Source organism: Arvicanthis niloticus, chromosome 20 (assembly GCF_011762505.2).
Source record: "Arvicanthis niloticus isolate mArvNil1 chromosome 20, mArvNil1.pat.X, whole genome shotgun sequence".
Taxonomy (NCBI): domain Eukaryota; kingdom Metazoa; phylum Chordata; class Mammalia; order Rodentia; family Muridae; genus Arvicanthis; species Arvicanthis niloticus.
Window position 1 is genome coordinate 12,905,753 of NC_047677.1, and position 144,179 is coordinate 13,049,931.

A 144,179-nucleotide genomic window follows, 5' to 3' on the forward strand; every position below is an offset into this window, starting at 1 on the left:
TACATGCTATGTCCACATTCTACTGCAGGGCGGTGGCTTTTTATCTGAGTAGTGCAGTTTATCATATCATATCATATATCGATAAAATGTTTCAACAGGTAACTTTGATTTCACCTAGTTTTATGTTCTGTTTTATGTTCTTCAACATGAATGTTTAAGTTTAATTTGTCATAAGGAATCATTTAATCGAGCGATTTTACGTTTGAGCTGTGACTGAGGATCTAGGGAGGTGGCAGAGACTACATGAGGACCGTTTTCTGCTTCTTCAATGTCTCTCTTAATTTTTCTTTCCCGTGGGATAAGACTTTGCTGTTCATCCCCATACCCTTGAGCTCTACTGTGTCCCTTACTGTAATCTTCCTGTTGGAAGATATGTGGGTGTATACACAGCTCCCTCCCACTCCGTGTCATCTCTGTGGTGCCATCATTCTGTCTAGGATGTAGTTTCCCTTTGGTAGCCAAATCTTGTTATTTTTTTGCCCCAAGGAATAGACCATTAACCCCGATGGTAGAGGCAAATGTTTCCAGAGTCTCATGTCATCAGGCTTTGTCCATCCACCCAGCTCCGGGAGGCATGAGGAATGAACACACAGAAACAGACACCAAGGAACGGCTCGGTGCAAGTTCTGACCACTGATGCTTTTCCTTCTGTTAAAGTCCAAATTTCCTTTCTTGTTTTGAAGGAGAGGAACATCTCACTATGTTGCCTCAGCTGATCAAATTCACGACTCTCCTGCCTCAACTTCCCGAAGGCCAGAGTCACAGTCATGTGCCACTGTTCCCAGCTTACAAAACTTGTATTTTGTCTTTCTTACTTTTGTGTTACAATGTTTTTTCCCATTTTAATCAACGTGTGTGTGTGTGTGTGTGTGTGTGTGTATGTATGTGGGGGGGGCAAGATTTGTCACTGACTTAGCTTCTATTTGTTCATGTTCAATGAAATTTCATTTCTTTACCTTTTATGGTTTTGCACTTTGCTTTGTTGACACTTGATTGCAAGCTCTCTGAGCTATCAGGCCCCCAGCATATCAACTTTTCTGTTTGCTTAGACACATATGATGCCCAGAATTAGCAACCGTTTCCCCGCAGTCTTGGCTGAGCCTGGTGTTTCTGACCCCTCGATTATCCTTTTCTAGCTGTTAGGCTGAACAATATTTTCTTAAGAGTCCAACTCCTGCCGTCAAATTATGGTAGGATGAAGTAAGCAGCCTGGAATTCTTTGGCTGTAACCCAGGCCTAGAGCTGTGCCCTTTCCCTGATAGAGCCTTGCCAGCTCCCAGCACATGATGTGAAATAAGAGACCTGCAAGTGTTTACTTAAAGACAGCTCTTTGAATTTTCAACATTCTAGCGGCACTTTTCCAATGAAGATTTGGGTTGCTTTTTTTTCCTCAACTGCTTGATATGTTTCCCTCGATATGTTTGATAACATCCTTTCTTTACCCTTACCTCCCTTCCCCCATCAAGCTTTATCAAATGCACATATTACCGGCACCGGATGTTAGTGCTAGGGATATATGGTTTGTAATACTTCTCCAATGGGCTTGCACTGCTAACTCTCACATACCCGTCTCTCATTTTGCTGCCCCTTTTCCAGTTGCACAGTTCTCAGCCAGATGAAAACCCTGGTGACAAAAACCATGGTCCAATGTCTCACGCTACAGCAGCAAACTCATCTCCCACCCACCTGGACTCCAGAGCTTATGCCCACCCCACCCCCCACCCCCAGGCTGTGTTTCAGAACACTATGTAAGTGTGGTAGATTGCTATACTGGCTTTCGTCTCCATCTGGTTTCTAGCAAAGATTGGCACAGAACATGCCCTTACATTTTAGACTTTCCAGGACATCAGTCTCCTCAACTTGATCAGGAGCTACTGGGTTTGAATTGTGATGATTTGATTCAATGCAGCTTTATTAGTAATCTCCTGGAGAACTCAGTTCCATGGAGTCTCCATCTATGCTGGGTATTAAAGGAGTGAGAGCATGTCATAGACCATGACTTAGTAACATTGGCATGAAGTCAGATGTGAGAAGAGACTCTTGAGTTCACTGATAGCATGTATATCACATTGTCTATGGTCCCAGTTTCTGATTACTTACAGCTAAGTATGTGGTTGGTCATCTCCTTGTCTCTGCCTCATGGGACTGTGCTTTCCCCGGGGTGGAAGAGGGGAGAGGCTCTGCTTTTCTCATCTTCATGATGTCTACAGCATTTCTCCCTGGGGGGAGTTGAATAAGATGTCTGAATAATTGCATAGAAATGTAACTGTGGTTGAGAATGAGAACATTTTAGGAACGGAAAATAAGTGTTGAGACAGCAGAGGAGCTTCCTGTGGTTCTGAGGGGCTTGAAAACCTGTTCTGAGCCAGGCAATGGTGACACCTGCCTTTAATCCAGCACTTGAGAAGCGGGGATCTCTGAGTTTGAGGCCAGCCTGGTCTACTGAGTGAGTTCCAGGACAGCCAGGGCTACACAGAAAAAGCCTTTCTCAAAATGAAACAAAACAAAATAAAACAAACAAACAAAAACAAAAAGAGGGAAAGAATATCTGTTCTGGAAGTTTGTTTTTTTGTTTTTTTTTTTTGTTTTTGTTTTTGTTTTTCTGGAAGTTCTTATACCAAGGAATTCATTGTGTTTTTAAGTAGTACCAAAAAATGAAAGTTGATTCTTGGGGGGAAAAAAAGTTGACAAATCTTTAGACAGATTAGCAAAAAGAAAGAGGGGATCAAAATTAACCACATTAGATCTGAAAGGGAGACATTACAATAGACACTGAGGAGATTCAGAGAATCACAAAAGCATATTTGAAATTTTTATATTCCACCAAAGTTGAAGAATGAATTAACTTTTAGAGCTAAATATTTTAAAAAACCTAGATCAAAATGAAATACATAACTTATAAAAGATCTATCACATCCAATGAGATAGAAGCAGTAACTAAAAATCTTCCAACTAACAACAAAGCTTAGAGATGGTTTTAGTGCATAGATCTTTGAGACCTTCAAAGAACTAACACCAACACTCCTCAAATAAGTTCATTAAATAGAAAATGAAGGAAACCTTCCAAGTTATCTTTATGAAGCTACTATTACCCTGATATCAAAACCAGACAATGATTCCCTACCCCCAAAAAAGACTTCAGGCATAATGGTGCAAGCCTTTAATCCCAGCACTTGGGAGGCAGAGGCAGGAGGATGTCTGTTAGCTAGTTCAAGGCCAACCTAATCTACATAGTGAGTTCTAGGACTGACAGGGTTATGTAAACAGACACTGGCTAGAAGAAAAAAAAGAAGAAGAAGGAAGAGGAGGAGGAGGAGAGGGAAAGGAGGAGGAAGAGGAGGAGGAAGTAGTAGAAATAGAAGAGAAGAGGAGGAAGAAGAGGAGGAGGAGGAAGAGGAGGGGGAGGAGGAAGAGGAGGAAGAAGAAGGGGAGGAGGAGGAGAAGGAATTGTTAGCTGATGGGAGAGGAAGAGACAGATTTCTCTAAGCTATGCCTGGCAAGTCACAACTCTGCATTGGAAGGCCACACATCCGAGAATGTTTAGACAGCACAAATTGGTCTTGAACCACTAGGGGAGGGGGTTGGGGACATAGGATGAAACATACTGTATGAAACTCTCAAAGACCTAATAAAGTAATTTGAAAAATGAAAGAAAAGTATAGGCCAAAATCTCTGAAAATTGAGGTAAAATTCTTATTAGATATGTGCATATCCAATTCAAGCACATGTCTATAAGATGATCCAATACGATCAAGCAAGTTTCTTCCCAGAGATGTAGAGATGATTCAGTATATATAAATCAATAAATGTAATCCACTACAAAGACTAAAGACAGAAAGTGTTTAATCATTTCATAAAACGAAGAAGAGGCGTTTGACAGAAACCCAACATCTCTTCACAATTAGAATTCTAGAGAATCTTGGAGTTCAGGGTGTGTATCTCAACATAATAAAGGTAAAATACAACAGCCTACAGCCAATATCTTGCTAAACAGAGAAAACTCAAAGCAGTTCCACTAAAATTAGGAGCAAAGCCAGGCTGTCCACTCTCTCCATCCTGTTCAGTGTAGGACTTAAAGTCCTCGCTAGAACAAGAAGGCAAGTGGAGGAGATAAAGGGGATACAGCTAGGAAAAGAAGAGTTCTCAAGAATCCTTATTTACAGCTTATGTGATTCTAAACACTAAAGGCCCTAAAGACTCAACTAGAGAGAGATCACCTGCATCTGATAAACACACTAGCAAAGTAGTATCAAGGTTAAAAAAAAAAAAAAAGCACACACAAAAATCTATAGCCTTCCTAAATACACATGACAAACATAGATGCGGTTTTGTTGGAGGAAGTGTGTCACTGTGTAGACAGGCTTTGAGGGCTTCTAATCCCAAGCTCTGTCCAGTGTAGAAAAGACCCCCCTCCCGGCTGCCTGCAGAAGACAGTCTCCTTTTGGCTGCCTCCAGATCACGATGTAGAACTCTTGTCTCCTCCAGTGCCACGTCTGCTTGCACGCTGCCATGATGATAATGGACTGAACCTCTGAAACTAGAAGCCAGCCCTAATGAAATGTTTTCTTTTATAAGAGTTGTCTTGGTCATGCTGTCTCTTCACAGCAATAAAACTCTAACTAAGATACCTTACCTAAAGCAATTTACAGATTCAATTAAATCATCATAAAAACTCCAGCCTATTTTTTTTTCCACACAAGTTCATCCAGGAGTTAGACTCAGGGCTCACTAAGTCTCTGAACTTTAACAGTTCACTGTGGAGGTTTGGTCTGTTGCTGTGTACTGTAACGCTAAATTCTGCACCCCAGTGTTGTGTTGCCTCAGGACTGAGTGAATTCTCAGGTATACCAGCTTTTGTTGTGCAAACCTTGCTCCTTAATTTAAAGCTATTGGTTGAATAAAGATGCCTACAACCTGTAGCTGGGCAGAGGTGGGGGCTTTGGTTCCTGGGCTTGGGATCTGAACCAGGGACCACAAAGAGGAGAGAGAAGAAGAAAGAAGGTGCCATGGGGAAGGTGGATCATGAGCTCTGGCCATGAAAGCTGCCCAGTTGGAGCAGGAGTGGTCCAGGCAGAACATGCAAGTTATATCTCAGGATTATTGTCAGGGAAATAGACAAAATAGCACGGAGGGTTGCTATCTGCCCAGCTCTAGAGCTTTAAGGCTTATTATAGATATAAAGGTTTTGTGTCTTTTATTTGGGAGCTAAATGATCTAAGATGGGGTAGAAATCCTCAAATATTTCCTCCAATAGTTCACTCAGAAAAATATGAGGTTTTTTTCTGCTCCTTTGAGGTTTAAACTTTTTTTTCTAGTGTCTACTTTCCCATGTCATATTTTACCTCAAAGGGGCCTTGTAATTCTTCCAAGTTCCACACTCCAAACACAGTGCAGTGTGACTTGGCTCTATGGCATAATGACCCCATCAGTCATATTTTAATAAAATGCCACAGTGATCCCCAATGAAAAAACTGCACACAACATAAAAGGGGCTCCCCGGGGAACCCCTGATTAGTTCTCCCAGACAATCGAGCACCTCATTCATTTGGAACTTATTAGATTTACAAATGAGACTCTGACCTCAGAGTATTACATTTTCAAATTCATTATGCTTTGTTCATTTTTCAACTCCCTTCTTTTGCATTTGGCCAGAAACTGTAATGAAGATCAGATCCCCACAATTGTTTTTTTTTTTTCTTACTAGTTAACAACAATAAAAAATTACATGTGAGACTTTTTAAAGTCTCATTTATGATTTTTGCCATTATTTAACTCCCCTAGTTTTTCTTGAGAGTTAAATTTGATTGCTTTGTCGACTTCCTAGTTTTCTTTTTACATGTAAGGAGTCTGAAGTCCTCTTTATGTTCTAAACAACATCTTGCACTAAAAGCTGAGAAATCAAGACCTCTTAGGTCTATAAGAGAGTAGTGAATATGGGTCTTACTGCCACTCCCAAGGCCGGAGAGACTGGCTGGCAAATAAAACAATCATGGTTCATGGAGCAAACTCACATACAGGGAGGTGACTCCATAGTCACCGGCCTGAGAATGGACAAATCACCCTGGAACTGAAGGTTGCTGGAGGGCTACTGTGATGGCCCAGAGAGTTAAAACAGAGAGAATATGATCATAGGGAATCTTTCAGTACTATAAGACCAATCACCGAGGGGATCGGACAACTGCTCAGAGCAAGGATCGGGAGCACCCCCTTTCCTGTTTTGGGCAAAAAGGCATTAATTTTCATTAATTGACTGGATTTTGAATCATGGTAAAGACTCTCTCTCTCTCTCTCTCTCTCTCTCTCTCTCTCTCTCTCTCTCTCTCTCTGTGTGTGTGTGTGTATCTGTGTGTCTGTGTGTGTGTCTGTTTCCAGAGAGATTTAACTGAAGATGAAAGACTCCCTTTACACTATTCACTAGGCAGGAATCCACGAGTGAATACAAAAATGGTGAACGAGAGAACGTAAGGTGAGCGCGAGCATCCGCTGAGGGCTGCTTTCTGACTGATGGCAGATGCCACGTGACCAGCTGTCTCACACTCCTGCCACCTCACACCCCAGTCAGAATGAGTCCTCCCAAACTGTGTGGTAAGACGGCGAACTCTGCTCTTTCCGTTTCTCTTCGTCGTGGTACGGAGGAAAGTGACTAGTAAGGAGGAGAGAGGAATCCTCTTAAACCAGAGAGCTTTGACCATCACAAAACTCATCCTACCTGGCCCAGGGCAAGGAGGCAGTGGGCTTCACTCAGCCCTTATTACCCTGCACCTGAACCACTCGAGTGTGGAGAAATCTGGAAAGCCTCTTGTAGCTCATGGTCAGAGATGTAGCTAGACTCAGTCAACACTGGACCTCACCAAGGGCTGCGTTGTGCCTACTCTACCGCCCCATTTGTAAAAGACAACATATTGTATCCCCTTTACCAACTTATTGTATTCCCCTTTACTCAAAGCACACTGAAGTATAACTGAAGAGCCAGAGCAAGCATCAGAGCCAGGCACAACAAGGATGCTGCAATTGTCGGGCTTGAGACGACAATGTATGCTGAGGGACTTTAAAGAGTAAAGTAGGCATCATATAAAACAACAGATGGCCAGTGTCAACAAGAAGAGTCCAAACCTAAAAACAAGACCAATAAGAAATGGCAGGGACCAAAACCACTACATGACAAAAGGGTGCCTTTTGTGGACTTGTTAAAAGACAGGAGTCGCTGAGGACAGATATTCTGAGCTTGGGGATATGTTATTAGAAACTTCAAAAACTGAGAAAGAAGGAAAGCAAGACTGGAAACAAAAATACACAAAACAAACAAGTTAGCAGAAAGGACTGTGAGAAAGTACAGATGGCATAGCATCCATAATAGGGAAGGAAGAAAAACAAGGACAGAAATGCTTAAAACAAATAATAACCAAGAATCTTCACAAATTAGTGTCAGATATGAAAATTACAATCTCGGAAGCACAGAGAACAGCCGCCAGGTCATCTTGGGACCACAATGGAGGTGCTCATGTTGTCGGATCTCTGAAGCAAGCAGTCAGCTCTGCCTGGTGTTTGGATGGGAGAACACTAAGCAGGAGCCGGTTCCTGAATCCATGTCTGGGCAAATCCTTCATAACCCATGGAAAATCAAAGATAAGAGGAAAATTACTTGTAAAAAAAAAAAAAGGATCAAGATAAGAATGAGATCTAACTTATCAGAAAGCTTGCAAGCAGGAGGTGCAAGCAAGAAGTGTAAGCAAGAGGTAATCGGAGTAGAAAGGCAGTGAGTGCCCTGGCTGCTGTACTCCGCACAACTTCAAATCACCCATCAAAGGCGAAGGAGAAATAACTTCTCAGAGAAGTCTAAACTAAGAAATTTTGTTTCCAGCTGATCTTTATTTTGCCAACAGAATCCTGCAAGAAGCTTTTTAAGCAAAGGAAAAAGATACATCTTGGAAAGAAAAAGGATACATCTTGGAAACTAGATCCATATGGAAAAAAAATAGCACATCAGAGATGGGGTAAGTGACGGGAGATAGAACCTCATTTTTCTTTTGCTTAATTCATCTTCAGAAAGAAGAAGCTTGTTCTGACTGGTAGCACTTATAGTCATTCAGTTATACTTGCTAATGTATATCGTATATATGTGATATATATATGTGTGTGTATATATATATATATATATATATATATATATATATATATAATTTCACTTGTTCATACACATTGAAACTGACAGCAGTGACTGAACAAGCAGGAGAGAGGAAGTAAGGTTCTTTTGTTGTTACAAGGTGTACAAGGTGATCCACTTCCTTTGGGGTAGTACAATGTTTTACAGACGCGAACTTCTAAACTCTGGAGCAAACATTAAGGAATGTAATAAGTCCAGATGACCTGTGACTTACTATGAAAACTTTTCAACTGTGTGACAGTATGAGTATGAAAATGATTCTTTAAAAATAAAAGACCAAAACCGTTGTGTGAGTGCATGTGTATGCTTGTGTGTGTGTGCATGCATGTGTGTGTATTGCACATGTGTATGAGTGTGTGTGTGCATGTGTGTGTGTGAGTGCATGTGTATACATGTTTGTGAGTGTGTGAGCATGCATGTGTAAATGTCTGTGAATGCACATGTGTATGAGTATGTGTGTGAGTGCATATATGTGTGTGCATGTGTGTGTGCATGTGTGTATGATTGTATGTGTGTGTGCATGTGTGTGCATCTGTGTGAGAATGTGTGCATATACATTAGTTCAGTGCTCATATCAGCCAGCAGGGGGTGTCAAACCCCTTAGAGCTGGAGTTGTAAGCAGTTGACAGCTACTATGGTTGCTGAGAACCAAACTTTGGTCCTCTGCAAGAGCAGCCAGTGCCTTTCACCACTGGGCTAGCCCTAACCATGTGGAATGAATTCTTATTGGGCAGAAACCATCGATTGTCTTTCTGAGTTCCCTGGGTTAGTGGCATGTGGTGTGGTGGTCTCTGGTAACGCTGGGCAGCAGCAACAAACTGCAGCCAGTTATGTAATTGCAAAGGGAAACACCTCATACCCCACAGTGTACTGTGTTGCTAAACCATGATGTGCAGAGGTCAATTGTATTAATTCTACATTCAAGTTATGATCTTTTCAGCTTATGAGTGGTTTCCTGGGGTCTAACCTCACTCTAGTCAAGGAGATATCTGTGTAACTGGCATGCTAAGAACGAGGAAATGTAATAATCAAAAACCATAAAAGAAATAAGCAGTGTGGACAGCAAAAAGAGTAGCAAGGAATAATAACCAATGAAAAACCAACAACAGATAGTGGTATCGATAGATGTTAATAAAATTTAATGAACAATGAATGAATGTTAATCATGTGAATGCTCTAGTTAAGATATGATTTGAGTAGGTAAAAATCTAAGGCCCTGGGTGCTGGGAAGATGGCTCATTGGTTAGGTGCACTTGCTGTCCTTGCAAAGAGCCATGTCAGCTGTCTCACACCACCTCTAACTCCTGCCTCAAAGAATCTGACAGCCTCCTATTGCAGGAAGAAGCATAAGCAGCTGTGCTAATTTCAGACAGCAATTTCAAACAATGAAAGCTATAAGGGACAAAAAAAAAATAATTACCACATAAGACTACAGTGATCAGCTTGCCAAAACACAGAAACCAATAATTCCGAACAGAGAGATGACCAGTTGTGTGTGGCAAGAAGTAATAGAACTACACAGACATATTGATCTCTCCCGATAGTCTCTCATAGCACCTGCCAAGACATATCCCACTCTGGGTCTTACCAGGCATTTCAACAAAGTTAAAACAGCCAACCACGATTCCAGCTTTATCAGTAACAGATAAAGAATAATTCCTTAAAATGTGGAGATTAAATAACACTTGGGTCAAAGACTGCACATGAAAAATGTTAAAATATTTTGAACCAAATGAAAAGACAATTATAGTATATGGAGCTGGAATACAGGCAAACACTACTTTGAAGGGAAATTCAGAGCCTGGGATGCATGTATTCAAAAAGAAGAATAGGCCAAAACCAGTCTTCTAAGTTTCCCTCTTAGGAAACAAACAAACAAAAAATACAACAAAAAATTAAATGAAAGTGGAAAAATAATTTCAATATCAGTAGTTATTAAAAACAGAATATAACAAGAGAAAGTAAACCAAGGCTGAATCTGCAGAAGTCAGTGAAACCCATAAGTCTCCAGCTAGAGTCAGCAAGACTTTAGAGCAGAGGGCACAATAGCTACTGTAAGCTACCTGTATCACTCAGATCCCATGGACATTGAAAGGATAATAAAGAAATACTTTGTAACGTAGAGGAAATGGAAGAGTTCTGTGAATGATATGAACTGCCTAAACTCACACCAGAAGAAGCCTATAGATCCAGTGCAATCTCAATCAGCCCCTGTCTTCTAATCAAATTGAATAAATAAGGAATAACCTTCCAGGGAAGAAAGCAGCAGGCCCAGATGGGTTCACTGCTGAAGTCTATCAAGCAAATAGATCCAATCTCTACAGTTGCTGGGACAACAGAAACAATACTTTCTAAGTTATGCCCTGAGGCTAATAAAAAAAAAAACAGAGAATGGGGCTGCAACACTAGCAGTTCTTCCAGGGAACCCCAGTTTGGATGGCTCTCACTCACCTGTAACTCCAGCTCTAGGCTTGAACACCCTTTCATGGCCTGCACGGGCACTGCGTGTATATGCACAGAACATTCACACTCACACATGAAAATAAAATAAATCTCTAAAAATCTTTACGAAAAAAAAATCTTTGTGAATATTGCAAGAAAAAACTAAAAGCAAATATCTCTCATAAAAATAGATGCAAGACCCAACAAAATGTTAACAAGTAGAATCCAATAATGCAGAAAAAGAATTAGGGCTTATTGAACATTAAAAAATAGTGCAAAAAAGGAACATAATAGAATTCTATAAAATTATGTAGAAAATAAATTTAAATATACACTTATTCATAATAAAATCTCTGAGAACATTATACCAGGTATAGGCACCTCACCAAAGCATATATACAGAGGACAAATAGGCACATAAAAAGTTCTCCACATCTATGTTGTCATCAGGAACATGCAAATGAAAACATCACTGAGAGACCATGGTGCACATTAGGATGGTCAACTCTACAACAAACATCACCAAATACCGTTGGGCATGAAGGACGGGAACTCTCACTCTGTGCTGGTAGATTTGAAAGTAATCAGACGTGCTGGAGGACTCCGGTTATAATATTTGAACATCTTTATGGATCACTTATGGTACTCTGACACAAGAACACAGTGTGCAATCAAGCAGGGTAAGAAGCATCTCTGTCTCATCAAACAGTAATTCTCAAATGTTGGGGACTTGATACCGTTCTAGAAATTTGGAAATGTGTTAGGCTGTTTAAACCAGTTGTTACCCCGCTGTGCTGTACACCACCAATATCTTCTTCCTCCTCTTCTCTCTACCATATCCTCCTCTGTTCCCAGTGACCACTGTTCTACACTTATTTTACTTAACATGATGATCTCTGGTTTTCATCTTCTCTTGCAAATGACAGGACTTCCTTTTTTGACTAGCTAAGTAGTATCCGTTGTGTATTGTGATGGTTTGAATATGTTTGGCCTTGGGAGTGACACTATTAGGAGGTGTGGCCTTGTTGGAGTAGGTGTGGCTTTTTGGAGGAAGTGTGTCATTGTGGGTATGGCCTTTAAGATCCTCATCCTAGCTCCCTGGAAGCCAGTCTTCTAGCAGCCTTCAGATGAAGATGTAGAACTCTCAGCTCCACCTGCACCATACCTGCCTGGATGCTGCTATGCTTCTGCCTTGATGATAATGGACTGAACCTCTGAACCTATAAGCCAGCCCCAATTCAATGTTGTCCTTATAAGACTTGCCTTGGTCATGGTGTCTGTTCATAGCAGTGAACTCTAACATGTATATAAACCACTATCTATCCATTCATTCACTGACAGGCATCTAGGCTAGTTTCATGGGAATACTGTACCAGTAAATGTGAGTAGGCAGATATCTCTTTTTGTTGGCATAATGTTATTGTGCACCATGTAAAGATTATTATTGTATCATTTAAATGCTGATTTCTGTTCTCCTATATCTGGTTGCAATCCTTATTCTAGGAATCTCTTGTCTAGATGTTGTGTAAACATTGTGTAACATTGTTCCCCAATTATTCCCTGATTGGTCAATAAAGCTAGCTGTTCAGCCAATGAGCAGGAAGGCAGGGGAGCAGGGGAGCAGGGGAGCAGGGGAGCAGGGGAGCAGGGGAGCAGGGAAGAAGGCAGCAGGAAAGAGAAGAAGTGGGATTCACCATAGTGAGAAGAGTCCAGGAGACACCGTGAGAAAATACTTGGAGCTAAAAGGCAGGTGTCACTGGGATTTTGACTGGTAGGTTGCCAGATTAGTTTAAAGCAGTACAACAGAACAATAAGGGCGCAGTTCTTGTGCCATTAAAGCTTGTTAAAGAAATACAATAATCAAGTCTCAATTATTTGGGAGCTAGCTAGGTTAAAAGGAAAACTGCAACAAAAACTTAATAAAAAACCACTAACATCTGTAATTTTTATTTCTGTTTGTTTGTTGAACTTGGTCTGTCTCCTGAGTGCTGGGATAACTACATTCATCACCATACCCGGCTTGCAAATGCATTAAACATAATGATTTTATCTCTTTGGTGTATATACTTAGGAGAGTTTATAAAATTTGTGATTGTTCTGGTTATGTTTTGAGGATTTGCCATTCTGTTTTCCATAACGGCTGTAGGAAGTGACGTTTAAGCCTCTTGCCATCTGATAACAGCCACTGGAATGAAGTGATACTGCTTGGTGGTTCTCCTTTGTATTCCTCTGATTACCAGCAAGATTAAACATTGAGAACATACTTGCTGACCACGTGCATGTCTCCTCTTAAGGGGTGTCTGTTCAGACCGCTGAACGAATTTAAACAGTTTCTGTGTTTTTAGTGTTCAGACTTTTGAGCACTTAACACATTCTACACATTAATCTCCCATTGGATGGTGGTTTGATAATTTTCCCATTCTTTACATTGACTGTTAACACTAGTATTCCTTTTCCTACACAGAAACCTCCTAGTTTGAAATAATCCATTTCTCTGTTTTCACTGTCCCCTGTGCTTTTAGGGTCTTCTCTGAAAAAAAGAAGGAGGAGGAGGAAGAGGAGGAGGAGGAGGAAGAGGAGGAGGAAGAGAAGGAGGAGGAGGAGAAGAAGAAGAAGAAGAAGAAGAAGAAGAAGAAGAAGAAGAAGAAGAAGAAGAAGAAGGAAGAAGGAAGAAGGAAGAAGGAAGAAGGAAGAAGGAAGAAGGAAGAAGGAAGAAGGAAGAAGGAAGAAGGAAGAAGGAAGAAGGAAGAAGGAAGAAGGAAGAAGGAAGAAGGAGAAGGAGAAGGAGAAGAAGAAGAAGAAGAAGAAGAAGAAGAAGAAGAAGAAGAAGAAGAAGAAGAAGAAGAAGAAGAAGAAAGAAGAAGTTGTTGTTTCTATGCCAGCCTCTTGAAGTGCTATTCATTTTATGTTTAGGGCCTTTTATTCATTTTTAGTTGATCTGAATGTGTACCCATAAGTCTCTGGTTTCAGTCTTCTGTATATGCAGAACAAATTTTGCTAGCAGCAGCGACTGAAAGTAACCCTGGTACCCTTTTGAAAACCCAGTAGGCTGTGTGAACACGGATTGATGCCTGGGCTCTCTGCTCAGTTCTTTCTGCCCTCCTGTCTGTTTTATATGGAGTATCACATTGTTTCAGATGCTATCCATTTCTGTAGCTCTGTAGTTAGGGACTGTGATACTTCCGGCCATCTCCCATACTGGGGCTGCTTTGCTATTTTTGGTCTATTGTGGTTACCTATGAGTCTTAGGATTGTCCTTCCTATTTCTCTGAAGAAAGTCACAGTATTTTAATGGGGATTGCATTGAAAATATAGGTAGCTTTGGAAAGTATAGACATTTTTGACAATATTAATTTTTATCCATTAGTAAGGTCTATTTCTCCATATTGATGTCTTCTATAATTTTACCAGTGTCTTATGATTTTCATAGTATAGATCTTTTCCTTCCTTGGAGAAACATAAATCTATTTTTACTTTCTTTCAATCTCTTTCGTTAGCAAGTTAATTACTAGTGTATAAACATTTTACTATTGAGTTTTGCTGTAGTTTGGTTTGGGGGGGGGGTTGGTTTTTGGAGACAGGCTTGCTTTTACTCCCCTAGTAGCTGAGATTTCAGGTATACAGCCAGAACATGCCAGTTGTTAATGTGTTGATTTTTTCCTTCTGCCACTTTTAATTTCTTAAAAACTTAGCTACTTTTTGAGAGTGCTCAGGTTTTATGTATATAATATGAAAAACGGATGTTCAGACTTTCTGATTTGTTTGTCCTTTGTTTAACTAGTTACTATTTTTTAAAAGAAGTTTTTATATTTATTTACTTCTTTGTGTGTGTGTGCACATGTGGACATGATGGCATGAGTGTACGTGTGTGTGTGTGTGTGTGTTCAGGTCAGAGGCTAACTTGGGCTTTGGGGCGTGTGCCTTTATCTGTTGAACTGTTATGCAGCCCATGCTAGCTGAGAGCAGTGGAGGTTAATATCCTTGTCTTGTTTCAGATCAGAAAGGACGTTGTTGTAAGTGTGGATACACATATGTCTTGTACACACATGCATTTTAGAGGTATGTCCTTCCTGTGGCTAACTCGTGCAGAATTTTTACTCACAAAGACATACTGAATCTTGCTGAGTGTTTCTTCTGCACCCATCGTGACAAGCCTATGCTTTTTGGTCTTCATTCCAGGTAAGTGTTAGGTCACATGGTGACTTACCTATGCTGAATCATCATTGCGTCACCATGTAATCTTTTTGACTTACTGTCGAACTTAGTTTTTTGTTTATTTGTTTTGTTTTTCCTGACATTAGGGTAATCTTGATCTCTATTGAAAGAGTTGTACGGCGTGAGGGATGGAGAGATAAATCTGGTGGAGGAAGAAGTGGGACGAATAGCAAGGCCCCACAGGCTTCTGTGACTCCTCAAAGAGTCCTGACCCGCTGCACACAGTGTATGATCTGACATGACTCCGGTACTAGTGAGACTAGTGAGATGACAGAAAGGACGGGAGGCTAGGGCAGTGGCTGCTTCCTCTGTTTTCTCTCCCCGGGGGATTGGACCCTCCCTTTCAGGCTCATGGGCAGATGAGTCAGATTTGCTAAACAACAGAGGTTGCATCCCTATTGTCCTTGAAACATAAACATGCCCTAATTGGCTAAAAAGCTAAAGATAAACTCATGTAATAAACAATCATGTTAGATCTGCACTCTGATGCTGGTCTCCGGAGTCTGAATCCCGGGCATCTTCATGTGCTCTGTCTCCCCTCTGCATCCCGCCAACTCCTGCTCCCCCATTTCCCAGTCTTTGTTCCCACAGTACAGATTTCCCTCCATTTGAGTTCGAAAAAAATATTTTAAGAAGAAGTGAAGTTAGTTCTTTTAAATGTTGATAGAATTCATCAGTGACGCTATTAGGTCCTGGACATTTTATTTATAGGCAGTAGATTTCATTACTGCATTGATCTCATTGCTGTTGGCCTGCTTAGATTTTCTATTTCTTCTTGCTTAAAATTTGGTAGTTGTCTATGTTTAGGCATTTTACCATTTCCTCTATATTTTTCAGGTTTGGTATAGAATGGGTCCTAGCAGCTACTTATGGTCCGTTGTGTCTGGGCCTTGCTTGTCAATGACCCCCCCCCCCCTTTTTTTTCTTGATTAGGCTAGTTGAAAGTTTGTCAGCTTTGTTTGTCCTTTCCCACACCTCTCCCCACCATGTATACATAAATGTATATGCGTGCATAAACATGGATATACATATGTGCTTATTTACATTGAGACCAGAGGCCAAACTTTGGGGTTCATTTTTCAGACATCATTCACCTTTGAAAGACTTACTTATATTTTAAAATGTATGTGTTTGCATGTGAGTGTATATGTGCGTGTCTGGGGATGTGCAGAGCATGTTGGATTCTTTGGGGCTAGAATTGCATGTGGTTCTGTACTACCCAGGAACTTGGGTTCTCTGGAAGAGGTGCAAGCACTCTTCCCCACTGAGCCATCTCTCCATTCCGATTATCCATAGTTTTTGAGACAGGGTCTCTCCCTGGCCCAGAGCTTGCCTAGTACGCCAAGCTGATTGGCCAGTGAGCCCTAAGGATCTTCTTATCGCCATCTCTTCAGTGCCCGGATTACAAGAGTAAATGCTGGGGACTGACCCCATGCTGGACAAGCAGCGGGCTACAACCCCATCCCAAGCTCCCTTAGAAACGGTGCTAAAGGGGCCTGTAATTCCAGCAGCACGTGTGAACTTGGGGGACTGAGGCAGGACATTACAGGTTCAAGAACACACAGAATGAAAAAAAAAATCTATCTAATGGGGCTGGAGAGATGGCTCAGCAGTTAAGAACACGGGTTGCTCTTCCAGAGGACCCAGGGTTTAATTTCAATGGCAGGTCACAACTGTCTGTAACTCCTGTTCCAGGGATCTGACACCCTCACACAGACATGCAGCCAATGCACATAAAATAATAAATAAATAAATAAATAAATAAATAAATAAATAAATAAATACCTAATAAAAACCCTGGGGTAGGAACGGAGTTGATGGGTGGAAATTAAGGACCAATGTTAAAAAAAAAAAAAAAAAAAAGAAAAAAGAAAAAAGGAAAAAAAAAAAAAAAGCTGAGGCTTTTCTAAGTCTGACACAGAAAACCTTACTCTTGTAAGAAAAAGAATGATGAACTTGATAGAAAAAGCTATTCACTTAGATTTTATAAATTGCTTTTTAATTTTTATTTGAAAATATTGGAATGAGTATTTAAAAAAAAATCCATGTATCAGGAGATGATCTATATTTGTCTTGAAGCCTTGGGAGTCAGTCACTCTGGTGCACACAGCACCACCTACCGCTCCTGTTCCGAGGACCAGAGCCTGGGAAACAGCTTTGCGGTGGTTAGGGTCTTTAAAGTAAGACAACGGGAACTCATATCATGATCTTTGAGAGGATTATACTTGTGGCACTCGGGAATTAAATTTAACAAGCCTTGGGAGCTAATGAGTGTTTTGGGGGTTGGCATATTCGTGAGGTGATGTGACCCTCTTCCCTTCTGAGTCTTATCGCACCCGTTAGTCCTTTTAGGTGTATTTTTCGTCTTATCTTCTAGAAAAACCCAAAAGCTTGTGGCTGAGGTAGAGGGTGAGGAAGAAGAGGATTCAGACTCCTGTGCTCGTGGATAGGAAAACGTCCTGATGTTGTAGTTTGTGACATATCGGGAATAACTTATCTGCAGCTGAGGACAGTTACCCCTTGGGGCATTCTGACTAGTGGGAGACAGCTGCCAGGATAGTGTAACTGGTTACTTCTTATCTAACTGCTCTTGGAGAATGCTCACAGTCCATGATTGAGCAATGGCCATCTGTCGGGTAAGACACTGTGTTAGTTTTTAAATTGATGTTTTCTACTAAAGGCAATGGCCAGAGATTTACAACAGACTGGGAAGCTATATAACAAGAAAGAGGACTTGGTCGATCTACAGGATTCCCTTCACCCTGTTCCCTCATTCTTGTCTATCTACTATTGAAAAGACAGGCGCAAAGCAAGGGCTGCCCTTACGCTGCCCTTACAAAAAGGGCAAAGAGCAAACCATGCTCTTGGGGCAGAAGACTTAAATTTAAACAAGGTGGAGGATAACTTAGCGGCATTTTATCTGACAATGAAATGAAGATGGAGGGTTGCTGTGCTCTGTGCTCATAAAGCAATCTTCCTGTTCTTGTAAAAACCCAAGCAACGTTTACTTTATTGCAATGTAATGATTAAAGGTAGTTTTCTAAAAACTGTGTAGCTTCTGTGGTCCAGCGCAAGTGTACACTGTGTGTGTAGTGTGCCCAGGATATTGGGAATCTGGGTCTACTTCCATACTACTTAGGGCTGGTTCAGGCTGCATCCTGGGGCTCTTGACCTTGTGCTCCTAGGCTGAGACACCAAGATCAGGAGTAAGCAGTAGGTCAGCTTTCTTGTATCAGTTTCTTAAGAGTCTGCCCTGGAATCCACACTTTACCAAGACCTGTCCCCAAATTCCATTCACTCCTTTACCAAGACAACCTTAAGTCAGCTTTAACCAAGTGTGGTGATTCCTTATCAAAAGGAATAATAGCAAGAAACAACTGCAAAGCTCAGTGGTTACCAGATGCTGAAGCCATTAGGTCTCAGCTTGCCTTGGCTGGATCATAGAATTTCCCACTGCTGAGAAAGAGCCGTGGCGAGCTGGCCTTGGGGAGCCATGTGTTCTGCATCCCGCACTCCTGGGGAAGGAGTTTGCAAGGCTCTGTGGACAAAGCCAGCTAATGCTAAGCCACTTCCTATCCGCATGCCCAGGTGTAGAACTGACTTCTTGTCTTTGCCTGGAATTTATCTGGCTGGTTATCTATGCTTGATGGTGACCTTGTTTTCAGATAAACTGGCCCTAGTTTACCTTGTTATAGTGACAAGGGGGAGTTCTTCTTGCCATCTACTAAAGCCTTTAGTACTTATGAACCAGAAGAAAGTTTTAGTCTCCTTGCCAACTCGTGAAAATTTCCTAAGGTGCTTATTTGTTTACAATTCCAAGGATTATTTGATATTGAGAGCCTCTATAAATGGCTACCCAGCTCTACTTGCTCCATAGATAAAATAAGAGCCTGAACATTTACCCAGCCTCAAGGGAGCCTGTCAGAACTGGGCCTGCCCTGCCCTGGGGCTTTTGACTGCTTCTGTCCGGCAGTTTACAGGAACTTGGCTAAGCATTAAAACCAGTGAGGGGACCAACGGCTAACTTGGTCTAAGGAGCAATCTCAGTGGAGGAAGCCTGACAGCTTTGGCCCAGGATGTGAACACTGATGTAAGGACTCCTGCTTAAAATATCCCTGCACTCTTAGCACACGAGCGATACGCAAGCTTTTATCTCAGCTGCTCCCTGTCACCTGCCTCTTTGCTTGACATCACAGCACACCAGGCTATTCCTGGATGACATCATCCAGACTCATTGCTGCTTTTCTCCTTCACCGCCGAAGTGTGACATCTTTATCGAAGCACAATTTCTACAGCATGAAAATCACTCTCATGGAACATATGATTCAATGATGTCTGGGTGGATCAATCAGCACTTTAACCCAGTGTTGGAAGTTTCATGACCCAAGTAAAAACCTTTCTAAGCAGTTAACCTCTATCCCTACCCCACCCCAATCCCATACACCCACTGAACCGACGTTTCATGTAAGTGGAACGAATATACTTGCCATGGTTGTTTGAGCCTGGCTTTTTTCCATAGCATGTCACTGAGGCAGGTTCTATGATGCAGTATGCCATTTATTTGTGGGTTTCTGCTGCTCTTAGCCCTGAGCTCCCTTCATGGTGTTAGGATGATCTGCTCTAAGTTGTTTTCTGCCTCCAACTCTGTGCTCACACCAATGCTGTTCTCCCCAGGGCTTTGCTGAAATGTGGCCTCTTGATATTCATTGAAACAGCACTTCTTCTCATCAACTGTACATCTGTCCTGCTTTGTCTCTCCAATGCTCTTAATTCCTCAAACTGTATTTTGTGTGCACCGACTTACCAGGAGGGTGAGTACCAACACCAACACTGGGTGGCTCACACTCAGAAATGACAGCTCTGGAGAAGGCTAACTTCCTGGTTGCAGTTTTGCCCACACAGGGTGAAAGGGATAAGGCTGACTTCAGAAAGGCCCCGACTCCATTCCTAACGTAATCACCCCAGAGCCCCCACCTAGTGCTACCACTTTGAGAGCTGAGATTTTAATACTTAAGTTTTTAGGGGGAAATAAGTCATTCAGAGTGTAACTGTCCCTAAGGTCCAATTGCTAGGGTTGTAGTTCTGTGTATTCCCTAACTGGGAACACTGGGCCTTTGCTAAATAAATGAATAAGGGCGTAGCCCATGCTTCACAGGGCTGAGTGAGGACGGACATTCAAACACAGGGTGGTTAGTGCAGCACCGGACAGGGAAGACACCAGAGACACTATCCTCCCTGGGAGGATCTGTTTGATGAGAGAAGGGCTTTCGGTACCCAGAGGACCTAGAATATGGCTCTGCTCCATGTTCCTGACAATCTTTTCCTGGCCTCTTTCCAAGCCTCTCCCCAACCAGCTTTCTATGTAGCCCACCATTAACCAACCCCCGGGCATCTTCACCCTGTTCTGAGTATTGGCTGTGCCGTCTTCCCCAGAAAGTTACCCATGGTTGCTAAAAACCCTCACCAAACTGCGGAGAGCTCGGCTGTCAGGTTTCCTTTTCAAACTAATACTGCTGTTTCCACGTAGCTGCCTAGCGATTAACTGCAGGGTTTCACAAGAGCCCATGGACGAACACATTCAATGCCACACATGTAAGATGCTCTGAGGCCCTGGTAGCTAGGTCATATGTGTAGCAGGCACCCCTATGCCCCACCCCAACACACAGCAGCAAATGTCACCGGCACTGAGACAGGTGAAGGGCAGAGAGGGAAAGAAAGTGGTGATGAATGGGGAGAGGACTTTGGAAAGGCCTGGCCTCTGGTCTTACGGAGTTCCTAATTAAAACAGCTCTAACATTTATCATTACTTCCTGTCTATGCATGTTAGAAGCCAGGGGACAACTTGCAGGGGTCAGTTCTCCCCTTCTGACATGTGTGTCCTAAGGGCTGAACTCTGGCTTGGTGGCATGTGCTTTTACCCTCGATTACTTCCCATGTCTAAAGCTTAAAAAGTAAAGGCGGCAATGTCCAGCCTGTGGATGCAGTGCCCTTCTGAATAGAGACAGGAAACTGAGGTTGGAAGAGGGAAGTGACGGGTGCTAGGTACTTGTACTGCTTTCTTCCTCAGCATGGCTTCTCATGCTGCAGCAGGCCCTGTGCCTTACACTCCCGCCTTCTCTGTCTAGGAGACCTCAGGGGGAAGGCGGTCAGATTCTGCATGCGCTGGAGATGCCCTGGGTGGGGTCTGCTCGGCAGAGGCTGCCTTCCGCCTCCCTGCACAAACACACTCCTTGTTCTCAGCCATGCTGTGATGCACGTCACTGCTTTCCACCTCAGTGTGACCTGCAGGCTGGTGGCATGTTAGAGTCTGATGATCAGTGCCAGCTGCACTATGCATAGTGTCCACACAAACAAATGGTCGGCCGACAGCATGATTCCGGAATGGGAAACACAAACCTTGTCCCATTTTTTGGGCTGTGTTTGGCGTGTCTTAGCAGGCATGAAAGAGAATGCTGTGTTTAGTCTCCGATCACACTATGATAAAAGTTCAAAGAGCAACGTTGCATAAAAGGCGTATGTATGTGATTTGGACGCAGTCGCTGGGATGATTCGTGTTGTAACTGTGTACAGTGAAGGTACTCCTTTTAATCACCTCTGATAAAGTAACACATCTTTTTCTTATAAACTAGGTATCAGCATTCCCAAGCTGATAAGTAAACGAACAGTATATTGTGTTTTAACAACACACCCAGAACATTATTTCTAAAGCCTAGGTTTTAGGGATTTATATTGTTCCCTCAAAAACTACTGGGCTGGGGTAGAGCAAATGGAAACCTGACTTCCACACAGCATTGCTGGAAAGTAACCCGGGAGGGACACAGCTTGAGAAATGCTGCAGGTTCCAGGTTACACAGGGAGATTGGGCGAATGCCTCTCTCGATTTGGACAATTGACTTGTGCTTGACTCATTTCCACAAATACTCTGTATCCAAGCTACTAATACACGGGCAAACAGGTGAATAGTCTTAAATTTCCCACTCCATAGTTTTTGTGTCTGTATGTGGTTTCTGTGCATGGTGCAAGCACATGTGTGCACGTGTGCATGGAGACCTGAGGCTGTCTGATGTCTTTCTCTGTCCCCACCCACCTTATTGCCTCGAGACACTGACTCTCAATGAACCAGAAGCTCACCATTTTTGGCTAACCTGGTTGACCACTGAGTGCTCGGGATCGGCCTATTGCTGCCCCCACTACAGGGAGTTACAAGCACATGTAGCCTGTGCCCAGCATTTTATACATGTGCTATCATTCAAGCTCAGCAGTCCTCGGGCTTGCAGAGCAAGCTCCCTCAGCCCCAAACCCATCTCTCCAATCCCAGTCCAGACACTTGCAGTAAGAGACGTCCAAACCGGAAGAGCCCAATCATATCTTTACCTGGGTGGGCAACAGTGGTGATGGCAAGGCTTCTCCCACAACTGCATCCATTGAGCGAGACGAGGTAGGTAGACTCAGCCTCTTTTCTGTGGTACCAAGATTCTAACTGTTGGAAACTAACCTGCTGCATAAAGGCTATATTCTTTATTCTGATAGTCATCTGCATTTTGAGGGCTGCCTCTCAAAGGAACCAAAGCTAAAGCCTCCCATTCTTAAATAGCATTTATTAGAATTGCAGTGGAGTCTCCCTTGAGGTCTCCCATTTACTCAAGGTTATATGCTATGGTTAGAGAAGTAACTTCATTGAGCTATTATATAGGTGTATGTCCAACTATGACTCTTACTTAGATCCCTTACGAATTCAGGGGTCTAATACTCACAACACGGTCAGTGCCATTTAGTTTCCTATAAACATGCCCCTCCCCCCTTTTAATATATGTGCCTGGAGAGAGTGGGAAAAAAAAAAACCAAACAAACCAACAAAACATCAAGGGCTTGCTAGAAAGGAGAAGCCTAGAAAAGATAAAATCCTGTGGCAGGTCTGCTCAGCGTTTGCTGTCTGTGAGCGGAGGCACAGTGCTCACGTGGGGCACCGTTCTGCCCAGTGGTTTCTCAGTCAGGATGGTGAGAAAGCCCTTGAGGTGTTCTGTGTCAGGCGGGAGGAGCTGGAAATCCCTTTTACTGGATCCACTCGATGTTCAGGCACCGTGCTATGAACGCAAACATATCGGAGACCTCTTCTATCACTTTGGCGGTGGGTTTCCCGGCGCCGTGGCCAGCCTTGGTGTCCACGTGGATGAGCAGGGGGTTGCTCTGCTTCCCGCTGCGGCCCACGATGTACTGAAGGGTGGCAATGAACTTGAGCGAGTGCAGCGGGACCACGCGGTCGTCGTGGTCGGCCGTGAGGAGAAGCATGGATGGGTACTGGATGTCATCTGCATCTGGAAGCTTCACGTTGTGCAGTGGGGAGTACCTGTGGAGCAAAGGGACTTCCATGAGGGTGGGTACCAAGAGCAGAGCTCCTGCAGAGATCAGTCAAGAAGGCCAGCGCCACACAGGACCCAACTTCACTACGGAGGACTGGAGTTAACAGCACCCAAGAGCCACAGAAGCCTGCGCTGCCACGACTGTGGAGAGCTACAGGACACTGAGGAGCTGAGTCTAACTTAGCTCTAACCTTGGAAGTCTGTAAAAGAAAGGAAGTCACGGGCCACTGAAATAACCCAATTGTTTGGAGTTTAACGTTTCGTCCTATCTGTTTACCTGTTTACCTGTTGAAGGATTTAGAACCTGCCTTGCACTGGTGCTTCTCTGTCCTTGAACAACTCTGGAGCTTGCATCCCAGGCTAAATGCAGGGGCTGCAGGAAGGACTTGCCTACCCTCTGGGCCTGGTGGCTAATCTGCAGAGGAAGAGTCCAGCCCCTGGCCATCAGGCAAATAGAGAGAAAGCAGCAGGAGACTCATCTGAAGCAGATGGCAAATTTAACAGGTAAGTTGCATAAGAAGGGTTTTAAGAAGTAAAGAACTGAAACAAAGAGTGACTGGCAGGCAACAGTTTAATGAGAGGAACATCTAGGTATCTGTTCTTCACATTCTGCCCATGATTAATAACGTCTCCGTTTCTAAGTTTTACACTTAATGAATGTAACAGTTTGTTTCAGTAGAGGCTTTTCTGAATCAAAGTGTGGAAACAATATGAATCCTGCTCCATTTATCACTAAAGTACAGGGAGCTTGAGGCTTGCTTTCTCACTGCAGGGTGCCGGGCAGCAGTGAAGCTGTCTGACCAACCCCTGGACAACGGTTAGTTCTCTGTGAAAGGCGTACTACAGGACGTGACACGCCCAGGAAGCCCTGTGTGGCCTTCTCTAGCTCATGTGCAGGGCTGAGCTCAGTAGCAGCAGGTGAACAGATAAAAGGGAGGCCCGCTCTTGAACAAGCAACATCAGAGCACTGACATCTGAAGCAGGAATGCTATGGATTCTTCTGGAACGTTTTCCCCCTTTCAAATTCATTTAGGAAGCATCAGATGTTGGGGGGCATTTTGATGTCTTTGACATACAAAGTTCATTAGGTTTCAAATGTCTGCATCCCCTAGACGTGTATCTCCAGATAATGAGAATTATGGTTTCTTTGGACACAGTTATACCAGTGAACATCAGCGAGTAACCACAAGACTCGGAGTTAGCTTCTTTCCCTTTGAGACGAAAATTTAGTTGTTTCACAGCACTTAATTAAGCCACTTTACACGAGGTTCTAACAAGGGAAGTTAGCTATTTAAAAAAAACAGGGCAGATTAAAAGTTGTTTTGAATCAAAGTGTATGGTTCTCCAAGAAGACTGTAATGGGCAATACAGCTGATACACAGTCTACGAACGTTACACGTGGGATGTGAAGGAAGAGAAGGAAAATATCTCATTTACCCACTGCTATCACCAAAGCTGTTGAGGGTTATGAAAGAAGGCAGTGTACAAACTAACACCTTAACTTCTGATATATGTGGTTATACTGAGCATGAAAATGGTTTGGCTACCTATGTTCTTGTTTAAGAATCTTTAATCTTCTCTATTGATCAAGTTTTGTATTAATAACACACAGTAGCAGAGAACAAGACTCCTGTCCTTGAGTAATCAGGAGTCTGGCTGGACTGCCTCATCTCGCTTCTCTGCTCCAAGTCTCTCAAGGCCAAGTCAAGGTGAGTTGTCAGAGTTTCTACTGGGGAACTCTGGGAAAGAATGACTCCCAGAATCCAGCTGTTGGCAGAATTCAATGTCACATGGTTGGATGGCTGAGTCAGATGGGTCTCAGGTTCTCGTTGACCTTCAGCTGCCTGGAAAGTCCCTTCACAGCATGACCTAGATTAGTGTTTAACATGAATGTTAGGTGGCCATCTTCGGGGGGAAAAGTATACCTGGGGGTTTGACTGTGACTCAGTGGCACTTGCCTAGCACTTGTAAGGTCCTGACTTCAAGTCCCAGCACTGAAAACAAACAAATCCCAAGGAACACAGGAGGGTATCACTGTATCTGTGACTTTGTCAACTATGGTCACTATTAAGAGATCAGATTCTGAATAGCGTATATACAGATATTAAGGAAAACATACCTGAGAAGCCATTCAAAGTGTTCTTTACTGTCGGAGCACCCGTAATCAGTGGTCCAGGCGTGACCAATAGTAAATTTGTGGAACTTCAACATGTCCATCACTCCAACCTGGGCAATAACACAGCCGAAGAGGTCTGGACGCTGATTTGCACAGGCAGCTGAAATGAAAAAAGGCAACGTTGTTTTTTGTTTGTTTTTGTTTTTATCATTAAACACCTGGATGAATCCAGGACTCTGTATCTTCAGGATGCTGGTACAGCCTATCCTGTCTTCACAAGTTTTGTTGTTGCTTTAAGGGACAATCTTCTGAGTACTTGCCAAGTAATATTTCCCAGTAAATAAAACAAAGTAAACTTGGAAAGAGAAGCGAATGAGCCGTTACAAGAAAGCAGGACAATCGGTGCCACTAAGGCAGGTCAGGTGATCCGACGTGGGGCACAGAGCCTGAAGGAAACAGCAGTCAAGGAGACAGATCGGAAGTACATCAGAGTTGCATCAAAAAAGAGTCAGTCAAAAGATCTGGACTCCTGTCTCTGGCAAAAAAGCTGTAGTTCACACTCTATTCTGATTTCATCACATTAATAAATAGCACAGTAGTCTGAGCCATTCCCTGAGAACCAGACTCTCTCAGTCAGGCATGGGAGGGTTGGGAATGTGCATTGCCTAGAACGAGTGTGCCAGCATCTGATGCAGCTCTGTCTGGGTTTCTCAAAGGACATGGCTTATAAACACAGCAGAGTTACTGGGCAGACCAGTCAATTACAACAATGTCCTTTCCTTCCAAGCCTTAAACTCAGCCCTGGTTCTGCCGAACCTCTTATTTGTAGTTCAGAATACATCAGAATCTGAGTACTTACTACTTCTGGGGCCATACCTTGGTTTGAGCCAGTGGGGTCTCCCAGCTACTCAGGTTCTTGGGCCTGGCCTTCTGTCCATCTGCACAAGACTCCTGAAGGCTTCTTGTCTCCCAGAGTACATTCAAAGTCTATCCTTCTGGTCTAGCCTTGGACACCTGCCTAGTCCTATGAGGACATGAGCCTCCCCCATCACTCTCACCTGAGGAGCCCATGTTAGTCTGAGGGCCTTGGTTGATCATCTGACCAGAGATAGGCTCTGTGAAGGTATAGACATCTGTTTTGCTGATCCTAGCATTTCTTAATGTCTAATACAATTTGTGAGCTACCTAACCTGGAGCCTAAGAATCCAACTTGGCCCAGAAGACTAGGAGGTGCTGTAACAACTGAGTCACCCATCCCTCACCCACCCTCTCCAAATTTAAAAAATTATTTTGGATGACTATATTTTTATATTTGTGAGCTATTTATTTACTTAACTTACTTATTTAACATGGCTTGGGATTATACCCAGGTCCTCGTGTGTCAGGCAGGCACTTTACTATTAACAGCCTACAAAGCATTTGGCTCTGTGTTCTCCTGGGGAGAAGGTTAAGCACAAAAACCATCCGACATGTTTCAAAGATGAATGGTCATCCCTGAACTCCCAAGAATGGTGGACTGAAAACCATTGTTTACACTTGCACCAAGGAATAGACCCGCACACCCTGGACTCAGCCAACAAAACCCAGGCCAGCTGTGCACATTCAAGACCTATTCGAGTGCTTCCGAGAGGACAAAGAGTAAAGTTTCACTAACCACCGAAGACAGAAGGCGTGGCAGGCTCAACCCCAGCATTACTACTTCCTGCTTGTGTGAACGCAGTGTTCATTAGAATGCAGACAATAACATCCACCCATCACAGGTTGCTCTGCACATGTCAGCTACTCATACCAACTACTCTTCTTGCTTCTGCATTATTCCTAAGGTATGGGCTCCCTTTGTGTGGCCCTCTCTATGTCACAGCATTTACCATCAAGCAGCACACTTCTGAACAATGTTCTATGAGGCACGAATCTCACTAGGTCTGAGTGGTACAATCAGGGGGCAGTCAGCTTCAGCCCCGTGGTGGCTGAATGCTGCCAAGCTGTGACTTTAGCTTGGAGAGAGTACAGTGGTCAGAGCAGGCTGACCTTACTCAGTATGATGCAGGTCCGGACATCCTGGTTTTTTGTTTCGGAAGTGCAAATGTGAGTGAGTTTTACTTTTTTTTTACGACTACCTCCATCTGTGAGCCTGTAAAGTTAAAGGGAGCTGTTGGAAAACCCCGAGAGGCTTGGCTAGCGATTGCCTGAATAAGATGCAGGTCTCACCCACTAACAGTCCGCCGTTGGAGCCTCCGTTGATGGTGAGTCTCTTGGGAGATGTGTAACCTTCCTTGATGAGGTACTCAGCGGCACACTGGAAGTCATCAAAGCAGTTTTGCTTGTTGGCCAAGATACCACCTACAAAGTGAAAGACGATATTAAAGACAACACCCGTAAAAAAAAATCAAGTAGCAAGTCCATGGATTGCAAATGAGGAGTGCGTTAGGTTTCCAGTGCTGACCAATGGCAACGACGGTTGCTTCAGTCACACTGATGGCAGGGCCTCAATCGCACTGTTACAGACTATGGAAATCTCAGTAGCACAACTGGGAACCCATATGGTCAATCTGTATTTTATCAACAAACTGTACAACTTAGGTTAGTTAGAAGCCCCCAGAAAGAAAAAAAAGACCATGTGAGAGAATTGTGACATCAAAAGAATCTCTACTTTGAGAAGCTAAATAAGAAATGGACCAAGGACTCCTGTGGTCCTCAGCCCTCCGAGTTCCACAGAGCACACAGCACCGGAAGTTAAGTGGCACGGGCTGCTCACGCTTCCTGCCATGAAGAACTCACCCTTCCTCTATGCAGTGTTTCAGAGAGAGATGGTCCAGCTATGCTCGGCCACTAATTTAACAGAGATCCTAAGACTGGCTGTTAACGGGGCTGCAACAGGGCCGAGCGGGAATTTCTGACTGTCAGATGTCTCCCGAGGGATCATGTGAGCACCACCACCCACCGCCTGTGTGCAGCCCCTGCCTGTGTATGTGCCAGTGGAGTCACTGAGTGAGAAAGAGTTACAGGGTCTCGGAATACCGAAAGGGAAGGCCTCAGAGGACAGATGCCTGTGAACGAACAAAGCAGACCCAGATCTAATTAGATATTCAAGATTAACCACTTGTGCAGAAATTCAATTAAAGATGAAGCAGTGCTACTGAAAGAATTTTTTTTTTACATGAAAACAAATGCCATTAAGATTTTAATAAGCAATTACTGGTGAATTAGAACAGCGAGGATTACTTAGTTTCCAGGAACAATAGCCCTTGGTGCATATGCCTATTTTTAAAAGTGCATTACATTTTAAGCATATGAAGAAAATGAGGATTGGACCCACCAGTGCTCTGAACACCAGGCTAAAACTGGAGAAGAAACCTTCCTTCTGCTCCTTTCACTAGTGCTTTGAACCAGTGTAAACAACAATAACAAAAAACCAAAAAAAAAAACCCCAAAACTAATTTAGTCTTAGGCTCCAGGCTGCTGTTCCTAAGGCTTTGGATAGTGGTTGGTGTAATTAATGAATGAGTGTAGAAAGTAGACCAGGATCAAGGGCAATGTCCCTGAGAGACCATGGGGTCCATTTCCTAGGGGGTGAATCTGGTTCAGGAGCTGGCCCCAGGAGCACAGTCTGTGGTCAGGATAATGTGTCTATGAATATAAAAAATTAGACGCGTCAAACAGGCTCTTCTTAGACTATGAATTTGGGTTGAAATGAAATCATATATATATATATATCTTCCCCCTTTTCAATCATCTTTTTGTACATAGCGTTGTATTTAGGGTAACTGAGACCCATCTACTATCTGGTCAAAAATTACCGTCACTTCTACACTGTTTCAAATATGGTGACAACTGGCTATTCTAGGGGCACTGAGTCCTGCTGTGACACTCCTGCAGTTTGGGTGATGTCAGGTAGCCCGTGAGTGTGTGCTGGACCCGGGGTCAGGCCTTGGCCTCTCTAGGCACTTAGGGATCTTTTTATAGGCTCACTCTTGTTGCTGAATTGATATAGGAAAGCAGAGCTGTGGGCCTTGGAGAGCGGAGAACTGTCTTGGATGCTCCCGCAGTGAGACAAGACGCCTGTTGACTGGTGCGACGACAACCCCTAACACTGCTGACCACTCGGTCACGTGGCAAATGAATGCAGACGGCAGGGTTTGGGAAGTGTAAGGCTGGAGGGGGAGAGGTCTATGTTCTGCACCATGAGGCAACGGACCACACAATGGAAGAACACTTCTGGTGGCATGGAAGCCTGGACCAGGGTGTGGGAGGCTCCATACAGAAAGAATGCCTCAAGGGCCCCCAAACAGACACAGAGGAACAAGAAAAGGCTGTAGTACAGAATCTGTGTCTAAAAGCTACTTACTTAGCCTTCTCAGCACAATGCTAGGCAGGCATGCTATCTCCGAATGCTGGGAGCCAGGTCCACACTGGGAACAGGATAGCTATGGGGCCATTCGTTTCTCTTAGCAGAGACTGGCCTGCTTTTGAGACACCCAGATAATGCCAAAGTGGTAAGCAAGGCCATCAGGAGGAGAACTAGAAACAGGTAGTCCCTAAAGACTACCTCTACAGATACTCAGGTGTTGCTGAAGAAACAAAAGTTCCATAAGGATTTTGTGAGGAACATCTATAACAGTTGAGCTTCATGATTCCAGGCTACAAAGGAAAACAACACGGAAAGAGTTGTTTGCGGTAGGGGCGCTGTGCATGCAATGTGTCTGAAAGGGCTCCTCTTATTCTGCCAAAAAGCTCTCGCCTCTCTCCGCCCCAGCTCGTTGGAACAGGAAGATCAGCGCGACCCTTACGTCAATCAGGCCAGACTCTTGGTTCTGCAGAGAAAACAGCTCACCTTTATGCCACGTCTCTCCATATTCACCACCACCTCTGATGTTGGCCACCGCGAGGACACCGCCCATATGTCTCACAAAAATGAGCCTGGACACGCTGAGAAAAAGAGATTGACAGTTTAATCTTCCAGGGATTGCCCAGCAAGCACCAAGACTCTTCCCTCCATCTCAATGCAACAATGTAGCCTAAGAACACTCCAGGCCGAACTGCATCCAAATAGAAGCCCGGTATTTTTATTATTATTTGACAGAAGTGAAAGACATGTAACCTCTGATTACAGTTTGCCTGCCGAGCTCATGTACCTACAAAAAACAGTGCATCTCACTTTCCTACACTGGTAAACAAGTCACTGTGCATTCACGCTTCATAATGCAGACACAGGAATAACCAAAGGCCCCAGTTCACACTGGTCTACCTTTGCAATGACTATCACGGCAAACAGACTGATGTAGGCCAGGTAGGACTGGAGCTGGGCTCCCAGTCACTCTGAGAGTGGACCTGTCAATAGGTAACTCTGTCTGCACTGATCAACTTGGAAAAGAAAAAGCTCCTTCTTGACCAAGGGCCTATTTCCACTTCTAAGGAAACTCATGACATGATATGTGATTTGAAAGGATGGGTGACCCACAAAGAATTAGAGAGGAACAAGCTTCAAGGCTGGAAAGTATGTTCTAGAAATCAAAGATTACTGTCCAGAAAAAAAAAAATTAAGCCTTTTGGAAACCCTGGATCTTTTCTTTTTCCTCTGACCTAAGTGTGTGTAGTGACATCTTTCTATTGTTAAAGTTATTTTGCCTGCAACACTATTTCTGATGTTCTTCTTTTTCTCAGAGGTGAGGGTGGGGATCACTGAGGACATTAAAGATAGTCAGAAGGAGGTAGACACCATCAGACTAAGCATGTCCAACTAGCCAAGATGACTTAATGATTTGGTCTTTACATATATCCATGCATCTCTGATGAAACTATCTCTTGAAAGTATGATGTCCACTACTGAGATCAAACGGTCTGAGGACCCTCTCTTGATTCCTGGTCTACAGGTCTAAAAGGAAGTTACTATACAAATGGATAGACCGCTAGCTTTAGACACGGTAGATCCACTCAGGGATCGATGTGGCCTCACTCCTACTAGGATGAAGGGAACAGGGAACAGTGTGCACATCTCGTTCCACACTGGCTGGAGCGTGTGCCACCACCCCTGCACCCGCGTATCACTGGATGTGATGGAATCACAGGTATGGCTGAGCTAAGGAGACAGCAGGCCAGAGAAGGGTTCAAGCAGGGAGAGCGCTTCCTTCCAGCCTCACTTCAGCCTGTGCCCTGGGTAGTGCCACCACGATGACATTTGACTGGAACCCTCCCTCATCATGAAATACTGCTCTGTCAGGATTTTATACAAGAGCTCCCTTATTCTGTTAACCAAAGTGAACATTCAACTCCTCAGGATTGTCCAGTCTCAACTAAAGGATGCTGAGGGCACAAGCCATCTTTCAACTTCATTAAATCTAAAGTAATGAGCAGTTACAGTTATTCTATGTCTAAAACAAGGCAACAGCTTTCTTGTAGTTAGTTACGCTTAAAACAGCAGATGGATTAATATGAATTAGTTTGTCCCAGTCACGACCAGTCCACAAATCTCTTCACAAATAGAAAAGATCCAGGGTGAATCTGTGGACCAGATTTCAAATGAGTGCTACTCAGAAACATGCTTAATGCTGGGGCTTCAAGTTCAAAATCCTGTTATTAAAAACACTCAAAAGCAAATTGCACTTCATACTAGGAATGGGATATTGAGATTGCAAGAAAACTGACAGAAGCTATTTATACAAATAATGACAATGCACGCTTGTAGATATAAGTAAGCATTTGTTACCTAGAAAGTAATCACAGAACAGTTTAAAACACATGAAGCATTAGAGTGTTCAGGAAATGTATTTATGACTAAATATTAATACAATGTTTTTTAGGCCTCTGCTGAGAAAATATAATCATTAGCTATAAAAGTATTTCTTCAAAGAGATGCAGAGGATGGTGACATGCTGCCAATAGAGACAGGACAGGCGAGTCTTTTCTTTTTGTTTGTTTGTTTTTGTTTTTTTTGTTTGTTTTTCGAGACAGGGTTTCTCCGTGTAGCCCTGGCTGTCCTGGAACTCATTCTGTAGACCAGGCTGGCCTCGAACTCAAAAATCCACCTGCCTCTGCCTCCCAAGTGCTGGGATTAAAGGCATGCGCCGCCACCGCCCGGCTGTGAGTCTTCTCAAGACTGTGAGGGAGGGTAATCTTTAAAAACCACGTAGCTGTAGACTGACTCCACAGCTATGTCAACAATCTATTCTACTGAGGGCATCAAATAATGATACTAAAATTGGCTTGTAAAGGTTCTGCAGTTTCTAAATAAAGATTAAAGTAGTTATCTGAAGTCCTGCCCCTCTATGAAATACCCCCGAGCAAGAAACACGAGACTTAGCAGATCCCCACCGTGTATAGAATTTGACATCGATGTCAAGTGTCCCGTGCTTACCTGTAGTTGGGTGTGATGGAGATGTTGAACCCCCCGTAGCCATACAAGAAAGCAGGGTGTGAGCCATCCAGCTTTATGCCTTTTTTATGCACAATAAACATTGGAATCTTTGTGCCATCCTTGCTAGGATAGAAAACCTACGACAAAGGAAATGGGGCTTAGAGTCCATAGTTACACACGGTGTGATGTGGAAAATGTGCATGGTTTTAGAGGTGAAAACAAAAAGTTGCTGGATTCTCTGTTCAACACGCGCACATGGTGAAAATCTAGTACTGCCGTAGGGCTGGGCAGTAGTGAGGCAGGTTTTCTTTTCTTTTCTTTTTTTTAAACATTTATTTATTTATTTATTTATTTATTTATTTATTTAATGTATATGAGTACACCATTGCTTTCTTCAGACACACCAGAAAAGGGTATGGATCCCGTTACAGATGGTTGTGAGCCACCATGTGGTTGCTGGGAATTGAACTCAGGACCTCTGGAAGAACAGTCAGTGCTCTTAACCGCTGAGCCATCTCTCCAGCCCATGAGGCAGTTTTTCATTTAGAGATGGGTAAGAGCAGAGAACATGGATGTAGGAAGCGGGCGATAGCCTGAATTCTCAGCCCATCATTAGCTACATGCTCTCAGATAGGTTATTCATCTTCTTTACCCTCGGTTTTTAATCACCCAAAGTACCCATTATGAAGCCACAGAGGAGAACAGGCATTCGGTGCTCTGATGCTCACTGTGTCATGCTGGAAAGCCAGACGCTGCCAATCAATTTAATCTAAGGGGACATCTTGTCTTAAAGACAAATTTCACGTCCAACTTCCTCTCTAAAGGTCAAGACACTCAATATGTCTTCATTCTTCTGCCTTTTACTATCAAACAAATTTTAGTGAGAACAAAAAGCATTAGCTCAGAGCTGCCCAGGGGCATCACGGAATCCTATTATTCTTGGCTAAACAAAGCCATTCTCTCAGTGTTGGTAATTAAGGCTCAGAAACCTGTTCTAAATCGAGGGACATCTAGGGCAAGTTCAGTCAACATTTCCATATCCATTACTTTTGGGATAGAGGATTGAAAGAAAAGGAGAAGGAAGGGAACACTGCTGCAGAGATAAGTCACAGACTATGTGATAAGCTATCAACAGCAGATAAGCAGAGCGCTGTAAATAGCTTCTTCTTTGAGCAAACATGGTATTTTTCCTGCAAGTGGCATTGGGAAGAGGTGTGGCTCAGCTGGGCTTGAAGCATCCTGATGACCCTGGTCACACAGGAGGGCACTGAGATCCTCTGCTCTTTTATTTCAGAGTTACACTGCACCAGAGGCTTTTAAGGGTAGGGCTCTGCACCAGAAAGCTGCCCCAAAGTCCTTGGAAGCAAGCAGAGGGAGCAGGGAAGGGAGAGTAGGCAGAATGGATGGACTTCAGGGACAGGTGTTGTGGGAGTGACTGTTGGATTTCTTTTACAACTTGACACAAGTTAGGGTTACCTGGGAAGAGGAATCTCAACTTAAAATGCCTCCATCAGATTGTCCGTAGGCAAGTCTGAGGTGCATTTTCTCAAGATTAATGACTGTGTAGGAGGGGCCACTGCATGGATGGTATGACAAAGGCTCGGCAAGCCACAAGGAGCAAGCCGGTAGGTAAGCAAGCAGCATTCCTCCGTGGTTCTGCTTTAGCTCCTGTGCTGGGCTGCTGCACAGGATGCCTTTAGCACAGCATCGGAAAGCAAACAGGGCAGTGCAACGGACTCATCTGGGTTTTAAGAAATGCTTTGCTGTCTGACATTGGAAAGAGCTACTACTGTGGAGGATAAGTCAGTTGGCTTAGAATCCATGGAGGACACTGCAGACTTCACATGGCTTGGGACAGTTTTGTGTAATCCACCCTGGAAGGCACTAGCAGACCCTGATGTGTGGCAGGGAACAGTTAACACAGAGAGGAAACACCCGGGAGGATCCATATCCACAGGGCAGAGGAAAGCTGGCTCGCATCATATTGCAAACACCTGTGCAAAGCCTGGGGTTCCCTCAGCTACACACAACTCCGGCACTGTCCCCAGCCCGTCTCCTCCCCAAGCTCTCGGCTGTCACCCAGGCAGGTGGACAGATGTCCCCTCTTCAGACCCGCCTCCTTGCTCCTTGCTGTGTGACACTGCAGCTCCAACACCACCATCCATCTCACCCTAAAGCATACTTCTAGAGTGTTGTAAAGAGTCCAAAGCCCAGTATGTCTTCCAGTGAAGACTCTTAACCAGGACTTAAGATGGTGTGGGTCTGATGTTACACTAATGGTATTTTAAACAGTATAAAAGTCAAACGACCAGAAAACACTTTGTAAAAGGGCAATTTCAATCCTAAAATATGCACATTGCTCCTTTTCTACTGATAGCTGACCCTGTGAGCATTTTGGAAATTGTCAGTAAAAGTAGTCAGGGCTGGAGAGACGGCTCGGTGCTCTTCCAGAGAACCTCGGTTCAATTCCGAGCACCCACATGGTAGCTTACAATGATCTGTAACTCCATTTCCAGAAGATAGCCTCTTCTGGCCTCTGAGGGCACCGGGTATACACATGGTAGAGACATACATGCAAGTAAAACACCCACAATGAAAACAAGAATACAAATAAACAAACAAACAAAAAAAAAAAAAAAAACAGCATAGTCTAGGCATTTCCCATCACTTCCTTTTGAGGCCACTTTGCTAGGTCAGGAGAAGCCAACAGACTCCTTCTTTCACAAACCCACCAAAATGCTCTGCATTCAGTCTGTACCCGTGGTTTTATGATTCTCTTTGGTTGAGTCTAAGCATCTAGACCTGTTTTAAGGGGCATGGAGCCCCTAGACCTGCAGATTTGGTACATTTCTGGGATAATCACTTTAGTGACTTTTATCATGTCTAAGGACATTTAGTCCTCTGCCCATCTTTAACTGCCAGCTTTCCTTGCCTTTTTTTTTTTTTTTTTTTTTTTTTTTTTTGGTCTTGCCCAGTTTAGGACTCCTGGTAAACCCTGTGACTATCACTAGTTCCTGAACCCCTTTAACCCTGTTGGTTTCTCTTTGTCCAAGTAGCTGGACCCAGGAAATGCTAGTTACTGCATCACAAATTAGCTCTTCTAGGCTCTGAAATTACGTACGAAGGTCTTCCCAGTTCCGTGTGAATACCTTGCATTTCTTTCCATGTGTTCTTCCTAAATCTCTCCTTACTCCCACCTCTTCCCACCACCATCCAAGTGGGTTCTAGAGTAGCTGCTTCCGATTTTCTATTTTCTTCCATTCATACGGCCCTATACTGGCATCCCCCTTTCCTTCTGTATCCCACCCACTTTTCAGAAGTTCTCAAAAGACCTTCTCCAAACCCACTTGGCCTCTGCTGCCCCATAGCAAGAAAGATCACTAAGCTCCATCCCTTACCTCCTCCTCCACTACTGCCCCCTGCCAATCACCACTTTCCTTTGGAATTCTTTCCCTTTCCTGCAAATGTAAACAGACTTAAAGTGTCTCCCATCCCCTAAAACAACACAAAGCCTTCTGTATGGCTGTGCTTGCTCTTCAAGCTGACTTTCCATCTTCGCTTCCCTCAGACTGACTGGATGTAAGTGTGACCTATACTCACAGCTTATCTCTCCCCTCCCCCCGCCTCCCACCCCCTCTGTTCTTCTGTTCTGACTCTCCCTTTTCAAGAGTCATCAGTGAGGGCTTTGGTCTTTCCTCTCGCTCTTCTATACAACTTCGAGCCATGGCTACACCCTTGCCCGCTTTGCCATAAGCCTGGAAGCATGCCACTACATACAAACCAGGGTCACTTCAAAACATCTCTCCTCTTTATCTGCATCTATTCTTTTTGGGTGTCCACTGTGGGCATTGCCCTGTAATGGGATGCTAAGGATTTTTTTTGAAGCCTTAATGGACAGGAAAACAAAGTGCTTATATGGATCCAGCAGGTGCCCCCTTGAGAGGCAGGAAAAGTCTTGTCATCCTAGACTCATGGCTTATCACGTAGCCGATGACACGGTTTCTATCTCTCTGCCAGGGCACAGCACACAAGCCATCCAGCAGACCCACAGAGCCTGTGACGGCCACACCTCTTACTTTAATAGATTATAAACTCCATCCACCCAAGAGTCTACGGTGAAAGATGTCAATTGTTAGATCTCAAGAAAGACTATTTTAGACATGAGCCTTCATCAAAGATACTGGGAACAGAGAAACAATGCCATGGTAATCCAGAGTTAAACAGTGAATTAAGAAACTTCTTCCCCCCCCTCCCCCCCCAATGTTTAAGTGTTTTGAGATCCTGAGAGGCTGGAGGAAATGGCTCTGCCCTTTGTTACTGTTAAAAGCAGACACAAAGGTGAGAGCCTTCTCTTAAGAAAGGCCCAGAGTTCTGACACTGAGCAAGACAGCCAGCCAAAGGAGTCCTCACTTGTCCTAATGCTCTTGTTTTATCAAGGTGCTATATGAAGTACCATTCTCAATGAGCAGCTACATCTGTCTCCTGTGACCAACCAGATCTAGGACTGAGTACTTAGCTCACCCAGACCCTAGTACTTAGGTACCTAGTATAGTACTCATAGTACTCAGGCCTTAGATAGTAGTTAAGCTGTTCAGCTGCCTGGCCTGGTTCACAGTGCCAAGACAAGACAGAGAAACAGTAGATGTTGTTAGTCAGGGATGAAACCATAGCTGTTCACAACGATGATGTCCCCTGGAAGAGACCACCTGTCCTTTGAGCAGTGGCTAATGCTGAAGTCTGAAGCCTGCAGAAGGAGCTTGTATGGAGGCGTCCATCATGACTGTCCTGAGGAGAGGTGGCATTTCCTAGTGCATTCTCAGTGGAAGACCAGACCCCAGCCATCCAGGCCATTAGAGGACCTGTGTGACTGTCACCTCCACATAAGCTAACATAGAAATCAAATGAGCTTAGCTGGTGGAAGTAGCCGGGACCAATGACAGACATGAAGATCAGCCATCCCCAGAGGAGGCAGTATACTGGCTCCAAACTCTGTGAGCAAAGCCTCAAAGGGTAGGAGAGGACACGGAGGTCAAGGAATTTGACTCTAAACTAGGCTCAACACGCACTATCAAGTTTTCTGTACTTAATCATTCTTCAAATCTTTTGAAAAACTTAAACTGTTCATCTTGGACATGCACGGCAGACTAACTGGTATTCCACACGTAAACTGGAGAGAGTTAAGCCTGTGAGCCCGCAGGAACTCTGGTAGAAGATGAGAAGGCATGTTCACACTCAAAAGGTTGGGTAAATAGAGGCTGTCCCAGATTCTTCTCAGCCATGGTAACTCCAAATCTTGGGACTTTAAGGTGCTTCAGGTGTACTAGGTCAGCCCGGTTCTTCATCCGCTCATCTGACAAGCAACAAGATCAAGTCCATGAAAACAGACGGCTGCCAAGCATCACTGCTTAGTGTCAACCTCTCATTTCCCTGTCCACAGATTTCTCTACTCCATTACAAAGCCCTTCCAACCTGCTCATGTCTGGAAATGTCTTTACCTGATACAATTATGCAAAATATTGCAAATGTCTGGACAGGTGTGGATTGGACGAAACCATTTCTCTCCTTTTCAGCACAGTGACTGACAGCCTCTGGGGCAGCTACGGGACGAACATCCCTGTGTTGGAGATGCTTGCTCTTGCGTGCTCTGAGGTCACCATACCCTTAAAATGTAGAGTCACTGAAGCACTTTAAAAGCCACACGTGTCAACAGAGATAGTGATCACTATTTTACAGTGAATCTCAGAAAGCCTATCCCGCTCTAGACGACCAGTGCCACCGTGTTGAGGAACAAATTATTAAACAAGGAAAATCCCACCAGAGATTGCTATGCCCTTCTAGTAAAAGCTTCAAAAGTATTTTTAAGACAGACACAATTCGTTTCAGAGATAAAACAAAACTACTGGAGAGAAACCCATGGAGAAAGCCATTTCAACTTTCTTAGTAACTGAACATCCACCCCCGACTCAGGTTGAAAGATTAAAAAATATTCAATTATTTCTATTTATGTGTGTCTGTGTATGCACATGTGTATGTAGGTTCTGTGGTGGCCAAAATTATAGGGAAATTTTAATCCACCAACACGACTGCTCTGGCAAGGGATCACATCCAAAGTCCTTCTAAGTGTGTGGACATGCCACACACCTTTAATCCTAAACAATGATGTCTAATTGAGGGGCAGACAAAGTGACAAATCAGAAAAAGATTGACAGAATTAGTCAGAGATAGGATACACCCAATGTTCAGGGGAGCCTGAGGGGAACAGGGAGGAGAAGGAGAGAGGAGGCAGTTTCTGTGAGGAAAAGGCAGAGACTGCCCTGCATCCTGCCACTGCAGTGGGGTTTTATTCTGGCAACATGGCTGTTCTGGCAAAAGATCACATCCAAAAACCTGCCCCCAGCGTGGATGTATGCCCTCTGCTCCCATAAGACGAGAAGACCTCACCTATCATCCAGGATTATGAGGCTGGCACCTCTTGCCATCAATCAGTGTCTGCTAAGTGAGTAATAGGAGAATTGTGCACTGAATAAACGTTCTAGTCCCAAAACACCCAAGGCAGCTTGTTCCTGGGGCTCAAACCATTCCTGGTCCCTGGCATGGTGGCATAGCCTTCTAACGGGGACTCCTACCTTTAGACTCTGGGCACCTATTCCTGGATTTTCCTCTGAGGCTCCCCCTTTTAAATTTTGTTTTTAAATTTTAGTGTGCATGTGATGGGCAGGAGAGGGAGCTGAATCTCCTGCCTACTAAAAAGTTATAGGCAGTTGTGAGCTACCGCTGTGGGTGCCAGGAATCAAACTTGGGACCTCTGGGCGAGGTTAAGAGCAGGTGCTCTTAACCCCTGAGCCATCTCTCCAGCCCCCTAAGCCTCCCTCTATCCCCTCCAAAGCCAAGACTCTGCCTTTGCCATGTTGGCTCCTTCCTAGCACCAATGCCCTGTCTAGAGAGGCTATTCCATACCTTCAAAGCCTCGAATCCAATGCCACAGCCCTTCACAAAGGAATTTCAACTGAACAAACACCTATCCACATTTGGCAGCTCATTATATTAACCCCTTTCCCCTCAAATTCAGCTACAGGCACTGCAACGATACAGGTCAGGTCAGGCAGGTGTATTCTTCGCTTGAATATTTCTAGTAAACCAGAGAAAGAACCTTCAAATGGTGTAATGACCATTCACTCCGGCGGATCCCGGAGACAGGACCTAGTTACAGTAGATTCCCATGCAAGCTAATCAAACCCAGTTCCTGATGTTTAAAAGCAAACACTAGGGGCTGCTAAGATGGCTCAGCAGGTAGAGTGCCTGCTGCCAAGCCTGATGGACCTGAGTTCAATCCCTGGGACCCAAGTTGTGCTGGATAGTTTATGTCAACTTGACACAAGCTAACGTCATCTAGACAACTCCAGCAAGTTGTTCTCTGTCACCCGCCAACCCATACACAGCACAAAATAAAAGCCAACACTAATCTGCCTGTCAGCTTTTGTTTAAATGCACACTGGCTTATGAGGTGTGTCTAAGACCCTGGCAGCGGTTACAGTGTGCCAAGTGTTAGTTTAAGGACTTGAAGATACTCTCCTTTCAACCCATAGGAGGCCTACAGTTTGGATCTGCCCACTGCCCATGGGGCCACTCCGGCACATGGAGGTAACCAGCCTCCCAGGTGTGATCTAATGCCTGGAATCCCGGCTCAGAGAGGAACACTGGGTGAAGACCAGCCTGAGCTACACAGTGAGAGGCCATCTCAAAGAACAAGGGAAGAAAGAAATATGAGAGAGAAGCAAAGAAAAGAAAATGAGTAAGAAGGTTAACTGGCCAAAGCCACACATCCTGGAAACAATGGGGCTGAGATCTAAGTGGGGTTCCTGACCTCCTGACTCTACATTCTCAGCTACTATAAATAAGGGATCAGCCAATCTCCTGGCCCATCATCCAGGGGCTGCTCCTGAGATCTACGTGGTGTTCCTTCTGAGCCTTTTCCATGGTTGTCTACTTCTCTGTCTCTGCTTTTAGGGGGCACTGAGTCTGTGCTTAGAAACCATATACTAGACAAATGCAGCGAAGCATATCAAAAGTGGGCCCTGTATTCAATTAAGCAATGTAAGTATTTTGAATGGTCTTTCATTAAAAGTCCACACAAATACAGTAGCCCAGAGTCTGGCCATATAATGCTTTGTAGGCTGGAAATAATAAAATTAGCTCTGGCTGAGGGCTGTAAAGGATTATACAAGCTTTTTAAGGTAACAAATTTCCAGCTTATTACTAATAAAATTTTTTTAACATCTGACATTTTCCTTATGTGTAGCCGTTAACCTACTAATTTAGCAATGCCAGGGCAGAGAGCTTTATGGATCTTAAACTGTTTAACTCTGGTAATTTATTGCAAGAGACTGCACCTGCATCATAAAAGCACAGCAAGAATACCGAAATTCATTTCAAACCCTTGTTACCTCAAAACTATAGCAGAACACTTATTTATTTTATTAGAAAAATAAAGGAATAACCCATATGCTCTGATGAGAATGTCAATTACAAACCAGAAGGGAACTGTGTGGCTTTAATTCTTGTGGCTCGTAGTTAAGAGGGTGAGCTATTAAAGAGAGCAGATGCTAGTCAGAGGAGAAAGGAGCAGGCTCTGTGCCGTTCATGGCAGCACAGGGGGCTTAAACAAAACTACATAAAGAGTGGCCCTGAATGGATGGCTCTGTCAAATGTATTAGAGATACGACCCCAGCATAATGTCCAATGGCCATTATTCTATCTGTACATTCAATATAAAATACCTCATACTCAGTGTGAGACACCGAGGGGCAATCATGCACAAAGCAGTTCTCCTTGCAGAAAACAAATGGCCAGAATCTGAAGGGGTGAATCTGGTGTCAGACACACCTACGGCTCCTATGATCTTCTGGTCTGAATCTCTTGGACGACATAAACCATCAACATAGAGCTTCCAGGTGAGTCAGAAGAAAGAGGAGTCTATGACGAATCACTTCAAGTTAAGGAATAGCCTCAGGAGCCCGGGAGTACCACCCTGCTCTGCAGTCCCCCACTGAGAACCGTGAGTAGGCTTAGGGGCTGGACCTGGCTGCACACCAGCAGCAGCAGGCTGCAGAGCAAGCGGTCAATTAGAACAGACTGTCTGGAGGTGCAGAGGCAGCTTCAGGGGCAGTTTCCAGGAGGCAGCTCACCAGTGGGAAGGAAAGAGGGTCGCTCTCTGGAAGAGGGTGACAAATCACCAAGTTCAGAATTCCTGCTGGGAGGATCCACTGACAAATCCTTTTGATTGATAATCTATCTAAATGGGACTGTGTGAAGTGTATCTTTGTGTTTGTGCGTGGAGATCTCACTGGTGAAACTGTATCCTTATCCCGAGGACTAGCATGACAAAAAGATTTGTGTACTGCTCTTGCTCGGAAATGTTTCTAAACGCAGAAATAATACACTTTTAAATGCACAGACTTTTTTTTATCTGCAGTGGTAATCAAGGAAACGAAAATCAAAAGATGAATAATGGAGTCCTATTTGTGGCAGTCTTGAACGGAACATCGGATGCTGTCCTGATGATAGATAGAATTTCAGGGGTGTGCGGAAAAGCCGCCTATAAAGCTAGCACACACTGTACAACCCCCCTCACTGAGTGTTTCATACACCATTCCTGACATTTAACACACAAAGCCTGGTGCTACTGAAGCAAGTGGCCTCACCAACTCTGTCTACAGTGCTCCTTCCCTCACCTGCTCCCAGCATTCAATGGTTTCACGTGTGGCCAGATGCTCTTGGCTAAGGCTGGTGAGGGATTGATGTCCCTGTCACTGCTCTGCTTCATCAGACCATACCCCCTGAACCTCTTCTTTCTGGCTTCCAACGACACATGCTTTCCTGGTTCGTCTTCCTTTCTGGTACCTTAAATACTGGTGTCCTTTGATAACTTCTTTTTTTTTTTTTTTCCTCGCTGCACACTACTGAGTGTACCCATCATGCCCATGTCAGCTTTCATGTCTGTAGCTCTCTGAGGACCTGGCAGGTAGACGCCACCATTTGCATCCCACACAGGTCCTGTTCACTGATGCTAGCTGTATTCTTGCTTCCCTGCTGGGCAGGCTGCTCTTTTTGGAGCAACTTCCTAGGATACCCCCTTCCCAGAGCTCCCCTATTGGGCTCCTCTCCCACCCCCATCAAACTGCTAGACATGTTTGATTACCGTCCCTGGTAAATTTCATCTTTCCGTGTTGGCTCAGCATGACCAACACTGTCAGATAAAAGGCACAATGCTTAAGAAGAGTCTGTGAAAGAATTCTCTGCTCCTGCAGCCTTCGCTGCTCCCCCATTCCCAGTCACTCAGTTGAAGAGGGGACTCTCACGCTACAACCCCTCATTACTTACACACCAGGATGTGTCAGTACGGAGGCCTTTGCCATCGGTATCCTTTGCATCCTTGTGTGGGGTGACTGTGGGACCTCACTTTGACTAAAGCCACAAAGGAGGGCATTTTACAGGATACACAACGCTGAGAATCATAAAGAAAACCCTGCTTTGAGTCTCTTAAAAAGTGAGGCAGCAGCTTTCCTGCTTCGGTTTTACAGTATGACAAAAACAGTTTCTAAAGACTAGATCTTACAACAGCAGTTCTGCAGTAAAACTGCCGCGAATGTTTGTTTTTCCTTTTCAGTCTGTTCTGAGTGGACAAGACCCCGAGACCAGGGAGAGGGCACAACAGCAATGCTGCAGAAAAGAACAGCCCAGCGCTTCTAGGCGTCTGGCAAGGAGTGTATTTTACAGCCCATCACCCATTGTGGCTGCGCTCATTCAGCCATGTGTTTCTGTACACCCGTTCTGTGCTCTGGGCATACAGCGGGGTGTGAAACTGCACTCCACTGGGAAGGAGGAAAGGTGAGAATGTGAAGGCAGCTCTCATCCAGAGCAATGAAGAAACAAAAGCCGGGCACAGGGAGGAAGGGCTGCTCCAGCACCCAAGGGTGTCTGACACTCTGACAAAGGGCGTGAATGAATGGCCAGGAAGGGTGGGGTGTGTGTGCACGCGCTCGTTCCTGGGTTCAGTTATGTGAAGGCTTGCTCTGACAACACAGCTCATCTCCATGTCTGTGAACATCAAAAGCCAAGCCTTGTGGAAAAAAGATTGGGACCCAGAGTGTCCAGCAGGACTCTCACATGGCCTTCCATGTGTAACCAGGACAGCACATGTGTGCTGCACCATACTTGTGCCCAACACCAGGCATGAGCTGGAATGAGCAAGTCCACCTCTCTAAGCACAGAACACTTAACATAAACACTTTTGGAAACGGTAAGACAGTGAAGTCTCCATTAATGTGACAGGTGGACATGAAAATGCTAAGAAGTATCTGTCACTTAAAATGGTCTATGGCATAAACAACGTATTTACAAAATGTGAATTTGTAAGGTTTTACTCCCTTTACACAGAGAATACTTCTAATGTTTACAAAGTCCCACAAGAATTTATGAAGCGCTTCTTGCGTCCTGGGCATAGAAAGAGTTTTAGAGGCGAGAGAGAGAACTTAGGAAATCCAGAGACCCATTAGTCTTTTCCCCACTCTGAATTATTAGAGGTGGAGAAAACAAACCGAAGACAGCGAACCTTGAACTTGGTAGAGAACTAAGTGATGAGGGATTCACACCGCTCTGCAGTTCTGAGCTGTAGCCTGGGTCTGACATTCCTTGTGTTAAGGTGCTTACACAGAACGGACTTCAGTCTCCTCTCAGTGAGAGGGCTCCATGAGACCACTTCTAAATACAGGTGACTAGAAAGCATTTTTACCAGCTTATTTTTCCCGAGGCAGTAAAGTTAGATGTTTCTTTATCTTACTGTCAGAGGTACAAACCCCAGACAGAGTGGCTTCTTTGCTTCAGTCTGTGACAGCCAGTGACAAGCACACATGGGGGCCACTCAGGAAGGCCGACTTAAGTTCCTTCCATGGTCAGGCAGCTTCCCTTCACTCAAGCCTCCACTGGGCACCACCTCCTCTCAGCACAGCCATTCTAGACGCTGAGATCCTCTCTATGTGTCAACTCTACACAGACACTGTCAAACGGAACCCAGACCTAAGAAGCCACAGCTCTGTCCAGAGGGCCAGACCCCAGGATGGGACGTTCATACTATGCAAAACAAAACAAAACAAAACACCAGTGGAGGTGGTCTGAAGCCAGAGGCTCAGCACCAGTCTGTAGGTTCATGTGCCATGCTGCTAAGGCCTGTCTCAAGAGGAATCCTGTCCACAGCCTTTACAGGCTGGAGGGAAAATAGAAGGAACTTGGTTATCTTATTCGAGAAACAGGTCTGGCACAAAGTCAAAAGCCCACAGAGCTATGTGGCCATTGGCTTCCCCTGCTTCCTCCCTGACCCAGATAACCATTCAGAGAACTCATCTGTAACCTCAAATACACCTGTATCCTCTATCCACAAATCTACTGCCTGTCCTTGTCAAGTGCTCGTGCTGGGACGAGATGACTCAGTTGAAACTGCCTGCTCCACAAGCACAAACATCTCAGTTTCCATTTCCAACATCGTCCTAAAAGCCAGACCCCATGGGGTGTCTGTAATTCCAGCGCTGGGATGGGGTCAGGGCCGCGGACAGTGGATTCGTGAGACACGCTGGCCAGCTAGCCTAGCTGAGTAGATGGGGTCCAGGTTCAGTGGGAAACCCTGCCTCAAGACTAAAGTGCCAAGTGACTGACGACGAAGCATGCGTGTCAACTCCTGCCCTCCACACGTACATACGTGTGTGCACACGCACTCACATGAACACACCCACACAAGCAGGAACATACATATACACGCAGAGTGCTTTTGTCTTTGTAGTGTGTGTTTGCTAATATCAATGATCCTAGTTTCAAAACCAGACTCCACCTTACAGTGAAAGAACGGGAAAAGGTGGTTGAAGCAAAGGGAACCAGGAAACAAGCAGGTGCTGCTGCCCCAATAGCTAACAAAACAGACTTCAAACCAAAACTCATCGGAAGAAGTAAAGGACAATAATCCTGAAGGGAACCATTAACTAAGAAGACACTACCATCCTAAACGTATGTGCACCAAACTGTGGAGCACCCAGTCGCATACTGAGATTAAAGACACACACCAAATCTGACTCAGTAGCAGCAGGTACTCAATATCCCTCTTTCCCCAACAGACAGGTCCATCGGGACAAAAGTAGAGAAATACCAGAATCAAGCTATTGTCGCACATCAAATGGACCTAACAGGTATCTACGGAATATTCCACTCTCCACTCAGCAGCATGCCCAAGCTTCTCTAAAACAGATCATATCCTGGGACACAAAACAAATCTCAAATTCAGAAAACTTGTGGTAACACTGTGTATCCTATCTGACCACAATACAATAAAATTTAAAGCAACAGCAAACACATTTCTAGTAAGTACACAAAGTCAGTATGAATAAACACCTCAACACTGAATGATGAGTGGGTCAAAGAAGAAATCAATTAAGGTCTCAATTTTTCTATTGGTCTTTATTTTTTTTCTCAGCTCTAAGCATGAGATTTAGGCACCTGGCCACCAGGGGGCGTGCAGTACTTTGGTTTCCGGCCTGTACCTAGTTGACTCCTATTTTATCTTTTGTGGAAAGCTGCTATGGTATGTCTCCCACATCCAATCCTGTTGCTTTGAGCTGGGCACACATCTCCCCTACGATTTAAACGACATCTCATAAGTCCTTGTAACTCAGCCTCACCCTTTACCCATGTCAGCAGATGTGACCTATGCTTCTTTCTAGAGCACAGCCCTAGCTGGGGTGGGCTAAAGAATGGATATAATATGGTCAAACCCCAGCAGCCATAAGACATTAAGTCTTGCTGGAAACGGAAGCTCTGTGTGGCCATGCAACAGAAGAGTGGGAATCCTGGACTAGACTAGGCCACCCTGTGCACTCGCCTGTGACTTTCCAGCCATGAATGTTTTGGTTTACTTTTCCCTGGTGCTCAGAACTGTGTCTGCACTGAAAGGCAGTTTGGCTTTTTCGTTTTGGTGATGCTGTCTGTGAAAGAATGGAGGCTAACCTCAAACTTAAGATCTTCCTGTCTGAGTGCGGAGACCACATCCAGACTGATCCCATCTTTACAAAACAATTATTAAGATGGCTAGGAACAGACACCAGCGGCAGACGCATTACGCCACCAATGTTTTCCACTTTGCTATGGAATAAAGACAGGATGCCACTGCTTTCTGAGACAGCGAGGTGACGCTTAGGTGTACCTGCCTCAGCACCGGCAGCCTTAGCCACAACTCTCAGGGAAACATTAAACCTGCAGAAGTGGCTTTATCACATGGAATAACAAATTCAGTAATACACACAGATATCTGAATTACTAAATACTTTATACACTAAGTAAGGGTGAAGACATTTCCAGCACAAACAACTATCACTCATGGTGCTAAGTTTAGGTTTGGTTTGATCTACAGTAGTTGTAGCATCAAATATGAAATATGCATTGTTAAACAATTAACGGACAGATCTAAGCTGTTCATATTAAATCAGTCTCTGTTAGATACACTAACAACTCAGTAAAGTAAGCCTGCCAAACCAAATCCCTGCCGTGCTGGGCCATGGCGCCACACCCCTCTTCATCCAGGAAAACCAACAGGTTTCTTTTCTCCTGTTCTAAGGCACCAGGTGGAAGTCGCTGCTCTCTTGGACCTACCAAAACTCAGACAACACTCTTAATCTAATACAGAACCGTTTACTCAGAACAAAGTCCAGAGAAACCCAGAGACGTTCAGCCCAGAACATTTCATGATGCAGACTTTATTTTTATTTTCATTTTTAATGTCATATACTTTATCATAGAAAACTTACAAATTAATAAAAACACTGCACATCAAAACTGGCTAGCCCTAAGTCGATACAACTCAGTGAACTTCTATCCAGCTAGCACAGGTATCTGGAACAAAAACCGTAATTTAATATTAATCTTTACACTTTAGGTATTGAATATGTTTTAGGTATTTATCCACCACGAAAACCAAACAAAACTGCATGTCGGAATTGGAACTAGAAAACAATGACTGTAGATTCTCTTGTACCTTGTGTCTATTAGTGTATTCCGTCCTTCATCGACCTCTTTTTTTTTTTTTTTTTTTTTTTTTTTTTGGTTTTTTTGAGGCAGGGTTTCTCTGTGTAGCCCTTGGCTGTCCTGGAACTCACTCTGTAGACCAGGCTGGCCTCGAACTCAGAAATCCGCCTGCCTCTGCCTCCCAAGTGCTGGGATTAAAGGCATGCGCCACCACCGCCCGGCACTCATCGACCTCTTATATGACCCTTGTTCTCTCTTCTTCATGTTATATTACACCCACATGTAATCTGATCACATATAGAGACTTATGAGCTAGATGAAATATGAAAGAACATGTGCTTTCTATTTCTTTTCTGAGGTCATGTGACCTATGGTGCAGATCTTCTATGGATACCCACGAGGGCTGGCTACACTCTCAAGGCTACCTTGATACTTTCACATTGTGGGTTATATGTTTCCAGGCTGATACAAAGTGATGCTGTGCTTCAGACATGGAAGAGAAAGCATGTACCATCTCATGGAGTTGGCACTGGCCACACACTGGGCACGTAATGTGCTTCTGTAACAGAAGCAGAGACCCTTACCATCCTTGCAGCTAAGTCGTTGAACACTTCAGATCTGCACAGAAAAGGGAGTGCAGGCCGCTTTGTGCAGGAGCATAACACCTTCATCCAGAATGCCAAAGCACTACAGATGTCTATTTATGCAGGACTACATCACTGTACAGACCAGCAAATATGGGGGCAACCAACTGAGGACAGCTGATACCACTTCAGGTAACTTCCACAGTGAATCCTGAAGCACAGTGAGACCTCAGTGCTCCATGAGAACACTGCCCTTCACCTTCCCTAAGCCATCTTCAAAACCGTTACATCTAGTGTGTGTGTGTGTGTGTGAGAGAGAGAGAGAGAGAGAGACAGAGAGAGAGAGAGAGAGACAGAGACAGAGAGGGAGAGAGACAGAGAGAGACAGAGAGAGAGACAGAGAGATAGACAGAGAGAGAGACAGACAGAGAGAGAGAGAGAGAGAGAGAGAGAGAGAGAGAGAGAGAGAGAGAGAGAGAGAGATATGACAAGGAGCATACACTGCAGTCAGAGGATAACTTGTGGAAACCAGTTCTTTCCTTCCAGCATGTGGGTCAACAAGCAAGGCTGGTCAACAGGCACCTTTACTGGCTGAGCTATCGTGCCATGGCCGCCTCTGTTTCTAACCAAGGCCTGAGTATACAGACCCAGAGTTACAGAACTATATTGCCATTAGTGCAACAGCCAGCTCACAAGCACACGGATGGGCCGTGCCTGCTCCTGATGCTACAGGTGCTACGAGCTTGGAGCAACACTTCCTGGTATCAAAAAGCTTGTTAATGCTCAAGAATATGTCCTCTCAATAGCAGTGCCTGCATGCTAGCAACCACCAATCAGTTATGACTAAGGTCACAGAAACCTAAGTGTTAAAAAAAAAGTTCAAATCTACTTTAGGAAAGCGATGGTAGCGCACACCTTTAACCCCAGCATGAGGCAGAGGCAGGTGGATCTCTGTGAGTTCAAGGCCAGCCTGGCCTTTAGAGCAAGTCTCAGGACAGCCAAGGCTATGCAGAGAAACCCACAAACCAAAACAAAACACATATCCCACTACTGTGACCCCAAGGCATGCTGGGAAACACAAATCATCAATGCTGAGATTGAGGTACACGTTAGAAAGAGTCCTACTAAGTACAAAGGACGAGAGACGCAGGCAGTAACAACACGGCCGGATGCTTCAAGTCCTTACTATTACACCGTTCCAAGCAATTCTACAGCTGCTCATAAAATATGGATACAGGGGATCTTCTAATTTATCTCGCCTTTTATAAAATGTGAGACTGCTAAGAAAAGAGAATAGTTGGCTTATATTCAGCTCCTGGTCCATTTTCAGGTCTATGATTTTTTTTTTCTTCTTTCATTTTGGTCGGAGGGGAAGAAAACCAATCTCTCAGCTGGCTGAACCACGAGACTCTAGAAGCCAGAAACTGAATTCTGGCTACGCTCCATTTCTTTGTTATGCCCTGTTCAGCCACAGCACACAATTCATCCCCGATGACACGGGCCAGCGGCACCATCTGCACACACGCGGCACACTGAGGCTTAGCTTCTTGAACTGACTGTGAAATTATGGGATCTCACAGCAGGGAAAGCAGAAGCACGTTCTGAATGACAGGAGGTCCTAACGTCAGTGGTTATAAAACCACTCACTCTCCTCCCTAGTCTCCACAAGCAAGAGGGCTTCTCCTGGCCAGGGTGCTCCACAAACGTCATCCTTCCCTGGACCGGGGCATCTCACATCTTTTCAGATCTTTCTGTGTTTCAATTCTTGGGCGTGACTACATTTCCCAGGGAACAGTGCCAACATAAGGAATGTCTGCATTCAAACACTCCCTGTTTGGGAGGGACTGTTTATTGAGAGACTAAGCTTTCTTCCATGTTTGTTAAGAGAGAATGAAATGGATTACTGGAAATACATGTAGATAAGATTTCTTAGGCAGGCTCACACATCTGTTGGATGAGATGACACTGTTATTGTATCTTAGCTTCCCTGGAAAAGACTCGGGCAGACAGGTTCTAATCTCTCCGATGTGGTCATTTCACAGTAAAAAGAGAAACTAAATTAAATAAAGATGTAATAAACCCACCTAAAACTTGCGTCTTCACATGGGCCTCAGATGAGAAGAGAGATGATGAGTTCTCTAGGATCTGATTCTGAAACTTGTTTCTCCTATTGCTTTGAACAGTAACTTAGACAACTAGTAAGAAAGGTGTTTCTGATGTGGTTGGTTTTCCCAGAGCTGCCACCAGGATGGATAAAAGCTACACAGACATTTTTTCTATGTCTGATGATAAAACTCAACACCAGGCCCTTCCCCTTCCCAGGCAAAATGTGCAGGTCTTGTGAAATGCAGACCCCTCCACAAACATGCCCTCCCCAGTGTGTGTGCGATGGCTTAGCCATCTGTCTCCTTGCCCTTCCCCTCCCCATCTCCTTGTTTGGTCCTTTTGCTGCCACATATCCAGGAAGACAGTACCTCTAGGATGTCGTCATGAACACTATCAGTTAGTGGTTGCCAGCCCTGCAGGCTAACCTACGCATCTTCACGGTAACACGTTACACAGACTCAAGTCACGTGAGACTGAAAGCCACAATTCCCAGGACAGCTGAAAATAAAATGAGTTTTTCCATACCTGCTGCCTTCACTTGACACTTTACTACACACCATGAGGACACATTTTACTCCTGCACAAAGCCCTCCCTAGAGCTCCGTCCATGGGAAGTGCCTGTCGGAAACACCGCTGAGAGCCTAGTCACACCATGTGCACACCTGCGTCCACTCTCTGCTGCATAACTGTAAACCCAGACCTGCACGAGGGCCTGAATCAACAGAGCTCCATGGTGTGGTGACAATCAGTATGAGGCCCGTGACAGGCACAGAACACAGAGCAGTGTGCTGCCCTCTGCAACCCAGTGTGCTAGCCCAGGTGTGTCCTTAAGTGTTTACCTATGCAATGCTCTAAGTATCTGAGATGGTCAATGTCAGAGCAGTTTTCTTTGAGTCACGGGGCACCAGGGACAGAGTCTTTGCCACAGCCAGGTATCTAGTATGACAGTGTACTAGGCACACTGTCTCTTAGAAATCTAGTTGCTCTGTTCACAGCTGAGGGATTTATTTTCCACACAAACATTTGAGCTTTACCACCCCCAACCCACCACCATTTGGAACTGAAAAGAATACATATACTGTCCTCACCAGGGATGCCCAGGAAGGACTAGAAGAAAGTCAAATGCAACAGCTGAGAGAGATACGTCTCCTACAGAGCCATGTGTATGCGTGTGGGATGGAAACCCTCCTAGATACTCAACTAGCAATGAAGCTGAATGTCTGACAGTCAAACTGATATAGAAAAACCACACGAACATTACAGTTATATCTATTGAACAAGACTGTACTCAATCTATATGTTACCTCATAAAACACAGTACCTTCTAATAACTCCAAAGGTCCCGAACACTACTTACAGTTGAAAACAGTGGCAGAAAGGCCATGTGCCTTGCCCGATGCCACTCAATATGTATAAGGCTACGTCAGGCCTCCCTGAAAGGGCTTCTGATATAATAAGCCCGGTGCTTCGGATTTTAACTACTACTCACACAGATTATAACCCAGGAAACTTTCTTAAGGGTGCTAACATACTAAATAAATTAGGACATGTGTAACGGGCCATAGACTGTGGTCCAACCATTCAGTCAAAATATTCAGCAGCCTGTATATGAACACATGGGCACAGCTGTTCTCCAATCAACAGAAGTCCATTTTGCTAGCAGTTAACATAGGACACAGATGGTAAACCACAATCCTGTACCAAATCCAGCTTCCACCTGTTTTTGTAAACACATTGTTACATAGGATCTATATCTAGCCATGGACAACTGAGGGTAAAGCATCACCCCATCACAATGATGCTCCACCGTGGGAAACCACCCTTGGGAACAGTCAAGTACCCAAATACAAGGTCTACTGTAGTCTTAGGGTTGTCGGAGACAGAGATTCTGTGTAGTCTTGGCTGTCTTGGAACTTAATCGGTAGACCAAGCTGGCCTCAAACTCCCAGAGACAGACCCACCTGCCTTTCCCAGGAGTGCTGGGATTAAGGGTGTGCACTACGACCACCCAGCTAGTCTTTTCAATATTCTGGTTCCTGATCTGTAGCCGGCACAATTCAGCCTCCCACGTGGGCGTGCCCCCTCCTTAAAGCTTCTTTCAAAAGTTTATTAATATTTTGTTTTTTGAGACAGAGTTTCTCTGTGTAGCTCTGGCTGTCCTGGAACTCACTCTGTAGACCACGCTAGCCTCGAACTCAGAAATCTGCCTGCCTCTGCCTCCCAAGTGCTGGGATTAAAGGCGTGCGCCACCACCGCCCGGCAGTATTTTTTTTTTTAAACATTGAAATATTTGTCCTCTGTATCACCGTGGGTTAGCTCTGCGGCTTCTGACAAAGCGGAATGCGAACAGCGTCCTAAACATCAGACTTGCCTGTCTCCTGTGAAAGAGACCAGTTCCTCCATACCTGGATCGTCTGGTAATCGGAAGCATCGATCCCCTTCACCGTCACCTCTCGGAAAACCATGGGCTCCAGTTCCTCTTTGGTAAGATCGCAGTGGTAAATGACACCTAGAGGGAAGAAAGTCTCAGGTCACTTTCCATGTCTCCTGAAGCACACTGGGCCACAAGGATGCTGTGCACACACCACCTGAGGGTAACAGCAGGCAGGGGCCTTGCTCATCACCACTGAGTGACTGTGCCAAGCAGCGTGAGGGGAGTCTGACCCTGGAGAACAGAAGTACCCTCATCAGCACCACTGCTTCCCCTCCGACAGAGCTGTGATGTTAATATCTACTGTCAACTTGATGCACTTGCAGCCACTTAGGAACCAAACATGCACAAATCTGACTCCTGGGGTGGGGGAGATATCCCAGTGCTCTTTTCTGAAGGGAAACTGGGTGCGGGGGGGCAGTGGGGTCTGGGAAGTGGAGAGGAAGCTGTTGTTGAAATGTACTGCATGAGAGAAGAATATAAAAGAAATCAGATGGAATAAAGAGGCAGCCTGTGCCACGTGATCATCGGCTCCGCCTTCATGCTGACACTGATACCGAAGAATTAGGAGCTGGAATTAAAAGCTCAGTGAACCCAGGCAAGTCACTAACAAACTGGAATTAAATTCCCTAATGAAAGACAAAGGAGAGGAGACATTCCTGTTTATACAGAAAAGCTGAGATACGATTCTAACTCAGAATGAAGCACACAGCAAAGGCTGGTGGCCATTAAGAGCTCCACGTACCTCCCTCCATTCTATATAAGGGCCCACTAAGGAGGTGGGGATCAGCTTGGTGGTTTCAATGATAACTGTATTTTAACAATATTCTCTATGCAGAGTCATCTGGGTTAGCCCAGGTTAACACACCGCACATTCTTGCTTCTGTAATGTGAACCACTGTAACCTACGATGCATCATGTCCCCCACCTGATTCAGGTCACGCAGAGACAGGGAAAGTGTGCTGGAAGAAATGAACTGAAGAGTTAAAGTAGCAGTTGATTACAGAAGCCCCGTAAGGTAAAAGGCGTGAAGCAGCGCTCTCACTGGCTGTCCAGCAGCAGGACGGAGGCAAGGAGACCAGAGGTGTGGGCTGAGGGAAAGAAGAGGGAGTTGGAGAAGAGAATGCTCTGGGAAGAGCTGGGAAATAAGGCCGGAAGAGAAGACAATGGGGTCGTGAAGCTCAGTAGGGCAGGATTTAAGGCTATAAAAGGGCGGGGGGGGGGGGGGGGGGGGGGGGGAGAATGACACACAAAGCGCCCAAGCCAAGGCTCTTAAAGGTTTCTTTTCCAAAGCACAAGTGAAAGGCTTTCTCCTCCTGCCTCCCAGAGCCAGGCTTGGAGGATGCTGTCTTGTTCAAGTCTGGCTGGAGCTAACCTCAACCCCTAAGTTTCCACAAGCAGAGAACTAATCAGTTAAATACCAAGTAGTTTGTGTCACAGGAAATCATTGCCTGTTCTAGACTGGCCCGGCTGCCAGCTTCTTCCCAGGTGGGACTTGAGGTGCACAAGTCGCAAGTGGGCTGGGCTTCAGATGTGTCTCCACCATGTACCTCCATTGGGTACGAAGTCAGTTGGTGTCCTTGCTAGATATTCCCTGCTCACAGTGGGAAGCTGCGTCTCTCCTCCTCCTCTGCCTGTGCTACGGACTGCAGTACTGAGCAGCTGGTCCGCAGACAGGCACGGGCAGGTCATCTGAGCAATGTGACTGTGTTTGGAAGCGTATGTACACAGGCAGTCTTGCTCCTGAGAATGCAACTAGCTGATGGCTGCTTTACACTTGGCTTTAGAAGGCCTGAGTCTGGAAACTCCACTCTCTGGTTTTAGGAATCCAATATCATTAAGAGAGAAGGGAAGGATGGGAAAAGTGAACTAGAGGAGACAGGGAGACAAACAAAGCGTCACGGTAACAAATGAAAGCTTCCTCAGAAGAAGCTAGCAGCACACAACCAGGAACACTTTTCTTTCCAACCGTCACAGTCACAGACACAGGCAGTGTTTCATCGCCTGGCACAGAACCCTCATTTCCCACTAGGACAGCGAACCCTTTGCCCCAGATAATGATGAGCCTGTTCCTGAAATAAATGGTCACATGGGGTCACTGGCAAGGTTACGAGCCTTCGGGGACCCTGGCTTTTATTAAGAGCTGATGAGTCACCCCTACCCTGTGTTCCTCTGTGTCCTTCATTCATTTAAAGATATGACATGTTTAGACCAGTGAGCCCTTGAGAATGACATTAGGGCTGGAATACATCCCTCTACTCACTGGCTACTGTTGAGCGCTGGGCTGTGGGGAGACGCGGGGCACCTGATGTCCTCTTGGTGCCAGCTTCCACTCTCTGGCTTTTTCTAGCTCCTCTCACTTGGGGAAGTGCCCTTACGCACCCCAGACCTACCCACAGTACCACTCTCCATGTTCTAACAGCCTTGTCAGCAGCCTGTCACGGTGGTAAGATGTCTTATGAACCCAGAGGCTCAAACAGAACTGCATCCAGATGAGAGATCACTGCAATCTGGTCAAATCCCCAGAGGAGGATGGTCAGCTCAACTCCCGCAGAACTCCCCCAAAGACTGCTTCATCCACCAGCAAATAACAGGAAAAAAAAATCAGAGGGACAGAAAGTGCTCCAGAGGAGCTTGGCAAATGAACAAGACAAGTGTGGGAGCTTTTCCAGGCAGACTGCTTTGAAGACTGGGTCTTCCTGGTCACAATCCATAGAGCAGACTCCTGGGCCAGCACACGGCATATGTGTGGCTGTGACGGCACACACCCGAGGAGAACCTCCATACAAACAAGATGAACGTGACCAGCTCTGCAGAAAGTATAAAATGGAATTATTGTATTTTGGAAAAAGTTAACTCATGTCAGGAAATGTAAAATATCATCTTAGAAATATTCTCCTTCCCTTAATATAGATCCAAAATACACACATTGTTTTTGTTTGTTTGGTTTTTTTTTTGAGCATGAGACTGCCTTTCTATAACTACAGTTTATTCTAGGTGGTGTTCTGTACACTGGTGTGGCAATTCATGGGGTTTGCTGTTGTTACCTCACTGTGAATTTTTGTACAGATCAAGGTCAGGACTAAGACTTACTATAGCGGTTTGAATAAAAATGACCCCCACAGGTCCACAGGAAGTGGCACCATAAAGAGGTTTGGGCTTGTTGGGGTAGGTGTGGCTTTGTCGAAGGAAGTGCAGCACTAGGAAGTGGGCTTGGAGGTCTCAGAAGCTCAGGCCAGTTTACTTCCTGCTGCCTGCCAACTGGATGTAGAACTCAGTTCCTTCTCTACATGGTGTCTGCCTGCAGGCTGCCATGTTTCCTGCATGTTAGCCATGTAGATAATAGACTAAACCCCTGAACTGTAAGCCATCCCCAACTAAATGTTTTCCTTTATAAGACTTTTTGTGGTCCTGGTGTCTCTTCACAGCAATAAAAACCTAAGGAAGGCAGTTACATTGGTTGGCACTGAGAACAACAGCTGTTCCCACCCCCAGTAGAAGAGTTACTGAGAATAGTTTTTATTTGCCTCTGTTCTGAATAACAGCTTTACTCTATGTGATTCTGTCTGGAGTATAGCCTGTGGTAGGCACAAACAAAACATCACACTGCAATTTCCCAGAAGAAACTCCACACACCAGCAGCAGGAAGAGCCTCTCACCTGGAGATAAGAAGGATGTGAACTGGTAGAAGATCTCAGAGTCCTTCTTGCGTCCACTGTACCCCACCACACTGCCCACGTCCAGCGGGAAGGTCTTGAGGAGAGCACCAGTCGTCAGGTCGTGAAGCTGCAGAATGTTCTTCACATCATGGAGGTAGCACAAGACCAGGAAGTTGGACCTGACACAAGCCACCCACTCTGAAATGACAGGGAGAGCATGGCCCTCGTTTAGCCGAACAGCACACCTCTCTAGCCCTACTGTGCTCTAAAGCCCTACTGTGTGTGTGGTCATGATGCTTGGAAAGTTGTCTTATGTTTTAATCCTGTATCTCATCTTCAGCGCAGTTCTTTGATAAATGACGGCAGCGGCTATGTTCAGGAAATAAAGTAGCCTCCACCTTGGTGATGTGCAACCAGGAGTTCACAACCTTTTGGCACTCACTACAGGACAACAACCACAAAGTTCAGTCTTGAGAACTGCAAGTTCTGAAAAAAAAATTTTTTCATAGTGTTTTAGGTAGCAGGCACGGTGACCCTTGGATGCAGGAGTTCTGCAGACTGGACACAAGACACGTGGGCTGCAAATATCCCTGCTGTTCTGATCTGCAGCTCTGTGTACCAAAGGTCCACGAGTTGAAGGCTTGCTCCTCAGCCCATGGAGCCCAGTGGGAGATGGTAGAACCTTTCAAAATGGAAGGAAGTAGGTTAGACCAGACTGTGTCCTGGGAGATGAGAGGCCTCCAGCCCTCCCTCCCTCTTCCTCTTGTTTAATTTCTGACTATCCTGAGGTAAGTTATGAGTCCAACTATGGTTAGCCACGGGCCCAGAAGCAACAGAGCAAATCACCCATGGAGTGAGACCTCTGATACTATGAGTCTGAATAAACCTTTCCTTTTTTTAAAAAAAAAAAAAGTTGGTTATCTCAGGTATTTTGTCACAAAGTAACAGGAAGTAATAAATATAGCTACATGCCTATTTTGTATCTGATACCATGCTATGGGGATATAGAGAGGGGAAAAAACAAAAGCAAATCACAATCCATGTACATAAGAGGATTGATCATTTCACAAAAAGTAGTAAGCCCTGGGCATATGATCAGATACACTGCTAGGTCCCGGAGAGACAAGTGGAGGAATGAGGTCACTTCGGCAGACACCCGTGGGCACATGATGGGGATCTGGATGTAAGTTGTTGGCTGAGGACCCAAAGCAGGTGACAGTCTTGAGTACAGGGGTGTGGAAATGGGCGGGGAGGATTTCCAGGAGACAACTGTTAAGAGTGTGTTGAGGTTTGATCTTTTGATATGTACTGTAATGATAAATACTGACCCCCCTCAAGACCTGCTCCCCAAAATGAGAGAATCGCACATACAATGTGACCTTGCTTGTTAATTTAAAACTATCTGTTAAATAAAGATACCAGCAGCTAATAGCTGGGCTGAAGAGACATAGGCGAGGTTTGAAGTTCTCTGGCTTGGGGGTCTGATGAGACCACGAGGAAGGAGAGAAAGGCAGAAAGAGGAGAAATGCCGTGTGGTAAGAATCTTAAAATCACGGCCACGAGGGCTGGCCTGCTGGAGTCAAGAGCAGCCCAGATGGAACACAGTAAGTAATAGCTCGGGGTTACAGATAGGAAATAGATTCTAACAGCATAGAGAGTAGCTATTAATCTAGTGCTGATTAAGGCTTATTATAAATATAAATGCTTTATGTATTTTATGCGGGAACTGATGATCAAAGGCAGGGGAACAAGCCCTGATGGAGACTAAACATTTTTACAAGGATGGGAGGTGATTCAAGGAATGAAGGCCACAGTGAAGAGAGAGGGAAGGACCCAGAAATGCAAGTATCAATGCTTGAGGATCAGGAAGGGCAAGAAAAAAAATCCTGTAATGACAAGGAGATCCATTTTGAAGACTCAGAAAAAAAGCCATTTAGTTTTGGAGGACAGTGATGCTGGTCCGCCTTGGGGACCAAGGTGAGTTGGGGAGAGGAGGGAGCTCAGTTAGCCACTGCTGAGGAGGCATGGAAGGCTGATGTAAGGACAGCAGTATAGGATGATGCATCTGACATCCTGTGTGTCAGACAGGTAAACGCAAACCAGAGGGTGTCTGCGGAAGGCTGGAGGGAAGCAAGAACAAGCATCACCATATACGTCAGGAGGAACACTGGGCACGAAGCCTGGCAGGGAAGACACATCTCACAAACTGCCAGGGCTTGATGTAACAGGCTGTCCTAGCTTGGTTTCAGCTGCTGTGATAAACACCGTGACTAAAACCACCTTAAGAAGGAAAGGTTTTCCTTTGGCTTGCAGGTTAAATACAATATGTCACTGCAGGAAACCAGGGTTTCCTGTCTATAAACCTTTCTTATAGAGCCCAGACCACCTAGAGAAAATGTCCCACTGACATGTCCATGTGCTACCAGGACAGCACAAGCGCACGGGGAAGGAGGAAACAGAATGGCAGACATGGAAGCCAGCCTGAAGCAGGGACAGGCCATCAGGAGGGGGGGATAAGACGGCTGCACAATGAGCCATGCATCAGATGTTCTGAAAGAAGAAGCTTTCCTTAGGTTTCATGATGGGGTTCTTGACACTGCTTACTTTTATGACCCAAGAAACTGGAAACTCACACTCAGAATGTGACTTCTTATCCACGAGACCATCAAGACACTGGCCACTGTGAGGATCACACGGCAACCATCTTGGGTAGCCTTGATTACCACACTAACTTTTCCTTAAGCAAGGATCCTAAGAATTTATAATATCCACAAGTAACTTGCTTAGGGGTGGCTCGGTCCAGCAACATAGCTCACGTGTTCATGTGATGCACTGTTCTGAAGAGAGAAAGAAGCATGGGGTGGACGTGGAGTGAATTCCAGCTGTCAGGGAGCAAGCAAACCGTGTTAAGCATGAGCACACATAAATTCTACACTGGACCAAGTGAGCAAGACAAGGACAGGAGGCCTGTGGAGTGTCATAAATGACAGCTGACTCTCTAGCTGCTTTTCGAGTCACCTCTAGATTGTAGGCACAACAGGGCATTCTGTGCTGACGGTGTACTGCAATAGTGCATTCTGTGCTGACGGTGTACTGCAATAGTGCATTCTGTGCTGACAGTGTGCCACAATAGTGCATTCTGTGCTGACAATGTACTGCAATAGTGCATTCTGTGCTGACGGCGTACTGCAATAGTGCATTCTGCATGGATGGTGTACTATGATAGTGCATTCTGAGCTGGCGGTGTATTACAAGAGTGCATTCTGAGCTGATTGACGGTGTACTGCAATAGTGCATTCTGAGCTGACAGCGTACCACAATAGTGCATTCTGAGCTGACGGTGTACTGCAATAGTGCATTCTGAGCTGACAGTGTACCACAATAGTGCATTCTGAGCTGACAGTGTACCACAATAGTGCATTCTGAGCTGACAGTGTACCATAATAGTGCATTCTGAGCTGACGGTGTACTGCAATAGTGCATTCTGAGCTGACGCGTGTACCACAATAGTACATTCTGAGATGATAGTGTACTGCAATAATGCATTCTGATCTGATGGTGTACTACAATAGTGCATTCTGAGCTGATGGTGTACTGCAATAGTGCATTCTGCACTGACGGTGTACTGCAATAGTGCATTCTTAGCTGACAGTGTACTGCAATAGTGCATTCTGTGCTGACAGTGTACTACAATAGTGCATTCTGCACTGACGGTGTACTACAAACTCTGCTTCTTTTAAGTGACGAGTGTAGCAATACTGAAGGCATCCCTTCCCAGTCTACAGTGCTATAGCTTTTCAGAAGGAAACTGGCACCCTCAACTGCCAGCTATTAATTTGGATTATATATAAATGATATAGGATCTAACTTATGGCACGATTTACAGCCTCCCCTTTATTTTAAATGGCAGATGACAATTCAGGTGGCTGGGAAACACTGACAGTGTCCATGAAGGAGCTGCAACCTAAGCTGTGCCTAATCACCTGGATCCTACACAAAGACATAGGCTTCCAAGGCATCCTTTGGACATGCCAAGATGTGTCAATACTATAGAGTAGGGTCAAGAGGCTGAGCAGTGCTCCTGGCTGTACCCACCTCATGGGGACAGTTCTGCCTCAGTGTAGACAGAAGTCATCAGGCTCTCAAAGTGACTCTGAAAGGGTCTTGGCCTGAGGATGCTCAAGGAAATGAAATGGTCCAGCACCTGCTCTACAAGTTAAAAGCGAGGGTAGAGAGCTTTGCGGAAGACAGGAAGGTACTCCTGGTGTGCTGTAAGAGTCTTCCCACTGTGAGGAGCAGGAGTCTGCTCTTTTATTCACTGTGAGGAGCCTGGGATAGACAAAGTAGCACTCTGGCCACAGCTGGAGTCATGGCCACACTGTGGCAGGGATCTGAGATGCAGGACCTGCTGCCCTGGAGTTGCAGGTGTGGATTTTTCAGGGAAGAGCAGGTGGGGCTGTCGTGGGGCTTATCTGATACTGGCACGGGGGTTGAAGGTAAAGATCTTGATACAAGACATTGGCGGGGTACACCCAAATGCCCAGGGCTGGGGAAAGCAAACTCAAACCACAGAAACTGTAGAAAAGAGACAATGGGAAGTGCCCACGGAAACCTGTGACCCTGAGATCAGCTCTCTGCTGTCATACAGCAAGATCAGACTTAAATCCCTGCAAAGCACAATGGACAAGGAGAACTCTCAGGTCCAGATGTGAACCTGTATCTACATGGCTAAGCACATGTGCCTTAGAGCACACATTGCAGAACACACTGCAGGAGTGCCTGAGAACACTAGAGAACACACTGCAGGAGTGCCCAAGAGCACTGGAGAACACACTGCAGGAGTGCCCAAGAGCACTGGAGAACACACTGCAGGAGTGCCTGAATGCACTGGAGAACACACTGCAGGAGTGCCTGAATGCACTGGAGAACACACTGCAGGAGTGCCCGAGAGCACTGGAGAACACACTGCAGGAGTGCCTGAATGCACTGGAGAACACACTGCAGGAGTGCCCGAGAGCACTGGAGAACACACTGCAGGAGTGCCTGAATGCACTAGAGAACACACTGCAGGAGTGCCTGAATGCACTGGAGAACACACTGCAGGAGTACCCGAGAGCACTGGAGAACACACTGCAGGAGTGCCTGAATGCACTGGAGAACACACTGCAGGAGTGCCTGAGAGCACTGGAGAACACACTGCAGGAGTGCCTGAATGCACTGGAGAACACACTGCAGGAGTGCCTGAATGCACTGGAGAACACACTGCAGGAGTGCCTGAATGCACTGGAGAACACACTGCAGGAGTGCCTGAATGCACTGGAGAACACACTGCAGGAGTGCCTGAATGCACTGGAGAACACACTGCAGGAGTGCCTGAGAGCACTGGAGAACACACTGCAGGAGTGCCTGAGAGCACTGGAGAACACACTGCAGGAGTGCCTGAGAGCACTGGAGAACACACTGCAGGAGTGCCTGAGAGCACTGGAGAACACACTGCAGGAGTGCCTGAGAGCACTGGAGAACACACTGCAGGAGTGTCTGAATGCACTGGAGAACACACTGCAGGAGTGCCCGAGAGCACTGGAGAACACACTGCAGGAGTGCCTGAATGCACTGGAGAACACACTGCAGGAGTGCCTGAGAGCACTGGAGAACACACTGCAGGAGTACCCGAGAGCACTGGAGAACACACTTCAGGAGTGGCCGAGAGCACTGGAGAACACACTGCAGGAGTGCCCGAGAGCACTGGAGAACACACTGCAGGAGTGCCTGAATGCACTGGAGAACACACTGCAGGAGTGCCTGAATGCACTGGAGAACACACTGCAGGAGTGCCTGAATGCACTGGAGAACACACTGCAGGAGTGCCTGAATGCACTGGAGAACACACTGCAGGAGTGCCTGAATGCACTGGAGAACACACTGCAGGAGTGCCTGAGAGCACTGGAGAACACACTGCAGGAGTGCTTTCTCTGAGAAGAAGCTAATCTGCAGCCTGCAGTGCAATTCTCCACTGTGAGTGATACATTTCTAGATGGCCTGAGACTTCCTCACTGAACTTACCACAGAAGCTCACTTCCAGTAAGCAAACTCTTCCAGCAAGGAAGTGCTGACTGAATTCCTCTTTTGTGTAAAAACCTAGTAAAAGACTAGTGAGTCTTCTAGACAAATTAGGTTTTCATGCACTCATTTGTAAGTCAGCATATTATTTTTGATGAGTAAGTTCCTGTGGCAGCTCTCAATTAAAACGGGCAGTCTATTCTCCTTTCTAGCAAGATGGCTGGAAGTCCACCCTCACATCTACAACAAATAAAAATGAACAACCAAGGTGATACAAAAGCTTAAAGCTAAGAACTGCTACTCCTTTAACCAGACAGTAAACACTGTTAAAGCATCCTAATAATTACAAGCCACAGGGTCTGTATAGAGTAACTAGTCAACAGACCGTGAAGGACTGACCTGTTGATGTCCTCACGAGCGCAGTTCCAAGCTGCCACCTGCCTTACCTAAGACATCTTTCTCGTGCTCTGGAACGAGCACTTTCCACTTGGACTCGTCAGGGTCCGAGAAGTCGATGTTGATCAACCGATAATTGGGAGAATTGCGGTTCGTCTTGAATGTGAACACTGTGCCCTCGTTGGTTACGTAATCATATTCTCCTTCAAAGTTGTCTATCAGTTTTACCCACTTCAGGATTCCTGGGAAGAAATAAAGCATTTTTGTCATCTCTGATACTGGAAGAAACGACGTAGGTTTCCACACTGGGAGGCGAGGGGTTCTTTTCTTTCTACAAAGTTCACAGCACAGATGGTACTGGGATCTGCAGCACACAAGGAAGAGCAAGGGCTAGCTGTGGGTGGGTGCCAAGGAGCCACTGAAAAGCCCAGCGCTAAAGGGAGACTGAAGGACCTATCTCCGGCCCTACCATTCCGCATACCTGCTAATACTCTTCTGCCTGAGCAAGTCTCAAATCGAAGCCTGTCTTTCCACTCTTCCTGTCACCCTACAATGTCCCCTCCCTACCCACCTGGTCTACATCAGTGGCCCGCAACCAGGGGCAACAGACTCTGCAATTCCAAGCAGCCTTTGGAAGGTCTACGGCCTGTTTTGGTTGCCATGACTTAAAAGGTGAGGTGTGATACTGCCATCTAGTGGCAGAGGTTAGAGATGCTACAAAAAACTGCTATCAGCAAAGCAGCAAAGCAGCAAAGCAGCAAAGCAGCAAAGCCTGCTCAAAAGTCAGTAGCGCCAAGTCTGCCTGGTTTTGCCATGACCGTTGCCATACTCTATTCCAGGCAGCTCAGTGTCTTAACACACTAACCGGGTCCACGATGGGGCCAGTGCCTTCCCCGTTACACTCCGAATTAAGTTCCCACACCATAAAACAGTCCTTTCTCAACTTGACACACTCGAAATCTTGCCTCCCCTGCTGTGGTGCTCCCAGGGGTGCTCCACAAGCTAAAGGCGGCATCCTCTACCTGGCCCATTCTCTAATGGCCAGCCACTTCTAACAGGCTCACACTCAGTGTTTTTCTCAAGCTAGAGCCGAGTACTTATGGGATGTCTTGCTACTTCATACTCAGCTTGCAGGTATTTTAAAGATACAAATAAAAGCTGCATTGGATGAAGTTACAGCACCCTCCAGCCCTTTGTTCCTAAGATCTGGTATGGAGTGGTCACCAATAAAATTCTTAGCAGCATTTGCTATCATTCTGTAAATGGCTCTCTGTGCACACCTTTAATGAGGAAAGGCTCACTGGACCACGTGACCTGCCTGACACACAGACTCAATGACTGTCTTGGAAAATGTATGCACGAAAGAACTCTATGACTTTAGGAATTCTCTAAACACCTCCTGCCTTCAATGTCACAGAACACGTCTATTTTAACCTGGACAGTCGGTCCTACTCCACTACCTTCTCTAAATACCTGACACTCATGTCACACTCGCACCCACAGAGGATCTTTGCATAATGTGTTGTCGAGTTAAACATATTGGGGAAAGCGCAATTCCAACATAGCTGTAAAACTTAAAAATATTTTTTATTTAAATTAACTTTACTTAAAAGACTTGGAATTTAAAACCAAGCATCACATCGTATGTCATCATAGTAAGTGCGGAACCAGCCCCTTAAAAATTGAAGGTGGTCAGTCACCAGGCAGGTAGTACTGGCCTTTAACCCTGGCACCTTGAGGGTAGAGCCAGGTGGATCTGTAAGTCTGTGGCTAGCTCGGGCTGATGGCCAGTTGAAAGGGGCGCGTGTTTTGCCCGCATCTATGTCTGTGCCAATAGAGGATGTTGGATGCCCAGAACTGGAGTTATGGAAAGATGGGAACCACCATGTGGTTGCTGGGAAGTAAACTGGAGTTCTCTGGTAAAAGGCCAGTGTTGTTTTCTGCTGAGCCATCTTTCCAGCCTCATCTCTTCATAATTACTACTTCACTAGCCTTACGTTTGTGAATAACAGAAACAAACCACAGTGGTTGGGAGTGTCCCACGGGGCCACTCAGTTTCCTGCACAGGTCCAAAAGTCAGTCGCGTGGGACAGTGTTAGAGGGCCTCGTTTGTTATTACTGGTTCACTGTGAATCCGTCATATGATTACAGCTATTTAAAGAAGCAAAACAGTTGTTCCCTGGTGTCCATGTGACATGGCTCAGGAAGGGTCGTCATATGACTACCAGTTGATCTGGTAAATACCCACCTTTCTATTAACCACCTGCCTCTGACAGTTTGCATCCTAACAACTGTATGACTTTAAATAGCTACAGATTCCAGCTTCTCCCTGACACAAGAGATCTTACCACAAATAGGAACAGAAGCGCTTATGCTTAATGTATCTACAGCTAAAATTCAACATGAAGAGCCAGCTGCATCTCTTTGTCTTTACATGGAATAGCACGAAAAGAAAAATCTGCATGAACTGAGCTGATATGGTAGGAAGGAAGATGGTTTCTTGAGAGTCAACCAGAAGACTGAGGCACCACTGTTTAATGGAGTATCCTGGGATAACTACATAGGTCTGAGGATGACTTACCGGTGATACCATTGGATTCCTGCTGGAGGTCACAGTACCACAGTCGATTTACTGGATCACATCCCTCCCAGATCGATAATAAGACATATCGGCCATCGTCGGATAGCTACAAAGAGGCAAAAACAGGATATAAGCCCGAGTCCCTGACCTGCTCTCTTAGCAGACTGCTAAATATGCATTAATTACTATTTTCATCATTGTGACCACATAGCTCAAAGAACCTTGAAGGAAAAAGGATTAATTTGAGTTTATGGTTTAAGGGGCTACAGTCAACCATGACAAGGAAGGCCGCAGGAAGTTGACCACATCTGGGTGGATCAGGAAACAGAGGCACCAGGAAATAGTGAGAAGCCACAGGAAATAGTGAGAAGCCAGGCTGGGCTATAAACCTCAAGGCCTACCCGACAGTAACAGACTTCCTCCAGCTAGGCCCACCCATTCAAGGATCCATGACCTGTCAAAACAGCACCTCCAGCTGGGGACCAAGCTTGGGTGGACATTTTATATCTAACTAAGGGAAACTTCAAACGCAGGGCCTTTACTTCAAACTCAGGAGCTGAGAATGAAGTTACTTTAAAAAAGCAAGTACGCAGGTCTAGATTTGCATTCCATCTTTGGGGTGGGGTGTGCGGACTGTGGTCGGGCAGATGAAAAGCAAAAAGCAGGACGCTAGAGTGCATTTTGTCCTATCCCATCTTCAGGTGCTCGGCTTGTCGGAAGTGCAGATACACTGCTTAGGAGGTGGGAAAACACAGCCTAAGATGGGGAGCCCAGCCGGAGTGAGGAACAACGCAGGCTGAGCCAAAGCTGGGGTTCTCTGACCCCTAGGCCGAAGACTTGGGAATGGAGGGAACACAGAGGAGCCTTCTGTGGGAGAGTCAGGCACACTGCAGACAAAAGCTTTCTCCATGCTCCACAATATGGATCTTGATGAGAGACAGTCTATGCTTGTCCATACTGTTTATTCACTGTTCATCATGGAAAATGATGCATACAATTTCCTCAGGGTGCACCAGAGATTAAATACCTTTCGCAGACAGGACTGTCTAGGAAGGAAAGCTTATTGGCTAAACCCTCAGAGCCCATCTAGATAACTCCTTAACATGGAGAACTCTGTTCTGTGCTACATGATCACTGGTCACATTCTTATGTAGAGATTTGTGGTCACACGTTCCAGGCCAGGAGTCTGGTTGGGAAGAGGGAAACGCCTATCATCCTCAGGTGGGTGCCAGGGATTCTAAACCCACTCAACCTTACCAAGTTTCCTGACATGGTCTACTGTCCCACTCATAGGTATTTAAGTATTATCAGGAAAATAGGATGTGATAATTTGTATTTAAATTCCTCACCTATTATCTAAGAATGTGTAGTTTGATACTTTGAACACTAATATTTAAACCTCTAGGTCTGCCCGTGGGTTACCTGTTCTTAGAGTTACAGTTCTAAATGAGCAAGGGTTAGCGGAGTGGATGCAGACACAGAAGTCCAGGGCCACACTGCACATGCCCACCGAGTGGTGCTTCATACATTTCCTTAGTCAATTCTACCACAAGATCTCAGAGGTAAAGAGCCTCGACTTCTGGAAATTTCAACTATGAAAAAGCGTACCCATGGGTAGTAAATAAAAATCATGATAAAAACCTAAAGTAAGGAGTAATGTGTTATTGTAAGGCCTGGTGCCAGCAGCACCAACCTATGCATGCCCTTCCATGGCTCATTTTCATGTGGTGTCTTTTTGATTACTAGCTTTCACTGATCTATATAATCTATACATTTTACCTGCTATACATACAATCTAGGGATACCACACGACTGAGCCTCCTCCCTGCTGGTAAATATTTAGACTGTTTCAGTTTCCTTCATACTATAAACAATTCTTTAGGAAAAAAAAATCTTAAACATCTCTGTAACCTAAAGTGCTTCCCAGGTTGTAGATATAAACTGGAGTAATCAGTCACTGGACGTGTATATACTCAACCTTATTAGACAGTTGTACCAGCATGTACCTGGCTACAGTGTATGAGACTCGGTATCTCTACAGTCTCGTGACTGTGAACTTTACAACAGCTTGGCTGAGCCACAGTGTCCAGATATTTGGTTAAGCATTCATCAAGATGCTTCTGTAGTAATGGCTCTTAAATGAGTGGGCATGGAGCAAAGCACACTTCCCTCCGTAACGTGGGTGCACCTTGCTTAATCAGCTATGGGTCATAAGAGAACAGGGGACTGCCCGGAGCCCAAGGACAACTCTTTGCAGTTTCCAATCTGTTAGCTCACTCTTCTGGTGAAAGAACTGGCAAGCCTCTAGTCACAGGGTGAATTGTTAACATTCTTTGTCTTTATGAACACACACACAAACACACACGAATGCACACAGACAGACACACACACACACACACACACACACACACACACACACACACAGAGTTGACTCTTGTTCCGTAGAGGAGCCCTGCTACACTTTCCAACTGTGATTCTTCTATTTGGTCATTCCATAGACATATTCTAAGTATTTATGTACAAAGTCATGTATACGTTTTATTTATATATGTTAATGGTGTATCAGTAAAACTCACAGAAAATGTCACACCTGATAAAGGAGACACTCACACATAAATATGAAACTATGCTACATATTACCCACCAACAAATGCCACAAATAACAGGAAGCAATCTTACCAAAGAAAACAGGGCATGTGGTGAAGATCTGTGGTTTTAAAAAGAACATGGGCAGGCCCATGGGGAGGCCTCTTGGCACAGCTCATTGGTAATGCCACAGGCTACCATTTCATTTGACTTGTGTGTGCATGCCTGTGCGTGCCGTGCCTATGTGCGTGCCTGTGTGCATGCCTGTGTGTGCGTGCCTGTGTGTGTGCCTGTGTGTGTACGTGCCTGTGTGCGTGTATGTGTGCATGTGTGTGCATGTGTGTGCATGTGCGTGTTTAACCTGCAGGCTTTTGGTATCTTCTTGTTACTCTCACTTATTTGTAAGTAGATTACTACAGACTTGGCTTTAACAGTGTGCTTAGAATTTGCTGCACTCCTTGGATCCGTGGGTTTGTGTATTTTATCAAATGTAATTTTTTTTCCTTTGCATTTCTCCCTCATTTACAGTTAAGAACACCCCCGTTTCTATCCTGGCATTTCAAACAGACAATGAGTTTCACTCGGTCCTGTCAAACATTTTCCAAAAGCCTTTGTAAATTATTTCTCTAACTTTCTAAAATCTTTGCTAACTCACTTGCCATTTCTGAATCTATTCCTACGATCCGGGATTGTTCTGGCTCTAGGTCACATTACTCTGCTTCATTGGCCATGCGGTGACTTCAGAATTGGATTCTGCGACTTGGAATGTTGTCAGGACTTTTTCCTTCTAATCTGCCTGTAAAATGTTTTGAATCGATTAATTTGCTGGCAAACTAGCTGGCTCCATTCCCACCTGCTCGCCAGCCTTGTTGGCTAAGGTCTGTAGCCTGACTGCAAAAGCCCTAGCTCTCTAGGGACCACTGATCCCCTAGGTGCTGATAAGGCTTTGTGACTGTTGTTATAACACTGTCACCCAGCCTCTGTCAAGCCTTCAGTGGTTTATAGCTCCTGGGTGTTGTGCTGAGCCTGAATCGGGGAGCCCCATTCCATGCACATGCGTCCTGACAGACTGCTGAAGCCACAGAGCGACCCTAAAGTAAATCCCTATGACTCTTCCAGGGAAGTCCCCACCGCCACACTAATTCTAGTAGCTTCTGTTTCTCTGGATCCTTAGTTTGGTGAGAATAAAATGCTCCAAGTTCTTCATCTTTGTGTTGGGGTCCCTAACGCACCTCAAGGCGTTAGGCTGAGGTGACTGTAGGCACAACCTCTCTCGTGTGTCCCCCCAACTATCTGTTATGGAAGGTCTGCAACCACTGCCTCAGCTCTCCTCTTGTTCTCTAGCTGTGGCAGGGCAGGAGCTGAGGCCAGTGCCATACAGACTGGAGTGTGACCGGTGTGTGACCAGCGTGGCCAGTGACGAATACCCTAGGTCTAGTGAGCCCACTGAAAGGAAATGAGACCTAATTTGGTTTTCAATATCCAATCTGAGATTCGGCAGTTTTTTTAAAACCACTGCTATCAAGTCTTTCCAGTGTTCTGTTCTTGCTCTTCCCTCTTTTCTTCTCTGTTCTTGCTCTGGAGGGTGAATGTGAAGCTTCCAGGCCAGCTACAGTCCCAGACTTCCCTCCCTCCCTTTGTCTACAATGGTGGTAGAGGCTTCTGCAGCCGCCGCCTCCTCCTCCTCTTCCTCCTCCTCCTCTTCTTCCTTCCTTCCTCTCTCTCTCTCTCCTCTATTTTTTTAAAAGACAATTTCATATAGCTCAGGCTGGCCTTGAACTCACTATGCAGCCACAGATGGTCTTCAGTTCCTTCCTGGTCCTTCTGGCCCCACTTACTGAGAGCTAGGATTACAGGCATGTACAACAACAATTCCTCAAAGTCAATTTCTTTATGAACCTTTCTTTTTCACTTCAGATTGATCAGAGTCCTGCAGTTTATCTCTTTTCCGCTTTTAATAAAGCAGGCTAACAAACTGATAATGCTTGTCACTTGAGCCCTCCTTTTCAGATCGTCCTAGACAAAAAGTAGCAGTAATACAATTATAATTTTATTAGATATTATGCAAAGCAGCCTCTTTAACATTAATTAGTTGAGGCTTTTGTTCTCTTGTCCTTTGAAAACAGACAGAAACTGTGCAGCTGCTCAGAGCCACGCCACATCAATCACGAATGACACGTACTTCAGCTACTGCGCCTCACTCAATGGAAAGACAGAACAGCGACATCCGTGCAAGAGCACCAGACCTTGGCGAGCAGCTGCTGCTAGCCCATCCCAAGAGCTCTCTCCCCGGCACCACCAGACTAACAGTTCCAGCAGTTCATAGTTGGTCTAAGGCAGAAGTCCCAGGGCATGCCGCTGTCACAGTGCCAGCTAAGACAGGCATCCACCCGATGAGCATCAGAGTCTGCTTAACTGGAAACACCTTTGTATTTTCAATGTTCAAGCATCAATCTCAAAACTACCTATACATTATTTTCTTATGAATGTACATATTAGAAAAAAAAAACTCTCTCCACTAAAAAAAATAAATTAGGGACAACAGCTGCTTAGCTTCTTAGACTACGTTAAGGTAATTTTAAAGATGGCTTTTTAGAGATCACTGGAAAGACAAACATTCTGCTAATATGGTCCTTCTGACTCTAACAGATAAGGTGACTTTCTTAAAAGCCAGAGAAAAGAAAAAAAAAAAATCAAGAAGCAAACAAACTAGAGAGTCAGGGCCAGGGCTTTGATGACAGCCTAAGTGTTCCTCTACAAAGTGCTGCTGGCAGTATGAATGACAGTAGCTATAGTAACCTCGCATTCTGGAAGCAATCTGACTAAAAACACTGTGTGCAATGCTAACCTGACCAATTATGAAATATGTAATTCCTAAGTTTCTAGTTTTCATACTCTTATTTTACAAGATTCTAAGTCCTATAAACTTCCTTAAAGACAGTCACTTTTGTCCTTGATAAAACATTAACACAAGCAAAACCCCAAGAATGACTATAAATGAGGCAGCTATGTTCTGATACTAGATCTACCTACCTTCCTCACGGTATTGATTGATCTACCGACCTTCCTCATGGTATTGGTAGGAATCAAAGCTGAAAGTCACCATTCTTTTTTTTTTTTAATTGGATATTTTATTTATACTTCAAATATTATCTTCTTTCCCCATTCCCCACCCCAGACACTCCCTATTCCATCTCCCCTCCTCCTGCTTCTATGAGGGTGTGCCCCCACCCACTCCTACCTCCCCACCCCCGAATTCCCCCAAACTGGGGCATTCAGCCTTCACGGGACCAAGGACCTCCTCTCCCACGTATGCCCAACAAGGCCCTCCTCCCTTCATATACCAGCTGGAGCCATGGGTCCCTGCCTGTGTGCTCCCAGGCTGGTGATTTAGACCCTGGGAGCTCTGGTTGGTTGGTACTGTTGCTCTCCCCATGGGGCCACAAACCCCTTCAACTCCTTCAGTCTTCTCTCTAACTCCTCCATTGGGAACTCCTTGATTAGTTCAATGGTTAGCTGCGAGCATCCACCTCTGTATATGTCAGGCTCTGGCAGAGCCTCTGAGGAGACAGCTATATCAGGCTCCTGTCAGCATGCACTTCCTGGCATCCACAACAGCATCTGCCTCTGGGAAAGTCACCATTCTTACTGCTATGAAGTTTAATACACCAGTATTCTGATAGCTAAACTCTATGAAGTCCTCTGGCTTACATTTAGAGTGCTGATTTAACCCAACTAGAAAATAATGAAGGGAGAAAAGAATGCTGGCATCTGGGGCTTGCTTTGGTTATAGTTACTTGGAAATACTACCAGTAAGATGGAGACTGAGTTGTGTGCTGTCTCACTCCTGGAGTGAGCTACCATAGGGAGGTTCGCAAACAAAACCTTCTTGAAAATAAAGTATATTCGTTTACCCAGAGTAGATGAGGGCACACGAGTGTCACCAAAGCTGGCTGATTTCAGTAGGATCACCCAGCTTCTATTTTCTCTACCAAAGACACGACACAAACATAGCTACTCAGTGGATCATAGCTAAGGACGAGTTTATTCAACCAAGATTACTAAGGGGTTATCCAGTGGCTGCCACTCAACTCAATTCTAGACTACACAGAAAACCAGGGCAGGGTTTTGAGAACTAACACTAAGATGTTTGAGACAGACAGATGCAAACAGGAATAATCAATATTGTTGACTCAACATGATGTATGATGGTCAGAGAGTAGCAACTAATGGAAAAAGCTCTGAAAAATGTAGATCCCAGAATTATAGGAGGAGCTAAGGTGGGAGGAGTAAGGAGAGGAAGAGGAAGAGCAAAGGAGGAAGAGGAAAAGAAGGAGGAGGAGCTAGGGAGAGGAGGAGGGAGAGCAATGCAGGTATGGAGAGCAGTCATGGGTAACAACTTTTATTTAGGTTAGCTAATCGGGAAACAACTCTCTTTGTATGGGCATATTGTTATTGAGCATTACAAAACATATAAAGCCTTTGATTAATCTTTAAGCATTAGAGTCTCATGTTATTACTGGGCCAGCATGGATGGTGGGATGGTCTGGGCAATGCTTACTTAGCCTTGCAGAGACAGCATGGAAGATTGGCAGAGCCATCTCCCACACTGGCCTCTTGTGGGTGGCAGGGCTGGTATTTCTGGCTGGCTGTTTCTAGCTGTGGCATGCACATGGCCTCTGGCCACAGAACATGGTGGCTGAGCTAGGTGGAGCCGCTGCAGCTTAGGTAGTCTTGACCAGAGGCCGTTTTTAAATAATTACTTCAACACAGAATGCCTTGGGAAGATATGTCCCCATTTCCGAAGGAGGAATCAGACTTTTAAAATCAGTTGCTTAAGACTTTCCATCCTTACAGCTGCTTATGCTAGCGTAGGGATGGGGTCCCATGACCAGGAAACTGCCTAGTGTGTACCTAGGTACACGCAATGCACTCACTCTCAGTATACATCTCAGGACTGACAGATGCCACCCTATAGGACTAAACCACTCGCCCCTTTCTATGCTAGATGCTGGAGCAGAGAACTAGCTATGTGTGTAAAATGGGCAGAGGAAGCAGTGACCCCTGAGACTGGAGGCTACAGAGGCAGGGAAGTGGAGATGAACAGCTTGGAGAGTTTGTCATGTTCCTCTGAGGCAATCTTCACCAGATTTATTGGACTCCTTTCCTAACGGCTTTGAATCATAACAACATCACTTTGATGCTGAGTCTGTTCCCAACACTCAATTAAGGAAAACTTTCAAATGCCAAACTCCATGCACATGATGAGTTTTCAGATAGGATTCATGGGTGGCAGAAGAGGCAGTGTCAGGCGTACGAGCAGCCATGCATACAAGTATGTGTGACCAACCTACATATTTGTAATAGGCAGTCATATGTCAGACTAGCCAGCATTCCCAGATAGTATAATAATACAGCTGAGTAAAACACGCATCTATCCAGATGCCATTTGATGTGCTGCCTGGTAAGTTAGAATCGGATACAACAGCACATCCCGAGCAAAAGCCAAAACAAACCAAACAAAAACAGACAAAGAAAATACCTCCATTTAAAATAATACAGTTCTTGACAAGGGATGGACACTTGTGTCTCTAACCCATCTATTTTCCCTTTCCTGGTACACAAGCTTGATTATTCACTAATCCCACTTGTTTTCCTTCCTCCCTTCCTGAGTGATACATGAGGCAGGGGAGGAATGTCGTCAACCAGCCCTCCAATGATCAGTAATACAGATCATCTCTAGTTTAAAAACCCAAAATCTGAGCTGGCAAGATGGCTCGGTAGGTGGAAATGCTAGCTGAGCAAGTCTGGAAAACTAAATTTGGTCCCAACACCCCGTAATGGAAGGCATGAGCAAACTCCTGATACTGTTCTCTGACCACACATGTACTGTGACAAACGTATGTCAGGGTGCTGACATATGACACCACAAGTAGAAAAATTCTACACTGGAGCTCAAGTGACAGTTTGCAGTCAAAATACAGGCCCTTTAAAAAATAACGTTCATAGAAGCATGTGTTATAAAACATGAATCTCAACTGGGGTCCTATGATGGCTTAACCTGGCTGTCAATAACCCCAACTAAAGAACTGCCTCGATCAGAATCTGTGAGGCATTTTCTCCATGGCTAATTGATGTCGGAAAGCCCCTCCTACCATGGGTGGTACCCTCCCTAGGCAGGTGAGCCTGAGCTGTGGAGAAAGGTCGCTGGATGTGAGCCTGAGGGCAGTGTCCCCAAGGTTTCTGCCCTAACTTCCCTTGATGACTGACTCTAACCAGGTTGTTCTGAGTCTTGGTGTTTATTACTGCACCAGGAAAACAAGTCAGACTAGCTGTTAAGGCAACAGCACAGTGTTTTACTATGTGTACGTAAATAGTACAAGAGCTAAAGGAAGTCAGTCTCCAAGTAGGTCAGCAAGGGGACACCTAACCTCCACTACAGGATGGCATTCCTACCACAGCTGCTTTCTAAGGAGCAGCATGCCCTTCTTGCTCGCCCACATCTAGGTCTCTGGTTTGGTTTCTGAGGTCTTCCGTCTTCAAAGGCACACTGCCTGCGGAGAGTTCCCCTTGTAGTAATCAGTATGGTGATTGGGGTGTTGTGCAGACTGCTGGGCGAAAAAGCCATCAAAGGTCTCACCCAGCTCTGCACCTTGGGCTACATTAACAACCAGCCTGGCAAGACATGCCCACGGGCACAAACAGCAGCAAGAATGCTCTGGGGTAGCCTGCCATTTCTGACTGAATTTAGGAAGGAATGTGTGCCTGATATGCTAAAGAACCAAAGGTTGGGGAACTCGTGGGGCCCGCATGGGAACCTACAACTGTTATTCTGGTAAATGGACATCATCAAACCGACCTCTGAGTCCCTACCTCTAAACCCGCAGATCAGTTGTTTTTATTTGTTTTTGTGCAGTGGACGCCCTAATGCAAAAAGTCATACTTTATCAAAGTCCAAAGTGTAAGTTCATTGGGGTGCTCAACCACTCCCTCACTAAGGCTCACACTGGGTGCTCAGCCACGCCCTCACTAAGGCTCACACTGGGTGCTCAGCCACGCCCTCACTAAGGCTCACACTGGGGTGCTCAGCCACTCCCTTGCTAAGGTAAGGAGAGGGAGTGGAAAGAGTAGATGCCATAGTTGGTAGACTATGGTAGAATAGACTGGAGCAAAACGGTGTCTTTTGAACATAACAAACAGGACCGCTGCACCCATGAGCTCACAGCGGCAGAGGAGAGAGCTACCACCCCTGCCTGAGAAGCTACAGGCAGACAACTGACAGCTTCCGAGGGAGGGAATGTCATTTTTCTCTCAGAGGGTATCCCCCAGAAGGTTGACCACACTCCGGTGGATGGTGGGTGCTACACCCATGATCATATGGGTAGCACAAATCTGAATCAGTGAGCCATCTAAAACAAAGAAACAACAAAAAAGAGGCCATGCAGTTGGGGGGGGGGGGGTAGAAAGGATGGGGGGAAGATATGGGAGCCATTAGCAGGTGAATATGACCAAAATATATTACATGCATGCACGATTCTCAAAATTAATAAAAAAATATATTACATGCATACAAGATTCTCAAAATTAATAAAAAATTTTATTTTATTTAAACTTCTTTCATTCAATATTTTGATCATATTCTCTCCCTTCCCCCAACTCCTCCCAGATTCTTCCCCCATGTCAACAATTACCAGCTTCAAGGACTCTTCCCTGCCCCCCTCAGAAAAGAGAGAAATGGAGGCAGAAAGACTGACTGTAGGAGCCTGAGGTGGTGGGTGATGGAACATACGAACTCACAGACAGTGACAGGACACAGGTGACACCCACCGGACACAAACAAGCCTAACACAAACAAGGGGAAGTAAGCAAAAGTCTCACCAAGAAGATATCTGCAACTGATACTTTCTGGGAAAGGGAAAAGCAGCTCTCCTTTGGGGCATCCATCACCAGGTGCCTTGAGTACTGCTCTCTTGCTGTGAAGGGACACTGTGAGCAAGGCAAATTACAAAAGGAAGCATCTAACTGGCAGCTTGCCTACAGTTTCACAAGGCGAGTCCATAACCATCATGGCAGGGGAACAGAGACGGGCAGGCAGATACTAGAGCAGTAGTTAAGACCTTACATCAGGGCCACAAGTACGGCAGAGAGAGCAACTGGGCCTGATGTGGGCTTCTGAAACCTCAGAGCCCCCCCCCCCCCAGTGACACACCTCCTCCAACAAGGCCACACCTCCTCACCCTTCCCAAACAGTTTCACTGAGGGCCAAACATTCAAATACATGAGCCTATGGTGGCTCCAGACCAGCACACTGTGTATTCCAACCACACTCCAGGGCAGGCCACGTGCCCAGGAGTAGTTGGCCAGCACAAAACAGACTCCATGTTTTGTGTGTGTGAATTTCCCATGTGAATCTATGTGTAACATCTATAATTGTATGTACAAACATATATTTTTAAATTACTAGAGACCACAAGCTAATGTGTATAAAAATGTAACATGTAACGCATATTAAGATTTAGGATTAAAAACAACAACAACAACAACAACAAGAAACTCCAAGAATAAGATGTGACAGAGTTAAGTCCCCAGTGTAGGACTCGGCTGTGTGAGTCCTTCTTACATTGAGGATTTCCACAATGTTTAGTCTGTAGCACCCCCTGCTGGGAAGTTTGAGTTCTTGGGAGATTTTTGTTTAAGTTTTGGTTTACAAATGACTTCAAAATAACAAAGATTTGGTGGGGGTGGCCCATCTAACCTAGGACACAGCAATCTCTCCCCTCCACCCTGTCCCTTCATCCACACTAAGTAGCCGACATCTTTCTGTGACAGCTGTCCTGCGCTTAGACTCCAGAGGCCCAAGACAAAATCTCCTCCAGGCGCTGCAGTGTGGTGTGCACAGGAGGGACTGTGAACAGGAAGGAGGTGGCCTGAGGGCCTTGGGAGGCAGGTGAGAGGGCAGCCTGAGGGCAGTCCCCAGATGTGACTTCCTCTGGGCCAGGAGGCACTGGGAAAGATCCCTGCTGTAAGGTATGGAGGTGTGAACCTCACAAAACTATCACACGAAGAAATAGAAGCTGGGCAGGGAGGATGGAAAGGTTAGCAGGAACAAGAGTAAAGAGACCCTGGGAACTGAGCCTTGTCTTTGAGGGTAAGTATACATACCTCAGCTCCTCCCATCCATTTAGGTTCATCCGGGAACTCAGCACACAAAATGTCTTCCGACTGATCAGTCCCCAGGATGTGGTAGCAGAGCTTCTGGTGGAGATTGGTGGACGTCTCTGTGCCTAAAAAATAGACCATGCTTGCTGAAATGCAGTTGGCAATTAAGAAAACCCACCTCCATCCGACGATGCTAAGAACACTTCAAACGTTAAGTATACGGTGGCAGGACGCAATGCAAAGAGACGCAGAGTCAAATGTGTTCCTGAACACCGGCAAGCAAGGAGAGGAATTAAGTTACCATTAGCAGCCTAAAAAGTGAAAAAAAAAAAAAAAAATTCACTATAAATCTAACAAACATTACAAGGTCGATAAGGAAAATTGTAAGCATCCCAAAGAAATGATATAACTAATAAATGGAGACACCCCATGCCCATGGAAGGAAAGCTCAGTGCACCTGCATGATAGCGCCTCTCAACATGACCCTTAGCCAGAACGCCAGGATTCCAGGATCTTAATCTGTGGATAGATAGGGACTGTCCTGTTGGCTTTCGTTGGCTTTTTTGTCAATCTGACACAATCTAGAGTAATCTGGGGAAAGAAACCTCAACTGTATAAAAGCATACAGGCAGTCCGATGAAGGCGCTTTTCCTGATGGGTGATTGATGTGGGAGGGCAAGCCTTCTGTGGGCGGTGCCACCCTTGGGTGGTCGGTAGTCCAGGTTGTATAAGAGAACAAACTGAACAAGCCATGAGAAAGCAGCATTCCTCCATGGTCTCGGCCCCAGTTCCTGCCTTGAGAACCTGCCCCAACCTCCCTCAGTGAGGGACTGCAGTGTGGAGGTGTAAGATGAAATAACCCTTTCCTCCCCAGATGCTTTTGCTCACAGTCTTTACCACAGCAACAGAAACAAAAATACTCAGAGCAATGGACAACACTGAAGGTGAAGAACAAGCTGGACCCCCTCTAACTTCTGTTCCCCAGCAGGGACGGTGTCCATCTGTCATCCGGGCACTGGGGAGCCGAGGCAGCCAATCTAAAGTTTAGCCAGCTCTACACCACAAGGCTTTGTTTTAAAATAAAAGTTAAAGCTACAGGAGGGTGGTGGGAAACAGGGTAATGGAATATCTTAGTACAAACAGAAAGGGGCCCTGAATGAGGCAAGAAGGGATTAGCTGGAGGGGAGGAAAGGGTGGGGAGGGCGGGGAGGGGAAGAGGGGGAGGGAGTGGGGGTTGGGCAGTGAGCAAGAACAAAGCATAATAACAAACGTATATGAAGCTCCCATGATGGATGACATCATGACCTTGAATTATGACCTAAAAATTAGCAACGAAGAAAAAGAAGAAAATGGCACAGGACTCCTGAGAGTTTGGTACATGCAAGCAAAACTCACAAGCAAACAGCTGAGCAACAGGACTGAGAGCCCAGAAATAGACCTACATAAATACAACCAGGTGATCTTTATTATATGAACAAAGGAGGAAATACAATGTAATAACTAGCTCTTTAACAAACGGTACTAGGAAAACAAAACAAAGCATATCCGGAGATAAGCTTTACATTCCTCAGAGAAATTAACTCAAAGATTGTAGACTAAAATGTTAAATGCTAACCTATAAACAACAGCGTAGGCAAAATCTAAGTGGCCCTTGGAGTAGGTGTCACATTTTCAGATAAAGGTCACTGATAAACTCGACCATCAAAATAAAAAACATATACTTGGCCAAGGATCCTACCAGAAGAGTGAAAAGTCAGACCAGGACAAAATGTTTGCAAAACACCAATGTGACAGAGGGCCATAACTAAAGCACATAAAGGACTGGTAAGGCCTTAACTACAGAACAGTAAGAAAACTAGATTCCAATCAAAACGGTAGGTCAGAGACAGACAGTAAGCAAGCTGTGGATAAGGGTCTTACATCGTGTGTCATCAGGAAACAAATCACGACAAAAGATAACCAGCACAGAGCTACCAGAACTGCTGGACTACCAAACCCTGAGAGCATGGCAGACACTTGGGGGGCTGGGGGCAGCCTGGAACCTCAACTCTTTGCTGCTGGGAATGCAGAGGGCCACAGGCTTTGGAGGATGGATCTAGGGGCTCCTCTCTCTCAGATCTGGCAACTGTGATACCTGGACTTCATTTCTTGCAAAGGCTCACAAATGTCTACCCAGGATAGCAACTTAGTTCACGGCCTCTAAACAAGGAAAGCTTCCTTGAGCTATTGAAGGGACAAGTATGACAAACCATGAAATGCTCTCCCTTATGAAAAGGAAGAGCACCTCAGAGTATCTACCGGCAGGAGCTGATCTGAAGAGCCAGTATCTGTATACTGCCATCTATAGAACTCAAACAGACAACTAACCAGATGGGTAGTGAAGAGCCAGTGGGGCCCAGCACAGCGCATATGCCTGCACCCTGTACGTGAGAAGCTAGGGCAGAGACCTAAGTTCAAGGCCGGTTTGGGCAACTCAGTGAGACCCTGCCTAAAACGGTGGAAAAAGAAAGGATCAGGGTTGCCAGGCACTAGGGAAGTGAGGGGAAACCGGTGGAGCATAAAAGACTTCCAAGGCACTGAAATTAACCTTCATGACACAGCAATGGTGACACACCATAGCTGAGCCCAAGGGCACAGAATGTACGATCACAAGTGAGCCTGATGTACATTACGGACTCTGGACAATGATGGTCACTGCGGATCAGCTAATTTTACGTTATTAATTATTCCTCCCTCTGGTGAAGACACCAAGGATATACACATGCATATTTATTAATTCTTCTGTGAACTTTAATTTTTTATACTTTTAATCAATTATTAATTATTAAGCATATTACTTTTAATTATTTTACATTAGTTTTTAATTATTTATTTTTCAAATTATTTAAACTGTTTTTTAAATGCCTGGCACCAGCTGCTTATCACCACACAGCAATTCACATATACTGCTGCTTTCGAAGACTACTCTGAGACTAAACTTTATTTTCTCATTGCGAAAATGTACCAAGCTATTGGGGCAATAAATGATATACAGAAAAGTGTGAAAAACACTTTATGGTACTTAACAATACTTACTTTTCTTAGGACCGCTGGTAGGAAGCACAATGAAAACTGCTTGTGCCGGTCACACAATGGTCTGAGAGGCTTTCACACACCGTACCAAGATTACAGCGGGGAGACACTGGCCTTCTTAAACCAGTCACAACTGCTAACCAACCTGCAGCCTCGTGGTCACCACTGGCCACGCGTGCTGCACGCGGTCCACGAACACAGCCCGGACGCAAAATTGTAAATGTTATGAGATTTAGATTTAAGAAGAAAGTTGTGTAACAGGATGGATGGGTCTACGGACAACACTCGTGTCGCAATGTGAAAAGGTGAGATGCGTCCAGTACCCTACGCGCCATTTATCAATCTAGCTTCCCCTTTAGTTACAAGGAGTCATAATCTTTAATAAAATGGCTTCACTGCGGCATTCACGTACCATCGCTCTTCCCGTCCTGCTGCGGGTATGAGTTGTAGAACATTCCCTTCCCATCATGCGTCCAGGCCATACACGTGAACTTGACCCTCTCGAGCACATCGGGAAGCTCTTTGGCACCGTCGACCTTCATGAACTTGATTGTCACCCAGTCTGAGCCGCTGGCGCTCAGACCATAGGCAAAGTATTCACCATCTTCACTGAAGGCATAACCTACAGGACAGGGGAAATGGTCACGTGTGACCTTTGGATACAACTCCTAATCTTGCCTACGGCTGCCTTGGACATCCACACCGTCAAAACTGCCTATGATAGCACGGAGACCAAATGTGTCGACAAGGAGATGGGAATCTGAGTGAGCAAACCTGGCTCAGCTGAAGTCGAAGGAATGGCCATTAAGATGGCAAACCCTGAGCTCCCTTAGGCCATACTTTCTTCCCTGATAAAAGGAAGCCTTGGATTATATAAGTCCATTAAGATCCTTCCGTTCTGAAAGCTTTATAACACAGTGGGTAGCTCAGTTAAACGCAGAACTCATCCGGGATATATAGCATATTTTATTTATACTCTAAAGCGAGTAAGTACGGGGAAACCTGCCTTTATAGTAATGACTGGATCACTAGGATACGGAGCACAGAACAGACTTAAATTAGAACCATTAAGTAATTTTTGGGATGGACTCCAAAGCATTTGAGATGGCTCTTTACAGCCTCGCTTGTGGAGCACCACTGGCATTCAAGGATTAATATCCACACCATGACGTCACAGGCCCAGCTAAATACAGGCTGAGGGCTCTCGAGGAAGGCTGATCGTGTGCACATTCCAAAAGAAACAGAAAGCTGCCTGTCGGTGGATTGCCACGCCAGGCCCGATTCCCTGGGGACCCAACAACTCTCCCATCCTGCGGGACTGTCTTGACAGTCATGTTTGACGTTAGCTTTTGTAGTTAGGATATCACGCTATCCTAGTAGAATAAGATTTAGATACTAGTGATTTCCTGGGAAGCTTGCTAAATTTTACTGGGGATCTTAAATTTGTAGCTCAATAATTACTATGAAACTTCATAGTTGGAAATTACTTTAAAATTTACTAGCATACTTATTAATCACTTGTAAATCCTACATAATATCCACAATCATATGTGCATGACTATGGAGATATATATATATATAATATATATGATGTGTGTGTGTGTGTGTATATATATATATATATATATATATATATATATATATATATATGAATGATGCAGAATAAGAGTCTGAAAAGAAAAGGAAGCATATTCACTTTTTATTATATGAAACCCTGAAGTGTTTAAATTACTTCTATATAAACTGAAACTTTGCAGGGAAGATGAGATGAACATTACTTTGATTAAAAGCATATGTATGGAATCATATGCCAGCTCTGGTGCCTAGCTCAGCTTTGCAGCAATCATCAGCATGGCATCACTGCACTGTACCACTGGGGTGAGGTATTAGGATGCAGCCCTCCTGGATGAGTTGAAAGTCAGATATTACTGAAAACTATACAGACCCTTATATAAGGTACGTGACGGCCACAAAACTATAGCATTAAATTTATTTTAAATCACAGGTTCAGATTCATGGAAATACTAATATCAAGACACCTGGTGCCTCACTTTTAATACATATCACCATTTACACACTAAGCCTTTTTAGGGGGTGAAGGGGACCACTAAGTAACAGAGGCATAGCTAGAAATAGCAAAAAATGCCAGCATAAAGGCCTTTCCACCGACCCAATGAAATGAGGCCCTGTGGTTCCCCTCCTATGGAGCAATTAACATCACCGTTCAATTTCACAGTTCTAGAGAACCAAACCTGCACTGTACTTTAGTATAAAAAAGTGGACAATATAGGAAATGCTGAGCCTTCATTAGGAACAGCTGGCATGTTAAGCAGTAAGTTAACTATGTAACTACTAAACCGCAGACCTAGAGAGTAACTTACTTCTTCCTTATATAGAACAAGTCAAGGTTTGTCTTCGCTATGGCTTGTGGAGAAGATTACACTGGGATCAGGCTGAACGCAAACATGGAGCAAATGCACTTGGCCTCGGGCTGTACAGGAGCGTCTTCAGGGTCAGGGTACCAAGTGGGTTCCGTTCCACGAGACTGAGTGCTTCTGCTTTTAATTCTAACAGACTGTCAATTGCCTAGATTGTCATACTCTGATCACCTGCCTGCTTTAAAGCTGGAAGACTCTTAAGCTTCTCGAAACAGGGTTTAAGTGTGTCCAGTCAGGTCTCAGAGGTTATGGGAATGCTAACGATACTTCAACATCCCAGAAGTTAATCTGGATCTAGTATGACATGCCACCAGAGTAAGAAAGATGGACTTGACTATTCCCCGTGGTCTATATATGGCATACAAAGTTAGCTTTCCTAGTGCTGTGTGTGCATCTGTTCTGCAATATGGTCCACACCCTGCTCAGGATCTCAAGATTTCAGAGCTCTAAGTGACGAGGCTCCAAGGGCTCCCGGGGGCCTGACTGCAGCGCAGCACCTACCTCTGAGTGCTACCGTGCCATCATCCGACAGAGTGTTGGGGTCCAGGAATACTCTGGCTTCCCCTTCTAAGGAGTCTTGCACATATAATACACGTTGGTTCTGCAAACCTGTATTGTAAAAATAAAAATACCTGGGGACAGAAATTCCCTGTATTTAGCTGTGGCATTTTCTATTTGTGAGAATCATCAAACACATGTAGGAGCAAATTTCCCAAGACCACACACAGGAAGAAACAGCTTCCATGAAGCTGAGACAGTCAGGAGGATGAGTGTGAAGTCCCTCAGCCTCCTACAGTAAAAACTTGAACTGCCTTTGGTATGCAAATAGCTCATTGTAGTTGGTATGTGAGGTAGAGACAGACCAAATGGCTAAAAATAACACTGGCAGTCAATAAAGCAGTGGCTGTTTCTTCTAAATGAGGAAAAAAGCAGATTTTCTACTGTAAAAATCTGGTCTGCTTCCAGGACCTGGCTGGCGGCCAGGTGTGAAGGTCAGCACGCTTCTGCAAAGAGAAGGGTTTGTGCAGGGCCACAAAGTCGCTGCTCACCAAACAACCAGATGGACAGGACAGCGTTCCAGTTAGATCTATGAAGGCAGGTGCCAGGCAGGGTGTGGCACACAGAGGGTATCTGTGTGTGTGTGTGGGGGGGGGGGGGGGGGCGTCTAAGAAATTGCAAGGTAAATGTGTACATCCACAGAGATTTATGTTTTAAGAGACAATCGATTATGTTCAAGTGGGTGCTATAAACAGATGAACAGGTAGGCTAAATTCACAGACTCTGCTTTGTAGCCCATTCTTGGTTAGAAAAAAAAGCTCATATAATAAAATATTTTCAACTAATACAAGCCAAAGTTAATATTAGGTGGAAGCAAATCTTCACTGTTATTTATGAATCACAGGCTCACCAAGTAACCACAGTAACCACAGGTAATGAAGATTTACCATAATCTAGTTTCACAGGCTGTATCATTGCCAAATTTCTTACCTGCTATTTTATGACTGTGGTAAGCACTTAATGGAACAAAAATGATTCTTATGTTCAAACACAGCAATCACTTCCTTTTATATACTGCTCAGTTCAAATGTGTACTTCATTTGCTTGAGACAGAGTCTCACTATGTACCAGGCTAGCCTAGAACTAAAAGTGCCACTTGTCGGTGCCTCCCAAGTGCTAGGATAAAAGGCATGCCCCACCACACCTTACTGTCCTTGGTATTTTAAGCATTCATGAGATGCTGTAGAGATGGCTCAGTGGGTGAAATGTTTACTGTGTGAAGTCCTGAGCTGGAATCCCCAACACTGACACAAAAGCTAGGCACCATGGCCACCATGTCTTACCCCCAGCTCTGGTAAGCTCCAGATTCTCAGAGAGCCTGTCTCAAAAATCAAGGCAGAAAAAAAGTTGTGGATCGAGACTTTACTCCCTCAGGATGCAGAGACAGGTGGGCCTCTGTGAGTCTTAGGCCAGCCTGGTCTACACAGTGAGTTCCAGGACAGTTAGAGCTATATAGAAAGATCGTGTCTCAATGGAGACAGACAGACAGACAGACGGAGGGAGGGAGAGAGAGAGAGAGAGAGAGAGAGAGAGAGAGAGAGAGAGAGAGAGAAATATAGTATCAACCTCTGGCATGTACACATTCACACACACACACACACATACATCAAGCTGGAGAGTGGAAAGAAAATGACTACATGCAAGCCCACGTACCGCTTTCCTTTCTTGAAGTGGCAGCTGTACTTGGGGTAGTCGTACAGCTCAGTCATTCTCTCCTTGTATAAACCTCTGATTGGACACTGCTCAAGAAATGGCACTGTAATCTTGTTTTGTGCCTCCACAAAAGCCTGCAGGGAATTAAAAAGGACAAAAGGCAAGTCAAACACAAAATTCCCCATGTAAAACAGTATTCTTTAGCAAAAGCATAATTACAACAGTCAGGAGGCTGAGGCAGGAGGACCACAGTGACTTCAAAGCGTGTGTGTGTGTGTGTGTGTGTGTGTGTGTGTGTGGTGTGTTCATCCCACAGCACCTGTGTGGATGTCAGGGGACAATTTGTAGCTGCTTATCTCCTTCCATCACGTATCACGTAGGTCCCAAGAATGGGACTCAGGTCATCCCGTTTAACTGAAGTATCTCTGCAGCCCAAGAAGATTCTCTCATGAGGCCACTGTTACATACAAGAAAGCTGTACCTTGATGTAGTCTGAAAAGCCACTCAACATTATACAGATAGGGCTGTATAATCTGGCTTCTGAATGTATGTTCTTAACAAACACACTGTAGCATACCACTCAGTTGTATCCCATCAATAATACATATTTATAAATCTCCAAGGGTTCAGCTTCAAGCCCCTGATCAAATGTAGGAGAAAACACTTAGGCATTATTTCATGATTTTCCTTTCTCATATTATCTAAAACCTACACTATGTCAACCCCAGCCAAGAACTTCACTAAAATGTGTAGCTGAACTACTTAGACATTTAGAAGAAGTGGGAGGGACTAAGAATGGCAAAAATCACTTTTTTTTTTTTACTTAATTCATTTTTATTTTATATACATTGGTGTTTTACCTGCATGTATGTCTATATGAAGGTGTCAGATGTTGGAGTTTCAGAAAGTTGTGAGCCACCATATAGGTGCTGGGAATTGAACTCAGGACCTCAGGAAGAACATTCAATGCTCTTAACCACTGAGTCATCTCTCCAGCCCCACAATCATGGTTTATATGAAAAGGAAGGGGACTGCAGGAAGTCAGGAGACCTTGGTGATTAGGCAGGAGAAGGGCCTTACTCTTAGCCGGTTGTATCCTGTAATGCTGAGTTACAGGTTTTAGCTACACACACTGATTGTATAGAACATTAGGGTTCACTGTGACTGCTTCATACATGCACACAATACACTTTGATCTAGTCACTGAGAACCTTCTTCTTCTCTAGTTAGGTGGTCTAGAACACTGTACAAATCTTGCCTCTATAATTCATGTCTGCGTGTTGTTAGGAATGAAGCACCATATTCAGTGGGTCTGATCGGACGTCTACAAACAGATGGGCAGGCAGAGAAGGTATGATGAAATATGGTGTGTTGGATGGCACACCCCAGCATCACCTCCAGTCTACTTCTGGGTGCCCCTCGAGCTTCCAGGGCCCATCCAGACTGCTATTTTAAGCAGACAGAATCCTGGGTTCTCCTCTGGGAGAAGCAGCCCTGCTTTGGAGAACCACAATCTCATGCTGGAGGAAAACAGTGCATTAACATTTACAACTTTAAAGGAAAAGAAAGCTGCAAACGGACACAGCGATTAGCAAGGTTTATGCAATTCAAGAAACATGATTCAAACAGATAATAAAACTTCGGTTCCTCAACATATGACTCTCAACTGCTTATTGCTACAGATGCCATTTTAATCCCAAACCCTGCTCAGCTCTGGGCTACAGAATCAGACCCTGCTTCAAAAAGGCCTGGTTTTGTCCTGCTCTGTTTTTGGAAGGCCTTGGAGCTTTCAGGTATTCATGTGCATAAGTCTATGTGCGTATCCATATTCATATATGTAGATAAGCATGTGTGCTGTTGTTGTGTGGATACATGTACTACAGTCCATGTGTTGGGCAACAGTTTCGCCCTGCAGGGAATCTCTTTAAACAGGAAGGTAAATAGTCCAAAAAATCTTCAGGAAGTCCCTGAAAATGACAAGATTCACTAGGTTCCTACCTGCCAGAGTAAGAAGAGCCAAGCTGCAAAAAAAAAAGCATCTCAGGAGCCCAGCTGCCAAAACTTAAGACAAGCTGTGCAACAGAAGCATACACCTTTAATTCCAGCACTCTGGAAGCAGAGGCAGGCAGACCTTTACAGAGCTAATTCCAGGACACCCAGGGCTACACACAGAAAAACTCTATCAACAAAACAAAAGACTCAAGCTGAGCTGCAAAGACTCTAAGACCAGACAAGGACCAGATGCCAGGAAGAAACAGAAACCAGCCAAGCTACTTGGAAGAGGTTTAGAACACTGAGACACCTGGAAAAGACAGTCTCCAGCCCGTTGAGCTGTGTGCAATGTATTCCAGGTTCCCAGCTTTATGAGTTGTCTGTTACCTCTGCTGGGGTGGGCTTTGGTGATGCAGCTGTCTTTGAGACATTCCTGCTCCTAACACCAGTGAAACTCATGGTTCACCCAGATGAACTTTGGTAGGAAGGAAGAAAAAAAAAGAGTTAACTGGAGATGGGGAGGCCACAGGGCTGTGATGGCCAGAATAGTTACTGTGTGGTCCTGTATAGTTTGCTGACCCCATCTGACCTCTCTGAGCATGTAAAGGTGGAAACTGGCTGTTGCTTTTAGATATACAATCCACACAGTAGCAGCAGTTTAGAGATCAGAGTGTGTCCAAGAATGTGACCTAATTTTATTATGGAAGAGAACACCATGCTTGCTTCAAAGACAGGAGCATGTGGTGTTAAAGCCACCTGGCAAAGTCCAGCATCAAGTTGACTCGGCAGTCTATTATTTTTTATTATAATATATAATATGTATATTAAAATATAAGTGACCATATTAGCAATATACTTGAGGCTGGGATTGCTGTATTCTAACAACAGAAACAGTGACGCACAGCAGATGTGGACAAGAGAGAGAAGGGACAGGTGGCCTGAGCCACCTATGAGATTGTGCGCCACCCATGTGGTTTTCTGCAGGGTCTAACATGTACTAGGATACATCTCGCCATTGTGAAGGCATAGATCATGTGACTGAGGCAAACTTTTGCCACCACAGGATACACATCTTACTGGGGACAGACAAAAAGCAAACCCTAGAGTCATGCAGCCTTCAGCTCCAAGAACACACAGAGGCCACTCACAAAGGAAGGCCGATATCTGTCAAAGGAGCAGCTACAGATCTGCTGTCCACCAGCCGGCTCAGTCTACATAAGACAAGGGCTGAAACTGAAAATATAGAAAGCTTTACCACGATCTGACACCGCTATGACATCCTTGTCATATACTGTAATGCAACCAACCTTGGTTTGGAAATGTACAAACAAAACAATTATCACAGAACTCAAAGATACGGAAGGCATTTACTGAGTCAGGTGGCCGGGCATGGAAGAAGGTCTTGGTGAAGGAGGGGAATGTCCTCAGTGGAGGTCTGAGAACTGGGGTGGGGTCAGGCAAGGTAGGGCAGAGGTGTAAGCAAAGCCAACAGCAGGTCTCGGCAACAGAAGAGCTTGTCAGGTGTGAGGAAGAGGAAGGTCAGCAGGCTGGGAATGAGCAGGAGAGGAGGCACCAACTGCAGCTGCAGGCCCTGAAGCCCGGGAAGCCCGGGAAGCCCGGGAAGCCCGGGAAGCCCGGGAAGCCCATGCCAAGGTTCAGCCTTTCACCCACGTGCAAGAGATGCCAGTGGGTGAGGAACAGGAACTGTGGTTATCGTTTTTAAAGATCACCCTAGTTTGGTAGAGAACACACCATGGGATGCAAAAGTGGAAAAAGAGCCACTCAGGCAACCAAGGCAGTGGTCCAGGTTAGACACAAAGCCAGGAGGAATGGAAGCAGGCTCGGTCTGGGGGCAGACACAGAGAATGGGCACAGGGGCCATCAGTCTGCAGCATTAATAGCAATTTTCTAGAGGGTCTTGCCAAGACAGTCTAAGAAAGAAAACCTCAGTGAGCTCCCAGCAAGCTGAGGAGACTGGCTGGTGCCTACTCCTCCAGGGGCGCTCCGTTTTGCACATCCTGGTGTCAGGCTGCACTCTGGTCTCAGGGGGTCAAGAATTGTGGCTGCCCAAGACTACTGGGCTCAGTTCTTTAGGAAGGCGGAATTGTGTTTCTTGCTGCTTCTCTGACCTGTCCCACACCTTCTACCCATAAGGACCACAGCAGATGTACCCCACTGTGAACATACTCTGTACCCCACTGTGAACATACTCTGGCTTTCCCCATTAAAAAAAAATGTTATGCAACTGTTACCTAAGGCTAGGCAGAATCATGCTACAGGGGATTTTAAGTAAGTCCAGTCTTGTCATCTGTTGCATTTGTTACAAAGGATAGTCGATTAATGTAAGTAGAGCGATGTTGAAAAACTGTCTTCTAAGTCAAATGCTGAGATGCAAAACCGAACAGTGTACAAAGGTTAGAGCACCAAGCTCTTCACCAGACCCTTCTTCAAGTCAGGGAGAGTCCTTTCACAGGGCCAGTGAAGAGCTCTGTGAAGGCTTCCCCGGGATGTCCTTTGCTGTCTTAATTACACATATTACATGGTACATTCATAAGAGTTCTGGCTTCTTGATCTACAGATAGGGAGAAATTTGGGGGAAGAGAGACCAGGAGTAAGGATACAGAAAGAAAACAGTAACTATACAAAGGCCATAGGGAGGACATGACTGGGTGACGGGAGTTCAAACTGAGCCTCTCAAGAAGCTTCACCCACCACTGTAATCAGAATGAGGTAAAGTCGGTGAGACAGACACAGCAGGCTGGGTACAGCACTGGCAGTTGGGCCTCTGAACCCTCATCTGCAGATGAACACAGTGAACAAACTCTTTTACTCAAAGCCAGGACTGTCTCTTCACATCTTACTTGCTTTGTTATTAGAATATTTAAAGACAACGCAGAGAGAGGCTGGGGGCAGTGACACACCTGTAATGAGAGACCTTGGGAAGCAGAGGCGGGCATCTTACATTACATCACACAGGTGACCTGTGTTACCCATGAACCCCTACAGCAGAGATGCATGCGAGGAAAGAGAGGGGAAGGAGGGGTATTTGAGTCACACATGATGGCTGAGTTCCAGAGCTTGGCTACACACACTGAGATGACAGTGAATACCTCACCGGGCTCATACACCCTTGTCTGTGGTACAGCCTGTGATACGCATTCTTAACATAGCTGAAAAATACAATATATGGCTTCCTGCATAAGAGTGGCTGTGTTTGGGGACTGAAAATTCTACCACCATCCATGCCTTCAAAAGGAGTGTTTCAAGTTGTCACCGATACCCTGTACTGTCATACACAAAACAATCAGGGCTGATGAAGAGCCAGGCAGTGACAAACACTTCTCCATCTCACAGAGAAAGAATCTAAAGAGGTTATTCTTCAGTGACAAAGAGGAAAACGGAAGTTATCTGGGGTCAGAGGTCAGGGTGGCAGGCAGTGGGTGGTAGGGGAAATACTGGTCAAAGGAAACAAAAGTTAGGCAGAAAAAGTTCCGGTGACTGGATAGAATGACAATTCTGTATTCCTGAAAACTGCTTAGAGCAGATTTTATGTGTTCTCACCACAAAGATAGTAAGTATGTGAGGTCATGTGAGATGCAGACATCTCACTATGTTTAAACATATGAAAATAGAATGAAAACTATAAATGCAAGTGATTTTTACTTGTCAACTAAAAACACACATACATTTACGGAGCAGATGCAGATCCAATTACTGATTGCCTTATGAATACATGTATTCTGCCTTTCTAACACAGGGTATAAATAAAAATGCAGCACACTAAAATAAGACATACTCGCGGTCTACGGTTCTTATATCTATGAATAAACATGATGTCCACAGTAGCTTAATGTCTCCACATAACATGATATGCAACAAAGAGATGAATTAGGGACAGGACTTGAAGAGCAGGGGAAGGAGGAGCCACCTCCAGGGCAGCTGAGTAGGCAGTGCAGTGTGGCCTGCAGGCTGCTGAGGGACTAGGGGCTTCCAGGGTCAGGTCCACATAAGGATTAGTCCTGCCTTTTCAAATACCACCACCAAGTAAGGACAATGTTTCTACAGGCCACAGACTAGAGCAATTCCTGCCGTGGAAACAAGTGGTCGTCCACACCCTCACCTGGACTCAAATAATCAAGAGCCAAAAGAATTTGGAGAAAACAACTGCATATATATAGGTTTTCCCTCCCTGGTCATCAGCCCTTAAACAATATACGAATATTTACAAACTTCTGTCTTAGGTCTTAGTAATCTAAGGACACTGGGAGCCGGAGCATCTGAAGACTCTGGTGTTCCAGGAAGGTCTTGAACTCAATCCGCTGCAGATACTCAGTAATGAACATAATTAACAAGTAAATCAGCTTCTGGAGGAAGTGGCTGGTGTCCTGCAGAGCTTGGCAGGAAACTATAGTCCAGCCAGAGTGCAGCGCTGAGAGTCCAGGAACCAGTGAGGATGCTTGCTGGGATCCCTCTACACTAGCAGAGTCCAGCAGGTCCTCTCACAGGCCAGAGGGTGGCAGAGCTCCCTCCCAAGGCCAGAGGACCCAGGACCTGGGGTGGGCGTGCAGGGCAGTCACAGAAGCCTACAAGCTGGGCAAGCCAAACAGTGAGAGGAAGCTGCTTCTCAGGAAACACATCTAGAAACTGAAGCTAGAGGAACAGAATGCTGCCCTCTCCCAGACAATGTGAGAAGCCGAGTTTTGAAAGCGTCTTCTACTTTCTGTCCTTGTTCAACACCAACACACACAAGCAGTGCATCAGACGGCACGGAAGCCTTTACCCCTGAGAAGCAAAGCTTGTCCAGCTGTAACAGTGACTGCTGCCATGGTCCTCAACTCCATCAGGTGCCTTTCCCCTCTGGGCCCACAGGCCTCTCATCCCTGGAAGTACCTGATTGAAGCCAGGCCCCAAAGCCTTTGACCTGCTAACACTACAACTCCAGAGCAGGCACGTGGCTCCTCTCCAGGACCACCTGTTCTCAGATTTGGAGGGCCCATGGTCAGCAGGCCAAGTGAAGCCTCACAGGAACTCAGTCAGGTCTCCTCCCCATGTTCTGCTTATTCCTGAGTGAATGTGGCAACTTGCTTTCTCGATGGAGTTAATTACTGTCAATTAAGGAGAGGAAACAGAAACCCTTGTTTGACCATAGAGTTAGGCATCACTCTAGTACTGTTCATTGCCTATTCAAAGCTAAAGTCTTAATTCATTTGGTTCTGAGTCTCAACTGACCAAAAGTCTGGAACTGACATTTAAAATTCAACCCTAAATATCTTAACTATTAAAAAAAAATGAAACAGAAGACACATCCTCCCTTGCATAATTAATGCATCACTAAGCAAATCTAAAATACTGTAAGTATATTGGAAAGTAAAGGTATGGAGCAGGCAAGAAACGTTCTAGGTACCTTTGGGAAAGATTGCCTGACCCCTGCTGGCCAACCGGAGTATCCACTCCTCAGTTGCTGGGTCAGTGTGAAATCCAGGGAGAGGCTGCCACTGGGAAAAGAAGGCTCACCTACATGACATGCAGTGGCAGAGCCCACCTGATCTATCCACAGTTTGTTTGTTTATTTATTTATTTATTTATTTATTTATTTATTTATTTATTTTTTCGAGGCAGGGTTTCTCTGTGTAGCCCTGGCTGTCCTGAAACTCACTCTGTAGACCAGGCTGGCCTTGAACTCAGAAATCTGCCTGCCTCTGCCTCCCAAGTGCTGGGATTAAAGGCGTGTGCCACCACTGCCTGGCTCGTCCAGTCTTTAAATTAAGGGTTGCATAGGGCTGGGACCTAGTGTGAAGCCTAAAGGAACAAGACCTATGTTTCTCAATCATACAGGAGCCAGCTAGAAAACAGGCAAATGACCTACTGGACAAAGAGCCAGGCAGATTCCCAGGAACAGTGTCCACACACACTCCTAAATCAGGCTGATCCTGAACACAAACACACACACACACACATACCTAGACTCCCCAAAGTAGCATTCTCCCACAGGCTCCCCTCCATGAGTTCCACTGCTAATCATGAGGCCCGACAAACAGTTGTAGGAGCCTACAAGTTGCTGAACAAGGTGAGAGTGGTCAGCCAGAACCAGCAGAGACTGACCAGAGCTTATCCCAGAGATGACTGGGAAGTCTGATCTGGAGATCACCAAGCTAAACTAAACTAAGCATTCACATTTTAAAAGAAAAAGTAAGAAATTTACGAGTAGGAATTTTATAAAGCCTAACTTGTGAGTCAAAGAACTACTTTTCCTGTTTAAAAAAAAAAAAAAAAAAAAAAAAAAGACATTCAGCCAAAGCTCGAGTCAGACTAAAGGTGAGTGAGGAGGTGCATATTGGGAGGGACACAGCCTGACGGTGTGACCACAGAGTATGATATCCACCCGGCCCCATCCTAAAACACCTTGATAAAATGGGCATTCTCTGAGAAATACGGATAATTCAATATGACAGAAATTCTTGCAAAGGCTCAAAAACTAATTATAATATATGGCCTTGTCCCACACAGCTCTATAGAGGTGGTCTTTCAAATCTTCCTGTGCCGTGTAAACTGCCCACTGTAAGTACAACCAGTGCCGAGCGTTTGCCAAGCACTTACTGTGAGCCTGTGATTTTTGATGAATGGCTCATAACCATTTAATCATTTAATTTTCACATCTATGTGAGGTGGTTTCTCCAAATTACAAGGTAAGCAAATTGAGGCTTAGAAAGTCTCAAAGCACGACCACACAAACTACTAAAATTGTAGAGCTGAAATCCAACCCTGTTTTTACTTCTAAAGTTGCTCACTTAATGACTACATATTACCACCCGAATAACCAGATTCCAAGCACTGTAGAGTCCTCTTGAGCTGCTGGAAAGAATGGAGTAGGAAGAAAAATCTGGAAGAAGGAAGCGAAGGGGGAAGCTGATAAGCATCTGGTTGTACAACCAGCCTATGGTGAGGGGAGATCGTCCCGAGGCTCTCCCGATTGCCACAAACTCGGTGGTTCAACAGCTCAGGTCCACATGTGCAGACCACCCAGAAGCCCCACAAGTATTCTGACACTTGGGCTTCCCCAGTGAGAAACACTAGACCCTCTCCCCACCCCACCCTACTCCCCTACACACTGTAATTTACAGAGATGCTAATATAAAGGAGGGCTGAAGGAGTGAAGCGCGGTGCCTGGCAAGCGGGCCCTACATAAGCCTAAGGCACCACTCCCCTCCTCTGACAACATCCGAGCAACCTCGGAGTCAGCCTCCCAGGCTTTCTAGATCATAAAGACTAGAGATGGGAACTGAAGATTTCTACCAAGGCTGGATGCTCCAGAAGTGGCTCTGGTGACTTCCATGAATGAGCGCTGTTCCCCAGAAACACAGCAAAGGAGAAGGGCAGATGGATTAAGAGCAACTGAATACGCTGGGGGGGTGGGGGGGACACGACACAAAAGACAGTCAGTTATCTTTGCAGTTGACATATTTAGCTCTTTCTCCTTTGGTATGAGGAGTGACTGAGACGCCCCACTCACTGCACACTTGTACTACCACTAAGCTGCATATCTAGCCGTGGTGGTTACCTCAAGTCAGCAGTCAGCATCTCACAGAAAACCCACAGAAACCCGAGTAAATGGCTACAGGGAAAACAGGAAAACGATGTGCCAACATCTCTAACCATCTTACCAGTGCCTTAGGGTCAGCTTCTCTATCACAGCGCTTTCTCAGAGAGTAACGAAGAAAGACCAGAGTCCAAACTTCCACTCAGGATGCAACTCAACTTCCCTTCGGTGCTGACCCAAGAGCTCAAAGGCAGTCTCTCTATAGTGCAAGTCACAAGTGCATTCCACACTGGCCCACTGCACATTACAGCATATGCAACCTAAGAGTGGGCACAGGAGCTGAAGACAGAGCAAGGAGGGACAGGAGGAGAAGGTGAGAGACCAGAGGGCCTACGGCCTCCAGAGCCGAAGTGAACTCCAGGTTGTCTGTCCTGCCAGCAAGGGAACCCATGTCCTGAGCCAAGAGACAAACACTTGTCTGGAGCTTGGCTGACCAAGACTCTCTGGGGGCACAGTTACTTGAACGAGAGACAGAGGACCAAAGCACTGCAAACAGCCTTAGCAGTGGTAGGTACAAAATGAGAGGTCCTTCACTGAAGTCTGTCTGCTCCAAGTGTGGCCCTCGGTCCATCCCTGTAACTGCCCCCAAATCCTGTTGTTAATTCCTCTGCCAGATGCAGCCAGAATCAGCTTCTACCGCTGCATAAAACACTCTGGTCTGAGGCCAGGGAGATGGCATGTACAATCCTGATGAGCTGAGTTAGATGCTCAAAACACACATTCATATGTGAATAATTTAAGTAAACTTAAATGACTCAAAGACTCTGGTATAGAAAGTGAGACACGGACAGAGAAAACCAATAGGCAGGGAGTACTTGAAAGGCCCCCAGGCACCAGCGACTTCCTCATACTCCTGACAACTGTGCCAGCAAGCATCAGAAGGAATTTGTACCCTAAATACATGATGTCAAGTGTAGATCTAGGTAAAGTATGTTTACAAACGGAACTTAGGCTGCCCAATCCCGCAGGAGGGAATGAGAGACTGCAGGCAGAAGACCTGGAGATTACAATAATATGTGGCAGTATGTTTACCTAAAGCATTTTCTGTCTCCATGTGACAGGGTGACACACAGTGTAATTCTCTATCCAGGTCCCGGCATGAGACATTAATGAATGGGTACATGGCACAGGGCAGCTTTGCCAGTGAGGTTCACAATGTAACAATTAAAGTGGAGGCACCAAACAGCTTTGAGGTGACCACTGGCCCAGTTTAGCTGCCATGCTTTGAAACACTGAAACTGAGTTTCCAAGTGCGTTGTACTAAAATGGAGATCAAAAGTAAGAACATGGTTTGTGTGTGTGTGTGTGTGTGTGTGAAAAATCAAGAATTCAAAGGGAAACTTTACTAGGTGTGGCAGGTGAGAGTTTAGAGTCTTTAAAGTTCAACACTGACCTGGTGACTAAAGTGGGACTGGGAAGCGGGTCGCTGTAGGCTGCAGTGCTCAACCACATCGGGCCTTACTCACTGAGGATGCTCAATGGAGTTTCAGGTACATGTTCTCACACGGGTGTCCAGACCTCACAGCTGAAGCATGAGCAAGTCTGGCTTCTATGTCTTATATTTGTGTGTGTGTGTGTGTGTGTGTGTGTGTGTGTGTGTATACGCACATGCGCGCACATGTGCACATGTGCGTGTATATCTGTGTTCACGCAGTCTGGGCAAACCTGTGTATATGTGTGTGTAAAGGTTGGTGTCAGCTATATTCCTTGATTAATCTCTATATATTTCGGCAGGCTCTCCCCCTGAATCCAGAGCTCACTGATTTTCCTGGTCTAGCTAACCATCTTGCTCTGGGGCAGTAGCTCTCAACCTGTGGGTCCAGACCCCTCTAGAGATTTCACAGGGGTCACACCTAAGACATCGGAAAACATGTTTACATGACAACCCATAGTAGCAGCAACATGACAGTTGTGAAGCATCAATGAAAGTGACTTTATGGTGGGGGTCAACACACCGTGAGCAACTGTACTAAGGGTCACAGCACTGGGAAGGCTGAGAGCCACTGCTCCAGGGAGTCTCTGCCTCCCGTGCACTGTGATGACAGGCAAGCTACCACACCCGCTATGCTTTCACGTGAGTTTTGGGGTTCTGTACTCCAGCTCTCAGGCTTGCACAAGTGTGTTGCCCCTTAACAGTCTTCTCAGTGCCCAGTTGTTTGTTCCTATGAAGGAAATGAATGTTAAATGTAATAGCTTCCCTTGGTCACAGAAGTACAAATAAAACCAAGGGCTTAGTTGTGCCTGCCAACTTCTAGGTCATCTTGTACATACTCCATATTGTACCACACAGACGCATCTCAGACTGGAGGAGCAAAGCAGACATCTCCATTTGTCAGGAAGTCTCCCAAGAATACAGTAAACCAAAGCTAGTCTACTGCTTTGAGTCCCTGTGCCTCAACTTCCCCACTCAGCGCTCATGGCTACCTCGTGGTTTAAAGCAGCAATTTCACTAGCACTACGCTGCTCTGAAATCCCTCTGAGAGGCTTCCAGGCCACTGGCTTTCCTGCAACCTAACACTTCAGGGTCCTGGTGGGATGATAGAGTCAGAGGTCCCTGCTCGCCTGGCTCTGGACCACACTAGGAAAAGGTCTTGCTGCAGGTAGAGCCAGGCCAGACTAATACACTTCAACCCCTCCTCCATAATCTAGGTTTAACATTGGTGAGCAAAGCTAAAGCCAGAGTGAGCACATGGAAAACTGATCTCAACAGATACAGGAATGGAGCCCAAGAGAACAGGTGTTCCTCTTCTAACATCCACCCTCCATGGGTCTACCCGTGACATTATTAATCTCACGGAAACACTGGGTTATTTAAATGTCCTAGACAAGGAAAGGAGAGGCACTGGGGCAAAGGAAGAAGATACGGTATTTCCAGGCCTCTCATCTCCCTGCCAGCAAGCGTAATGGGGCTCCCTAAACAGCTCAGTCAATAGGAGAATGGAAGGTACGCAATGAAAATCTAGGAAAGAAAATCTACACTACACTCTCCAAGACAAATGGCAGTTCTCTCTTATTTTTTCAGAAAGGGTAACAACACACACAATCTTTTATATTGATTTTCTTCTGGTTCCTACTGAGAATTCTCTCAAGAAACAGAAGGGAAACCAAGTTGCTGCTCTCGCCTTGCCAGGAGCAGTTCTCGAGAGGAAAAAGCCATCAGATACCTGCAGCTGTACACACACTTGGTTCTTCAAGCTCAACGCTCAGGAGTTCTAATGAAACCAGAGACTGGCTTGACAATCAGAACCTAAATGGCTATCCCCTGAAAGGTATAAATGCTTCCTTTCCCTAGGTGTATATCTCCTTCTCGGTACCAACTCTAGGAGTCAGAAGGGTGAAGAGATAAAGGGTACACAGCAGAAAGAGAATGAAATTATAGACGATGCTTTAATCTAGACCCGAGGGCTACAAAATCATGCCCGAGGAGTAAGAAAAACTGGTAAAATCATTACAGTCTGGGAGAGCAATAAACGATCCCTGTGGACTACTACCAGCTCCCTGAGGAACAAACCCAAGTTTACGAATCCCGTAGTGACCCAAGAGTCACCCAAGACCCGTAGTGACCCAAGATGCTTCCCAGATGATAAAAGCAAGGGACACAATCTCCAAAGGCCGGAGAGGCAAGACAGAGCCAAGGGAAAGAGGAGCCTTTGACAGGATGTCCAAGCAACTAGAGTTCCCCTCAACATGGCATTAGATTTCTGGAGACACTGGCCTCTGATCTCGAAGACAGTGGTTTGCAGAAGCTCTTCAAGTTAGTTAGAGCCTGACAAACCCACAGAAAGTTTAAAACAAAGTAGGTTGAAAGTCCTTTTACTAGGCTAAACTTAGCAGATAGCTCAGTATTAGTAACAAGGTACACTGGAGATTCATGGTTGACTTTGACTGGCCTGTGGCTGGCCAGTTTGGTGCCACAGCTGCTGCTATGGTCAGACAGCACCACACTCCATCATGAGCTGAGGAAAGGCTATACTCAGAACCCCGACTGCTGCTGCCACTCGGTGCGTAACACTTTGCTCACTGCAATGTTAAGTCGTCACCCTGAGTCAAGCTCTGTCTCTACACTGGGCAGGTGACAGGAGAAAGGCAAGCACATCTAGGAACACAGAGGCTTTGCTTGTGGATCTGTGTAGAAGGGGAGACCGGAAGCACAGACTGACTAATAAGACTGGACTTTCTCATTTTCAAATCATAGGGAAGGAGTGCAAACCTCTCGGAGACTTAGGCATTTCATGCTGAAGACTGCCTACGCTGCCTGATGTCTCATTTACACCAATGAGATTTTACTCTATACAAAACCTTCTGCTGTAGCACAGCTCAGCAGGTTCTCTGCCAGGACAGAGACACTCATAGATAAAAACAGGCCAGAGGGTGGCAGAGCTCCTTCCCAAGGCCAGAGGACCCAGGACCTGGGGTGGGCGTGCAGGGCAGTCACAGAAGCCTACAAGCTGGGCAAGCCAAATAGTGAGAGGAAGCTGCTTCTCAGGAAACACATCTAGAAACTGAAGCTAGAGGATCAGAATGCTGCCCTCTCCCAGACAAAGTGAGAAGCCGAGTTTTGAAAGCGTCTTCTACTTTCTGTCCTTGTTCAACACCAACACACACAAGCAGTGCATCAGACGGCACGGAAGCCTTTACCCCTGAGAAGCAAAGCTTGTCCAGCTGTAACAGTGACTGCTGCCATGGTCCTCAACTCCATCAGGTGCCTTTCCCCTCTGGGCCCACAGGCCTCTCATCCCTGGAAGTACCTGATTGAAGCCAGGCCCCAAAGCCTTTGACCTGCTAACACTACAACCCCAGAGCAAGCACGTGGCTCCTCTCCAGGACCACCTGTTCTCAGATTTGGAGGGCCCATGGTCAGCAGGCCAAGTGAAGCCTCATAGGAACTCAGTCAGGTCTCCTCCCCATGGTCTACTTATCCCTGAGTGAGGAGTGTAGCAGCTTGCTTTCTCGCTGGAGTTAACTACTGTCTCCCTCCCAAGCTCCGAGGCAGAGCAAGCCCTGAGCTGTGTGTGAGCTACAGTCTGGAGCACCTGCTATAAAACAGATCCTTGAAAGGTTGCCGCCCAGACCTACCCACTCTAACAGAGTTTTCCAAGTTCTATGTCTGCTCTGATACTGTTGTAGGGAAGGGAAAGCCTAAGTGCCCAGCACAGTCAGAATTAGAGAACCCATATTAATACATGCTAGACTAAATCGCAGACTGCCGATACGATTTCAGAACTCAGTACAAAAAGCTGCAAGAGCCTCTCACTTCTGAGTGCTTCCATGAAAAATGTTAAGACTTGGCTCTGGCTGATGTTTTGTGCAGGCTGTGTAAACAGACTCATCTACCCACCATGACGGCTAACACACCTCTGGATCTGCTGGTGTCACGGGCAGGAAACCTCCAGATGCTTTTTTAAAATGCATGGGGGTGGGGGTGGGGGGCAGCCTGGTGGTACAGCCTCTGCTCAGTGGGCTGGGCAGACAGCTCTGTTGGTAATGTACTTGCCGCACAAGCTTGAGAGTCTGAGTGTAGATCAGCAGCACCCCAGATAAAAGGCTGGGTGTGCTGGCATGCTTTATAATCCCAAATCCCAGTGCAAATGAAGCAGACACAGGAGGATCCTTGGGGCTTGTTGGCCAAGCAACCTAACCAACTCAGTAAATATTAGATTCAGCAAGACAGACACAGATACACACACACACACACACACACACACACACACACACACACACAGAGGACTCTGGGCCCCATCTCCTATAACTCCTCACCCAAAGAAAGGAAGCATACTCTACTTGGTTTCCCTTTAAATCTGAAAACGAAAATTTAACCCATTCATTTCCAAGTAAGACACAAGGCTGTGTCAGTACCAAGCCCCTTTAGAAAGCAAACAGGAAGCCTTAAGTGCAGAGTTGAGACAGCTGGGGTACAGCTACAGATGTGGTCTGAGCAGGCTGTAGGGGTGGAAGCTGGCAGGTACAGTCACAGATACTCCCTACAGCCAGTATCCCCAAGGCCAATACAACCCAAAAGTCTTTATTTTCTTTCAGTCTTTTGGTTTTCTTGTTTGTTTGGGGGATGGTTCAAAACAGAGTAGTAGTGCTTGCTGTCCTGGAACTCGATCTATAAACCAGGCTAACCTTGAACTCGGAAACCCGCCTGCCTGCCTCTGCCTCCTATGCTCCGATTATAAAGGCATGAGCCATTACTTCCCAGCATCGACTCTCTTTTTATTTTAATTTTGATAATCAACTCTGCGGCCAGGTTCCACTCCTGGAAATACACCAGAAGGTGACCTTGGCAGTCACTTAATTTACATTTACTATTTCAAGTTCTTTACATAAAATGCAGAAAAAAAAAAAAAGACCCATTTCAGAGTCCAAGAATCAACCCAATAGGTTGGACAAAGCGCTCAGTAAAATGTTTGATGTACAGTAAGCACATAATAAATCTAAACCATGAAAGTAAAAATGCGTTATTAGCATCCATCAAGGGCCAACTGTAACATCACTACTTAGCAAAGTTCCGCCTATTAACCCGAAGCTTGGCATCCACTAATAAATGGCTTCTTATCCGCAGGACCAGTCATTAGGAATGGAGAAACAGCAAAGCAGGCATCATCAACAAAGGAAGTGTGAGATAGCTACAATACTTGGACAACCAGCATCAGAGGCTGGAGAAACCCAGGGTGGACCTGGTGCTTCAGGGAAAGAAACCATCGCCTTCTCTAGGGGCGGTTTTCCAGACGATGTGCTGGAAACTCTTAGGAGAAACGCTGAAGTCTGCTGCCATACTCATCCTCAACTGTAAGGGGTTTGTCTTTCTTGAGGGGAATTAGGAAAGGAATGGAGGACTGCAGACAAGAGCGCCGGGTGGAGGAGGGCTGATCTGGGAAGGAAGGGCAGGAAGGAGGCGGACAGAACCATGCTGAAAGAGAAGAGAGATTCCAGCACACAGGACAGGTGAGGCTGGCTCAGGCATGCCCATTTGTGGGATGAAGGAAGATAACATACAGCCAAGACATCTGGTCAGAACAATTTCCTCCTCCACCATGTCTCACGTGCCCTAGTGGAGTCTACACCTTGTTGAAGCAGGGAGATCCCACTTGCAGTAGCTGGGGCTTTCCAGTGAATGTAAGCACATTTGGAAATCTGAATTCAGTTCTGCAGGGAACACCGATGTATGGAGCTGTGGGCCCATGAGACACTGATACAAGATACGGAGACTGTGCTGAAAAATGACCTGGACAGCATGTGACTTGCCTTTTCTTTTTAATTAAAATAATTTAAGGGGGGGAAATATATATAGGGGTCTAAGACATTTCAAACTTGTGAAACGGTATTTCTTAACTGGCTTTGTGTTGTTGAGATAGACACTACAACAAAAAGCAGCTTGGGGAAGAGAGGGTCTTACAGGTTGTACAGGTTGTCACTGCAGGAACCGGGGACAGGAGCTCAAGCTGAACCCATGCAGGATGCTACTTCCTGGCTTGCTTGCTCGACTACCTTTCTCATGTAGTCCAGGCCCACCTGCTTAAAGATGGTACCAACCTTGACGGTTAAGCCCTCCCACATCAACAGACAAAAAAAACAACCCCCAGACTTGCCCATGGGCCAATCTGATGGAGGCAATTCCCTAGTTGAGGTCCCCTCTTCCTGGGTGACTAGAGTATGTCAAGTCGACAAAGACTGACCAGAACAATGAGCATATCAGAAACAGTCCTTTGTGGTGTGGTGTGTGGTGTGCGTGTGGGTGTGTTCATGTATATGCAGATAGGTGTGTGCATGTATGCATATGAGTGCCATGTGCAGGGCAGAAATCTACTGATTCTGTTAGCCTGGCTGACCAGTAAAACCCCAGGATCCTGCTGTATCCACGTCTCCAGCACTGGGGGTACAGTCACACCTAGATTTTTATGAGTATGGGTGATCTGAACTCAGGTCAAATTTGTGTGGCAAACACTTTACTGATGAGCCATTTCCCCAGCCCCAGTATACATGTTTTCAAGTACAGAGTAATGAGTTGTGTGTGTGTATGTGTATGAGAGAGAAAGAGAGAGAGAGAGAGAGAGAGAGAGAGAGAGAGAGAGAGAGAGAGAGGCAGTAGTCCTTCCCAAGGAAACCCAACCACTTAGCGTATATATAACCGACAAGCTCCGCTGTACAGAGGAACCATTGGATAATTGGATTATCCGAACTAGTGTTTGTCTAACAAGTAGAATTTTTATTTCTTGCTCCACCCCAAGGTGGACTAAGGCATCCTCCCTTGTGCCATGTGTCTTTAGCACATCTGTTCTCCTTCATTCCTTCTAGGATCTCCACTCCAAGCTCATCCGAGTCAGGACAAGCACATTTATTCTCTCTGGGGACTAAATGTGTTTGTTCCTTTTATTTTTCCCTCCCAAAACATCTGGCAAAAAGTTGGGGTACCTACAGGGACACACTGTCCCAAGGGAGACATGGGAAGAAAAACCTGAGGCTACCGAGTCGGCAGGTGAATGGGGTCACCAAGGTGGCTTACTGATTCCTCCAAACCAGAATTACCTTTGTCTGCTCGCTGTCTGGGTCTTCAAGCCAAGCATACGGATCACAAATCTTATGTCCATGATAATCCTGTACCTGCAAAAAACCAAAATGAGGTCTTAAGTAATTAGCACTCAAGCTCAATTAAAATATATATATATTATATGTATGTGACAGAGAAATGGGAGAGGCCAAAGGTACTCTCACTGGCAACATGTCTGCCCAAATTACCACATGAACCAAAGTTGGCAGGTTCTCAAAGATGTCAAGCCACTCTTCATGAAAAGCATGTTTTGGGTTGAGAGGGAAGAAAGATGAAAGGTCAGGATGAGGAAAGGCTCCGATTGTATGACATGGAACAAAGGGTGGCTGCTGGGCTGAAGAAACTCAGAACTGTGTCGCTGGGGTTTACACAGGACCCGTCTGGAAAGGAGAGGAAATCAACTCTCTACGACATGGCAGATGATCAGTTTTGCTTCTGAGCACATTTCTAATATACAACATGGTTCCGGTGCCAGCTCCAGAAGCTGGCCCACATACCATGGCACATGCTCAAACCACAGCCTCTTTTGTATGGCTACAGAGATGTCTTTTATCACTAGCAAGGCAGCGCAAAGGCCATCATCCATTTTAGACCACCCTGACCCTTGAAGAAAGGAAATTGCGAGCAGAAATGACAACCACTCCACACTGCTGGGGCCTGGCATGGGCAGAACCACTGGAGCTCCCAACTAAGAGGCACCTGAGAGTAGTACGAAGTCCAAGGCCTGGTCTCAAAGACCCGGGAAGGGGTTGGGAGAAGAAACAAACAGGCTTGCTCCTCCTCACCACTCTCTAAGATCATGCCTGAAGCCAAAATCTGAAAGTAAAAACTATCCGAGGAGCAGGATCAAGATTAATCTGGTTAACTAAACCTCATTAACGGCTTCTCCAGTCTAGTCTGTGAGTGATGCCAGCACTCTGGATAAGACTGCTTGTATGAGACTGCAGGAATGCTACCTCTATCATAGATGGATTTCTAACCTGCATCCTTGCTTTATGATGTATCAGCAGGAGGCTCGGGATAGTCCCCAAGGAGGGCTAACTCCCCTGGAAAAGGGCAGCCTCAGCATCCCCTGCCTATACCACCAGGCTGTCTGTATTCCTCTCTACCTGGAGCCACTTGAGAAGAACAGAGGACATACAGAACAGGCTGGGTGAGCAGGAAAGGGTTTCACTACATAACAGCAAGACCAGAGCAAGAGACCTAAAAACAGACTAAACCTGCTCCCCCAGGGTCTTCATTGAAGCCAATTTTCCACCTTGATCACTCAATTTTGGCTGATCACCAGTCGATCAAAACATTTTAAGATCGTCTCTTCTACAAGTCTTTTTCATTTGACACCTGTGGTAAGATTTTCCCTGTCCAATCTATTTAAATATTAGTGCAGAAAGAGGCCTGTGATTGGACAGGGAAAAGGGAGGCAGCGCTAAGTGGAGAGAGGGATGCAGAGGAGAGGAAGGAGAAACAAGATGGAGGGCAGACAGAAAGAAGATCCTGAACCAATGAGGCTTTAAGTAGCCACAGGTAGTTATGTATATCTTATAGGGTCAGAATAATCGGGATAACTTGTTTAAATTGTGTGGACATCTTGTGTATTGAGATTTTATTGATATATAAATCTGACTGGTTAACTATAAGCTTTAAGAGTTTTGATTTTACCAGGTTACTGGGTATTGTGATATTTAACAGCAAGGTTGGCAGTGGGCGGAGGCAGCCACCCCAGGCCGGAGGGTCTGCGAGGGGGCCATGTGGCCCTCCAGTGTTGGGCTTAGGGCACCGGAGCTGGGAACACAGTGACTGGGTGCAGCGGCGGCTAGCTAGAGAGAGTAGCCCAGTGGGGCCACGCTGGACCTGAGCAGTGAGGACAGTAGTGTGGGAACTGCCGATTGATTTTAATACCTCCCGCAAAAGACACCTTGAGTGGATATATACTAGGCTTGTAATAAAAACTTTCTCTTTGCTGTCAATACAGAAATCACAATTCTGAAGGCCCTCTCAGGTGCTCCGGCAGGCACAGGATTGAGCAACATGCCCGCAGCCATCCACATTCAGAGGCAAGTCTGCTACCAAACCAGGCGGGAATCCTGGGTCCAGACACCTTAAAAATGTCCTTGGGCATAGCCCTAAGCTTAACTTCTCATAAGTACAGAAGTTAACTGGATTGTCAGTTCCACAGCTAAGAGAAAAGTTTGCTATGATGAGTATTTATTTAATATTGCTATAAAAAAGGGGGGGTGGGTTTACATAAAAAGCTGTTGATACTTCCATGTTACTGATTGCAAAACAGAAACTCCAGGGTTCGTAAGAACAAAGGTCAATGGATTTATTCTGCACAGAAAGGAGACTGTGACTTGGCATCATGCCACGGATATCATCCACATTAATTTATCCAACCCTTGCTAGGACATAAGGCAACTAAGGCCTGAGGAGCTAAAGCAATCAAGGTCTGGGGGCTGATAAGTGCGGTGCAACCCCACTGCAGCTGACCCCAATGTCATTCTTCTATGTACTTAGGTACATAGGCTTGACCAAAGTGCACTCCAACAAGTACATGGTTAGGCTCGAACTCAGAACCCAGTGCATCACGTCCTGGACGGACTCCGAAATGGTCCTTAATAGGATGCAAATAGCCCCGTCTTCCCAGATCTGGCAGTAATCTTAGTAATCTTGAAGACACTCACCAAGACAAAATTCGGATTCATTAGGATGCTCCCACGGTCAATCCCTAGGAACCACCATCCACAACGTCCTCTTCCTAGCTTTTCCCCTTTAATTGGACTCTACTTTCATAGACTCAGAGCTACACCCCTTGAATATTTACATACTTATAATTCATCATGATTTAAGTCTGGAAGCCCCCCTTCACCTCCCTGAGAGGCTGTGAGAGACCTAAGAGGACAGAAGCACACCGCAGCCAGGACCAGACCCGGCAAGCCTGGAGCTGTGTCTCTTCCCAGCCAGACGTCCTGTGGATGGCATGATCGTGAGGGTCATGCAATTCTACGGCTATTCAGACGTGCACAACTATGGCTTTATTTTCATCTCAAGAGTCGAGAATGTCCATTCTTCCTTAGCCAGCCAACTCCAAGCTCAATTAGAAAATTACTTCCCCCTCCTGATAGAAACTAGCCCACCCTTCCCTGTGTTCTCCTCTAACTCAGCACCCTTTATGAGGGTTCGAGTGTCGTGTAGGAGGACATTCAAGTCTAGTTCCTGACCTGTTAGATACGGAACAATGACATAGAATAGGCAATGGCATTGCATGACATTTTTTGCTCATGAAGACACACGAGCTTCATGCTCAAACTCCATATTTAGGGGGAACGTAGCTGAAAGAGGGTTGCTGAGAGACAGAACTACAGAGGTCTCTAGCATATGCTATAGGGGACCAAACCCACCCCAGAACTGTAGGAAAATGCCACCCATGTAGGTTATCAGGCTAACATTAGTATTCCATAAAGCCAGAGGCTAGACCTGACTGGTATTCCTTTGCCAAGGCCACAGGCTTAAGGGGTATCATGAGATCTTCAGTGAGAAGGAATGGGGTGTACTAAATTCTAAACACTCCTTTTACAGATGTGTGTAAACTTTTAGAAAACTTCATAAAATCCATACTCAACCCTTTCAGAAACTGTTAAATATTGATAAACTACAAGATTGGTGCAGATTGGAGTAAGAAAAAATTAAGCAAGATCCAACACTACCTTCACTCCACACCCAGGTTCAAAAAAAAAAAGAAAATCCTAAGACTAAATGATAGTGTTATATATATGTGTGTGTGTGTACACATATTAATTACTAATAACAATAGTTACTAATACAATAATATTATTTTTATATGTAATAATATATTTTTATATGTAATATATATTACTTATAACAATAATTACTAATACAATTACTAATACAATAACCTAAACTGAAAACCGAAAGACACTCAAGACTCAGGGTCAAAACAGTTTCATATCTTCGTACCTGGCCCACTGCAGAGCTAGGCCATCTAGATGACAAGTCTTCTGCGAGCAAGTCAAGGCCTGTCAGCCCTAACAGTCTATTCATAAAAGGAGGCCTCATACATGAACTCCTAACAGGTAAGGGATTTGCCCAATGTCACCCAGATAGTGAGGGACACCAACAAACAGCATTCAGGTTATCTGAGGGTTAACCAGTCCCCTTGAATTCAATAAGCAAGCAGTTGACCAAACCGAAACATGGTTATCAGTTGGTCACTGGTTAATGCAGCAGAGATATTTGGAAGATCATTGGAAACCAGATGGTCTTTAACACTTGAGCCTTAACCTCCATGTGTGATGTGCTGAATTCAGAGTACATTTTCTGCCATGAACCAGATCAAAGTAAACAGGAAAAAACAGAATGGTATTATACAAAAATAGTATTACTTTGATTCTATTTTAAGTAACCTGAGAAATCAGGCTGTGCCTACAGGAATTAGGGCCCTAATGTTTGGATTCAATCCACTTAAGTTTCAAAGTACTACACACACACACACACACACACACACACACACACACACACACACTCTTTTGAATTTCACTAACTAGGTCTGAAGTTACCTGCAGTTTACCTTTGGCTTAGGTAAACAGTTAACTCCCAGTGGGGGAAAACTTTCCTTGCAGAAGGCCACCCGGTCTTAACTTCCTTTCTTAAGCAAACTTGGCTGGCCTCAGCCCACTGTGGGCCCACTGTTCCTTCCCCAATACTCTGTCTCCTTATTTGCACCCCAACAACCAACGCCAGACACCCGATTCGGGAGAGCCCAGCCTTTAAAGCGCAATGAATGAGCTTCAACTCGAAGGACTTGCCAATTCCAAGTTCTCAAAGTTTGCTTTTGGTTTCAAATCTTACATCATTTCCCACACGTACACACACACACACACACACACACACACACACAGAGAGAGAGAGACAGACACCCCAGCATACACTTCATGCTACCACCATATTTAAGCCAGAGGCTTCTCCTCTTAGAAACACCAGGTCCCGTTCTGGCTGCCCACTGGCCCCAGACACCCATGCCTGCCCCGGGGGTCTGTCCTTGGGGTCGGGCGGCGTTGACCACGGGCGTGGGCACGTGGGCCGCGGTCGCCCGCCGGCTCCGCGCTGGGAAGAGCCCCACGACCCCGGGGCGGCTCCGCAAACAAAGGCCGAGGAGCGCCGGGGGGAGCTGCGGGAGCCGAGCCGCGGACGGCGCGGGCCGGGTGGCACGGTGAGAGCGGGGTACTCACGGAGGTCTCGTCGCGGTACACGTCCGGGTACTGGAAGGACAGCATGGCCGGTGCCGGGCGTGGGCTGAAGGTAGGGAGGGAGTGCGGGCGAGGCTGGGCACGGACTGCGGCGAAGGGCGGCGTGCGAGCGGGCAGACAGCTGGCGGGCCGGCGTGCACGGGCGGACTCACGGCGGGGCTGTGCGCCAAGCAGGAAGACGCTGTCGGCCAGGCCGGGAGCCCCTCCCCGGCGGGCGGGCCCAAGCGGCGGCAAGAGGGAGCGGAGTCTCCAGCGCGGGCGCCAGAGCGGGCGCACAGCTCCCTCTGCAGGAGCGCCAGCCGCGCCCGGGCGCACGGAGGAGCACGCAGGCGACGCAGCGCCACGCCGCTCGGCGACCGGCCTCCCGCAGCCCCGCGCTATCCCGCCTTCCCTCCCTTCGCGCCCGGGAAGGGAAACTTTACTTCTTCCCCGGCCTAGGCCGGCTTTCCTCACCCCTCCAGCCCGCCACTCTGGATATGGAAGAAGAAATGCTTCAAGGTGATCGTGAAGGAAGCACACCTCCCTCCCTCCATCCCTCCCTCTCCCCACCCCAACCCTTTGATGGACACTGGGAGCTCAGCCTCCAGGTTGTGGAGGTTCTTTGGAGGTGTTACCAAGACAATGGATGACCCCTTGTTGGAGATTTACTGGCTGATGGGGAGAAGCGAGGTGAGAGGGCTGCTGGTTATCTAGGGTCCTTGCCTTACCCTGTGGCTCCTCCCTTCTGCTTCGGGTTTTGTGTTTTGAGCAACACTGTTCCTGTGTTGGAAAGAGACAAGATAGATACCTGCCTGATCTCAAACCCATGAAGATTGACTGACTACACTTCTCTACCCACGGACTAACGATGGGTTGTGTTCTGGCCTCACTTTGTGGACCACCCAGAAGAGGCTTTGTAGCCCCAGTTCTCAGTGTGTATAGTGTGTCCCCGCCTTCCTACAAGCCGTGAGAAACATAGGGCCATCAGTAAAAGCCTGCGGTATAGGAGAATTCTCACTGTTAGTTTTAACTGTCAAGGCTCCTGTTGCAGGCTAGCACTACTGAACCCAGACGCCAGGGGCTGCCAGGCGGTCTAGCTCCTGCCATCTCTTAGTGCTTCATAAAGATAATCCCAAGGACACTCGACTCAGAAAATCCCCAGATAATGCCTTATTAAACGTTGGTTTGAAAACTGGTAATGTTCCAGTTTTACAGTTGAGATAGATAAATTGGAACTTTCTTTTGCTCAGGGTTTCACAAACAGCAGGGGTGCGATGTAACAGAGAGCCAGGATTCAGTCTCTGAGGCTAACATTTCATTTTTAACTGCCTGATCTTCTCCCTCAGAAGGCATAGAGATGCAGACTGTAGTTTACAAGAGTATTCTTTAGCAAGAGAAACTTGAGTTTGCCGACTTATGCTAGAAAGCCTGAGAGGTGCAGCAACAGTCTGTCGTCGTCGTCCCTGTTACTGGGGGGGTGGGGATGGGGGACAAACACAGGAGGAAAGGGTTTGTTTTTGTTTACAGGTTACAACCTGACTCATTTCTTATACAGCCCAAGCCTGGTTGCTCATGGATAGTGCTTCCCACAGAGGGCTAGGCCTTCCTACATCACATAGCAATCAAGAAAATGCCCCCGATCTGCTACAGACATCTCTTCCATTATTCCCTCTTCCCAGGTGTGTCGAGCTGATAAGCCATGACAATACTCACAGAGGAATGGAGCCTCAGATAATCATTCTCTTTCTTTCCTTGTAGTCAATCAGGTGTCCAGCTCCTTGGGCCTTGACTGCTGAAAACACATGCTCCCTGATTGTATACCTTTTATGTTTTCCAAGTTCTAGATCTGTGTTGTCCCTTTAATCCCATAACAAAGTCCATTTAATAGATACAGAAAATCTCAGCCACCTTAAAGCTCCTAAGTCCTAAAACACTAAGACAACCAAGGTTCACAGTCTTCAGTTGATCCTAAAGTCCACTTTGCCTGTTGACAATGAAGTGTTTGAACTGTTTTAGAAATGGAGGTGTTATCTCCAGAATAAACCCCAGAGTGTCTCTGTTACTAAGGGGTTGGGTAGAGACACGGAGAGGACCTCCAAGACAGCCTCCAGTAGCATCTTTGTCATAGCACTGCTTTGAACTTTGTCCCTAAGAGGCAGACTAGTGATTTGCTGCTCAGCGCCATCTCAAGTTGCTTATCAAAGTGTTCCTCCCGCCCACACATCATCGAGGGATGTTTTTGTGCATTGTGCATTCAAATGCTGAATTCTGTACCCAGAGGTCTAGCTGCAGCCCGGGACTTTAGTATCGGCATTGTTGCAAAGCATCTCCTGACTCAGTGTTTTATACAACATTGTCCTCCATCATATTCTGATTGGTTAAAGGGCTGAACACCCGATAGCTGGGCAGGAGAGAAAAAGGTGGGACTTCCAAACCCAGAGAGAGGGAGGGGGTCTCAGGTGGGACTCAGAGAGATGCCATCGGGACAATGAAGGAGATGCCGAGCAAGATGGCAGGTAATGGGCCATATGGCTGGGGAATAAGCCGTAGTAGGTTAGAATAGCTCAGAGTCTGTTCAGCTTAGTGCCTGAGGCTTATTAATAAACATAAAGGTCTCTGTCTTACTAGCTAGGTCAGGCACAGAAAGGCCCATACTTTAACATGTTGTACCCCGTGAGAGAGGATTGAGGGTGGAGAGGGCACCGAAACCCATCCTACCACTTACTACACTCCAATGGGCTCTGTGTGCTAACCTGAAACAGGGGGGTATCTTTTTATTCTCTCCAGCCTATGCTTGGCAAAGAAAAGTACGATTTTCTGATTCTCTTGGGAGCGCTGTCCTGTTAGTATCCCTTAGAAACAATGCTTTGGGTACTGTTTGTATCATCTACCCTTTAAATTTGACCCCGGTTTCCAGGTAGGAAGTTAATCTACTCACTGTTTGAAATGCAGTCCTTTCAGACTACCTTCCTACAAAGATGTCTATAAGATATTTTCCGGTATGGATGTTATTGAAAATCCGTATGCGTTTTTGTGTATCTAATTCTGCAAGTTATTGGGAAACGTACAATGGTTCGAGAAAAAGAAAGATCCTCTTTCCACCACCAATGGGCTCCCTCACTCTCTTTGGGTCTGTATTTTCATAATAAAAAAAAAAGTCTAAAACAACTTTGGGGGCCACTGGTTTTATAAAATTAAGAACGATATTCTAGGGCTGGAGAGATGGCTCAGTGGTTAAGAGCACTGGCTGTTCTTCCAGAGATCCTGAGTTCAATTCCCAGCAACCCACATGGTGGCTCACAACCATTGTAATGGGATCCAGTGCCCTCTTCTGGTGCGTCTGAAGAAAGCGAACCTGTACTCATCAACATAAAATAAATAATTGTTAAAAAACAAAGCCTATTCTCAGTGAGAGCTGACATGCATGGGAACTTGCAGAATGTCGGGTCCTCATAATTGACTCAGCATACACGGATTTCCCTGGAATGCTGCCCATGTGTCATGGAGAGATGGAGGTGACCATCCGTCATATGAAGGGATGTTCGTAGTTTCCTCTGGTTTTAAACCTTTCATGGACGCTTCAGATGCCAAGTGGCGGCCTGCAGTCCCTAGTCTGACCATTGCATGTAACTTCTGGCGTGGCCTCGGCTGTCTGTGAAGGATATGAACAGTGTGTGGATGTCTAGATCTGCACCTTCTTCTACTCCTGGCACAGGGTTGAATTCAATCCAGATAACAAGAATGGGCCGAGGAGGCAGATCCTGGAGCTTTATGGCATTTCCAATGAAGTTCCTAAACTGTTTGTGCATTGGAAAAGAAGAGTGTTATTCGTTGTTATTAGGAGAGAATTCAGGTATGATTCCACATGCAAAATGAACTTGGTTTTGTTAGGCTGGAACTTCTGCTCCCCTCTGTACAAGGTGGGAACTCTACCTGTCCAACTCCACCCCTCAGAGAAAACTCCTCTCCTCTGCCTGCACAGGGGCTCAGGTTTTGACCATGTATGGACATGATTCCAGCTCCTAGCAGCCATGTCATCACTCCTCACCTAGGCTCTAAAATAATTGTCTTACTTTACCCCAGATATGCAACTCCATTGACCTCCTCCTGTGAGATCATCGGAACCCACCTGGGAGCTGCCTCCTAATAAACCTGCCTTTATCTCCTTTTAATCTGGTCTAAATGTGCCCTAAATCTGCATCACCAAGGGAGAGAGCCATTTGGGTTTATGTACAGAGAACAAAGATATCTATTCATCTGCTATTTAAAAATTCAGATCTGAGAACTTACAAACAAACAAAGAGGAAAGCGTCAGTTCAAAATTCCTGACTACAAAATTAGAAATTCAGGAGAATACAGAGGAACAGCAGAAGAAAGAAAATGATGTAAGAAAGGTGTAAGGAAGCACTGGTTTCCCAACGCCAGGAAAGGTTAACAGAAGCACACACACGCACACTGCATATGAAAACATGCAGAAGGTCAAAGCTAGCCATACTTTGCTAAATGGTTCCCCGTATTCACTCAAGAGAGACTGCTTTTCAACCGACTGCATCAGAGTTGTCTGTGAGAACTCTGTGACAAAGGGCCGTCTTTGAAGGAAAGCCTCCACATGCTTGTAGAAAAACCTAACTTAGAGGCCTTCCGAGATGAAGTCAACCATAATGTAACTCAATCAACCATCAAACAAGGGATCTCTGCCTCTTTGGGCTTGTAACCATTCAGCAATGTTTTCACACTTCTGGTCTATTGCAAGGAACGCCAAGCCTGGGAATCACCTTTCCTAAGTTCTCCCTTCAGCTCATTCTTGCCAGATTCTGTCAAAGGAAGAAAGTCGAGTAGATGAGGAGGAAAGGGAGACACTCCTTTCTTGCAGCTTAGGTCTGCTGAGGCTAGAAACCTGCATATCATGGTCCTCTGGTTCACAACAGTCCAGGTAGGTCAGTCGGGGGGGGGGGGGGTGTCCTAGAAGCATCTGCAGCTGACTGAGCAATTTCAAAGGGCTGGAAGGTCGCCAGTCTCTTGCAGAGTCTGAGAGTGTAGGCAGCAGCAGTAACAAATGTGTTCTATTCAGTTCTGCTTGAAATATCTAGCATAGTGTTCCAATTTGTCTTCCTTGACACCCTATACTGTAAATAAGAAATAAGAAATGACAAAAAAAAAAAAAAGCATATTTAGGCTGTCTGAGGAATTTACATGTTAGAAAAATAAAACATAGAACATGAATGGCAAGATAATAAATGTCTCAAGGGAGAAAAAACTAACAAACAAATAAACAAACAAAAAACAAGACCAGTAAGTTGCAAGGAGTACAAAAATGACCAGCTGGATTAGAAAACAAAGAAAATCAAAGTTTTAGAAATTAAAAACAGATTGTTAAAGTAGAAAGTTACAGATGGGTTTAATATGTAACTAGAATCTAGTTAGAGAGAGAGTTTATCAACCGGGAGCACACTCTATGACAATGCAGGCAAGGCAAGGAAGTAAGGAGGTAGAATGAAACGGAGCCGTGAAATAGAAGAGTCAAGACAAGTGTTAAATATCTCTGTGATTTAAGGGGAAACACGGCCTTTAAGGAGACGTGAAAGGCAGGGCAGGTGCTGAGAAAAATATTTGCTACACAGAAGAATTCCTCTTCAGCTGAAATATGGATAGGCAACCCAACAGGAAACCAGAGATAAGTTACAACAAGTAATTCTGTGGATGGAAACGGTCAGCAAACGCTCAGCTATGAACAACCACAATGAGAACGTGGAGAGTTAGGCATGGTGATGCACGCCTTTAGTTCAAGCACTTGGGGAGCACAGGCAAACCAGCCTGATCTAAGCATCGAGTCCTGTGCCAGCCAGGGCTACTTTGGGGACAGGTGGGAGTTGGGGGCAGAGAGGGGGGTAGAAGAGAACTGGGAAATCAGAAACTACTATCACAATGAAGTTTATTTTCTACCTATTCAGACGTTAATCCTGAGATTCATAGAGAGAACCCAATTCCACCATTGTGAGCCAAATTTGAAGCAAGCTTCATTAAGTTAAATACTGGCCAGGTAAATGGACTCTGGACAGGTCCGATCAGCTGAATTCTCAGCTGAGTGGCTCAGAGACATGTGTTGAAGGGGTTCTTAATGGACAAAGCTATTTGGCTGCCATATTTTCACATGTGGCTTTGTTGTTATTTTCTTACAACTACAACTCCTAGCTTGCCAGGAAGTTATCTGGTCCTTGGCGAGTAGGGCTTACTGGTTAATTTGGGGTTTACACACATAGAACATAGGAAACATACTGTATCAAATTTTGAAGATGCAAACCTTACATGGAACTGGTGGAAACTCAAATATCTACAACCACACAAGATAAATGGAAAGCAACATTAAATACAACAATCATGAGGACCAAATATACCATCATAATCAAAGTCTTAAATTTCTCAGTGGTTTTGTTTGGTTCGGTTTTTTCGAGACAGAGTTTCCAAAGAGGTGTAAGTTCGATTTTTTTCAAAAACCTACCTTTAATGATGGTTCTTAAATGCTTTAACCTCTCTTTTAGCACATCACCCACCAGAGGTAGTGGGAAAGAAAGGATATGAGGAAGTGGACCTGTTTAGAAAGGTTCCCTGGAGCAACTCCCATCTGTGTTGTCTGGAAATCGGCAGTTCAGTTCACAGGTCAGCAGCAGCTCAATCCACTTGCAAACACTTCAGGGATACACCAGCAGTCTAGTTTGATAGAGTCAGAGGCCTCAGCCTCAGGTGGAGTCATTAGGAGGGATGCCAGAAGAAGCAAGCCAAGCTCTGTCTCTGGCACTGTCAAGTCCTATTTATACCCTCCAAACATCATGTCTTCCAAAGGTACTGCCTCAGCAGGTGTCTTCCCTCAGCAAGTGACTCTGTCTCAGCTGACATCACTCTGCCAATCAGCCCAAGTCTAAGGAAGCGGCAAGAAACTGCAGCACACCACCAGAAGGTTTTTGGTGCGTTTCTCTCTATGGAATCTCAACAAATGCAGCTCAACTGTGAAATGTAAGGAAGATCAATACAAGCAAGTTGTTAGCAAAAAATCCTTCATCACTGCTTTGGAAGAACTTCCTTTCACACGTGTCTGCTTCAGCTTCCTTCACCAGTCTGCCTGAGTCTTCACCTGTGTCCACTTCAGCTAAATGTTCCTTTACATATTTGCCCAAGTAAAACACCATCCAAAGAACCCTTAGGTTTCCACTGCACTGGATAGCCCAGGCAGACTTGGAATTTTCTCTGTAGAACAGGCTGGCTTCAAACTCAGAGATTCATTTGGCCTCCTGAGTACTGAGTGGATTAAAGACATGTGCTACCACACACCTGGCAAATTTCTCATTGTTAAAGAGCCAACACAGAAGTTGGTTAGTTACAAAAAGAAAGGAAGGAAGGAAGGAAGGAAGGAAGGAAGGAAGGAAGGAAGGAAGGAAGAACACACACACATACACACATACCCTAGATTAAGGGGCTCAGCAGTTAAAAGCACTGGTCTATAACCCCAGTTCCAAGGGATATGCCCTTTCAGATATGCATGTGGTTAATACACACATATAGAGAAAGACAAAGCATTCATACTTGTTATATCAAATAACAAAAAAAGAAATATGCAAGGTTTAGAGAAAAGTGGTTAATGTCCCGTTTTTAACCTAAGAGCTACCCATTGTTTTTAAGCACAAATAGAATATTGTACAAGCACTTCTAACATAAACCCTGATCAAAAAAACAGTGCGTGATGTTTTGAAGCTAAAAATCTCAAAATGCTTCAGAGACTTAGAGTAATGTAATGATAATTTGGTTCCACTATGTAATTAAATAAATAGTTTTCTATTATTTTGCTTATACACCTGTGTGTGTGTGTGTGTGTGTGTGTGTGTGTGTGTGTGTGAGAGAGAGAGAGAGAGAGAGAGAGAGAGAGAGAGAGATGCATGCACCTGTAGATGTAAGAGGACAATATGCTACAATTGGTTCTTTCCTTCGTAGTCCAGGGCTTGGACTCAGGTCATCAGACTTGGTGGCGTGACCTATAGAGGCATTCTGCTGACTCCAATGGAGAAGTTCTTAATTATAAGAGCACAACATTTTTAGAATTAGTAATCAACTTGTAAGCAGTTGCAGATTTATAAAAACAATAAAAATTATAAAATATTAAAACAAAAGAAAAAATAAAACCCCAAACTTGTGATATGTGATTAAGTAAAAACCCAATACAATATGGGCTTACAAATAAGCCTAAACTTACTTATATTATAAGAGAAGGCTGAATATCAATGAGCAATGGACTCACGTGGGAAAACTTGAGAAGAACAACATCAACAACACAAGCAAAAAATCAACACAAAATAATAATGAGAGAAAGCATGACCGAAAAAAACCCCAATACATTGTAAGCAGTGCGTGCAGGTGCTGAGGAGGAGGAGTGTGAGTTTCACTGCAGTCTGAGCTACATAACAAGATCTGTCTTAAAAAACAGCAATGAAGCAAATGCAGAGCCACGTAAGGAATCAGAATCATGTCTTAGAGAAACTTGATAAAACTCTGGCAAGATGAATTAAACACAGAGATACGTAGATTGTAAAAGAAATTTAATTGGAGTTGTCACATAATGGGAGAGACCATACCCCAACTAGACATTTTGTGTGGCCAGGTAAAACATCCAGTGCCAGGGTTACATCTTGTTGTGTCCTTGACCAAAAGAGGTCCCATAGACACCCTCCACTCCCATCCAAGGCTATTGCTACTGTATGTGATACGACGGTAAAGCTCTATTGTTGAAAAAACAACTATGTCATCAAACATGGAGAAATCAAGCTGATGTCCCACTAGGTTTACCTTTACTGACTAGTGTTTGCGCTTGTGGTTCTGGAAGGCACTCTGCATGCTCCTGGAGGAGAAAATTAATCATCAATATTACCCAGCTACAAAACCTGCAACCTGCAACCTGCAACATGCAACCTGCAACCTGCAACCTGCAACCTGCAACCTGCAACCTGCAACCTGCAACACTGATCTGTCTGCAATATATACTGGTACAACTGGAGCACAAATGTTAAGGGAGTAACCAACCACTTTCTGACTGGAACAGATGGAAGCCATACTTGATTCTGCTAAAGTGACCGAGAAACTGAGCAAAACCTACTTCTATTATTATTCTAAAAGAACAGCAATAAACTGACTCACGAGGACCTATTGATACACCCACAGATAAGAACTCTCCTGATGACATATTGATATACCCACCCATAAGAACACAGCTCAACCCTCATCAGAGTAGCATCTTGCAGTGGATGGTAATTACTACAGAGACTCACAACTGGACAATGTGCAGAGAGTGAGAGACTTTGGAGCACTCAGTCCTGTATGGATGTCTTTATCAAACCCCTCCCCTTAAACCTCACGGATCTTTGTGGATGAGGAGGCAGGAAAATGATAAAGGCCAGAGGTAGTGGATGACGCTGAAGACATGGCATCATCTACACACAGCAAAACTGATATACATAAGAACCCACACAGACTGGGCAAGCATGCATAAGATCTGCACTGGCTCAAACCAGACAAAATTCCAGCACAGGAAAGGAACTGTGGACACAAAGTTCACAGTTCCTAAACCAAAAAGCTATTTGCAATTGATACCTGCTAAAACAAACAAACAAACAAAAAGGAAAACCAGTTTTCTCCAATGGAGTGTCACTGGGTATGCCACCCACATTACAGGGCAGGCCTCATGCCCAGGAGTAATTGATCAACACAAACTGAACTCCATGGTTTTTGTGTGCTTTTTGTTTTGTGTTCTTATTTTTTTTTTGTCTTCTTGTTGTATTTTTGTCTGTTTTAATTTATGTTGACTTTCATTTTTTGTTTTTTTCTGAGAAAACACATGAATTTGGTGGGTAGGAAGGGTGAATGGGGTCTGTGAAGAAATGGGCATAGGGTAAGAATCTGATCCAACTGCATCGCATAAAAATGTTTAAATAAAAAATTATTTAAGAAATTTGGAAAAATTTAAATGAAATTTCACTATTTAAATTTATTATTAATAATTAAAATTTTACGTGGAATTTTCACTATTTAAGGTAAATATTCATAGTAAATGATACTGTGGATAATACAGAGTAATATGAGAACGTTATAAATAACTTACACAAATAGATTAGGAAAGTATATGACATGAGCAAATTTATAGTAGAACACTACATTTTGAAAACTGGAATCAAAAGAAAAACTGAATTGACCTAAACCATTCAGGAAATTAATGATAAAGATTTTTCCCACCAGAAGTATCCATCGAAAGATAGCTCACAGCCCACCAAAAAACCTAGGGGCGAGTCAGGTAGTCCAGAGTGTAGTAAAGAAGGTAGGGCACTCCAAAGCATGCGTTAGGTTCTAATTACCACAGGATAAAGTCTGATTAAGGCTGCTGAGGAGAAGCTGGGTGTGGCGGTGCTCACTATTGAGGCACTGAGGTGCTGAGGCAGAGGGATCACATAGACTGTGAGATCATCTTGGATTACATGGCAAGACCTCTCTCTCTCTCTCACTCTCTCTCTCTCAGAGAGAGAGAGAGTGAGAGAGAGAGAGAGAGTGAAAAATTATGAATAGCCAAAAAAGAAAAATGAAATTAAATGTTATGTAACATTTTAACTAAGTATATTAACTAAGACATTAACTAAAATTCACCAAGGCTTAAACATAAAATCTGAAACTGTCAAAACGATGACAAGAAAAGACAAAGGAAAAACTGCCCCCCTCCTCTTCATCATTGCTTTAGGCAATGGCTAGCCCCACCCATCCCCAACTCTTCATTGTTGCTTTGGGCGATGGTTTTTTCGATGTGATTCCTACAGCACAGGCAACACAGGCAGATGTGGGCAATGTCAGTCACCTCGAAGGCAAACACATGTGCACAGTGAAAGAACCAATCAAGTGAGTGAAGAAGAAACCTACAGAAGGGGAGGGAATGTTTGCAAGCCACACAGTTAATAAAGTGTTTGTATTCAAAGTGCATAAGGAGTTCAAACAACTTTATATCATGAAAACAAGTAACCTGATTTTTAACTGGATGATCAGCCAGATGTGGTGGTGCACAGCTGTGCTGTTACTGCTTCTGAGGCCGGAGCAAGAGGAGAACATTCTTCATTTATTTATTTATTTATTTATTTATTTATTTATTTACTTATTTAAGATTTATTTATTTTATGCATATGAGTACACTATTGCTCTCTTCAGATGCACCAGAGATGGTTGTGAGCCATCATGTGGTTATTGGGAGTTGAACTCAGGACCTCTGGAAGAGCAGTCAGTGCTCTTAACCATTGAGCCATCTCTCCAGCCCCACAACATTCTTCTAGCTGTATATCTAACTAAAGGAATGAACACCTTTGACTCAGCATTTCCAAAGGACAGCCCTTTCAGTGAAATTTACTCTGACTAGTTACTCCTGAGCCATTAATTCACCTTTTAGCCAATAACTGTGGCCAAAGAACTAAAATTTGAATCATTCTTCAGTGCCTTGGATTCAGAATCTTGTCATAATTTTGAGGGGAGGGATGGATGCTAAGTAACCATGTAAGGAAATGGCAACTTCTAAATAAGCAAGGAAGAAGTGAACTTGCCTCTGCTGGCTGCCGATTGCATGAAAATCCTAAAGTCTGATGGCAACAACAGAAACTGTTGGAAATGATCAATGAATTCTGTAAAATAGCAAACAAAAATACGGTCAACGGAGTGGATACAGAGCCTTGGAGTAAAGCCACGTACCTACTGGCTAATAAATTTTTGACAAAGGTGTCAAGTACACACCACTGAGAAAGGGCAATCTTTTCAATAAGTAATGTTAGGAAAAAAGGCTACCCACAAGCAGGAAAGAGAAAATGGTATCTTTAGCTCACCCCTCAAACAAACAAACAAAACACCTCAGAACTGATTAAAACCTTAAATTCAAGGGTTAGCTATATAAAAAAATCATTAGAAAAATCATAGGGTGAGAGTTACATCGGGTGTATAATTCAAAATAACCAGATAGAGAAACATAGACAAATAAGATTGGATCAAATGAATTTTTTTTTTTTTTTTGCACAACAAAGGAAACAACATACTGAAGACATAAGTTACAGTTGAAAAAATCTATTGCAATCACATCTTAGATAGAGTCAGTGTGGTGGTTTGAATATGCTTGACCTATGGGAAGTGCTACTATTAGGAGGTGTGGCCTTGTTGGAGGAAGTGTGTCATGATGTAGGTGGGCTTTAAGAGCTCCTAGTGCCCAGGCTCCACTCATTGCAGAAGAGACCTTCCTCCTAGCTGCCTGAGGATGCCAGTCTTCTCCTGGCTGCCTTCTGATGAAGATGCAGAACTTTTGGCTTCTCCAGCACCAAGTCTGCTCTGATGCTGCCATGCTTCCTGCCATGATGATAATGAACTAAGCCTCTGACACTGTAAGCCAGCCCCAACTAAATATTGTCCTTTATAAAAGTTGCCTTGGTCATGGTATCTCTTCATAGCAATGGAAACCCTAACTAAGACCATCAGTATCCAAGAAATAGACAGCACCAACACCTCAAAAGAAAGAAAAACAAGAACAAACCAGACGATAACCTGACTTAGCAAAAGACCTGAACAAACATTTCTCAAAAGACATACAACTGGCCATCAAGGAGAGGAAAACACTTAACATCATTAATCGTCAACGAACTTCAAATTAAAATCACAGTGAGATTGATCTCTACCTGGTGTGATGGCTTTGATTTAGAAAGAGAGAGAAAGTTCTGGAGAAGCAGTGGCTCAGCAGTGTAGAACACCTGATGTTCTTCAAGGACCCAGATTCAGGTCACAGCCCTCACATTGTGCCTTGCAACCATCAATATTTCAAGTTCCAAGAAATTCAGCACCCTGTCTTGCTTCCAAGGGCACCAGGCATACACACAGTTGGACACATACACGTAGGACTGGAGTCATGCAGAAAAAAAAAAAACACTCATACTCATGAACTAAAAATAAATAAATCTTAAAAAATAGAAATGGAAGACTGGGGAAAAGCTTTATGTAGTGTTGTTGTTGGGGATCTAGATTAGCACAGCCATTTTGGTTAAGTATTCTTCGTAAATATTAAAAGTACAGTTAATATATAACCCAGTAATTCCACTACTGCATATATCTCCAGTGGGTATGAAATCAGTATGTCAAAGATACACCCTCATTGTCATGCTCACTGCTATTTTCATAATAGCCAAGATGGGAAGTCAAGCTTTAACTGTTCAGCAGCAGCACTGACACCTCTGTGTACTATTTAGCTTTAAAAAGAAGGAAATCCAGTCATGTGCCAACATACATTACCCTAGAGGACACTGTATAGACTGCAACGAGCCAGGCTCCGGAAAACACAAACACTGCCATCCCACTTACATGGAAAAGCTCACACAGGCAATCTTAGTGAAACAAAGTAGAGCGCTGGGTACCAGAGAAGATGGGGGGGCTGAGGGGATTGTGGAGATCGTTTCCTACACAAAATTTGGGTGAGCTAGGAAGAAATATAAAAAGGAGAAAAAAGGTGGGAGTTTTAGAGAATGGATTCTGGCCTCACTGGCCAACTTCATACAACAGAGGGAAGACCAGAAACCCCCACTTCTGAGGCAGTGGCATTTCTCAAGTCTCAGGGCAAAGCTTCAGTCCTTCAGTCAGTTCTATAAGACCAAGGAACCAGGAACACAAGTAGGGTCTGAAACCTTCCAAACTTGAAGATACCAAAGTCATGGTGTTTATTTCAGAATTTGAGGCGGGATGAACGAGAGCTTGTATTGTTCCCGATTTGCAAAATAGAGCAGGGAGTCGTCAAGCACAGGACAGCCAAGCACAGGACAGCCATCTTGGTGGCCTCGAACAGCTGGTGGCGTTCAGAATCAGCTCTTACTTGTAATCATTTAAGAGGCGAGGCATAAGTGATTGCCTGGTGTGGAAACACTCAGGCCAAAGCACCAGTAGTCATGCTGACTGCAGTGTAAGGCAAAGACATTTCCAGTTTTATAGGCAAGGCAGGAATAGCCCATTGCTACTCTCTCCCAAAGCGGTTCCTAGAACCCAGGACGTCATCCACGCGCACTTCTCTCTGTTGTCTGGAAGAGGCTTCTGGGTGTTGGAAGTGTATGGGGGGTGTGTTTGTGCTTTAAGGTTCTGTGATTCTCCTGTAGATGTGGATTGCTCACTTGCTTAAGGGACAGCAATCTTGGCTGTCCCCAGAACTCTCCATAGCTCAGACGGAACAATCTGGATTTAAAGATAACACGGTAAAACTTACTCACTTGCTCTCTCTGTCTCTCGGGGGGGGGGGGTGTGGGGGGGTGTAGATAGGGGGGATGGGTAGGAAGCAAAATGGCATTCATTCCTCACACACCAGTGCTTTCTAAAGAGGACATCTAAGGCAGTAGTTCTCCCGAACGACCCTTTCACAGGGGTCGAATATCAGATATTCTGCATATCAGATATTTACACTAAGATTCATAACAAGGGGTTGGGGACTTAGCTCAGTGGTAGAACATAGCAAGCACAAGGCCCTGGGTTCAGTCCGCAGCTCTAAAAAAAATTTAAAAAAAAGATTCATAACATAGAGATATGAAGTAGCAACAAGATAATTTTATGGTTGGGGGGGGGGTGACCACAACATGAGGGACTGTTTTAAAGGGATGCACCATTAGGAAGGTTGAGAGCCACTGGTAAGGGGCTGGCGTCCAGAGGTTAAAGGAAACTAGGAATTCACTTTCCCACCACCTCGGAGCCGGACAGGAAACCCTGCAGTTCTAATCCTCACACTTTGAAAGCCCACTCCTCAGGCACTGTGTGCACTCAGATCATTTCTCACTTTTTGAAAGTAGCCCGATTTTTACGGGCAATCCCTCACTGGGTCTCTCCAGCTGGCATCTGGCCAACTCCTAAGTCCCAGCCCTTCGGAGTCTCAAAATTGAGTATATTGCCCTCTGCTGGCCGGACTCAGATTTGTTCCCTGCCTTGCAGTGGGGTGGCTCCTCTGTTGAGTACTAGACTCTTACTCTTATTGGTAATAAGTATCTGATGATAGCCTTCTTGACGGACCTGTTTGCCTCTGGCTAGCTTTGATTACACGGTGAAACTGTTCATCCGAACAGAATGTAGGAAATGCCTTGTTCTTAGGTCGTTTTCTTGCAAATGTTCTCTAAGACTCCTGGAAAGTGAGGCTCCCAGACTCATGGCTTGATAATCCCTATAATTCTGCTTTCTTCCAAGGATCTGGTCTGAGGTTTTATTCTATCTTTCAAGCCACAGACTCTGGCTTGGTCTTTGAGTATGTTGTTATCTGAACCTTACAGGGGAAGATTCCCCCTGGGATCCCTTGCTTTTTCTATGACATCAAGTGTGTTCAGCCTATTCTGGGGGAGATTTTTCCCACAGTCCTCTACCCCAAGAGCCTCCTCCCTTGTGCATACCTCAGGATGAATGTCTGTCTCCAGATTTCTCTAAGAAAAAGGAACAACTACTTTGTAAAAGATTATCTAGTAACAATACAATACACAATGAGAAATGTGTTATTGAGAATTTATCTGGTAACTCACAATGTCACAATAACACTTTAAAAATGTAATAAGAGCAGGGTCTCCTTTGCTTTCTCTAGCCTTTCCTTGCCTTCCCAGGTTCTCTTATATGCTGGCCTACACGATTTGACGCTCCACTCAAATCTAATGTTCTTCAGAGTAACATCTAAGCTCCCACTCTGAGGTTGGAGGTTGACCAGTCTTTTGCCAAAAGGATTTCAAAGGTCCGCCTTCCTCATATATATTCTGTCTTCTCATCTGTATCGACCTTTCTGGGCTTCCCAAGCATCTTTCAGGGGGAAACATGATCCTTCTCATGCACACATGAGCATACCCAGGAAACTGGACAGAAGAGCCGCTCCAAGTATAAATACAAACATCAGACAAGGTTCAGAGCTTCACCTTGTTTTTCCTTTCACAGTAAAAGTCCTTTTCAAAGTAAATAGTCACTGAACTTTTCCATGCATATAGTATCTATGTACAAGGGACAGAAAAAGCAATGGAGTCACAAAAGATATTAAAAAAAAAAAAAAAAAACCCTCATCCTTTTCCCAATCACTGTCCATAAATATTCTTAGGGTTTTGATGGCTGCTTTGGGAGCAAGTCTTAATAATATCCATTCGATGTTTGTCGCATTCCAGGCACCGTGCTGGACAGCTAGCTATAAACGTGGCGTACACGATCCATGATCTTAAGGAGCCTGGATTCAGGAAGGGGCAGTCAGGCGACTATAACCTAGTGCTTTAGAGCCTTTACCACATGGTTCTGTGGAGCAGCGGTCACCTGAATTTTGGAGAGAGAGCAAAGAACTCAAGGTAATAATATTTAAGCTGAAATCTCAAGAATGAGAAAGCCTGAAGTGGTTACATCTCTGGAGGAAGGGGCTGGGTAGGGAGAAACAGTGGTGGAGATTTAAGGAAGATGTCGTGGGGATGGAGGCGCTAAGAGGAAGGTATACAAAGGGGGCGATGCGAGAGGGCGATGTGGTGGGTGCGCATGCGCAGAGCAGTGCTGGAGCCAGGAGAGCAGCAGCTGGAGGAGAAAACAAGTTTCCTGGATTCCTTGTTAGAGGAGAACTGGAACAATTTACTTTATAGTAAATCACTTCTACACTGTGTGAGTCTGGTAATGTTATCGATATGATTAAGAGTATGAACGGGGACAGGCCCGCTGAAATGAGAGGTCAACGACCCAGGGAACAGACAGTTCGTTTCCTTCTCAAGTCCTTGGATGGAGTGGCTTCCAGTCGGCACCCAGAGGGGAGAAAGAGGGAAGGTGGCTCAGTATCTTGCAGAGCCTGGCTGCCTAGCTTAAAATGCTTGAATTCTAGTGTTAGCACCTGGCAAGCAGGAGGTGGAGCAAGGGTTATGAGCAGGTGATTTTTATGGTATAAGTAGCACACATTGCTTCGCTTCTGTTCCTTTAGTCAGATCCAGTCCCGTGGCTACACCAGACTATAAAGGAACCTGAAAGCCGGGGCCTGGCCTGTGACGAAGAAAAGAAGATGGATTTTAGGGACACTGTCAAGTAAGTCCCTGCCTCAGCCAGCGTGGGGAAACCACTGCTCACTTCCCCACACAGCCTTTGGTCTGTCTCCGTCCCATTTCAACTTCTCTCACATCAGTGTATTGAGGCCCTCTTGGGTTCTTTCTGCCAACCCGAGTCTTTCTGCCATGAATTTTATGCTTTGGTCAGCAACCAGCTGTTTGTTTGCCCAACGTGTCGTGCTCTGAGCAAACAGTCCAGCCTTGCTGGTCAGCTGGAGTAACTAGACATGCCAGTTGGTGAATCAACAGGTGGCACTCGGTGTCAGCAAGACACCCATTCTAAAGCCACACACAAGCAGTGAACGCCTGGGTTCAGTCACGCTCAGGGGAGCCAAACACTGGCTCTCGTGACCTACTTCCTCAAGACTCGACTTTCAAAAGAGTGACTACGCCCAGGCTGACCAGTGGGTTGTTAAAAACAGGGATGTCAACATGCTCTGAACTGACTGCCAACAAAAACATTCCTTTTGTGTGGTGGCTTTCTTCACAGTGCGCTCAGGAAGGACAAAGAAGTTTGACCTGTCTGGGTTGGAGGGCGGCAAGCCGCTGTCCTCAGGGTTTCTCTCTCCCAGGTGAAGAAAGAGGCCTGGGTGTTTTAAAACGAGAGTTGAGGTGACTGCCCCGCACAGGTACTAATTAGCTCTAGTTGCTGTTAGGAAACTGGCTCCCTTCAAAGGCTTCATTGTTTGCCTGCTTCTTTCCTCCACGTGTGTGACCTGCTGAGGTGTCCTTTCACTCCTCAGCACAGTCTAGGGTGTTCTCCCCAGCACTGTAAGGCACAGATGAAAGTGGTCAAAGAAAGGTCTGGAGCTGGGGCTCTTCCTCAAGCCTCCCAGCTAACGCTAACAGAGATAAGAAGGGACAGGGAAGGTGCTGACGAGGAAGCTCTTATCTTTATCTGCCAGTGGCTCTGTTTCTCTTCGTTTACGTCCAAATTCAGCCGTTTAATGAGCACACGTCTATGCTCGTGACTCAGAGGGACCTCCGCAGTCATGACAAGCAAATAGTTTCATAGGCGGCATTTCTGGGACAATCTGAATGCCAGGGTTCTCATTTACCTTCGTTTAAAATACAGGCTCCTAGAAATCCAAGCTAATTTGGATGCTAGCTCGAAGCATTGTAATGATCAGAGATTAGTATTTTTCCATCACCTAAAAACATCACCACTGACATATGACTCTTAACTATAACGCAGATTTAGCAGTCTCCGTGTGTACAACAGTACTTTCTATCTCAGTGCCCATCTTAAAAATATATGTATTTTCCTAAAACCTCTCTTCCAAGAATTCCCTTTTTATTTACCTCAGTTAGGTGCCTGCTTGCTTGCTTGTTTTGTTTTTATTTTTTAGTTTTTGGTTTTTTGAGACAGGGTTTCTCTGTGTAGCCCTGGCTGTCCTGGAACTCACTCTTTTTTTTTTTTTTTTTTTTTTTTGAGATAGGGCTTCTCTGTGTAGTCTTGGCTGTTGTGGAATTCACTATGTAGACCAGGCTGGTCTCAAACTCAGAAATCTGCCTGACTTTGCCTCCCACCTGCTAGGATTAAAGGTGCATATACTACCACCATCATGCTTTTTATTTTATTTTTAATTATATGTATGTGTATCTGTGTCTGTGTGGGTTTCTGTGTGTGAGTGCAGGTGCCCGTGAAGGTCAGAGAGCCACTGAAGAGGGAGTTACAGGTGGTTGTGAACGTCCTGACATGAGTTGGGAATCGAACTCAGGTTCTCTGTAAAAGCGGCAAGTTCTCCTAACTGCTGAGTCAACTCTCCAGACCCCTGCCTCATCATTTGAAAATACATTGTATTTGTAGCATACATGTGAGCGGACACCAGAGCACTCAGGACAGGCCACATAATATGGAGTTTAACAAACCCCAAATCTCAGTAGCTTAAGTCAGAAAACATTTGTTTTGTTCTCTTGTTTTATGTACAGGGTGGGGAACACAGGGTCTCTGTGCACAGTCAGGGACCAGATCCAGTGCTCCATTCCAGTGTGTGTGCCATAACCATCCAGCTTGAGATAACAGTGGAACACATCCTGGCTCAGAAATCTCTACCAAGAACTGTGTGTTGCTTTTGTTTGTGCTAGGTTGGCCAAAGGAAAAGGCAGGGCTACAGCTACCTGTAAATTCATAAAAATGGTTAAAATGGCGAAGCGCCTCCTTCCATTCAGATGCATCTCACAACTTAAAGATTCCCACACACCTCAGAGAGGCAGAAAGGGTGGGCAATGCTTTTATAGATACATAATCCATATTTTATATATAATATATATCAACTTATATATTTAAAATTTTTAAAATTCAATAACTTTTTTTTTAGATTAGGTTGTTGTGATTACTACTTCCTTTTTAAAAAGTTCTGCACACTTTTGGACCTTGTACACTAGGTACTTTGTAGTGGCAGATTCCATATTAGCAGACTCTACCAACATGGATTGAAACGTTTTTGCCAAAACAATTGTATCTGTACTGTACATGTCCAGGTCTTCTCTTGTCGTTAGGCCCTGGCCATTTGGTAGAGCATTCATTTACATGTCTTTCCCATGATATCAGCTATGGCATCACATTTAGAGATGATTAGCACACGGGAGGACAGGCACAGATCGTATGCAAATACTCGGTCACTTTGTGGAAGGGACTGGGCACTGGCAGATTTTTGCTTCCCTGGGCTTGGATAATGATGGGGAGGCCTGGACCCAGTCTTCTGAAGATACCAAGAGAGGACTGTATTTGAATTGGCGAAATTAATAGGCATGGAGTTGTGGCCTGATCCTGGTGCTTAAAGTCCTGGAAACCAGACAACCTTTCTCCAGCACTGTCACCATCGTAGTAGTAGAAAGGACTCCACCCCCCCTTTCAGAGTCTCCTCTTAACTGGTTCCAGGTGTCATCAGTGGTATTTACTGTGTGCTAAAAAATGTGCTCACCCAGGTGCCAGTAGGCGTCTGTCCTAGCTCTGACTTTCCAAAGCCCAGGCTCCCACAAAGTCCTTGAAGCCAGAGCTTTCTTGTCCCAGGAGGTTGCTAATGCCTGGGGGACAGCCCAGGACCCCAGGAAGCTGTTACTACTCTCAGAGAGAGCCAGTACCTCTAGTCTCACCAAAGTGCAGAGAGTTCCTAAGGGAACTGTTGACTCTTGTTCCAGCTCTCTGTCTTTTGGTGTAGTCAGACACCTGAAGGCGCGCCCCTGTCTTATTCTCCAGGAAACACTCAAACTTCTCTGACTGCCATTGCGATCGAACCCACCCTTGTTGTCGCACTTTGGAAAGGTGTAAAATGATTTCTCTATAATATGGCCGAGGATATGGCTTGTTGGTTTGTTAGATCCGGGCACATCGGTGCTTCCGGTGTTGTGTAAAGGGCACGGTGTGTTTCAGATGCTCTGCCACCTACACAATAGGGAGAGTAACTGGTGAAGGGAAGCAAACAGGGAGCTCCGGGGCCCAGTGTGTATTATAGCCCCAGAGCTGCCTCCCTTTTAGTGATCCTGAGAAAGTCACATACTCCTCCTACGACCTACCATCTAGGTCCTTTTACCACTTGAACAATGACGGCTGAGTAGACCCTGTTCTAAAGACTTTTTCAACTATGACATTTGTGACTTGTGGACAAGATTTATTATTTGCGATTATGGCCAACAGGTGGCAGCAAACCTCCAGTTTTCGGTGTGTGATGAGCAACCCCAGGGCCCAGCTGACTCTTCAGACTCATCTTACTCACTTAATTCATAACCTGATAAGAGGTTGGAAAACCCAGTTAAAGACTCTCTGATGGGGCCTGGGGTATGTGTGAGGAGAGTCTCTTTTGGGAATTGAATCGAAAGGCAAGGCTTTAAGATGAACAATCATTTTCTTTATACCTTAAAAATGAAAATTACTTTAGAAAACAATTGAATTTACTACTTCCCCCCCCTCCCATACCCCCTGGTCATTTTGTCCGGTTAAGAGTGTGTAGGATAAAGGATACTGGAACCGCCTTATAAGGTGATGTCCGGAGTCTGTATTTGCTGCCCCAGCCCCCCCCCCCTTTTTTGGTTGGCTATACAAACACTAGAACCTCCTTTTTCAGGTTTAAGTGTAGCGTATTTATAGTAAAATGAGGTGTGTGAAAGTTCATGTTCAACGTTACAATATTATTTCAGTTTACACTTTACCATACCTTGGGGGACATGACCTCAAAGCCTTTTGCACAAAACAGATTCTAACGTGTTTATTAAAATGTTCCTTATCATAATTTAAAATGGATAGCTGCTTTGATAGCTTGGAAATTATTGCTGTTCATCTTCTGCTGCAATAAGTGAGGATGTTAACTTAAACATGCCCATGGTAGCTGGAGAGATGACTCAGGGGTTAAGAGCACTAGCTACTCTTTCAGAGGACTGAGGATTTGAACCCCAACACCACACGGTGGCTCCTATCTCCAGCTGCAGAGGATCTGACACACCCTTGTATGGCCTACAAGGGCACTAAATACATGTAATGTATATGTAGGCAAACACCCATACACGTAAAATTAAGCCATAAAAATTTTAAAAAATACAAAGGCTTAGCACACTCACAGTGACTTAAAATACCAAGCAAATATGATCACACCACTTGATTTCATTCCATTCAATATTATTAACGAAATGGTTATTCTTGAAACTGGTTAAAGGCTATGAAAAAAGAAATCTCTGAAAGATGGTGACCATGCTCGATAATACCACTCTGTGAAAATTAAAGAGACAGATTAAATAACAATAAAAATAAAACACTTTGAGTTCTGTTCGGATATTTCACTGCTCTTGACTTCTCTGCTTAGCCTGACTTAGTATGGACAAAAATAAACTTAAGCCTATCATGTTAGTTTAGTGGATAGGATAACCAAAACCCTTTATCTAAAAATGGTATATTATTTATTGGCATCATTTGAATCTTCACTAAATTATCTGTTAAAAAAAAAGTATGTTAGGTTAAATCAGCCATTATGAAACTGATCGCCGAGATTAAAGAACGGCCAGGAGACAAGGGAAGCAAAGGAGTCTAAGATTCAGCTATGTTGCCTGGCCAGAAACGTATGATTCATATAAATGCCTGGAAAAAAACGGCCAGAAAGCCCATTTCTCAGCTAAGTTACAAATCTCTATTTCATAATTGAAGAGATTTGATGGTAAAAGTCACAGATGCTGCATCCTGTGTTTGGGATTTTGTCGTTGTTAGCGTGACCCTGTGTACCTGCTGCTTCTAGGCTGGATAGAACCCGTTGCCTAAAGCTGTCTTCTTAAATAAAGCACCTACTAGCCACTTATGACTTTGCAACTGTAAGTTAATGCAATTGATGCTTGAGTCGTTGGAGTAGCTGACTTCACAGCTGGGACCTTCAGATCGTCTTTCTTGTATTTCTACAAAAAGCCCCGTCGGCTGACGCTTGTGGCTGCCTGCCTACCCAGGAATCTTTTCTTAATGATTAGACATTTACAACTAGGAGGCATCTGAAAGGCACATTGAAAGGAAATGGTGTATTTGATTTCAAATTTTCCTTCCAAACCAGTGATTTCTCCTTGTATAGCAAAATTGATGATGTTAGTTTTTGTTCATGACTAGTGTGTACCATAAGTCAAACATCATGTTGCGTTTGAAAGGCAGTGTCTCCATAGACTCTTTTCCTAAGGTAATTTTCACCACGCTCACAGAACAGTTTTTTCCTCTCCATAGAAGGAGCTCACTATTGTCAGTGGACCTAAAAGGTACACTCACTCAGCTACGATTAGGTAGTGTGTCATCAAACAGAAAGCAGGCTGCAGTGTAATAGCCCACCCTCCGACCCACTTTGTACCTGTCTGAACTACCTGCATTTAAGGAATGCAATCAAGTAGATTCTGTGATGTTTGGTTTATGATATGTGAGTGAATTTGTGAACGTTACTGCCTCTTCTATTTTAGGATATCTGTGATGAGTCAGCAGATTCAAAGTAGCTACGAGTTCTCTTTCAGAGTCTGGAGTGGAAGGAATTTGCTCAACTGAGGGTTGTATTTTACCTGCAGTGAAAACATTATTTTTAGTACTTATCTGATATGCTTCAGATTAGAAGTATTTCAGATTTGAGTATTTTAATTCTCAATATTAGCACATATTGAAACGTCCTTAGGGATAGAACCCCAGTAAAATCTTGAAATTATTTCATATTTTATACATGCCTTACACACAACTATAGTATATATATATATATATATATATATATATATATATATATATATATATTTAAAGTCCCACTCAAAACTCATGTGTTGAACATGGGGCTTTTAGAAGTGATTATATCCCAAGGGCTCTAACCTCATCAATGGATTAATCTGACTATATATTCATAGCTTTAAGGGCTACAGCCAGGTGGTGGGATGCCTAGGCGGTAGGGCCTAGCTAGAAATAGGACCCTGGGGACATGCCCTTAAAGAGTGTATTTTCCCAGCCTCTTCCTCTCTCCTGAGCTTTCTTTCCTGGCTTCCATGAGTCAGCAGCTTTGCTTGACTTCCCATCATGGTGTTCTCTCTTGCTGGAGGCCCTCGCTATAAGGTCACGTGACAGTGGACTGACCCTTCTGGATCCATGAACATAAATCTTTTCAACTTTTAAATTCTTATCTTAGGTATTTAGTCACAGCAATGGCAAGCTAGCGTAAATATAACATTTAAAACCATTTTGTGTGTGATACAAAGCCTGTATATATTGAACCTTCATGTTGGATATCCAAATGTTTCAGAAATTGGGGCATTTGGGGCTTTTTGGATCAGAGATGCGGCACTTCTATGAAATAAAAAATATTTTAACCATTGTAAATGGCTACGTCTCAGTATCCAGAGGACCTGGCTGGTTTTCAGGAAGTCCAAGTATCTTCTAGAGTTGTCCTTTTAGTTCTCAAGAGGCAAGGTATTTAAAAAAGTATCTAGCAATTCTCTTCCAAGGTAGAGTCAGTTAAACATTTTGGTTTCTTTATTCATCAGAGATCTTGAGTCAGTCCAAGAAGCAATGAGAAAGTGAAAATAAATTCTTTTTCCCTTAAGCTAGGATCTAACATCCCTGTGGGATCACCGAGTGGGGAGGGCATCCGTGACTGGAAGGCAGTCTGAGTGCTTTCCTGTCTGCCATGTTCCTGGAAGTTGCAAACTTACTCAGACTGTGAGCTGGTAAATGCCCAGGCATACCAGCACTGATGCCCCAGGGCCAAAAGAGCACTTTTAAAAGCAGAGACTCAAGAAATGTATAGCTATTAATCTGATCTCCCCTTAGGAATGAACAAATTAAAACCAAGTACAGTAATGAGCAGAGGTAAGATTCAACAGAGTCAACACATTCAATCTTTCGGCTGGGGTTATTTTAAGAACTTTAATATTACTGTATGTTAGTATGATGTATGAGGGCATGTACATTCAACCACACTTGTGGGGAAGTCAAATTTGAGGGATACAATTAATCTTCCACCATTACATGGGCTGGAAGATGGAACTCAAGTTACTTCTACCTACTGAGTCACCACACCTGCCTGTGGTTGTGGTTTCTCAGAAGCAGGCCACAGTGTCACAGGACCTCAGTGATCTCCTTTCTAGCTCATTCATACAGAGTTAGATGAGTCTACTGCACATCTTTCAAGCATCATATATAATTCTTTTTATGCACTAAAATGGACTTGTGAGTAAAGCACATGGAATAAAAAATTTATAGCGTGACAACCAGAACTTGCATGCTTAAAGACATTTTTAGTCCCTAAAATTAGAACAGGAAGTTGCTCATCTCTTATCCCTACTTCATTTAACTTTTAAGATGTAACCTTTATACCTGAATAGTTTTAGATTTATAGAAAAGTTGCAGAGATGATACCAAGGATCCCTGTGTACTCTGTACCTGTTGCCAATATCTCATATTCCTGTGGTACATTTGTCTCTAAGCAAGCCTGTATTAATACACCCATGTCAAGGAGCACACCTCAGTCACATTCCCTTAGTTCATACCTACCACATTTGTTTCAGCTCCAGGGTTGATCCTATCTGGCATACTGTAGGACACTTGACAATCATGGCTCCTTAAGGGCTTCTCAAACTTGATATTTTTGATGGCCTTGACACTTTTGTGAAATACTACCAAGGGATGCTGCAGAAAACCACTGGGATTTGTTGGACACTTTTCTCATTGATGAGGTATTAGTTGTGGGCTTGGAGGACAACATCTACAGAGATGAGGTGCCTGTCTCATCATGTCACCTGCTGTTATTAGACTCTCACTCTTGAGAGACTCTAGTCTCCTGGTCAAGGTAGGATCGTCGAGATTTTCCAATAGCAAGTTTACCTTCTATCTGCCCTCTCCTTCCTAAAGTCTTCAGAATAAAATCACTTTGCATAGCCCACTTAAGACATAGTTAACCTTACTGAAGTGGTCCACATACCAGGGACTATACTCTTAGGACAAGCTGACCCTTCCTTTCCCAGCAGATAGCGATTACTGATAGGCATGGGATTGTTTGCCCAACTCTCCTGTCCATGAGGAGTTTCTGTCTGGTTTGGATGTGCACAGGCTTTGTGCACACTGTCATTCATAGCTACTGTTGATGTGTGCAGATGTCCTGTTGGGTCTAGAAGTTTCCTTCTAGTCATCCGCTGCCTCTGGCTCTGACACTCTTCCAAGCCCCTCTTCTGCAACAGTCCCTCAGCTGTGCATGCGTGCAGCGTATGTGTTCCCTTTAGGACTGAGCATCTGTGGTCATTTGTAGTTCTCTGTGTTAACTGCTATCTACAGCAAATAGAAGTTTCTCAGATGAGGACTGAGAGCTGTATTCATCTCTATGAGTGTTTCTTGGCCTAAAGAAATTGAAGAAACTATTTAAAATTTGGGTTGGTCTGCTCACTTATTACTTTTTAAATAAATGTTTATTGAACGCAAATTATGTGCTGGGTGATGAAGCAGTAAGGGTAAGCAAATGATGCCCTTCAAGGCAACAATGCAGAGGGATAGACTTAAGCAAACAACAGAAGTAAACAAAAGTCTCTTATGCCAAGCACCTTTGTTACACAGAACTTGAAAACAAAAATGATTGTTTAATAATAATAATAAAAAAGATAAGATTGTGCCCTTGTCTTAGGGTTTCCATTGCTGTGAAGACACATCATGACCAAGGCAACTCTTAGAAAGACAACATTTAATTGGGGCTGGCTTACAGGTTCATAGAGTCATTCCATCTATTATCATTATGGCAGGAAGCATGGCAGTGTGTAGACAGACATGGTGCTGGAGGAGCTGAGCTCTTGATCGAGGCAGCCAGGAGAAGACTGGTTTTCAGGCAGCAAGGACACCAGTCCCAAACCCACACCCAAAGTGACACACTTCCTCCAACAAGGCCACACCTCCAAATAGTGCCACTCTCTAGGCCTCCCATATTCAAGCCACTACATCCCTAGTCAGTATATACCTGTTAGTTTACTTAATTTTAATTTGGAAACTCAGAGCTGATGTTGAAAACAAGTGTGAGTTGGTAGTTTACAGATGGCGACCATTCAATAATGAGAAATCATGAGTGCCTATAATTTCTTGTTTCTTTTCTTTAAAATGACAAGCAAAACAATTATCCATTAGTCATGTCAAGAAGAAAAAAAAATACTAAATTTATCATCCCAACATTCTCGGGTATGTTGCAGTGTGCCAGCCTGGGTATTTTCAGCGATTAAAAAAAAAAAAAAAAAAAAAAAATCATCGTGGAGTAAGTCTGCTGCCTCAGTCAGATTTCTCATGATGCCCAAGGTTCATTCCCCAATGCTGAAATCAATCATTTCCATTTTCACATTTCTTTTAATACATATAAAGTTATTTTGTGTGTATAGTTTTGTGGTGCACATAACTTTGCATTGTTTTGTATTTGATATTTCCTGAGTATTTCCCCACAACACTTAGGGAGTATTATGCTTCCACAAGTTTTTATGCTCGCTGAATTTTGCATGGTATTGTCATTTTCTTATTCATCTGGCCTTTATTGTCGAAAATTTAGACCTATTCCAATTTTAGATAGTATAATGCCACTGAGAGCACATCTTTTTTTGTTTCAAGAAGCTTCTAATAATATAATTTTTTGCTTTTGAATTATTCCCTTAAGATGTGTTTCAGCAATTGATATGCATTGCCAAGTTGCTCTCCAAAAGAAATGCTGCCAGTGGCTGGAGCCCAGATGGTGAGTGGACGGAGCCCTGCCAGTTTTGCCGCAGCGAAAGGCCATCGGGGGGCTTGGCAGCAGGACTCAGGTTTATTTCTTATTTTTCTGGTAGCATTTTGTATTGTTTGGAAATCTCTCATTACTCACAGGACATACAACATCAGTCCATAGACTATACTGCTGAGTCCAAGACCATATTTGTAGAGCAGAAATCCACTGTAGGCTGCTAAGAGCCTCCACTGGAATCAATGCCTGCTTCCCTCCCTCCCTCCCTCCTTCTCTCCCTCCCTCCCTCCCTCCCTCCCTCCCTGCTTTCCTTTCTCCTTCCCTTCCTCTCATCCTTCCCTTCACCTCCTCTACTCTCCCTTCTTCTCCTTTCTTTCTTCTTCCATTTCCTCTTCTTCCTCTTCTTCTCCCCCTTTTCTCTCTGTCCCCACCCCTCTCCCTCTCTCCCTACTCTTCCACTGCTGCTTCTTCTCCCATTCCCTCCTCCATCTCCTCCTCTTCCTCCTCCTCCTCCTCCTCCTCCTCCTCCTCCTCCTCCTCCTCCTCCTCCTCCTCCTTCTCCTCCTCTACTTCTCCTCTTCTTCTTCTCCTCCTCCTTTTGTCCCTAACCCTGTCCCTGTTCGTCTCCCTCTTCCCCTCTTCCCCCTTCCCCCTCCTTCCTCTTCCCCCTCCTCCCTCTGCCTCCTCCCTTCTCCCCCTCCTCTCCTTCTTTTCATTTCATTTCTTCTTCTCTTCCTCCTTCCCAGCTACATCTAAATTATATTTTGACATGCTGGAACAGAATCAGGACCAACAGAGGTGGAATGGATTGTTGAGCTTCAAAATAAAACTGTGTCAAAGGGCTCTGATTTTCCGAGAGCCATATGTAAGTTTTTGGTTACATGGAGGGATGCTGCCATCCCGTATCCCTGGCAGCATTCTCTCTTAAGAATAACTGATTCTCTATGAGGAGGTCCCACTGTGGGTTGCCTCTCCCTCGGTGAGTACATGTACATTCACAGGTGTCAATCATAAAGGCAATCCATTGACACAAAGGGAAAACCATCTTCAGAGTATGTTGTGAGAAAAGCAGGGTCACTGAATAAAGTACATATACTGCCAGCTCATATTGCTTGGGCCACTGCCACTAAGATATAAAAAGATTCTGTTTTCAGAATTAGCTTCTAAAAATGGTTCATGTGAGCTTTCTGGTCCTGTATTCTGAACTTTATGTGAAATAAAGGACAAAGAAGGGTGGTTATCAATAATAACTTATCAATGGAAGTGTGTCCTGTACCCATCATGTGACTCAAACTCTTCAAATGGTACCATTGTCTCCTTAGATGGAGTCGGCCGGGCAACCTCTGGGGAATCTTTGTAGCCTTCCCCAAAACATTTACAAGAACAAGCTCCTTTCTCTTCCCATCGACAGTACAAGCAATATTAACTGTTATCTACCTGTGACAAGCAGAGAGTCTCATGTTACCTGACTTGAAAGGGTCATCTGCACTGTCAAGCCTAATTAACCTGTCTCACTCTCACACAAGAAAGGAAGGTTACTGAAAGGCCACATCTTGCTTTCTATCTTGGCTTCTCGGGTACAATGGCCTGATCAAAGGCCATCAAAGCATCAGGCCAATAATGCAGACCCTGAAGGTTTTGGACACTGGCATAGAGCTGCACATGGCAGCTTCCGGCTTCTTACTGGAAGGCTCACAAACCAAGGAAGGGTTTATATGTTTCAGCAATCCCTACCCCTGCAGCCTGACTAAGAAGCCTCAGCCTGCTTATCAGTTTTATAATAGGGCTATAAAAGTTGCATGTTTTAAATGTTCATGGCTAATAAATCAATACTTTTAATATAAAATCAATTCAATGTAATTGAGATTATTCTAAAATAAATACAAGATTTATAAAAATATGGTTACGTAGAGTAGAGGCAGTATGCTGTATTTGGAAATGAAGCTCAAATTTAAATGATGGATATTTTTAATCAACTACATCTGTGATGTTTTTGTTTGTTTGTTTACTTGTTTGTTTTCTCAAAACAGAATTTTTCTGTGTAGCTCTGGCTGCCCGGGAACTTGCTCTGCAGACTAGGCTGACCTCGGACTCACAGAGATCTACCTGCCTCTGCCTCCCAAGTGCTGTGGTCAAAGGCATGTGCCACCAGCTGCCACTTCCTGGCTGTATTTTTTTTTTTTTAAGATTTTTATTTTTGAGGAAAATTATCAAGTTCCAACTTGAAAACCGTTGAATAAGAACCTTGAGTAAATTGCCGATAGCTCCCTAATGCTGTGACCCTCACCCAATAGGTCCTATGCTTGTGCATTTCACACTAGTCAGGGAGTTACTTATTTGCTGCACAGAGCCTAGATCAACTGTAACCACATCTTTTTGTATATTTGATTATAGGAGAAAGTAACTCAAAAGCCAATTCATTTATTGTGGTGGCTATCACTGAGTGGAAGCAAAGTTACTTTAGATGTATAGCTACATCTGTGCTCCAGTGTGGGTCTCACTTCCTTTAATGATTCACTTTAATGTTTATAAATCTAAAATTTTGAAGGAAAGTCAAATGGAGCTGGGATTATTTGATTAAGATAAAAGTGAAGCTGGCAGTTTCCATATGTCCTACTGGAGGAGGGTCATTTTCTCAAAATTCTGTTTCTAAAAAAAAAACAAAGCACATGTACACATGTACACTTGCATGAACACACACACACACATGTACACGTGGGTGCACGCAAAACATTCATTCTTCTACATGTGCTCAAACATGTTAATATTTAAGTCCAGATGAGACACTGTAGGGCATTCCTGTTAGCACAAGTTTTTGTCAAAATATGATGATATTCTTAGATTTAAATTGAACAAATCTAGCAAAAATGCAAAGTGGTCAGGGTCATTAAGGTATCTGCACAGTCTCCATGCTTCTATTAAAAATAGAAAGAACAACTGGGTTAAAAAAGGTTACATGAGGAATATATTCTAGACAGAAGTATTGTTGAGATAATCTATGGAAGTTTTTTGAAGCGTATAAACTTTGTTTCTGGTTAGTTCTGGTATGTGATTTTTTTAAAAAAAATTTACTTGTAAGTTTTTTATAATAAAGTTTATAAAATTGAAAAAGTAAAGAAAGGAAGGAAGGAAGAAAGAAAGATAGAAAACCCGTGGAAGTCAGCTAAGATGCTATGGTGCAAGCCTAGGAATCCAAGTTTAATTTCAGGAAAATTTGTTAAGGTGAAAGGAGAGAGCCATTTGCAAGGGTCATCCTCTGACCACTACACCATGTGATGGTGCAAGTGCCCATGCTTACACACCTACGTGCATGTATACACACACACACACACACACACACACACACACTGAAATAATAATAAATGTTAATAAATAGAAAATCTGTGGCATTCACCTCTGATGAGATGAATATTTTAAAAGACAGCAACAGTGAGTGGTTAGGTTTCCTTGTACAAAAGTGGAGTAAATGCAGAAAAGTCAAGCTCACCCAGGACTTAAAAAGGAATTAAAAGCTACAATTCAAAACAAATTAACCTTATTGAAATATCTCTATAAGGTGAAACCTATATATGTGTTTTAGAGGGAGGTTGACAGGCATTCCTTTCTCACAATCCCAATTTAGCTATAAAGACCAAGCCATGATTAAATCTTAATTAAAACATTTATTTTTTTTCTGTGTAAGGGTGTTTAACCTGCATGTATGTACATGTTTATGTGAGTGCCTAGTGTCTACAGAAACCACTACAGGGCATTAGATCCCTTGCAACTGGACTTAGAGACAGTTGGGAGCCACCATATGGGTGGTATGATTCAAACTCAGACCAGCCTGCGCTCTTAACTGATGAGCCACCCCTCCAACCCCCAATGACATAAATGTTAAAACATACCCAAAGCCGGCTGTGGTGGTTCGTGCTCCACATCCTAACCCTTAAGCTGCCTTGGGAAGACTTTGAGGATTTAAGGCCAGCCAGAGCTCCACAGTATGTACCAGGGCAGCCAACCTATAGACCAAGAGCCTGTCTCAGACAACCAAAGCGCAGCCAAGTGCTTGCCTGGCAGGTACAGAGCTCTCGGTGGAATCCCTTACCACCAGGATAAACCTAAACAGGAAAAAAGACTCCATCATTGCAGGCTAGTTTTAGCCAGGCATTGCCACAAAAATCCTTCCTAGCTCCCAGGAAGCTGGATGCAAGAGGATCTTAAGTTCAAGGTCGGCCTGGGTTGAGCAGAGACCCTATTTCCAGGAGAAAAATCACTCAAATGTGTGTCCCTTTAAATCAGACGAGCGCTTTAGACCCCTTTCCTTGAGCTGGGCTGCCTTGTCTGGCCTCAGTGGGAGAGGATGCACTTAGTCCCAGTGTGACTTGATGTTCCAGGGCAGGGCAAGGTGGTTACGAGAGGGGTGTTAGGGAGTGGGGTGGGCCTGGGAGGAGAGGAGGAAGAGGCTGTGATAGGGATGTAAGGTGAATAGCTAAGTAAATTAATGAAGAAAGGGAAAGACTAAAAATAAACCAGGCAAGAGGATGGGTTCTGTTGTTCTAAGGCATTTTACAAAGTCCAGACCTAGGAAATGTGGGAACGCAACAAGGGCTAACCCCGGAACTCGAAGGGGTCCCCTGGCCACAGTAGAGAGCTACCAATGGTCTCAACAGGGCTCACTAGAGCTTTGTAAGAAAGCTCTTGGCAGTTGCTGACAGTGTGAGCTGATGGGCCTCCTGAGTTGGGGTGTCCCTGTGTGTATGTTAAAGACAGGAAGCATAAAACTAGAGGGTAAATGATGTTGGTGTGGCTCTCTGTGTCTTCCTTCCCCAAGAGTGGCTGTTCAGATAAATGTTGACACCAAAGTGTTTCTGGTAGGTTTAACCCTTTTCAGTAGGTATTTGTATACAGACTTAAGTAATCAGAACGCAACCAACCAGTAGATGTGTTGTACAAACGGTTTTGAAAAATGTCCACTATCTACTCAGGAAAGCAGAATTTCAGTTCCAAAGATGTTCTGAGAATTAAGGTTGATAATCCTGTGATGGTTTAAACCAAACGACCCCTACAGGCCCAGAGGGAGTAGCACTATTAGGAGGTGTGGCTTTGTTGGAGGAAGTGCATCACTAGGGGGCGGGTTCTGAGATCTCAGAAGTTCAAGTCAGATCTAGTTGCAGTTTTCTTTCCTGCTGCTTGAGAATCTGGATGTAGAACTCTCAGCTCGGCACTCTCAGTTCCTTCTCCAGCTCCATGCCTGCCTGCACACTGCCATGTTTCCTGCCATGATGACAACGGACTAAACCTCTGAAACTGTAAGTCAGTCCTAATTAAATGTTTTTGATTTTGTTTTGTTTTAAAATAAGAGTTGCTATGGTCATAGTGTCTCTTCCCAGCAGCAGACAATCCAAACTGAGACAAATCTGCTAACTACAACAAAAATTAGATAATCCTGAATTATCTAGGCAGGGCCAATATAACCTCAAGGGTCATTAGACATAGAAGACAGAGGATGTAAGGTAGGCCAGAAGAACATGATGTGGGGATGATTCAATTTTCTGTTGCCAGAGTGGAGAGAGATGGTGCAAGAAATGGATCTAAGGAATGAGGGAAGTATCTGGAAGTATCCACCCTGGTATGGGGGGAGGGAGGGAGACAAACAATGGCTCCTGTACCCCTCCTGTGCAATTCCAAATGATACCCTGTTGGGTTTAAGGAGGGGTCCTGCATCTGCCCCGCCACTGGGCTAGGGCCGCTGCTCAGGGAAGCAGGACTTGGAAAAGTTTGACTGCATTCACCCCTTGCCGGAGTCAGGCAGGTGTCGGGCTGTGAGAAGCTGCAGGGATCTGAGAGTCCGTGGGAGCTGTAGCTAAGCTGGGGTGGGGGTGTTCCCTGGGCCTTCAGGGTGGCTGGGGACCATTTGGTTCTCAGGCTCTTCGGCACCCAGAATAAAATAGGGGCCCAGGGCTGAAGAGGAGAGAGGGAGAGAAGCTCTGGCTGTGTCCCTCGGGGAGAGTCCTTGCCTTGTCGCTGAGGCTTGGTGTGGCTTGGTCGCAGGCAGCAAGCTTGGGTTGGTGGTCGCTGGCTGGGAACGCAGAGAGGTCTTCTGCAGGAGATTAGCCAGCAGTTCTGTAGGTGAAGGCCTGTTCCATTATTCCCCATTGCAGATCCCAATAAAAAGAAACAGTCCATGGGTCTAAGATGTTTATCGTCACGGCGGAAAGTAGATGAAAAACCATACCCCCTTTTTCTCAGGGCGGGCCTGAGGTTAAATACCTTTTACAGAGAGGAGGGTCTGGAGGGAAAGATTAATTGGCTAAGCCCTTCTGGCCTTTAGGTACCTCATTAATATGGAGATCTGTCTTGAGGCTTGTGGTCATGCCTTCTACCTGTGGAGGGTCCAGGGGTGTTGCCCTTGTGTGACTGAAGAACACAAATCTATGGAGGTCTGTGGCCTCATGTCAAGAGCCTAGTGTCTGGGGCGTGGCAAAACACCTGCTGTCCCTCAGGATCATCTGGGTCCCACCTGGGGCTCCTCAGGATCACTCGCGGTCTCCAGGGGCTTCTAGTCTGTGCTTGACCATAAACCAGGCTGCCTTTCACGGTACTACAATACTCCTTTCACGACTCCAAGCTGTCCTCTGGAGGAAGAAAGTATGGACCACACTATACCTTCTTCCATGCCATGAAGATTGTTTGAGGGCTCCACTCTTCTACCTCAGAGTAGAGTTACTGACCCACTGCACATCAGTGTATACTTGCTTTCCTTTTTCTCCCAGCACAATCCCTACTCATGGTCTCCTATATTGGTGCCCTTTGTTTTCTCCTTCCCAGAGTATGACAGAAAGCTTTCCCATGCATAACATGTTCTGTTGAGACTGCCCAGGGCTGGGCTCCCATCCCTGTGACTTTAATAGTAACTAGCCTACAGTTCAGGCTAGTTAAGAAACAAAGTAATTTTTTTTTTAGCCTGTAAGACGTTTTTATGTGTGCTGTTCTGTGCATGTGCATCTGTGTGAGTATGTGTTGCTTGGGATTAAAGCTACTGCCTCATACCTGCTACTGAGTCATACTTTCCTTGTATGATGAGTCAAAGGGCATCAAATGTGTTAACCCTCAGCAGGGAGACCTGAAGTTACCTCCATGGAGAGGATAAGCCATTCATTCATTCACATCATTCTGTAGGGTTTTATTTTAATTTAGACTTTTGTTTTATTTTGTATGTATGAATGTTTTGCCTGCAGGTGTGTATGTGTACCACACACATGCCTGGTGTGTAAGGAGATCAGAAGAGGGCATTGGGTGTCTGGAACTAGAATTGTGGTTGATTGTTGACTCCCATGTAGGTGCTGGGAACCAACCTCAGGTCCTCTGCCAAAGCAGAGAGTGCTTCTGACTGCCGAGCCACTTGTCCAGCTCCTCTTGAGTGAAAATTAGACGAATTTTGGCAGCATGACCCAAGATTCAGTGATTGCATGTGGAAAGAAAAGGAAAAGAAAAAGAAGAATAGTACTTTTCTCACAGATCAGTTATCAAGATAAAGGGAGCTATTGTTTTAAAATGTGCATGAGAATGCTATTCAAATACAAAGAACAACAGGGTTATGTTAAATCAATTTCGAATTGTATTTCTGGAGACTGTTTTATTTATAAATGCACTTTCATAAGTGCACCAGTGTGCCATGAAGGAAGGATACGGAAGATTGGGGCTGAATGCCTTAGCAAAGAAAAGCTCAAATAAGTTTGCAAAAGGAACCCCAAGTGTCTGCCTACTTACTAGACAATAGTGAGCAACTCCATAGAGTCACTGGCCTTAAATTAAAGCACAAAGGGAATTGGTACAGACATAAGGAAATACTTCATGAATATAAAGACCTAGAAACCTACTATTAAGGGAAATCCTGGAGACAAATAACAACCACAAATAAGTTACTTTGTGCTGCCAAATTGACCAAGGAGAAAAAGAAACATGTTTAGTTTTCAAAATGTGGATGTTCGGAACCATTTAAACATCTTTCTTCATTGAGTTCACATAGTTTTGGTCTTTATGGTATTATAAAATTAAATTTTAAAAAAGAGATTTAAAAAGAAAAACGAGAGGCAGCATCTCTTCTGGGGAAAACAAAACAACACAAATCTATTAAAAATAGAACAGTTCCAGGATATGTGTTTGTAAGTGACTATGAAGACTTATGTGATGACAATAGAGTCTCTAAGACACCAATTGCCTTAATGAAATCAAACTCGCCCCATATAGATTCCTTTTCTGTTCTCTTTGTAAGGCTACCCCATCGTGTTAACACGGTGCCCTAGCACCCCACTTGACTCAGCATGGTAGGCATCCAGAAGCCCTGTTGTCTCCTGTACTTATGGGTGCTTCACATAGTAGGTGGAAATCCCAATGGCCTCACAACCCCAGCTTCTGCTGAGCTGTACTTTGGCCCTGTCTTTCAAAAGAATGAGTCCATCTCTGTGACAACTCAGTAGTGACAGCGATGTAATTTGAGTGCAGTTAAAGGTCACTGACCAAGCTCCATGCTGTACAATAAGCTT

At 44.8% G+C, this 144,179-nt stretch overlaps 1 protein-coding gene and 1 long non-coding RNA gene across 2 annotated transcripts; one reads left to right on the forward strand and one right to left on the reverse strand.

Moving 5' to 3' along the window:
* Positions 1-22,404: 22,404 nt before the first annotated feature.
* Prep (prolyl endopeptidase) lies at positions 22,405-108,808 on the reverse strand. The gene is made up of 15 exons (XM_034524419.2): positions 108,378-108,808; positions 103,110-103,184; positions 84,992-85,125; positions 83,282-83,412; positions 80,755-80,964; positions 77,274-77,395; positions 65,526-65,631; positions 62,995-63,186; positions 56,489-56,686; positions 52,804-52,907; positions 32,649-32,785; positions 30,129-30,223; positions 27,506-27,637; positions 25,301-25,457; positions 22,405-23,168 (listed from the first exon to the last, which is right to left on the reverse strand). The coding sequence occupies exons 1-15, from the start codon at positions 108,420-108,422 to the stop codon at positions 22,874-22,876; spliced, it is 2,133 nt and encodes a 710-aa protein (XP_034380310.1). The 5' UTR covers positions 108,423-108,808; the 3' UTR covers positions 22,405-22,873.
* Positions 104,591-105,329, forward strand: LOC143435211 (uncharacterized). The gene is made up of 2 exons (XR_013105318.1): positions 104,591-104,655; positions 105,104-105,329. It is a non-coding gene; the product is annotated as an uncharacterized LOC143435211 (long non-coding RNA).
* Positions 108,809-144,179: the final 35,371 nt, after the last annotated feature.

Excerpts from the sequence above, each read along its gene's own strand:
- Prep (XM_034524419.2), bottom strand. The coding sequence starts at position 108,422 with ATGCTGTCCTTCCAGTACCCGGACGTGTACCGCGACGAGACCTCC. Across the intron at positions 77,396-80,754 it reads GCAGGACGGGAAGAGCGATG|GCACAGAGACGTCCACCAAT; the intron begins GTACGTGAATGC and ends TCTATTTTTTAG. Across the intron at positions 25,458-27,505 it reads CAACGGCGGACTGTTAGTGG|CTGCCTGTGCAAATCAGCGT; the intron begins GTGAGACCTGCA and ends TTTTCATTTCAG.